This window comes from Saccopteryx bilineata, chromosome 10, assembly GCF_036850765.1.
Source record: "Saccopteryx bilineata isolate mSacBil1 chromosome 10, mSacBil1_pri_phased_curated, whole genome shotgun sequence".
NCBI classification, from domain to species: Eukaryota; Metazoa; Chordata; class Mammalia; order Chiroptera; family Emballonuridae; genus Saccopteryx; species Saccopteryx bilineata.
In genome coordinates this window covers 45,341,505-45,453,197 of record NC_089499.1, presented here as the reverse complement: position 1 = coordinate 45,453,197, position 111,693 = coordinate 45,341,505, and the positions used below count along the sequence as shown (strand labels likewise).

Below are 111,693 nucleotides of genomic sequence, written 5' to 3'. Positions count from 1 at the left end.
CCTGACCAGGCGTTGGAGCAATGGATAGAGCGTCGGATTGGGATGCAGAGGACCCAGGTTTGAAACCCTGAGGTGCCGCAACGAAGAATTGATGCTTCTCATCTCTCTCCCTTCCTGTCTGTCCCTCTCATCTGTCCCTCTCTTTGACTCTGTCAAAAAAACCCCAAAACTGTTCCATCTATGGTCCAAAATGCTTTTTATAAGAGACCAAGGCCCAGCATAATAATCCCATCATCACTTTTAACTTTTTTTTTTTTTGCATATTTTACAAAAAGTTTTTTTGGTTTTTTTTTTTTTTTGACAGAGACAGAGAGAGTCAGAGAGAAGAACAGACAGGAAGGGAGATGAGAAGCATCAACTCTTCATTTCGGCATCTTAGTTGTTCATTGTTCTCTCATATGTGCCTTGACCGAGGGGCTACAGCAGAGCCAGTGACCCCTTGCTCAAGCCAGCGACCTTGGGCTCAAGTCAACGACCATGTTGTCATATCTATGATCCCGCACTCAAGCTGGAAACCTTGGGGTTTCGAACATGGGTCCTCTGCATCACAGTCTGACAATCTATCCACTGTGTTAATGCCTGGTCAGGCAAAAAAGTTTGTGTTCTTAATCAGAAAGATCCACAGACTAATTCAGCATATAAAAAATACCTTTACAAAAAACCCAAGACACCGTTCAAATCCACTTTTATTTTCTTTTCCCTCTTCACATACAGAACTTCTCCACACACCACATTTTCTGTAGCTCTAACGTCACTTCATGTTGGTCAGGTACCATTTTACCCCTAAAACTTTGCTGGCATCAAAGTATGACAGTTAACCAGTGTTAAATCTATAAAATATTTACAAAGCACAGCACATTAAGCTTTAGACACTTGGCAATTAAACCACATAAAAATAGGACAAGACCCCCATGTTTAGAATCAGGTGTTCACAGTCCCCATCTGGTGACTATAATGGTTCCAAAAGGCAGCAGAGGCAACAGGCAGTTACTTCAGGACATTGAACACTATGATCTGGAAGCACATTTTAACGTTACCCCAGTGTCATGTACCACCCCACCTCTCTCTCAGGTGGTCTCATATTCTAGAATGTCAGGTCCAGCTGATACAAAATGAAGACAAGACAACACAACATTTACTCTGTGGACACACTAACCCCTACTTTGCACGCATTGTGATTTTGAACACAACTCGTCCTAAAAACTTGTCACGATCATCATGGTTTTTCAGGTTGGGCGATCCAATAATCTTGCACTCAACTGTTACTTCTTTTGGTGTACTGCTAGCACCAAGGCCGACCTGGACAGCAACTAATGGCTGTAGATAGCTTGCCTAGTAAATAAAGGAAAATGCATTAATTCAAATTCAAAGTACTCTCATCTATTAGGTATTAGAATTGGTTTATTCTGTAAAATTTAAAAACCAAAAAGATACTAATCTACAAATTAGATCTATTACTTTCCATTCTTTACTTTTCCCCCCTTGAAACCAGATGTTCATTTATTTTCATTTAATTTTTATTGATAAAAACATTTATGGGTATGCATTTTCTTCAGAGCACTGCTTTAAATGTATCCCATGGATTAAGATTTATTTGTGTGTGACAGAGAAAGACAGAGAGAGGGACAGAAAAGGACAGGCGGACAGGGAGGGAGAGAGATGAGAAGCATCAATTCTTCGTGTGGCACCTTAGCTGTTCACTGATTGCTTTCTCATATGTCCCTTGACCGGGGGCTACAGCAAACTAAGTGATCCCTTGCTCAAGCCAGCGACCTTGGGCTCAAAGTGGTAAGTGTTGCTCAAACCAGATGAGCCTGTGCTTAAGCTGGTGACCTCAGGTTTCAAACCTGGGTCCTCTGCATCCCAGTCCGACGTTCTATCTACTGTGCCACTGCCTGGTCAGGCAATTATGTTGTTTTATGATATTATCCTAAAGTTTAGGTATTCTACAATCTTGGTTTGAATTTTCCCTTTCACTGAAGGGTTAATAAAAGGTTTTGACTTCTTCTTTTGGGAAGGATCTTTTTATTAATTCCTAATTTTATTGCATTATGATCAGAAAATATCATTTGTACTACATTTCTACTTTATGAAATTTTAGGATATATATATTTTTAAAGAGTTTTTGTTTATTTACAGAGACAGAGGGAGAGTCAGAGAGAGGGATAGATAGGGACAGGAAAGGAGAGAGATGAGAAGCATCAATCATCAGTTTTTCGTTGCGACACCTTAAGTTGTTCGTTGATTGCTTTCTCATATGTGCCTTGACCGCGGGCCTTCAGCAGACTGAGTGTGAGTGACCCCTTGCTTAAGCCAGGGGCCTTGGGTCCAAGTTGGTGAGCTTTGCTCAAACCAGATGAACCTGCGCTCAAGCTGGCGACCTCGGGGTCTCGAACCTGGGTCCTCCGCATCCCAGTCCGATGCTCTATCCACTGCGCCACCGCATGGTCAGGCAGGATATATATATATATATATATTTGTATTTTTCTGAAGCTGGAAACGAGGAGAGACAGACAGACTCCCGCATGCGCCCAACCAAAATCCACCCGGCACGCCCACCAGGGGCGACGCTCTGCCCACCAGGGGGTGATGCTCTGCCCCTCCGGGGCATCGCTCTGCCGCGACCAGAGCCACTCTAGCGCCTGGGGCAGAGGCCAAGGAGCCATCCCCAGCACCCGGACCATCTTTGCTCCAATGGAGCCTTGGCTGCAGGAGGGGAAGAAAGAGACAGAGAGGAAGGGGGGGGGTGGAGAAGCAAATGGGCGCTTCTCCTATGTGAGGCCTCCTATGGGGGCCGGGAATCGAACCCGGGTCCCCCGCACGCCAGGCTGATGCTCTACCGCTGGGCCAACCGGCCAGGGCCAGAATATTTTTTAATGATAAATTTTTGTGACTGTTCCAGGTATGCTTGAGGATATGTACTGTATTATCTATACATTATATTTAATAAGTATGCATACTATTTACCTTACTGATTATGTTGCTTGGGTCTCTATATCCTTACTTACAATTGCTGTGGAACTTTGTGCAAGTATACTCAGTTGCTGTATCATCACTATGGTTCCTTTTTTTTTTTTTTTTTTGTATTTTTTCTGAAGCTGGAAACGGGGAGGCAGTCAGACAGACTGCCAGGGGGCGATGCTCTGCCCATCTGGGGCATCGCTCTGTTGCAATCAGAGCCATTCTAGTGCCTGAGGCAGAGGAAGAGAGAGACAGAGAGGAAGGAGAGGGGGAGGGGTGGAAAAGCAGATGGGTGCTTCTCCTGTGTGACCTGGCTGGGAATCGAACCTGGGACTCCTGCATGCCAGGCCGACGCTCTACCACTGAGCCAACCGGCCAGGGCCATCACTATGGTTTCTAAATACAGTTTTGTACGAAAAGGAACTAGGGGCTGATTCCGGGGCTGGGACAGGGAAAGTACACAATGAACCTGGAACAGCTTACCGTGCCAGAAAATAAGGAAATGCTCAAAGAATTATGGGGCATGTCAAAAGACAGAGAAGCCAGCCTGAATGTCTCCCACTAGCAAAATCTGGGACAATTTTAGCACCAAAATACCATATTTTTCGCTCCGTAAGATGCACCTGACCATAAGACACATCTATGGTTTTAAAGAGGAAAATAAGAAAAAAAATATTCTGAACCAAATGTGTTAAAATATTTAATAAAATACCATTATTTTTTGCTCCATAATATGCACAGGCATTTTGCCCCTCTACTTTTGGGGGAAAAAGTGCGTCTTACAGAGTGAAAAATACGGTAAACAATTACAACCCCTTAATAAAATAAAAATCCATGAAAATATACCGATATACATAATAAATGGTAGAAAATAAAAAGTTCTTCCTTAGAGTAGAATGCCAACTAGTAATTGGAAAAAGGAGAGAGAGAATTAGAAAAACATTTGGGGCCTGACTGGTGGCAGCACAGTGGAGAGGTGTCAGCCTGGACGGAGGCCCCAGGTCTGAAACCCTGAGGTGGCTGACTTGAGCACAGGCACATCTGGCTTGAGCACAGCCTCGCCACCTTGAGCGTAGGGGTCACTGGCTTGAGCATGCGATCATAGACATGAGCCCATGATCACTGGCTTGGCTGGAGCCCCCCCCACTGCCTCCGTCAAGGCACCTACAAGAAGCAATTAATGGACAACTAAGGTGCCGCAACTACAAGTTGATGCTTCTCATCTCTCTCCCTTCCTGTTTGTCTCTCACTCTGTCTCTCTCTTGCTAAAAAAAACCCCAGAAACAACAACAACAAAAAACTCCCACAGAAAAACATCTGGGAATAATCCTATTATTAACTGATTGAAGCAAGAATGAACAAATGCTAAGGCTATGGGAGAAATAGAATTTTACAGACTCTCCTTCTCCCAAGATGATACTTACTGACTACAAAGGAGAAAAAGAATCACCTTACAGTGGAGAAACCTGGATAAGACCATATTAACCAAGTGTTCAGGGAACCACCACTGTTACTGGGACTAATCAACACCATGTCCCTCCTGACACACTATTCAAAAAACCCCAAAAAGAACAAAAAACACTGTAACATTTCTTCTGAGGGATACCTGAAAAAATGTACAGCTTACATTTAATCATGAGAAATATCAGACAACTCATATTGAGGAACATAAACAAAACAAGCCAAGAATGGCCTGCACTCATTTTGAAGAGTACAAGGGCATCAGATAGAGGAAGCATTCCAGGTGAAGATGTTATGATTGAAGATGTGAATCCTGTGATATCCTGGAATCGGAAAATACTTTTTCTTTTCCAAGAAAGGAACAAATGGTAAAATCTCAACAGGGTCTACAGACTGGATAATAGTACTATAATGTTAATTTCATTTGATAACTATATTATGGTTACACAAGATAATGTTATTTTTAGGAAACAATGCTCAAGTATTCAGTGTAACGAGGCACCATGTTGCCTGACCTGTGGTGGTGCAGTGATTAAAGTGCTGACCTGGAATGCTGAGGTTGCCGGTTCAAAACCCCAGGCTTACCTAGCCAGTCAAAGCACACATGAGAAGCAACTCTACAAGTTGAGGCTTCCTGCTCTCTTCTTCTCTCTTGCGCTCTCTCTCTTTCTCCCCCCACTCTCTAAAATCAATAAATAAACTCTTTAAAAAAAGAGGCACCATGTTTATAACTTAGTCCTAAATGGTTGAGGGAAAAAAAAATATACACCAATGGAGACTGGTAATACGAGTTAAAATATTAATACCTGGAAAATCTGGGTAAAGAGTCTATGAGAATTCTTTCTACTATTCTAGTCATTTTAAGTTTGAAATAATTTCAAAATAAAGTTATAAAATTATAATTTTATAAAATTAGAATCATACTGTATATATACCTGTAAAACTATATGTATGTACACACATATATATATATATATATACACTTGAAGAAAAATAGAAATTAGCCAATAAGATAGTGATCTCTGGGTAATGAACTTTATTTCTTAACTATTTCTCTATATAATCTAAATGAGCACATCCTAAATAATGAAATAGAGAATGGTATTTTCTGCTTGGATTTTGTGTTTTGAGTTGTAGACGTGGAATCTCAATGTGCCATCACCCTTTGTACTTGAAACCCAGAACAGAAGACAAACAAGTTGCACAGGAGGTGTCCACCCACCCAGACAAGTGACATTTAATATGCACGTGCCAGTTCCCCAAGAGTCACAACTACGTAAGGACTGATAAATACTTACATGCAGTTTTTTCCCATAATATGGAAAATATTTTAAGGCTATTTCTCCATTGTGAGGATAAGTTGATAGAGTTATGTTTTCATCCTAAAGTTAAAAGCAAAAGAAAACCACTTTAGGCTACAAAAAAGGAAACTGAAAAAATGATTTACATTACAGTGTATCAGTTATGAACAGTATGGGGAAACTAGTGCTGCTCCAGTGCATTAATCACAAGTGTATTTCTGAGAAGAAACTTGCTCATCTTGATTTAAACCTTGAAACAAACTCTCCTGACTCCTCTTACATTTCCAGACACAGTCATGAGGCACCTGCTAACTGACAGCCACATCTTCTCAGGCACTGTCTGTAAAATCCACCCAAGTACCAGTTTTATAGCCACTGGCAGCAGGGACACACCAGGAGGTTTAGCGCCAGTGTATTCCTGTAATGAACAAAATATTGTGCGTCCAGGCTGGGAAGCCACGACTGCCACAACCTTGAATGCAGTGCTCTCCCACAACCTTGAATGCAGTGCTCGGGCCTGGGAGGCAGCAGGTGCAAAAGCTTCAGGTGATTAACACTCGTGAGAACTGTAGCCAGAGGGGAGACTACGGTGACACTGACAAAACTATTAGGAAAATTTAAGGTACTCCAAGGAAAAACCATTCTTAACCAGTTAAAATGCCACTGCTCCCTTAAATACATTTATGAGCACACGTAAATCAATTAAAAGTATTATGAACTACTGGAATTATAGTCCATGCATTAAAATAAAAAACAAATAGCCTGGCCTATGGTGGCACAGTGGATAGAGAGCATCAACCTAGAACGCTGAGGTCACTGCCTGGTCAAGGCACATACAATAAGCAATGAACAACTAAAGTGAGGCAACTATGAGTTGATAGTCTTCTTGCTCCCCATCCCTTTCTCTTCTCTCTTAAAGTCAATAAATAAAATGTTTTAAAAAAACCCCAAAACATAAACATAAATACACAAAAGTAATCATCTATAATCCAACTCATTCATGCTATTAGCTATACTGCTCACAAAAATTAAGAGGATGTTTCAAAATGAATATGAAGCTATAAAATATTCCCTAATTTTGCCTGACCAGGCGGTGGCACAGTGGATAGAGTGTCGGACTGGGATGCAGAGGACCCAGGTTTGAGACCCCGAGGTCGCCAGCTTGAGTGCGGGCTCATCTGGTTTGAGGAAAAGCCCACCAGCTTGAACCCAAGGTCGCTGGCTCCAGCAAGGGGTTACTTGGTCTGCTGAAGGCCCGCGGTCAAGGCACATATGAGAAAGCAATCAATGAACAACTAAGGTGTTGCAATGCGCAATGAAAAACTAATGATTGATGCTTCTCATCTCTCTCCGTTCCTGTCTGTCTGTCCCTGTCTATCCCTCTCTCTGACTCACTCTGTCTCTGTAAAAAATAAATAAAAATAAAAGTTAAAAAAAAATATTCCCTAATTTTTATGAGCAGTATATTTCTAGTATTCTTCATAATAAGCAATTTATGAAAATTCTCATGCAACACATTCCAAATAGGTCTAATAAATTTTTTATTTATTGATCACAGAGAGAGAGGAAGGAGAAGACAGAGAAAGAAACATCAATCTGTTCCTGTATATGCCCTGACCAGGGACTGAATCTGCAGCCTCCGCATAGTGGGGTGATGCTGTAACCAACTGAACTACCCAGCCAGGGCCCAAATATACTGCTCACAAAAATTAGGGAATATTTTATAGCTTCATATTCATTTTGAAATATCCTCTAATTTTTGTGAGCAGTAAGGACCTAATTTTAATGACTAAGTTTTAACACATACTAGATAACAAATAGATAACAATTATTAAAATCAGTAGCAAGTACTAATTAAAATAAAAACAGTACTAAACGCACTTCTATGTGGCTGAAGCCTGGCACTCAAGCTTCAGGAACTTTCTACTGAAAAGACTTGTAAGCAAAGAGGTTCATAACAATATGCTTTCAAATGCAGCTTATAGTCATAATGTTTTATTTTGTCTTGAGAGATGACAGTGCATGCTAACTAGATTTTTAGGACTTATCAAGAAAAGCTCAGGTTTGCCTGACCAGGTAGTGGCACAGTGGACAGAGCATCGACCTGGGATGCTGAGGACCCAGGGTTAGATACCCTGAGACCACTGGCTCGAGTGCAGGCTCACCCACTTGAACGTGGCATTACAGACATGACCCCATGGTCGCTGGCTTGAGCAAGGGGTTGCTGGCTTGGCTAGAGCGTTTCAGTCAAGGCACATAGGAGAAAGCAATCAATGAATAATTAAAGTGTCACAACTATGAGTTGATGCTTCTCAATTCTCTCCCTTTCTGTCTCTCTCTCTCTCTCTCTCTCTCTTAAAAAAAAAAAAAAAAAGCTCAGGTTCAATGTAGCATCTGGTTTTAAGTAAGATTCAGGCTTTTTATCCAAGCTTCCTGCTGAGCTGAATATGGCACAGAGATAAAGAGCTGCCTATGGTAACATATGTACACCTTAACCCTCTGAGTAGTACGAACGTTCATGTACGTCCTCATGCTTCCTGACCATCTGGAGTACAATTGGTTTATTTTAAAAATGTGTAAGGCAACATTAAAAAAAGGCAAATGTATGTTCTTGCTTCCATAAATTGGTTATCAAACAAACATGATTTTAAGTTAATAAAACTATAAATGGAACTAATTTCATTTTCTCAAAAAAACAAACTCACTCCTGGGGGTCAGTGAGCATGAAAAGAACTCACTACTCAAAGGATTAACTCAAAGGAGAAATCAGAAACTTCCTGACTTTTTATTGTATTTGTTAAGTGAATAAATACTCAAAAAGAATGAAGGAGGCTACTCTAAAGCAGGAGTTCTCAGTGTGGGCCCCGGACCAGCAGCATCACTGTCAACTGGAAACTTTAGGTAAGAATGCAAATTTTGGGCCTCACTCCAGACCAGTGTAGTCAGAAACTTCAGGAATGGGAGTCAACAAGCTCCCCAAGTGATTGTGATGCACGATCAAATCTGAGAACCATTGAGCAAGAAGTTTCTGCCCAAACAAGAAATCCATTAACATGTAAAGGAATTACGACCTGCCCAGGCGGCGGCGCAGTGGATAGTGTTGGACTGATATGCGGAGGACCCAGGTTCGAAACCCTGAGGTCACCGACCTGAGCACAAGCTCATCCAGCTTGAGCGCAGGGTTGCTGGCTTGAGCAAGGGGTCCCTCACTCTGCGGTAGCACCCCTGCCCCCTGCTCGTCAAGGCACATATGAGAAAGCAATCAATGAACAACTAAGGAGCCTCAATGAAGAATGAATGCTTCTCATCTCTCTCCCTTCCTGTTTGTCCCCTTCTCTGTCTCTCTTGTCTCTATCACAAAAAAATAAAATAAAAATAAAAGGAATTACAATTTGTTCACAAACAACTTCAGAGTGATTTCAATGCAACATTTCAAGTAAAATACTTTGACACACAATTGTTAGAATGTTAGTATTTTGCACAATGATAAAATTAAATTTAGAACTTAGAAGTTTCTCCTCAGGACTCTTACCCATCATTTATATATTTGTCTTAGTTGCGCTTGCAGCATGGAGAGAAAACAAAAGAAATTATGAGATGAAAACTGCCCAGCATTCTCGAAAAAAATAAAATTGGGATAGGAGGGAAAAACAATGTCTCGATCTTCAGGAAAATTTACCATGTTTCATTAAATCTCAGGTGCCACTGATAAGACACCAACTTATGTACTAGTAAGAAAAAAATCTTATGATAAGACACCATTAATTGTAAGCCCAACCCCAATTTTAGTGTTATTATGCTAGGAAAAAAAGTGAATCCTAAGTTAATGAAATATGGTAGATACGGAGCTGGAGAGGCAACGTGTGTGAAATCGAATGCACATGGAAAACGCACAGGCCTTTTTAAATTATGAGCAAACAGAGAAGGGATTCCCACAGACTTGGGTGAAATTTTATTCTTCTAAGAATGGCACTATAGAGGACTTTCAAAATGTGACAGGGAAGGAAAAAAAATGACTAAAATTCATTAGACTTTTAAAGTATTAAGATACACTAAAGCTTTAACAAAGGTGGGTTATTTTTTTTTTAATACTAACCTTAGGACTGCAGTCTATCCTTGGTCTTCCTATAGGTTTTAATCCAATTATCTAAGGCAAAAAAAAGGAAGGGAAAAAGAAAACGAAACTGCTTAATTGAAACATCACAAATGTACACAACAGAACCTTCGCTGCTGCAGGCCAGGAATGCAAGGGATGCGATAAATAGTACCTCTGTATTAAAACCCTGTCACCTGTGCCTTTTAGAGGATTAGAGTGGACTTGTCAATATAATAATCTTACCCACTAGCTAGCTTATTACTGTACTAGGGCAATTTAGGAAATAAATCAGTTACCAAAGAATTGACCAAATAACAATATTGTATTTGCTACTGTTAAAACAAGCAACAACCAACAGAAACCTTTAAATTTCATTATTTATATGAACAAATAATAATAAGCGCAGAGGCATAATATAATGAACTGTTTAAAAAAATGTTAGGTCACACCTTTGTTCCCATGCTTCCGCAGAGCCTGACCATATCTACACCTATCGTTCCACAAAGCCCGTGCCTCAGGAAGACTCCCGGTTCTGCAGAATGAGGCCGCTCTGGCTACTCTCATGTCTGTAGCTGACAAAACTCACTCTATATGAATGATAACAGATGTTTATCCATCTAGTTTGTGAGATTTTTGGCATGCTGAATTTATATGCATTTTACATGTGAATGCCTGTAAAATGTAAATATTCCTCACAAAAGACAAGTATTATAGGAAGCTAAATAATAGAGAAAGCACTGACTATCCTTGCCCATGTAATGGCTGTCGACCACACTGTCCCAGCACTGACGCCCCGCTGCAGTGAGCATGCGCATCTCATTCCCGCTCCGTGTCTGATGCTGTCTTCCTGTCATGCTCTGCAAAGCCATGCCTCTATCAGCAAGCGTCATCTCAGATCCTCATCATTCAAAGAGGACATGTTGAGAGAGGAAATAAACTAAGAAGGTCCCGTGGGAGAAGAAACTGAAATTTCTCTTGGCTTTGTACTGGGAATAGGCTTTCTAGCAATCTAACTATCCTGAAGACACTCCTAGGAGGTTGGGATCTCTGTTGAAGGGAAAAATAACGTAATTCATTTTACAAGCTAGATCGTCTAATTTCACACTACTTTTAGCTTACTTTTTAAACCTCAATTCTTAATAAAGCCTTGCTGAAACATCCCTCAATCATTTCTTGGCCCCTTCTATGTGCCAGGCAGTGTTTCAGAATGATCTCTAGGGCAGCGGTCCCCAACCCCTGGGCCACGGACTGGTACCGGTCCGTGGGCCATTTGGTAGCAGTCCGCAGAGAAAGAATAAATAACTTACATTATTTCCGTTTTATTTATATTTAAGTCTGAACGATGTTTTATTTTTAAAATATGACCAGATTCCCTCTGTTATATCCGTCTAAGACTCACTCTTGACGCTTGTCTCAGTCACGTGATACAGTTATCCGTCCCACCCTAAAGGCCGGTCCATGGAAATATTTTCTGACATTAAACTGGTCTGTGGCCCAAAAAAGGTTGGGGACCACTGCTCTAGAACACTGTGGGATAAACAGGAAACTATCATGGTCTATTGGGGGAGGGGGAGGAAGGAGAGGCTGCAGGGATCAGTATGGGCATTTCAGGATCTAGCCGGCTCTCCCTACAGGGAAACTCCTTATTTAACAGTGCCATGTTGTACTTTTATTAGGGAGTGGTAGCAGTTTGCTTACTGGATGATGACTTTAGTGATATATGAACTCATGATCTTGAGTGGTCTACACTGTTTTCAGAAACTGCCCTTTCCTTGAGTAACTCCAGGAATGGTCTCGGTTTTCCAGGGGAGACCTTGCAGGTCTCAACAGGATAAGTGTGTCTGATTGGAACTCTGCAGACAAAAGTCAGAGCAGCGATGCACAGGGGTCGGGGTCACTTCATACAGAAGTGCAGCAGCTTCCCTTCACTGTGAGGGCATACAACCATCTCTTACATGGGGAGAGAACGTGAGCTTCTTAATTTGCTAATGACTGTCCAGTTCAGGCACCTCTTCTGCACAACCCAGCAGAACGCTGCCCAGTGGCCACAACTAAGCTCATTATAATGCAACTATATTAATATTTCCATTTAATTGTATATATGTACACTATAAAAAAAGTATATACTTTCACACCAAATAGAAATTGAAACTTCATTTATTCCCCACAGGATTTTCCATTACTTTACAACACAGGATTTAAAGATGAGCACTGCACATTAATAAAACCACACTGTGGGTGTGACACCTAGAACACCTGCCCCTTGAAGCATTAATCTATGCCTAAATGCATCTGTCTCCTAAAGGGAAAAGCAGAAGTTGTTTTACTTCCTAAACCATGATTAATTTGTGAACGAATCTTGTTTGTTTCCTGTATTAATTTTTCAAAGGTTAATCAATATCATTATTAGCCTTTTACAAAAGCCACCCCAAATGAGATAACATTTAAAAAATACTTGTCAGGCCCTGGCCGGTTGGCTCAGTGGTAGTGTCGGCCTGGCATGTGGAAGTCCTGGGTTTGATTTCCGGCCAGAGCACACAGGAGAAGCTCCCATCTGCTTCTCCGCCCTTTCCCCTCTCCTTCCTCTCTGTCTCTCTCTTCCCCTCCCACAGCTAAGGGTCCAATGGAGCAAAGTTGGCCCTGGGTGCTGAGGATGGCTCCATGGCCTCTGCTTCAGGCGCTAAAATGGCTCCGGTTGCAGTGAGCAACGGCCTAGATGGGCAGAGCATCACCCCCTGGTGGGCATGCTAAGTGGATCCTGGTTGGGTGAATGTGGGAGTGTGTCTCTCTGCCTTCCAGCTTCTCACTTCAAAAAAAACAAACAAATAACAAACTTGCCAGCTTCTTAATAAAGGGTATTAGAAAAAGCAGCAACAGCAGCAAAGTATGTACATACTCTGTTCATTTTCACAAGAATACAAGGGCGCCCACTGGAGTAGCCGAAGTCAGGATCATCCACCCCACTGCATGCTTCAAGTAAGGCAATAGGAAACTGGCATGCATAGTAATCCGGACCCTCCTGTACAGAGAGTGCGTCATTGTAACAGGGTCTGAGACTCTTCTGTTCTTCTGAGGCGTATGCTAAAAAGGAAACGTGTGTGCATAGGTCAGTCGCAAAAGATAAACACAACCAGGAATATACCCTCCTCTGGACAACATTCTTCAAAGACAAAAACAGCAATGCTAATTACTAGATAACTTTAGTGAAAAAACGTTAAGTCTGTTCATTTAACTTTGAACAGCTATCAGGTTTTACTGCATTTCAACAATGATACTAGCTGGATTATGGAGCAATCTCTTTTGTCACCACTGGGTGTTCCCAGCCATGGCTACAGCATTATCTGAATGCCTCCCACTCTCCTGGCCCAGCATATAATTGTGAGGACATAGGTGCTGCTGCTGCTGCCCTTATGGAGCTTATAGTGTGGTGGGGAAGGCAGATGTTAAGGATAAAATCACTGAAGAGTCTGAAGACAGAGTGCTATGCAGTCTCTACAAGGGGACTGCAACAGAGCTGAGAGCCAACGTTAGCTTAGAGGAAGGTGTATTTTAGCAGAGATGGAGATAACTAGATTGACTCAAAAGTGGTAGAGGTATAAATGTAAAGGTGGGGAAGAAGGGAGAAATATAAACGGCCTGTCAAATGCCTCCCTGCATTGGCACAGCACTAGGCAGACGTGGCGCAGCATGAGCAAGCCGGATGCGGTCCCTGCTCAGTGAGCTTGGTGTACTGAAAGATACTGGTTAGTTTATATGCGGTGCAATAGTGTCTCTAAGAGAGCTAATGGTGTGTGGGTGGAACTGACGTGGACAACCTTAGTCTTCATTCTGAAAGACCTATGAAGTTCCAGCAAAGTGACAGGAGTCCTTTCCAGCCCACCCTTTAAAACTGCAACCCTTCCCAACTCCCCATCTCCCTTCACTGCCTTACTTTCCTCCACGACACTTACCACCAATACACCACGCAGCATAAATGCCACAAAGAAATGTTTCTTCTGTTTATTTTTTTTCAAAGTCCTTACTTAAGTCAAGGACTTCAGTGGACTGTTCTACTTGTTCAAAAGTAAAACAAGATCCTTTTGGCAAAGCTTGGATTAAATGCTTCATCCAAAACGTGTGTGCTGCACCTCCCCTATAGTAGAGGGGATCAGCTCACACAGACAATTCTGTCTACTGGCAATCACCAAGACCAGCTGGCCACAGCAATCCTTCCAGCTTCAGCTATAAATATTGCCGAAGCCCGTTACCTTTTAGTCTTTTGTGTATTGATGGGACCTAAAGGAGCGCTTCACAGAGAAGGCACTCAAAGAAACTATTTGCTGACTAGACAGGACTGAAGCTAGAAAGGAGGAGGTCAGGGAACTACTGATTTCATTACAGATGATTCTTTTTTTTTATTTACAGAGATAGAGAGAGAGTCAGAGAGAGAGGGATAGATAGGGACAGACAGGAGCAGAGAGAGATGAGAAGCATCAATCATCAGTTTTTCATTGCGATACCTTAGTTGTTCATTGATTGCTTTCTCATATGTGCCTTGACCACGGGCCTTTAGCAGACCGAGTAACCCCTTGCTCGAGCCAGCGAGCTTGGGTCCAAGCTGGTGAGCTTTGCTCAAACCAGATAAGCCCGCGCTCAAGCTGGCGACCTCGGGGTCTCAAACCTGGGTTCTCTGCATCCCAGTTTAATGCTCTATCCACTGCGCCACCGCCTGGTGAGGCCAGACCATTCTTTACTATTTGATTTTTTTTTAATTATTATTTATTTATTCATTTTAGAGAAGAGAGACAGAGTGAGAGAGAGAAAGGGGGAGGAGCAGGAAGCACCAACTCCCACATGTGCCTTGGCTGGGCAAGCCCAGGGTTTTGAACCTGCGACTTCAGTGTTCCAGGTCGAGGCTTGATCCACTACGCCACCACAGGTAAGGCACTATTTGATTTTTAAACCATGGATCATACTCTCACAAAAATTAGTACATGTTTAACTATGAAGGGAAAGAGACTTAGGAAGACAAAAGGTGTGGGAACAAGAGGATTGTAATTTAAAATAGGAGAGAACTGAAGACTTCTGCATGCTGATAGGAAAGATCCAATAAATAGACTGAAAATACGTAAGAAGAAATAGTAAATAGTATGTTTCTCAGATAGTAAGAGGGGACGAGACCCAAAGCCTGACAGGTGGTACAGGTGACCTTAGATGACAGGAAGGGCAGCTCCCTTCATTGGAGCAGGATAAAATGGCTATAACTGTCGGTTTGTTTTACTAGTAATGGGGAGATACCATCTGAGTCTCAATTTTCTCTTAAAGCAGAAATGCAGGTTATAGTCATGTGCCACTTTTTTTTTTTTTTTTTTTTTTTTTTACAGAGACAGAGAGAGAGTCAGAGAGAGGGATAGACAGATAGGAACTGAGAGATGAGAAGCATCAATCATTAGTTTTTCATTGCACGTTGCGACTTCTTAGTTGTTCATTGATTGCTTTCTCATATGTGCCTTGACCGCGGGCCTTCAGCAGACTGAGTAACCCCTTGCTGGAGCCAGCGCCCCTGGGTCCAAGCTGGTGAGCTTTTGCTCAAGCCAGATGAGCCCGTGCTCAAGCTTGCAACCTCGGGGTCTCGAACCTGGGTCCTTCCACATCCCAGTCCAACGCTCTATCCACTGCGCCACCGCCTGGTCGGGCTAGTCATGTGCCACTTAATGATGGAGGTATGTTCTGAGAAATGTGTCCTTAAGTGAGTTTGTTATTGTGCAAACATCACAGAGTACGCTTACACAAACCTGGATGGTACAGCCTACTGCACACCTAGGCCAGATGGTACAGCCTACTGCTCTGCAGGAGAGGAAAAATCATTTTTCCTGTCCTGGGTTCTTGGCTGTGACATCCCTATAATAAAAGACAGATTAACAGGAGAAAAACAAAATTTAATAACATGAATACCTCCTGGGCACATGGGAGAAACCCAGGGAAACGGAGTAATTAGCCAAGATGGCTGAAGCTTCCACCTTAAATAGCAGCTTCAGCTGAAGGCGGAAGCTGATGCTGGGGAGGGGTCAGCTGTGGGAGGTGCCTGGAGAAGCCGTAAACAAGGGTCAGGTGGTTACGCAGGTTTGCATCTCTGTCTTCTGCATTGATAAGAGTTTCCAGAGAGGAGGTCAACCCCCTTACAAATGGATTCGGTCCTTATAAATGTAAAGGTCTTTTATAAAGGGTGACTTCTAGTTGGTTTTCAGAGCTTCTCCCATGTCTGTTATTTCTTAAAATTAACCAGCCTAACATAATCCTTATGCCAGAGATATTTTGGGGTGACAAATTTCCCTACAGCTCCTAGGCTACGATCTTGTACAGCATGTTGCTATGCTGAAACTGCTGGCAACTGTAATAATGGTATTTGTGAATGCATTGCACTACAGCCTTATGATGGCCCCTGTCACTAGGTAATGTAAATTTTCCAGCTTTATTAAAATCTTACGGGACCACCGTGGTAAATGCAGTCATTGACCAAACCATCGTTATGCAGCACATGACTAGCTATGGAGAAAGTGAGTTCTAAGGGAAAAGGTAAGGAAGTAGAGGTTTGAGGGGAGGTAAACAATTATCCAGAGAAATCCCACAGCCTTGCCAGGCAGCAGAGCCGGTCCAGGGACGTGATCAAGTAGTCTAATGCTAACTGGTCCTGTTGAAGGCTCAAAAGAAGAGCTTTGTCCAGAAATTTTATGGCTTCATCCATCTGCAATTTATGACAAATAGACTTGGAGACAAGGAATTTTAGAGTACTGGTAAGAGTAAAAAAGAAATCAAATACTGCAGAATTAAGCTTGCTAAGAAAGGAAACTGGGGACAAGGGGTCGGGATTCCAGGGCCAGGGAGCTGACAGTCCCCCGGAGGCAGGAGAACAGTGAGGGAGGTAAGCAAGCAAACAAGGACAGAAGGGCAGGACAGGAAGCCCCATCAGTGACTTCGGCAGTGGGTCCCGCGCTCTAAGGAATGGCTGCAGGTGTGAGGACCTGAGGAAGGGTGAGACAACCAAGAGCTAAGAAGCCAAGCCATCTGATTATTCATGTGAATGCTAACATCATGCAGTGAGGCCAAGCAAAATGTGAGAAAAAACTGAGCCAGGGTGGCTGTTAGAAAGCTTTACAAATGGTAACTACAAAAACCCCTCAAATTTGATATACAGATTTTTAAATGCTGAACAACATTCTTAGTCCCCATACAAGCACAACACTGGATGCAAAAGATCCAAGTTCTTAGTGGCATTATTTTATATAGTTTTACCCTATTACTCAAATACTTTCTATTTTAATGCAGATATAAATGTTATATCTCAATAAACTTACTCATGTACTTCTTAAAGCCGTGATGGTGAACCTTTTTATAAAAACTGCCCACTTTTGCAGTGCTGGTCAACCTGGTCCCTCCCGCCCACTAGTGGGCTTTCCAGCTTTCATGGTGGGTGGTAGCAGGAGCAACCAAACGGCCAGCCAGTGCAAAAGTGGGTGGTTTTTATAAAAAGGTTCGCCATCACAGTCTTAAAGGATTAAAAATAAATAAATAAGTAGGCCCTGGCCGGTTGGCTCAAGTGGTAGAGCATCGGCCTGGTGTGCAGGAGTCCCGGGTTCAATTCCCGGCCAGGGCACACAGGAGAAGCGCCCATCTGCTTCTCCACCCCTCCCCCTCTCCTTCCTCTCTGTCTCTCTCTTCCCTTCCCGCAGCCAAGGCTCCATCGGAGCAAAGTTGGCCCAGGCACTGAGGATGGCTCCATGGCCTCTGCCTCAGGCGCTAGAATGGCCCTCGTTGCAACAGGGCAACGCCCCCTGGTGGGCATGCCGGGTGGATCCCAGTCGGGCGCATGTGGGAGTCTATCTGACTGCCTGCCCCTTTCCAACTTCAGAAAAATACAAAATAAATAAATAAATAAATAAATAAAATAATCAGCCTGACCAGGTGATGGAGCAGTTGATAGAGCATCGGACTAGGATGCAGAGGAGGACCCAGGTTCGAAACCCTGAGGTTGCTGGCTTGAGCACGGGCTCATTCAGCTTGAGTGCAGACTCACCAGTTTGAGCACTGGGTCACTGGCTTGAGTGTGGGATCATAGACATGGTATATACTTTCACATGGTCTGTGATCCCACATGGTCGCTAGCTTGAGCCTAAAGGTTGCTGGCTTGAAGCCCAACGTCTCAAGGGATCACTTGCTCTGCTGTAACCCCCTAGTCAAGGCACATATGAGAAAGTAATCAGTAAACAACTAAGGAGCCGCAACGAAGAATTGATGCTTCTCATCTCTCTCCCTTCCTTCCTGTCTATCCCTATCCGTCCCTCTGACTCTGTCAAAAAAAAAAAAAAAAAAAAATCAAAGCAATTTCCCGATAGCTTTAGATCCCTACATCTCTCCATAAATTAGAATATTAGAATTATCATAAAATTTATTTGCAAGACCTCTTAGTTGACTGTTTTACAGAAAAAAAGGTAAAATAAATTGATTTAAAAATAAAAGAATGATGTTCCCAGTGTAATCACTGTTTTCCATAATGACTAAAATCCTTTACCTTATACTCTAAAAAACATACTTACGCTTTAGAAACTTCTTAAGTTCGTCAATGTACCATTGATAGGACTCTCGATTAGACATACTGAATGAGTATTCCAATGCCGACACTGGTTTCGGATAAACCATAAGTCCTATAAAGAAATAAAAGAGAAAAGGGGAAATTACTGTAGTATAGTCCTGTCCCTGGCCAGCTGGCTCAGTGGTAGGCGCTGGCCCAGTGTGTGGAAGTCTTGGCTTTGATTCCGGTCAGGGCATACAGGAGAAGTGACCATCTGCTTTTCCACCTTACCCTTCCTCTCTCACAGCCATAGCTCAAATAGTTTCAGCAAGCTGGCCTGGGACACTGAGGATGGTTCCATCGGGGCACTGGATGGCCCCAGATGGGCAGAGCATCGCCCCCTAGTGGCCCTGTCAGGTGGATCATCCCGGTTGGTGAGCATGTGGGAGTCTGTCTCTGCCTCCCTGCCTCTCACTTAATGAAAAAAGTCCTGTTACTTCTAGAATGGAGATCTCAGAATGCAGATCTTAGAAAATTACATGGAATTTGTGTTCAGAGGTAGGTTGAAATTATCAAGAACTTCCCATTTCTGCCTGACCAGGCGGTGGCGCAGTGGGATAGAGCATTGGACTGGGATGCGGAGTACCCAGGTTTGAGACCCCGAGGCTGCCAGCTTGAGCGCAGGCTCATCTGGTTTGAGCAAAGCTCACCAGCTTGGACTCAAGGTCGCTGGCTCGAGCAAGGGGTTACTTGGTCTGCTGAAGGTCTGCGGTCAAGGCACATATGAGAAAGCAATCAATGAACAACTAAAGTGTCACAACGAAAAACTGATGATTGATGATTCTCATTTCTCTCCGTTCCTGTCTGTCTGTCCCTATCTATCCCTCTCTCTGACTCTCTCTCTGTCCCTGTAAAAAAAAAAAAAAAGAACTTCCCACTTCTGACTATGAAGGTCAACATCTATAATGAAAAGACAACCCCAAACCCTCAATATCACCTCAGGTCAATTAGAAAGCTCCCTAAATCTGATTGGCTACAGTTAATTACATATGCTCTATTCCTTAAAAGATGCAAGTTTTACTTTGTATTTTCTATATTCATTTTCCTATCAAATATTTTTAGGTTTTGACAATTTTCCATTAATATATGGAGAAAAATTGTAGCAAATCAAATCTAAGCACTTTCACCATTCAAATTACAGCTGTATGGAAACATTCATAAAGAAAGCTTACTGTATTCAGTGAAAGAGGTCTGTACAATTTTAACTTTATGGTTAATTATAGTCTTCCTTCAATAATAAGCATTGCTTTGTAAAATGAGTTTTTCTCATTCTAAATTTGGAGTATAACCACCAACAATCTCATATTGGGAGTCAACACCCACATACATAGAATATGTTGCATGAGTTTATTAACAGAAAATACAAGCATATTTATTTCTAAGAAACATAATCAGACTTCCAATTTTATTTAATGTAAGCTTTTCTCGTTAAAAAGCATTATATCTTGCCTGACCTGTGGCGGTGCAGTGGATAGAGCATCAACCTGAAATGCTGATGTTGTGGTTCAAAACCCCGGCCTGCCTGGTCAAGGCACAGAGAAGCCACGAGCTGATGTTCCCCACTCCTCCCTCTCAGTGCCTTTCTCTCCACTCTATAAAGTCAATAAATAAAATCTTTTAAAAATCTAGTCTAAGTTTTTGGAAAAAAAAAAGAAACAGCAGCATCAGATCTAGTGCCTAAAAAAAATCCTAAAATTTTCACTAGGCTCTAAACATCCCTTTTAGCAAAGTCATTAGAGATGATATATGTATGCCTTGCATTGAATCTGAAAAAATACAAAAAGAACAAATGTTTTAGTTTTCATTAAAATTGCTGCCGGTAGATATCTATTTCTTTTTAAACCAGATCCAGTTTCTTTTAAACCCTAAATACTCACCTGTGCTGAACTGCATGACTCTGGTTAAACTAGATTTACTGCTACCCAGGTATGATGAAATAAGTTCCTAAATGGCAGAGCAAATCTTACTCTACACGAGGGACAAATGAGCCTGTGTTCACACTTCCTATTCTACTATAACAACACAGATCACTTGAATTTGGATGATCCCATATGCCTATTTTTTCTTACCATTCCATTCACAGAAAAATTCCTATAAAATCAATTAATAACTTTGCCTGACCTGTGGTGGTGCAGTGGATAAAGCCTCAACCTGGAATGCTGAGGTTGCCAGTTTGAAATCCTGGGTTTGCCTGGTCAAGACACATGTGAAAAGCAACTACTACGAGTTGATGCTTCCTGCTCCCCCATTTTCTCTTTCTCTCTAAAATCAATAAATAAAATCTTTTAAAAAATCAATAATAACTTCTGATTTTTTTAAAAATTAATGTAGTGCGGACAGAAAAGCGCACCAATAAATCTAACCAAAAGGAACCTCACAGAGTGATCTGATGATAAACTCCTACCTGGGCAGGTCTCAGGCCCATAACTTCACTAGTAGAGGGTTATCTTTGCCTTAAGCAAGCCCTGCCCATTGCTTCTGTGCATCTAGTTAACACACTTTTCAAATGCCTCTTTTTCAGACCCCTCCAGAGGGGTAACCACCCTCAAGAGAGCAAATGATTTTGTTAGTAATTTTGTTAACTATCCTATAGTCCAATTCCCAGAGCCTTGCTTTGTCTTTCCTTTCCTGTAATCTTTACTCCCTCCTTAAATTGCAAACTGTCATTCCGAGGAGCAAGTGAGATCTTGCTGCCTGGAAATGTCATCAGTTTGGCTCAGATAAACTTATCAAAATTCTCGCCCTGGCTGGTTGGCTCAGTGGTAAAGCATAGCCTGGCATGTGGATGTCCTGGGTTTGATTACTGATCAGGGCACAGAGGATAAGTGACCATCTGCTTCTCTACCCCTTCCTATCTCCCTTCTCTCTCTCTCCCTTCCTCCCACAGCCATGGCTCTATTGATTAGAGTGCATCAGCCCCAGGAACTGAGGATAGCTCCATATAGCCTCCACCTCAGGCACTAAAGATAGCTTAGTTGTTAGCATGGCTCAGATAGGCAGAACATCGTCCTTGGATGGGGTTTGCTGGGTGAATCCCGGTCAGGGTGCATGCAAGTCTGTCTCTGTCTCCTCTAACTTAGAAAAAGAAAAAAAATTCTCTACAGGTCTAGATGTTTCTTAGGTCGACAGTAGAAATAAAACTTCTGACAATCCAATATATGAAGGGATGATCTGTACATCAGATAATTTGCTTTTCTTAAGGCTTTACAGGAGGAAGACATACTGTAAGTCAGAAAGTAACAGGGTCAAGTTGTTTGCATAAAACTAGACACTTAACTTTTAAGAAAAACCTAAAATATGCAGATTTCTAAATTAATTTTAAGGAAAAATATGAAGATATCTATGTTATTTTTAAAATTGCCTTATTTTAAACGACTAGTTGCTTTTTAAAAATGTTACTGATTGGAGAGAGAGAAGGGGGAGGGGGAGAGAGAGGAGTGAGAGAGAGATGTCATATTGGGAGGATGCTCTAACCAACTGAGCTCTCCAGCTAGGGTAGACTAATTTCTAAGATAATTTTTTAAATAATTCAATTTACAAAAACTTACAAAGAATGTCTAAAACTGAATTTCTGACACCAGGTACTTCTGAAACAGCCTCGCAATGAATGCTCTGGAGCCCTGGTTCCTGCTATTTAACAGTGCATTTAAAATTCTTAAGTAAAAAGTCCACAGCAGGGGAGTGCAGCACAGTTGCATTTTGACACAGTAGATTCCAAATAAAGATCTCAGCTTTTCCCAAACCAAGAACACCAACAGAATGTGAAGACTACAATAACTCTTATCTCTTTCCAATTTAAATCACTGGAGTATGACTACGTGTGTGTCTATAGGGGTATAGATAAGCAGTTTGTGTGTGTCTCCGAGACACACACACACATATACATACATACATACACACATATAAATACGTATATCAATTTAAAACTAGTATTTATTTTACTGATACAAATACATTGCAATGATGGTCATTTTTTTAAAAAAATTGAAAATACAAGTAGAATAAAAATAAAAATAGCTCATAATCTCTTTATGAAGAGAAAATCATGTTTAACAAACTAATGTACAAATATATTCAGTAATATTATATGTACTTATTGTATGTGCACATACATTTATTTATTTAAACTAATAAATAATTTTAAGGAACTCAGTATAAAACTATGTCCTTTTTTTTTTTTTTACTGCTTATATTATTTGTGCAGTTATAAACAAAGCTTAATATTTTTGAAAGAGATCAGGCCCTGGCCAGTTGGTTCAGTGTAGAGTATCAGCCCAGCATGTGGATGTCCTGGGTTCAATTCCAGGTCAGGGCGCACAGGAGAAGTGCTCATCATTTCTCCACCCCTCCCTCTATCCCTCCTCTATCTGTCTGTCTCTCTCCTCCCACAGCCATGGCTTGATTGGAGCAAGTCGGCCCCAGGCGCTGAGGATTGCTCCATGACTTCAACTCAGGTGCTAAAATAGCTTGGTTGCTGAGCAACAACCCAAGATGGGTGGAGTATTGCCCCATAGACGGCTTGCCAGATGGATCCTGATCAGGGTGCATGCAGGAGTCTCTGTCTCCCACTTCTCACTTAAGAAAAAAAAAAGAGCTTGACCAGGCAGAGGCGCAGTGGATAGAGTGTTGGACTGGGATGTGGAGGACCAGGTTCAAAACCCCAAGGTCACCAGCTTGAGTGCAGGTTCATTCAATTTGAGCATGGGCTCACCAGCTTGAGCGTGGGACCACAGACATGACCCACGGTCAGTAGCATGAGCCCAAAGGTTGCTGGTTTGAGCAAGGGGTCACTTGCTCTGCTGTAGCCCCCCAGTCAAGGCACATATATGAGAAAGCAATCAATGAAAAATTAAGATGCTGGAACAAAGACTGATGCTTCTCATCTCTCTCCCTTCCTGTTTGTCCCTATCTATCTGTCCCTCTCTCTCACTCTCTTCTCTGGATCAAAAAAAAAAAAAAAAAAGATCAGATTGTGTTCAATGGTAATTAGCTCACATAACTTTAGTAGCAAGAATAATTATTATCTTAGAATTAGTCCAAAAAGAAAGAAATCAGCTGCAATGAGAGATGAGGGAAAATTAGCTTGGAGCTAGTATGATACTTGGTCAAATAAACTGAAAGGGTTAAGAATTATTCATGATGTTTAAACAAATAGTATATGCAAACAAAAGAAAAGCCATTAAATTGTCTTAAGAAAAAATGGTTGGGGAAATTGGTTCAGTTTGGCTTTTTTTTTTTTTTTTCTTTTTCATTTTTCTGAAGCTGGAAACAGGGAGAGACAGTCAGACAGACTCCCGCATGCACCCGACCGGGATCCACCCGGCACGCCCACCAGGGGCGACGCTCTGCCCACCAGGGGGCGATGCTCTGCCCATCCTGGGCGTCGCCATGTTGCGACCAGAGCCACTCTAGCGCCTGGGGCAGAGGCCACAGAGCCATCCCCAGCGTCCGGGTCATCTTTGCTCCAATGGAGCCTTGGCTGCGGGAGGGGAAGAGAGAGACAGAGAGGAAAGTGTGGCGGAGGGGTGGAGAAGCAAATGGGTGCTTCTCCTGTGTGCCCTGGCTGGGAATCGAACCCGGGTCCTCCGCACGCTAGGCCGACGCTCTACCGCTGAGCCAACCGGCCAGGGCCTCAGTTTGGCTTTTGAGCAAAGGCGTAGATCAGGGTTCTGGTCTTGCCACTGTTGACATTTTGAACTGGGTGATCCTCTTTGTTGCAGCGGGTTGTCCTGTGCCCTGTAGGATGTTTATTTAGCAACATGCTGGGCCTCTACTCGCAGTAGCATTGTTCTAGATCAGTGGTCGGCAAACTCATTAGTCAACAGAGCCAAATGTCAACAGTACAACGATAGAAATTTCTTTTGAGAGCCAAATTTTTTACACTTAAACTATATAGGTAGGTACATTCCATATAGAGGTAGTGCCTGCACGTAGCATTTTGTGGAAGAGCCACACTCAAGGGGCCAAAGAGCCACATGTGGCTTGTGAGCCGCAGTTTGCCGACCAGGGTTCTAGTGTGACAACCAAAAATGTCTCCAGACATTGCCCAATCACCGCTGGGTGAGAACCACAGCTACAGAGACAACCCTCCTGCTAGGTCCCCACCTTCCCTTGCTGGCCCTCTACCCACATCCCACTCCTCCATCTCTACTGTTTCTAGAATTTGTTCACATATGGGGAACACACAGTGGGCTCTGGGACGTTACTATCTCACTTCTGTAAAAACTGCCAGCACTTTGAAGACAAGAGCCATGTCCAACTATGAAGGCAGAGCTGGCATTCAAAGACTACTAAAAAATAAATAAATAAAATAAAACAAGGAGGAAGACAATGTGATTTAAATGTTTCAGTTAAGATTTTTTTCTGTACTAAAGTATGTTTTCCAGTATCCTGGAGATTTCCTTTCCCCTTAAAATTATAAATAAAGGCCCTGACTGGTCGGGTCAGTGGTAGAGCATCGGCCCGGTGTGTCAATGTCTGGGTTCAATTACTGGTCAGGGCACACAGAAGCAGTGCCCATCTGCTTCTCCACCCCTCCCCCTCTTGCTTCTCTTTCTCTCTCTCTCTCTCTCTCTCTCTTCCCCTCCTGCAGCAATGGCTCAATTGGAGAGAGCTGCCCTCAGGTGCTGGGGATGGCTCCATGGCCTCAGTCTCAGGCACTAAGAAGAGCTCAGATGCTGAGCAACTGAGCAACATCCCAGATGGGCAGAGCATTGCCCCCTAGTGGGCTTCCCAGGTGGATCCTGATTGGGAAGCATGCAGGAGTCTGTCTCTGCCTCCCCTCCTCTTACTGAATAAAATAAGTAAGTAAATAAAGCAGAATTAACCACATTAAGAGTACATTCATTTTACTTTCTGTTGATGTATTATTTACTATTTCTTTTTTTTTTATTATTCATTTTTAGAAAGGAAGAGAGAGGATAGAGAGGAAGAGAGAGGATAGAGAGACAGAGAGAGAGAGAAGGGGGGAGGAGCTGGAAGCATCAACTCCCATATGTGCCTTGACCAGGCAAGCCCAGGGTTTCGAACCGGCGACCTCAGCATTTCCAGGTTGACGCTTTATCCACTGCACCACCACAGGTCAGGCTCTTTACTATTTCTTATCACTTCCATAGTAAACAGTTAAAACCATGATGCATGTATTTCATAAGACCAAGATTCTAGGCCTGACCTGTGGTAGCGCAGTGGATAAAGCATCGACCTGGAACACTGAGGTCGCCAGTTCAAAACCCTGCACTTGTCTAGTCAAGGCACATATGGGAGTTGATGCTTCTGCTCCTCCCCCCCTTTCTCTCTCTCTCTCTAAGATGAATAAATAAAAATTAAAAAGTTTAAAATAAAAGATGAAGGGTCTAACTGAGCTAGAGTTGAAATATGTATTATCAGGATAAAGTAAAACCGCTACACATATTCATAAAATCCATTCATACCTATATTGGTCAAATTTGGCTTCACTATAGTTCTCTGTTCATTTCTGCTTGCTCCTGGCAAAGGATGCAAGATTTATCAGCCCAGGTCTTTGTATCAGTATATAAATATTAAAGGTCTTTATATATCATTGTATAAATATTAAACAACAAATAAAAATCAAAACTTTTACATTACCTAACCCCAAGATTTAACTATCTTTTATCTACTATGCAAAATATTTACGGTAAAGATATAGAAGCCACGACAATTGCAGGTTAATTACCTGGACTGGAAATCTGGTCACGATACTTTGGAACCTCATCATTCAGCGTCTGAAGCATGGCCCACATTGTGAAGGAGAACAGGGCAGCCAGGAACCCATAAAAGACCAGGTAGAAGAGCAAGATCAAACCTGCAAAAGAAAATAACATTTATAATATTTGGAGATACACACATACTGAGTTTGTGTGTCTCCAGATTAAAAAAACAAAAGAAAACAGACCAATGACTGCAAGGCCAGGATTCCAAGCTCTGCCATGCACACAGCCAAACACCTCCATATTCAGAGTATGAATTTGCCCAAGCAGGGAGTATTTCAGCAGGTAGCAACCCCCATCCTGTGACCCCTTCCTTTCCTCTAAATACCTCCAAGTACAAGTAGCTTTTACAGAACATGCTCTGGTTCAGTCAGAGCTTTAAAATTCCAGCACACAGAAGAGTGTTTCCCAAGTTGGACTTGATGCCCTCTTGAAAGATACAAGATGATTTTTAGGTGGGACAAACCCAATAGTACAGAATTAGTACATCAACCCCATAATTCACACAGTAATTATCTGCATAAATGTAAGTGTTAAAAAGTGAGCTGATTTAAAGAATAGTCAGGAAATGTGCAGAAAAGCAAATCATGAAGATGGTATTCAAAGAATAAAGTTTAGGAAACACCGATCAAGTGGAAGGCTCATGCGAAAGTGAAAAGACACCAGACCAGAAGCAAGCACCCCAACCAATGTGACTCCACAACTCTACTGCTAAGCATAAAGCAAGAGCTGGCAGACACAGGTCTCAACATCAAGGGTTTAATTTTTTTCCTTCACAATCTGATAGCTCTATCCTAAGCCAGTGATTTATTTTGAGAACATCTAAAAATAATTATTTTTCTCAAATGTCTATATTTGAAGTTCTAGCATCAGATGTGATTACCATCAAAATTACATATTAGAATATTAGTCCCTCAGCGGTAGAGCATTGGCCCAGCATGGGGAAGCCCCAGGTTCAGTTCCTGGTCATGGCACATAGGAGAAGGAATCATCTGCTTCTTCACCCCTCTCTCTCTTCTCTCTCTCTCTTTCTCTCTCTACCTATCTCTCCCTCTCTCTCTCTCCCTCCTCCTATAGCCATGGCTCTTTCGAGCAAGCTGGCCCCAGGTGCTGAGGATGGCACCATGGCCTCGCCTTAGGTGCTAAAATGGCTTGGTTGCCAAGCAATGGAGCAGCGGCCCCAGATGGGTAAAGTATCGCCCCATAGGGCAGTGGTCCTCAACCCCCGGGCCGCAGACCGGTACTAGTCCGTGGGCCATTTGGTACCGGTCCGCAAAGAAAGAATAACTTACATTATTTCCGTTTTATTTATATTTAAGTCTGAATGATGTTTTTTTTTTTTCTTCTGTATTTTTTTTCTAAAGCCGAAAATGGGGAGAGACAGTCAGACAGACTCCCGCATGCGCACGACCGGGATCCACCCGGCACGCCCACCAGGGGGCACGCTCGCTCTGTTGCGACCAGAGCCACTCTAGCGCCTGGGGCAGAGGCCGAGGAGCCATCCCCAGCGCCCGGGCCATCTTTGCTCCAGTGGAGCCTCGGCTGCGGCTGCGGGAAGGGGAGAGAGACAGAGAGGAAGGAGAGGGGGAGGGGTGGAGAAGCAGATGGGCGCTTCTCCTGTGTGCCCTGGCCGGGAATCGAACCCGGGACTTCTGCAAGCCAGGTCGACGCTCTACCACTGAGCAAACTCTACCACTGAGCAAACCGGCCAGGGCCGATGTTTTACTTTAAAAAAATGACCAGATTCCCTCTGTTACATCTGTCTAAGACTCACTCTTGACGCTTGTCTCGTAAGTTTGACAACTGTATTTTAAAATACCAGTTTTTACGCCGGTCGCATAATTTTATTTTGTGTATTTATCCGTCCCCACCCTAAAGGCCGGTCCGTGAAAACATGTTCTGACATTAAACCGGTCCGTGGCCCAAAAAAGGCTGGGGACCACTGCCATAGGGGAATTGTTTGGTGAATCCTGGTTGGGGCACATGAGGGAGTCTTTTTTCTGCCTCCTCCCCTCTCACTTAAAAAAAAATTAAAGTCACACATTTATACTTAAATTTTTAAAAACTGACCAAAGAATGTGAAACAAATCCTCAGATATAACCACAGTGATGAACACAATTCCTCAAGGGGGGTTAGGAACAGCTCTACTGCCCAGTCACAGTAACGGACACATCTGTTTCCTTACTCCATTCTTAACAGAGGGGCTGGGCAGAGGTTCCTAACCTGGGATCTATGGACTTCCCCACCCTCACTCCCCAGCAAGGATTAACTTCAGTGCTCCTGAAGTTTTCTGTAATGATATATATATTTCAAATTATATCCTTTTTTTTTTTCCTGGAGAGCAGCTCTACAATTTTCTGCTTCTCAAAAGACCCCATGAATCCAAAACAAATTGTGGCCAAAACTAGGTAACTTTTATTTTCTTAATTGCAGGCCAGGAAACTGTCTCCCTTTTCCCCCTTTTCAAGTAATGGGGAAGTAGTTAAAACAATTTCATTTTAACTTAGACCAGCATTCCCCATGCCCACCCTGCCCCAATTACCAGGAGGCCAAAACAGGGAGCGAGAAGACAGAAGGAAGAAAGGAGAAGATGTCACCTTCAGACAGCATCACTTCCCTATCACACACAGGGTCCTGTGGCAGGGAAAGAAAAGAAAGAAAAAAGGAAGACCAGTCTCAATGCAGCAATCAGTTAACTACAGAAGGAAAAGAAACTCATGGGAAGCCCAGAGGCTAGTTCAATGACATCCAGGAGAGACATGCTTCTTTCAGATCTAGATGTTTGTAGGATATAGGGATAAAACCTGCCACACAGAAGAGCAGAGTGAACAAATATATAAATCTAATGAGTGTGAATTGTGTTCCAATAAAACCTCATACAAAAACATGCAGATCAAGGCCACAGTAGTTTGTCAACCAATGCAGCAGTGATTAAACTGGAGAAGTTCAAAACAAAAGTGCTTAGAGTTTAATGATGTATTTAGCATTGTTATACCATTTTCAAAACTTAATTTAAACCTCAGAAAAATACTGTAAATAAAATTTATAAACATGGTTACAAGCAAATAAACATATAGCAGACATGATTAAGCTGTATCCAAATATGTTTTATAAGGAACCATTATACAATGAAAAATGTGTTCAAATTCCTATAAAGAGGTTCATAAAATAGATCCACAAATTAATAGCTATGTCCTAAATCTGATGCCATATACTAATGCAATAGTTAATTTTGAATGTATGGAGTGTACAAATAAGTAAATAAGTCATTTCCAGACTAAAGTGAGTTTTCTTTACTCAAGTGAAAAAAAAAATCCTGTTGCCAAGAGTCCCAAATCTAGCCTTTAAAAGTTAAAAAAATTTATTAATTTTTTTTTAGTGAGAAGAGGGGAGGCAGAGACAGACTCCCGCATGCACCCCTACTGGGATCCCGCCGGAAAGCCCACTAGGGGGCGATGCTCTGCCTATCTGGGGCCCTTGCTCAGTTGCAACCGGAGCCAGTTTTTTTTTTTAGCCCCTGAGGCGGAGGCCTTGGAGCCATCCTCAGCACCTGGGGCCATCTTGCCAATTGAGCCATGGTTGTAGGTGGGGAGGAGGAGGGAGAGAGAGAGCAAGAAAGAGCGAGAGATAGAGAGAAGCAAGAGGAGGAGTGGTAGAGAAGCAGATGGGCACTTCTCCTGTGTGCCCTGACCAGGAATCGAACCCAGGACATCCACACACCAGGCCAACGCTCTACCATGGAACCAACCAGCCAGGGCAAAAATTAAAATTAACCTAATTTATAAATCTCATACACGAAAGGACAGCAAGACTTCACTTCCTCTCCCCGATAAAGAAAAAAAAAATGTAAACAGAAATTGTGAATTAATCTTCTTTTGGGGTGAACTTGCAGTCAGATATTCAGATGCAGTTTTCTGACGTGCTGAACATAGTGACGGAGGACCGGCTGGGGCATCTCAGGTTAGTGACAGGTAGTGCAGAGGGGACTGTTTGCAGCAGGGGTCCCCAAACTTTTTACACAGGGGGCATGCCGTTCACTGACCCTTAGACCGTTGGAGGGTCGGACTATAAAAAAAACTATGAATTATGAACAAATCCCTATGTACACTGCACATATCTTATTTTAAAGTAAAAAACCAAAATGGGAATACAATATTTAAAATAAAGAACAAGTAAATTTAAATCAACAAACTGGCCAGTATTTCAATGGGAACTATGGGCCTGCTTCTGGCTAATGAGAGGTCACTGTGCTCTTCTCACTGACCACCAATGAAAGAGGTGCCCCTTCCAGAAGTGCGGTGGGAGCCGGATAAATGGCCTCAGGGGGCTGCAGTTTGGGGACCCCGGTTTAAATTGTCATGTCTGCCTCAGTGCTAGTTACTGTAAGCAGGAAACAATGAATGAAGCCTAAATCATGCTTATTATATTACTAATGTTCCCTAGCTTAAAATCCTTCAAAAATCCTGTAGAACATTAACTAACGAAAGAAACATGGACTAAAATTCTCAAGAAACTTTAGTACTTTAAAGTCTGAAGTTAACAGAATCATAACCAAAGATGTTTACTCAAAATAAATACCAGTGTTTCATATTGTAGTTACACTGCTGTTCTAAACGTTTAGAGGTAAAACAAGTCTACCTTAAGGGCATATAATAGAACTGTCAAATGACTAAAAACTTTTACCCCTCCCTACAGGAACTGATTCTCCTCTTCCATCCCTTTTCCTTTCTGTTTCTAGAGAAGCCCCAGTTTTCAAGTCCTTTCCTCTCTGTTCTTATTTGGATGAGGGAGCGAGTGTAAGGAGAGGTGCAGCTGGAGGCCATGTAGCCGGGTGGTTATATGCATGGGCTATGCTAGTCACACTTACAGACTGGAAACATTTTTGGAGGATGCTGCAACTAGGCTTTAAGCCCAAACTTAAGACTTGAAGTTTCATCTAATCAACAGCATTTTAAACTCAAAATGTTTTAACTAATGAGGTTTGATTCATCTGGACTCTTTTTCCTCCTCAAAGAGAAAGAGAGGAAGGGGAAAAACAAAGTATTCATTTGTTGTTCCACTTAGTCATGAATTCATTGATTGCTTCTCACATGTGCCATGACTGGGAATCGAATCCGTAACCTTGTTGTTCTGGGATGCCGCTCTGACTGGGCTCATGCAGAATCTTTTTTTTTTTTAAGGTGAGAGAAGGGGAGATAATGAGGCAGATTCCTGCATGTGCCCCAACTGGTATCCACCTGGCAACCCCATCTGGGGCCAATGCTCAAGTACTGAGGTGTTTTTAGCACCTGAGGCTGATGCACTTGGACCAACTGAGCTATCTTCAGCGCCTGGGGTCACACTCGAACCAATTGAGCCTCTGGCTGCAGGAGAGGAAGGAGAGAAGAGGGAAAGGGAAGGGAAGAGAAACAGATAGTTGCTTCTCCTATGTGCCCTGACCAGGAATTGAGCCCAGGACATCCATATGCCAGGCTGACGCTCTATCCACTGAGCCACAGGCCAGGGCTCATGCAGACTCTTCTTTTTTTTTTTTTTTTTTTTTGGTATTTTTCTGAAGCTAGAAACGGGGAGAGACAGTCAGACAGACTCCCGCATGCGCCCGACCGGGATCCACCCGGCACGCCCACCAGGGGGCGATGCTCTGCCCCTCTGGGGCGTCGCTCTGTTGCGACCAGAGCCACTCTAGCGCCTGGGGCAGAGGCCAAGGAGCCATTCCCAGCGCCCGGGCCATCTTTGCTCCAATGGAGCCTTGGCTGCGGGAGGGGGAGAGACAGAGAGGAAGGAGAGGGGGAGGGGTGGAGAAGCAGATGGGCGCTTCTCCTGTGTGCCCTGGCTGGGAATCGAACCCGGGACTTCTGCACGCCAGGCTGACGCTCTACCACTGAGCCAACCGGCCAGGGCCCCATGCAGACTCTTAAGCAGCAAGAAATCCAGTCAAGATTTACCCTGTTATCCATGGGAAAGAGAAACAGGTTGTGTTCAGCCATTCTGTTTCAACCTCAACTACATGTCTGACAACTCAGTTTTGACACCAACCACCTGGAGTAACATGGACTCCATTAATACAGAGTTCAATCCTCCCCAAGAATGCCCTCACTTCAGCTGCCTCCCAAACTTGTGACCAACTGGCTACCAATGTGGGAGGTTCCCACTACCCCTCAAGTTTGGTTATTCACTAGAGTGACTCAGAACTCAGGAAAGGACTATTCTTAGAATTAGTTTTCGGGTTCGATTCCTGGCCAGGGCACACAGGAGAAGCGCCCATTTGCTTCTCCACCCCTCCGCCGCGCTTTCCTCTCTGTCTCTCTCTTCCCCTCCCGCAGCCAAGGCTCCACTGGAGCAAAGATGGCCCGGGCGCTGGGGATGGCTCTGTGGCCTCTGCCCCAGGCGCTAGAGTGGCTCTGGTCGCAACATGGCGACGCCCAGGATGGGCAGAGCATCGTCCCCTGGTGGGCAGAGCGTCGCCCCTGGTGGGCGTGCCAGGTGGATCCCGGTCGGGTGCATGCGGGAGTCTGTCTGACTGTCTCTCCCTGTTTCCAGCTTCAGAAAAGTGAAAAAAAAAAAAAAAAAAAAAAAAAAAAAAAAGAATTAGTTTTATTATCAAGGATATACAAAGGGTGTGGTCTGGGAGGGAGTACAGTCTCTATGCCCTCTCCACCTGGAATACGAGCACATCACCCTCTCAGCAAAGCTCGATTAAACTTCAGTATCCAGAGTTGTTATTAGGTTTCATTAGGTAGGTATGACTAAACCGTTGGTGACTGGATGCAATGTCCAACTCCTTCCTCTTCCCGTCTCCCCGTCTCAAGGCTAGCTCCAACCACATGGTTGGTTCCCCTGGATAGTAGCCCCCGTGGGACCTATCTAGGGGTTCACTATGAGTCACCATTAGCATAATAAAGATACCACTATCACCCAAGAAATTCCAAGGGATTTTTAAAAATATTTATTGATTTTTTTTTTTAGAGAGAGAGGAGTGAGAGAGAGAGACAGAGAGAGAGGAGGGGGAGGAGCAGGAAGCATCAACTCCCATATGTGCCTTGACCAGGCAAGCCCAAGGTTTCGAACCGGCAACCTCAGTGTTCCAGGTCGACGCTTTATCCCACTGTGCCACCACAGGTCAGGCCGAAATTCCAAGGGATTTTTGAAGCTCTGTGCTAGAAACCTGGGACAAAGACCATACAAATTATTAAACACCACCAGCACACATAATCTGGGGGAGGAGGGGAGAGTCATTAGGCTTCATCACATACACACCTACTCAACACACTCAGATCCTGTGATTAACTCCCTAATCCTGCAAATTTCTTAGTTAGCTAAAGTGCCTAGACACTAGAAAGACTGTCTTTCCTCAGAGAATGCTGATGACTAGAAACTACTTCCCCTTGGTAAGTCAATTAGCATTCTATCTCTAATTTAAAGATTTTTTTTAAAGCAGAGGCCAAGATAACTTTTAAAAAAATCAATTATATGGATAAGTAAAGCTTAAAATCCTTTCTATATTTAAATTTTAAAAAATGACTTTTTATTCAGGTGTACAGTTGTCCCTCACCATATCGTGGTTCACCTTTCGTGGTCTCACTGTATCGCATATTTTTAAAATGTATATGTCTAATTTTGTATCACAAATTTTTCGCCTATTGTGGGGGTTCTGGACCCTAATCCTGGCGACAGACGAGGGACCCCTGTAATTCACATTCTGTTCACTTACGGGTGAAATTGCTAGGTCATACGGTAACTCTATGTTTAGCTTTTTTGAGTGACAGACTGTTTTCCAAAGCAGTTGTGCCATTCTACATTCCCACTAGCAGGGTTCCAATTTCTTCATATCCTCACCAACACTTTCGTCTTTTTTTTTTTTTTTTACAGGGACAGAAAGAGAGTCATAGATAGGGACAGACAGACAGGAACAGAGAGAGATGAGAAACATCAATCATCAGTTTTTTGATGCGACAACATAGTTGTTCATTGATTGCTTTCTCATATGTGCCTTGACCGCGGGCCTTCAGTAGACCGAGTAACCCCTTGCTCAAGCCGGTGACCTCAGGTCCAAACTGGTGAGCTTTTTGCTCAAGCCAGATGAGCCTGTGCTCAAGCTGGCGACCTCGGGGTCTTGAACCTGGGTCCTTTCGCATCCCAGTCCGACACTCTATCCACTGCGCCACTGCCTGGTCAGGCCACTTCCGTCTTTTTATACAGCTATCCTAGTGGGTGTGCTCTGCATTTCCCAGTTGGCAAATGATATCGAGTATCTTTTCATGACCTTATTGGCTATTTGTTTCTTCTCTGAATAACTTCAGATCTTTGGCCCCTTTTAAATTTGGGATTCTTTTTTTTTTTTTAACTGAGTTCTAAGAGTACATATTACAGATACAAGCCTCTTACCAAATAAAAGATGTACAGTTATTATCTCCCTTTCTGTGGGTTGTTTTTACACTTTTATGGGAGTGTCCTTTAAGTTAGAAAAGTTCTTATTCTTTTTTTTTTTTTTTTTTGTATTTTTCTGAAGTGAGAAGTGGGGAGGCAGAGAGACTGACTCCTGTGTGCGCCCAACCAGGATTTACCTGGCAAGCCCACCAGGGGGCAATGCTCTGCCCATCTGGGGCATTGCTCTGTTGCAACCAGAGCCATTCTAGCACATGAGGTGGAGGCCATGGAGCCATCCTCAGTGCCTGGGTGAACTTCCAATGGAGCCTTGACTGCAGAAGGGGAAGAGAGTGAGAGAGAAAGAGGGGGAAGGGTGGAGAAGCAGATGGGTGCTTCTCCTGTGTGCCCTGTCTGGGAATTGAACCCAGGACTTCTATGTGCCAGGCTGATGCTTTAGCACTGAGCCAACTGGCCAGGGCTGAAAACGTCTTATTCTCGATGAAGTCCAATTTACCTATTTATTCTTTTGTTGCTTGTGCTTCTGGTGTCGTATCAAAGACACACCATTGCCTAATCTAGTCATGAAGAACTGTATCTGTTTTCTTCTAAGAATTTTACAGTTCTAGATTTCACTTTCTTAAACTAATGAGCATGTATTATTTTTTAAAAAAATATACGTATATATACACATGCACGCAAATTTTGTATATTTATTAAAATTATGGTGGTATAAAAAGATTAAACAAGATTAAAGAACCTGCCCAAGGTGAACCTATAGTAAGAGAAACGCCCAGACCTGCACCGCCCCATGCGGTTCCTTACCTGGCCTGCCCTCACTGGAAGCCTCAAGTTGTTCCCTTTTGTAATCAAAACTCCCATTCTCTGAAAAACACATCATTCAAGCATTCTGCAGTACTCCAGGTAATACAAATTTACAGAGAATAAAATTTGTTCCTTCTTGGACTGACCCGTGGTGGCACAGTAGATAAAGCGTCGACCTGGAATACTGAAGTCTCCGGTTTGAAACCTGGGCTTGCCCGATCAAGGCACATATGGAAGTTGATGCTTCCTGTTCCTCCCCACTCCCCCCCTCCTTGTTTCTTCTCACTAAGAGTTCAGTTATCATAAGTGACAGACCAGTAAACCAATAATTACAGCTATCAGTGTTAGGGGAGAAAACCCTACAAAGAGGAGAGGAAAGGGATTTCATCAGAGAAGGCCTCCCAGAAAAGAGTGAGCTGGCTCACCAAAGATGGAGAACAGGAGCTGTAGACCCAGTACAGAATAACATTGAAGGTAAACTGTAATTTTAAATTTAAAAAATAAAAGCAATGACCTGATCTTTTTTTTTTTTTAAGAAGAACCGTAGGAAAGCTCTGAATCAAAAACTACACGACCAGATGACTCCAGAGCGGGAGCAGCCAGGTGAGTCAACTGTGCTCCTACCTCCAAAAACACACATGCCCTTTGGGCCAAGTGACTAGGAACCGGACAGCAACAGCCACTCTGAAGGGGGAGCAGGCGGCATGGGGCGCGGGCTGAGGAAGTGGACACTGTCCGGGACGGTTGGTAAAATCCTAAAGGAGTCGACTCTCCACACATATGCTACTGCTGTGACAGCAAAGTCTGAATACAAAGAAAGCCCAGAACCAGTAATTACAAAATATTTGAGGAAAAACTAATCCAACAAAGTATCAAACTCAACAAAGAGGCCCTGGCTGATTGGCTCAGCGGTAGAGTGTCGGCCTGGCGTGCGGGGGACCCGGGTTCGATTCCTGGCCAGGGCACATAGGAGAAGCGTCCATTTGCTTCTCCACCCCCAACCCCTCCTTCCTCTCTGTCTCTCTCTTCCCCTCCCGCAGCCAAGGCTCCACTAGAGCAAAGATGGCCCGGGCGCTGGGGATGGCTCCTTGGCCTCTGCCCCAGGCGCTAGAGTGGCTCTGGTCGCGGCAGAGTGATGCCCCGGAGGGTCAGAGCATTGCCCCTGGTGGGCGTGCCGGGTAGATCCCGGTCGGGCGCATGCGGGAGTCTGTCTGACTGTCTCTCTCCCCGTTTCCAGCTTCAGAAAAATACAAAAAAAAAAAAAAAAAAAAAAAAAAAACCTCAACAAAGAAAGTAACACCTGAAAAAACTGGGTTGAAACAGCAAGAGAGGGGGAGTGTAAGTATATATAATTATAGAGTAAAAGGTGAAAGAATGGCTTTTTAAAAATTAACTTTCATATTCTGATTAAAATAAAAAATTAGGTTGATAAGCTGAATTGGAAAAGAGTCAAATTTTTAAAAGTTCAGATACTTAAGGAAATAAAAAGGAAACCAAAGACCAGAAGAAAATTTTTACAAAACATGTAAACAACAAAGAACTTACTAGCACCTTCATAAAATATATGAAAGCCTGACCAGGCGGTGGCACAGTGGATGGAGAATCAGACTGGGATGTGGAGGACCCAGGTTCAAAACCCCGAGGTCGCTGGCTTGAGCACGGGGCTCATAGACGTGACCCCATGGTTGCTGGCTTGAGCAAGAGGTCACTTGCTCTGCTATAGCCCTCCCCCCCATCAAGGCACATATGAGAAAGCAAGCAGTGAACAACTAAGGTGCTGCAAAGGAGACTTGATGCTTCTCTTTTCTCTCCCTGTCTCTTTTTCTGTCAAAAAAATAAAAATAATAATAAATTAGAATATATGAAGGACTCCTACAACAACACCTTTTTTTTAATGGGCAAGTTTTCTAAATTTTTATTTTTTTAATTTACCATGTCACACTCAATATAACACCCTCTAGCATGACCAGGTGGTGGCGCAGTGGATAGAGTGTTGGACTGGGACATGGAGGACCCAGGTTCGAAACCCTGAGGATGTCGGCTTGAATGCGGGTTCACCAGCTTGAGTCCAAGGTTGCTTGCTGGCTTGAGCAAGGGGTCACTTGCTCTGCTGTACCACCCCCCCATCAAGGCACATATGAGAAAGCAATGAACTATACCCTCTACACACCACATTGTGTCTCCCATGGCCCTCACAAAGTCTCTTCCCACTCCCACTTCACCCCCAACCCCCACTACCCCTTCCCCCTGGCTATTGCTACCCTGTTGCCTGTATCTATGTTATGTATATATAATATGGCTAATCCTTTCACCTTTGATCCCATCCCCTCTTCCTTTTTTTTTTTGCATTTTTCTGAAGCTGGAAACAGGGAGAGACAGTCAGACAGACTCCCGCATGCGCCCGACCGGGATCCACCCGGCACGCCCACCAGGGGGCAACGCTCTGCCCATCCTGGGTGTCGCCATGTTGCGACCAGAGCCACTCTAGCGCCTGGGGCAGAGGCCACAGAGCCATCCCCAGCGCCCGGGCCATCTTTGCTCCAATGGAGCCTTGGCTGCGGGAGGGGAAGAGAGAGACAGAGAGGAAGGCGCGGCGGAGGGGTGGAGAAGCAAATGGGCGCTTCTCCTATGTGCCCTGGCCGGGAATCGAACCCGGGTCCTCCGCACGCTAGGCCAACGCTCTACCGCTGAGCCAACCGGCCAGGGCCCCTCTTCCCTTTGACTGCTGTCCATTTGTTCCCTGTGATCCTGCCTGTTTCTCTTTTGTTCCTCAGTTTATAAATTCCACATATAAGTGAGATCATATGGTATCTGTCTTTCTCTGCCTGGCTTATTTACTTAGCATAATAATCTCCAGGTCCATCCATGCTGTCACAAAAGGTACGATTTTCTTCTTTTTCACAGCAGTGTAGTACTCCATTGTATAAACTTACCACAGCATTTTTATCCATTTGTCCACTGACGGACACTTGGGCTGTTTCCAGATCTTGGCTCTTACAAACAATGTTGCAATGAACATGGGGGAGTATATCTTCTTTTGAATCAGTGTTTTGGGATTCTTAGGATATATTCCTATAAGTGGGATAGCTGGGTCATAAGGCAGTTCCTTTTTTAATTTCTTGAGGAATCTCCATACTGTTTTCCACAGTGGCTGCACCAGTCTGCATTCCCACCAGCAGTGCAGGAGGGTTCCCTTTTCTCCACATCCTCGCCAGCACTGGTTGTTTGTTGATTTATTAATGAAAGCCATTATGGCAGGTGTGATTAAATGGGCAAAAGCTTTAAACAGAAACTTCACCAAGATGTAAGAATGGGAAGAATAAGCTCATGAAAAGGTACTCATATTATTAATCATCAAGGAAGGGCAAAGGAAACCACCATGAGCCACCACGACACATTCACCAGGATGCTGGAAATTTCAGACTGTTCACACCAAGCGATGGTCCCCAAGTGGAGCAACTGGAACTCTCATACACTCCCGGTGGGAATGTACCAAAACAAACAAAACACAAAACCGTTTCGGGAGACAATTTGACAATTTTTCTAACGTGGGCAACAAGAACTAATGATAGGATCCAGTCAATACATTCCTAGATATGACCCAGAAAACAAAAGCACACATTCACAGAAGAAAGGTATATGAATACTCACAGATGCTTTATTTATAATCACTAAAAATTGCAAACAACCCAAATTTACACCAACAGATGAATAAATTCTGCTACATCCATACAATGGAATACTATTCATGATTTATTTTTCAAAATAATTATGCTGACTAAAAGAAGTCAGCCCACCGCCTCCCCAGAGCACACACTACATGATTCCATGTATTTAACATTTGAGAAAGCACAAACTAAAGTTGTCAAAAACCAGATCTATTTTTGCCTGGAGACTGCGGAGGCAGCAGGAGATGGGATTAAAAAGGAACAAAAGGAAACTTTTTTTTTTTGACAGAGAGAGGGATAGATAAGGACAGACAGGAAGGGAGAGAGACAAGAAGCATCAATTTTTTGTTGCGGAACCTTAGTTGTTCATTGATTGCTCTCTCATATGTGCCTTGACCGTGCGGCTACAGCAGACCGAGTGATCCCTTGCTCAAGTCAGCGACATTAGGCCCAAGCTCACCTGGTGAGCTTTGCTCTAAACCAGATGAACCCGCACTCAAGCTAGTGAGCTCAGGGTCTCGAACTTGGGTCCTCCACGTCCCAGTCCAATGCTCTATCCACTGCCCCACCACCTGGCAAGAGGAAAAATTTTTTTTTACAGAGACAGAGAGAGTCAGAGAGAGGGATAGATAGAAACAGACAGACAGGTACAGAGAGAGATGAGAAGCATCAATCATTAGTTTTTCGTTGCGACACCTTAGTTCATTGATTGCTTTTTCATATGTGCCTTGACTGGGGGGCTACAGCAGACCGAGTAACCTCTTGCTTGAGCCAGAGACCTTGGACCTAAGCTGGTGACCTTGGGGTCTTGAACCTGGGTCCTCCGCATCCCAGTCTGACGCTCTATCCACTGCGCCACCACCTGGTCAGGCAAGAGGAAAATTTTTGAGGTAATGAATATGCTCATTATCTTGATTAAAGTAAGAGATTCATGAGTATTAGTGAATGTGTGTGTATATATATGAATATATTTCAAAACTCATGTTGTATACTTTAAAGACTGGGTGCCAATTATATCTCATTAAAGCTGTTGAAAAAACAAAAACTTGGCCCTGGCTGGCTGGCTCAGCAGATCGTTGGCCTGGCGTGTGGAAGTCCCGGGTTCAATTCCCAGCCAGGGCACACAGGAGAAGTGCCCATCTGCTTCTCCACCCCTCCCCCTCTCCTTCCTCTCTCTTCCCCTCCCGCAGCCAAGGCTCCATTGGAGCAAAGCTGGCCCGGGCGCTGAGGATGGCTCCAGCCGCAGTGGAGCAAGAGCCCCAGATGGGCAGAGCATCACTCCCTGTTGGGCACGCCAGGTGGATCCTGGTCAGATGCATGTGGGAATCTGACTGCCTCCCTGCTTCTAACTTCAAAAAAATACAAAAAAAGAAAGAAAATACTTAGAAGAACTAACCTAGAGAACTGACCAAAGGAAAAACAAATCAGTGAGCTGAAAGATCAAGCCAAGGTACTCTACAACACTGGGCAAAATAACAGAGAGGGGATCTATTTATGGAAACTGTTGAGATGTGGGGGACAGAACCAGAACATCAGCAAAGCTACCAGGAATTCCACCAGAAAAGAGGGGAAAAATGCTCAATACCAAAGTCTGTATCTAGACTGGTAAAGATAAAGAAATACTGGAAGACATCCTGTACCTACCTAGACACAAACAGGTGAAATTTCAGAACACCAGAAATAAAAATTTCTTACAGCTTCTAAAAAGATAAAACAGGTTACCTAACGCAGAGAAATACGACAGATATCAGATCTTATTAGGCAGAAATGAAACAATATGTTCCAAACTGAGGAACTATGAACTAAAATATCAATCAACCAAGAAAACAAAAGAACACTTCCAGACATACAAAGATCCCATTACTACCCTCAGATCCTACCTGAAAGAATGGATCATGCAATACAAAACAACTGAAGAGCAATAGCAAAAAGTGCTAACAACCCAAGTATCTTCAAACAAAGCAAGGGAGAAATGAAATAAAGTAAAATACATAATGGAAAACTGTAAGCAGTAGTAAAAAATTAATCAAATATATCTCAAAAACCCTAGTGGAAAAAAGTAACTTCAAAATGATACATAACACTTGCTTAACTTTGAAACGCTCAAAGTCACAGAGTTACTGAATTCTCTAAATATATGTATACAGAGTTTTTTAATGGACCAGAAATATACAAATTTAAAAATAGTGATTACTTCTGAATAAGAAGGAAAGGATTAGAATTTCTTTCCTTTCAGATCTCAGGAATAATTATATACAATAACTTTCATTGATTTCAACAGCATAATTTCAAAGAATGCTGACTGTTGTATAACCTGTGAAACCACCACTACACTAAAAATACAGGACATCTCGGTCCCCTCCAAGACTCCTTGTGCCCCTCTGCAACCTCTACATCCTTCAGGCAGCCAATGATCTCCTTGTCACTACAGTGTGTCCATAAAGTCATGGTGCACTTTTGACCGGTCACAGGAAAGCAACAAAAGACGATAGAAATGTGAAATCTGCACCAAATAAAAGGAAAACTCTCCCAGTTTCATACCTATTCAGTGCAGTTCGATGTGGGCTCACGCAGTTTAGGGCTCCTTAGGTAGCTATCCCGTATAGCCTCTACAGACTCGTCACTGACTGATGGCCTACCAGAACGGGGTTTCTCCACCAAACTGCTTGTTTCCTTCAACTACTTATCCCACCGAGTAATGTTATTCCTATATGGTGGTGCTTCATTATAAACGCGCTGATATTCACTTTGCATTTTGGTCATGGATTCGAATTTAGCGAGCCACAGAACACACTGAACTTTCCTCTGTACCGTCTACATCTCGACTAGCACGCGGCCGTGGGCTGCTCCGCTATATACACGGTGTTACATCATCATCTGCACATGTGCACATGCTGCCACATCATTCTACAGAAACTGGGAGGGTTTTCCTTTTATTTGGTGCAGATTTCACATTTCTATCGTCTTTTGTTGCTTTCCTATGACTGGTCAAAAGTGCACCATGACTTTACGGACACACTGTTTATTAGTTTGTATTTTATATAGCTCAAATTTTATATCTGTTTAAATGTAAAAACAAACCAAATTCCCCTAATAGTGTAACAGGAATAATTCAGTAGTCAATAATAAAAAACATTCTCAAGGTAGTTTAAAAAAATCCAATAAATGCTATTTATTAAAACATATTGGTTGAAAATAAAATGGCTCAAAAATAAATGTAGATATGGTATTTTTACTGTAAAGCAAACTAAAATTCAAGTAAAAATGCATCAACAAGGCAAAGATATTTTGTATCAATAAAATATAAATAAAAAGGAAAGTGGCATAATAGCCATGAATCTTCATGATGCTAAGTGACTTAAAATATATAAAATAACAAAATATATATAAAACAAAAGTAAAATTATATAAAATTCATCAGTCATGAGTAGAGATTTTAACATACCTTTTGCAGAGATCCACAGATTGAGTAAATACAAAAAGGACAGTATTTTTAAAACACAGCTAATGGTGATCTAATAAATGTAGAACATTTCAGTCATCAGAAAATATACTCTTTCTGAGGTCAGGGCATATACAAGAATCAACCAATAAAGCATAAATAAGTGGAACAACAGATGTTTCTCTCCTTCCTTCTCTTCTGAAATCAATACAAGAGAAACATAAATGTATTTTTTTCTCCCAGATTCTGTTTACAAATAAACAAGAGTTAAATGAAATGTAAGTACATATCCATAATGCCACCTAAATTTTCTAGTTAATTTAACACTATATTTATCTTCTATCTATTCGCCATTTATCTATTTTATATGCATTTCAAGTTGTAGATGTCAGTAGACTTCACCCCTAAACACTTGTGTTCATATTAACTAAAACTGAAACCAAAAAAATTACATTCAGTGAAATATACAAATCTCCAATGTACCAACAGATAGCTTCTTTTTTTCCTTCTTTTTCCAAGTGAGAGAAGGGGAGATGAGACAGACCTCCACATATACCCTGACTGGGATCCACCCGGCAATCCCCCATCTGGGGCCGCCAATGCTTGCAATGCTTGCTTTAGAATTTCATATAAGTGAAATCATAGTGTGTATTCTCTTCAGTAGAGCTTTGTTTACACTGAGCCTGAGATTCAGCTAGGTTTTGTGTTATCTGTAGTTAGTTCCTTTCTATGGTTGAGAAGTATTCCACTGTGTGGACGTACCAGTTCGTCCATTCTTCTGCTGATGGAGACTTGGGCTGTTTCCTGTTTGGAGCTACTATCAATATTCCTGTACAAGTATTTTCATGGACTTTTGTTTTCATTTTTCTTGGGTAGATAACGAGGACTAGAAATGCTGGGTCATGGGGTTAGGATATATTTACTTTTGTATGAACTGCCAGACCTTTATCCAAAGTGGATACACCAAGTACTACATTTTAAAAAGTATTACAGTTAATAGTGGTTATTGAGGGAAGAAGCTGAGGATAGCAGTAGACTTATGATTATTTATTCACATCTGTATTGTAAAAATTCAAAGAGTAGTGTACTTTTGTTATATTTTCATATAACAATGCTAAGAACAAAGTCAAGAATTCATATTCCACTTAAGACTAATTCAGGTTTCTTAGGTCAGCCTAAATCACTAACTCTTAAGTTCTAAGCAAAGGTCAGCAAACCATGGCTACTGCCAGTTTTTTTTATTTTTATTTTTATTTTTTAAAAAAATTTATTTATTTATTTCAGAGACAGAGCGAGAGTCAGAGAGAGGAATAGACAGGGACAGACAGGAACGGAAAGAGATGAGAAGCATCAATCATCAGTTTTTCATTGCAACACCTTAGTTGTTCATTGATTGCTTTCTCATATGTGCCTTGACCATGGGCCTTCAGCAGACCGAGTGACCCCTTGCTCAAGTCAGCAAGCTTGGGTCCAAGCTGGTGAGCTTTTTTTTTGCTCACACCAGATGAGCCCACGCTCAAGCTGGCGACCTCAGGGTCTCGAACCTGGGTCTTTCCACATCCTAGTCCGATGCTCTATCCACTGCGCCACCGCCTGGTCTGGCGCCAGTTTTTGCAAATAAAATATTGAGAAACAGCTACGCACATTACTGTACACATTGTCTGTAGCCACTTTCAAGCTACAATAGCAAAGCTAAGTAGCTGCCACAGACACTATATGGTTGGCAAAGCCTAAAATAGTTTCTGGTCCTTTATTTATTTATTTATTTATTTATTTTTCATTTTTCTGAAGCTGGAAACAGGGAGAGACAGTCAGACAGACTCCCGCATGCGCCCGACCGGGATCCACCCGGCACGCCCACCAGGGGTGACGCTCTGCCCACCAGGGGGCGATGCTCTGCCCATCCTGGGCGTCGCCATGTTGCGACCAGAGCCACTCTAGCGCCTGGGGCAGAGGCCACAGAGCCATCCCCAGCGCCCAGGCCATCCCTGCTCCAATGGAGCCCTGGCTGCGGGAGGGGACGAGAGAGACAGAGAGGAAAGCGCGGCGGAGGGGTGGAGAAGCAAATGGGCGCTTCTCCTGTGTGCCCTGGCCGGGAATCGAACCCGGGTCCTCCGCACGCTAGGCCGACGCTCTACCGCTGAGCCAACCGGCCAGGGCAGTTTCTGGTCCTTTAAAGAAAATGTTTGGCACCTTTGTTCTATAGCATTTGTATAGATTTTGTTTTTCATTTCAAAGTGACATTTGAAATTGTCTCATGCAACTTTTCTCATATTGAGGAAACCAAGGGATTTTAAATGAGTTACCTAAGCTGAGATGCAGATGTGGAACTAGAATTTACGTCTATAGTCCAAGCTGGGCTATCTTCTTAGTATATTTGTGTACTTCTAACATTCAAAGTAAAAAATACATACAGTATTATGCCAACAAAATCACTTTTACTATGATACCCTATCTGGAAACTTCAAACTGTATTTAGAAGTTTATTGGGACAGAATCACAGTGAGCTAAGTGGAATTATGCCTTTATGTACAAGTATCTCACTAATAAGACTTACAATGTGGACCTAGACCATTTGACCCACAATAGTCTCAACTTGAGTCCAAGCAATAGGTGAGTCACAAGTTGAAACTAAATGACTTTGTTCATCAGAAAAATAGTAAGTGCTTACTATATGGCTGGTAGCTGTTGTGGGGATATAAAATATAGATGTAAATCCTACTCTAAGAACATCTAGTTAATAGGAATATGTATAAGTAACTTTAATCCAGAAGACAAAATTTTAGGTGTCATAGGAGGTAAATGCAGTATTATATTCATGTGGGCATCATTAGCAAAAGCTCAGGGCAGACCTGACGCTAGAGTTAGGTCTGTGCAGAGGGAAGAACTCATGATGCAGAGAATGAAGGGCTTGGGAGAGGGAATGAGCAGGGCATTCCAGCCCAAAGGGCCTCACATACACCCACTTGGCTATGACATGTGGTGTATGGGAAGTAAGGTGGGAAATAACATGTTATAAGGTTAGAAATTGAGTTTTAAGCCAATAAGCCTGGAATGCCAGGCTGTGTGGAACTTACTTAAACCCTTTGAAAGAAGTGGGGATCCACAATTTTGGGGTACAGGGAATAGCATGATCAAAGCTACAGCCTCAGGCCCTGGCCGGTTGGTTCAGTGGTAGAGCGTCGGCCTGGCATGCAGGAGTCCCCGGTTCGATTCCCGGCCAGGGCACACAGGAGAAGCGCCCATCTGCTTCTCCACCCCTCCCCCTCTCCTTCCTCTCTGTCTCTCTCTTCCCCTCCTGCAGCCAAGGCTCCATTGGAGCAAAGTTGGCCCGGGCGCTGGGGATGGCTCTGTGGCCTCTGCCTCAGGTGCTAGAGTGGCTCTGGTTGCGGCAGAGCGACGCCCCAGGATGGGCAGAGCATCGCCCCCTGGTGGGCATGCTGGGTGGATCCCGGTCGGGCGCATGCGGGAGTCTATCTGACTGCCTCCCGTTTCCAATTTTGGAAAAAAAAAAACAAAACCCCCAAAAAACAACAAAAAAAGCTGCAGCCTCAGAAATAATCAAATAGCAGTGAGCTTACACTGGTTTAGGTCACAGTGATTCCAAATGATTCCTTGTATTTTTCTGGGGATACATTAGGAATTAAGAGCTCACCTTCCTTGAGTCAATAATACTATACCGTTTTTTTTTTCTTTTTTTGTGTTAGAGACAGAGTGAGTCAGAGAGAGAGGGACAGATAGGGACAGACATGAAGGAAGAGATGAGAAACATCAATTCTTCGTTGCGGCTCCTTAGTTGTTCATTGATTGATTTCTCCTATGTGCCTTGACTGGAGGGCCACAGCAGACCGAGTGACCCCTTGCTCGAGCCAGTGACCTTGGGCTCAAGCTGGTGAGTTTTGCTCAAACCAGAGGAGCCTGCGCTCAAGCTGACGACCTTGGGGTCTCGAACCTGGGTCCCCCGCATCCCAGTCCAACACTTTATCCACTGCACCACCGCCTGGTCAGGCAACAATACTATACTTTTGTTTTTAATTTTTCCTTTGATTTGAAAGAGAAACATCAACTTGTTGTTCCACTTAATTGTTCCATTTAGTTTTGCACTCATCTGTTGCTTCTCCAATGTACCTGACTGGGGATCAAACCCATGACCTTGGTGCGTCGGGATGCTGCTCTGTTCACTGAGTCTCCTGGTCAGGGCCAATAGTATACTTTTTTTTGTTTCCCAAAAGTATACTCTTTTAAAAAGCTGTAAAGTCAATGGCTATGTTAACTTGGAACAACTTTGAAAAAGTTACAAAAGCTCTTTATCTAGTGCTTCAAAATTTTTAATCAAAGACTTTGTAACAAAAGGCAAAGCCAGGCCTTGATAAAGAAGGGACATAGTTTAGTGGGAATGTTAGGGGCTAAGAAATTTCAAACAGGTGGTTAACATTACAAAGCTAGAAAAAATGAATACCCCAGACTCCCTGAATGTGTGCTTTCACAAAATATTCACAGGGGGGAGTGGGGGTTTTCAAGGTGAGTAGTTCAGATGTATGGACACAGAACCAGCATAATTCGGTCAGTTTTCGAGCCCAGATGACAAAAAGAAGAGCGGTGCTGTTTTCAAAAATTGCAAATATAAGAGCAGCTCAGAACTTGAGTTGAGCAAGGGGAAAGAGCTCTATTTATCAGGTGATATATAAGGTACTGGAGTTACCTCAGCCTCTCTCTCAGGTTTATGGGATATGCATGAAGCAACTGAAATCTGAGAGAGATGTTAAACCAAGCAGCAAAATCTGTAAGTGGCCCTGGCCGGTTGGCTCAGCGGTAGAGCGTCGGCCTAGCGTGCGGAGGACCTGGGTTCGATTCCCGGCCAGGGCACACAGGAGAGGCGTCCATTTGCTTCTCCACCCCTCCGCCGCGCTTTCCTCTCTGTCTCTCTCTTCTCCTCCCGCAGCCAGGGCTCCATTGGAGCAGGGATGGCCCGGGCGCTGGGGATGGCTCTGTGGCCTCTGCCTCAGGCGCTACAGTGGCTCTGGTCGCAAGATGGCGACGCCCAGGATGGGCAGAGCAACGCCCCCCTGGTGGGCAGAGCGTTGCCCCTGGTGGGCGTGCCGGGATCGGGCGCATGCGGGAGTCTGTCTGACTGTCTCCCTGTTTCCAGCTTCAGAAAAATGGAAAAAAAAAAAAAAAAAAAAAATCTGTAAGTGATCTTTGCAATTGTTTTGTGACAGTGCAAGGGAAGACAACAGAGAGAAGACAAGGCCAAAAACAGCACCTAGGAAATACATTTAGGAAACAGGAGAGGGAAGAGCAGATAGGAAGGAACCAGGAAAGAAATGCTTTAGAAATACGGAGATGAGTAAGGACATATACAGGGCCATTTTAAATGTGCCAGTTACTAGCCAAATAAAAGTATCTCATGCTTTGGATGGTTACTTCCAAAGTTATACCTTACCATACATAGTACCAGCAAAATACCACGAGGAAGCCACAAATAAGAGCCAACTCCATAAATGACTCAGTAAGAAAGCTTAAACAGATAATGTGGGAAGCTAAGTTAGAGAATTCTTTTCAGAAATATCAGTAATACCAGTCTCCCCTGTAAGGGAGGGGATGACGCTATTAAGCTCTCATTAAATTTGAGAGCAAGCAACTAATGAACAGCTAGATGAAGCAACTACTCTTTTCCCCCACATAATATCAATAAATAAAAAAACAAACACAAACAAACAAAACACAGAAACCTCTGGCCTTGGAGGAATTCTGAAGGCCTAAGAATTCTGTCACTGAGTGAATTTTGACAAGCCAAATCTGTGGGTTCAATGTTCTCACCTATGAAATGAGGGCACAGGGGTGGGTTAATGGTTTTCGAGCTTTTCTGACTGTGAGCCACAGTAAGAAATACATTTTACATTAGGGATATCAGTATATACAAAATACAGAAAAGTTTCACAAAACAGCATTTTTTCCATAGACTAAACTTTGATACTTTTACCATTCTATTTTATTATTTTAAAAAATGTTCACTGCAACACATGGCTGGACCACTAACTGCAGTTTAAATAACCCTGAATGATCTATCTTTCACTACTTTCATTCTAATTGTATTTAATGCCTTTAGGTTTAATACTAGCAATTTCAGCCACTAAGTGCAAAGTTTTCTTTGTTCTGTGTTTTCATAAATGGCAACGCTTTATTCCTGATGTATCCTTATTGTTTCGCTTAAGAAACCAGCTCTCCGTGCACTTTTGGTCACCTATACAGTGTGCATTAAAAGCTGTGAAAATCAAATGAAATGATTATATGTATTTAAGCATTTTAAACTGCTATAACCAAGTGTAAGATATCAGTCAAATATTCAAGTGGCTACACAAAATCTTTATATTTAGCTGTTTTAAATAAGGCAATGTGATATAACATGCATTATTTTCATCGTATCCCAAATGTAAATGGCAAAATTGTTTTTAAAACATGTATGCTTTTAATATATGTAATGATTTTGGAGAGAAACTTCAGATTATAAAGCAAATGTACCAAACACTTAAATTTAAAAAATAAAGCCAGGCCCTGGCTGGGTAGCTCAGTTGGTTAAGAGCACTGTCCTGATTTGTCAAGGTTGTGGATTCAATCCCCAGTCAGGGCACATACAAGACACACGAGTCAACCAATGATCAAGAGTCAAGCAATGAATGTATAAATAGGTAGAATGGTAAAGCAGTATTTCTCTCCTCCTTCCCCTTCTCTTTAAAATCAATCAATCAATGAAAACTTTAAAATATAAAAATAAAATCAGGAACATCTTAAATGAATGTCTTTATAAAACCCTCGGAGTAGAGAAGGCCTTTCTCTATATACCGGGAGACCCACAACTTGACCAAGATCAAAAAAAGATGTAATCATCCTTAACACCACTTACATTAAATTCAAAAGCAGCTGGGGAAAAAATTTTTGCACAGATGAGTTTTTTCTTAAAAATTTTAGCATGTTTTCAAAATGTAAGTTACATAAATTATACTTGACCTAGAAATTCTACCAATAGCAACATCTCAAGGATATAAATTTGTAAAAATTACACATAAAGATAAACGGAACAGGAGGAAGAGGGACCAGTACATACAAAGTACTGGTTTAAAAAAGCAAAAAACAAAACACAAAAAAACAGGAGACACTCATTTTTCCCTGGGTATCTCTATCTCCCCTGCATACATGAGGTGTACATGCTAATAATAAATTAGTTTAAAAAAATCAAAATACATACAAAAAAAATCACAGTACATGTAACTATGCAATAGAACACTAGTTGGTTATTAAAAATGGTGACAATAGATCTTTACTAACATGGGGAAATGACCACAATACATTCAAGAGTATAAAACACTATAATCACTTCATGCTAAAAAAAAAGTGGTATTGACATTTCTCAAATCTACCCAGATATATACCAGATATAGTAAAACTGGGCATCTGTGGGTGATGAGATCAGCCAGCTCATACAGTGCCTGTCCAGGCAGACCCCATAGGTTACAAAGCCTGGGTACCAAGACTATGGATTTTGGCCTCCACACACCGCTCCCCCACATGCCCTTGGAAGGATGCCCTTAAATTGAGATAATTGGGTAATAGATCATTTACACCAATTATTGCCATTCTGAACTGGCTTACTATTATTACATTAAACTGAAATTTATTATTTGTTTATAAGTGTAATACTGTGAAAGCTAATCCCAACTCATATTACTTCTACTGCCCTTTATAGAATGCCTTATGCTTTGATAATTTGTGCACGTTATCTATTTAAATGCACATACCAAACAAAATCTCTACTCCAACATCATATTAATACAAAGGTTAAATATAAGGAGCACTCCCTGAAGTAAGAAATGTCTTTTTAACACAAAGTGGAGCTGCTAATCACTGGAAATGGGGAGAAAGGAAGTTAGTATACAAAAAGCAATCCCTCTCCAAGACTCTAAAATTCCTTCAGCAGAAGTTAGTACACTTTAGAAACAATAATAATTGTTCACCATTTCCCCCCACCCCCCATTTAAAATACTCGGGATACAAGACGTATTTCCTCACCACACTAGTGGGTTCCTAAAAAACGTCATTTAAATAAAAATCGTGGGTGATTACCATGCAGTTAGGCAAGACATCTGTAAAATAATACCACCGCTGGACTAGGATTAAAGGAGAACTGGGTACTTTTCTTGGCTCTCTGGAATATGTAATTTTACACAAAGCAAAATCACAGCCTCTCCAGATCTTTTTTCCCCTTCTTCTCTATCGTAGGGGTTGAGCTAAAGAAACCCCAATGCCCCTTTCAGCTAGTGATAGGATTTAGTAAGCCCCTTTCCCATCCACTGGAGGAGCCGATTTCAGTCAGCAGCGACAATTTAAGTCGTGCCTAATTTACTCTCTTCACACTTCTCTTTAAAAAATGTGCCCAAATACTTCTCAATTCTAGTTATTCTCATCAGAAAAAAAGGTCTGTCAAGACCCACTTACTTTTCAAAAGGCCCACACACAAAAAAGTAAAATTAGTTTACTTAATCAATTGTTCGGAAATAAAGACACCCTAAAACAGCACTACACGGTAAATGGTTTAAACATTTCCTTTAAAACAAAGAACTCAACCACAGAAAAACTGCTAACATATACAACTATCACACGTTTCGAAGACACAAACATTGGGCTATTCAGACAGGGTTTACTTTCCCCCAAAGAAGCAATTTTTCTAAGAAAGAAACTTCTGTAATGAGAAAGAAATTAGGGAGGAACCAAGCTTGATTCAGAGTCTTCCCTGTCCAGATTCAAGTGCATTTTCCTGGACGGTGTACTTGTGTGATTAACTCACCGCGGCACTCATGCAACCCACACACATAACACTCACTCGCACTCTTCAGAACCTGTTGGGGTGGCAGCGTGGACGAGTCACAAGATAGCGGCGGGAGTGGAAATTTCCTCTCCCCGGGCGTGGGACAGGGTCTGGCTTCCCCGAAACGCTCGGCGCCGCCGGCGCCTCCGCCAGGCAGGCCCTCTCCCGGCCGACGCGCTCCGTACAAAGGAGGCCCGGGCGTTCGGCCCCCCACACGCTCGGGGCTTGGCTCCGGGCAGCGGTCCCCGGCTTCCGGCGCCGCTTGGGGCGGGAGGCCGGGGTAGCACGTGCGCTCTGGGCCGGGAGAGAAAAACCGGCGCGGCCGGGCCGGGGCTGCCCGCGGGCCCGCTGCCTCCGCCGCCAGCGACGGCCCTCCGGCCCCGCGAGAAATGAATGGGCCGCGCTCCGCCGCCCGGTTTCGAGTCTGGAGGCCCGAGGCGAAAAGCGCTGCGGGCGGCAGAGGCGGCTCCAGGGGTCCCCGCGCGGGGAGCCGCCTCCCGCTTTTTTTTTCCATTCGACCCCGCCCGATGCCCCCCGGACCGCGGCCGCCCCGGGCGCGGAACCGCCTCCCGCTCACCCCAGCTCTTGGCAGTGCGCCCCAGGAACTCTCCAGTGGTCGGGTTGTAGATGAAGAGCTTCCACTCGGCCAGGCTCTGGTTGAAGGACTTCTTGTCTTTCTTCGTCATGGTGTGTGTGCCGCCGGCGAGGTGAGCGGCGGCCGCGGGGGTGGAGGCGGCGAGGAGCGCGGCGGCGCGTCCCGGCTCAGGCGGCGCAGCCCGGCGACAGAGGCAGAAGGTGGACCCGCCGAAGAGACCTCCTCACCGCAGTGCGTACTCGACCCGACTGCGCCGCGCCAAGCCGGGATGCAGCTGAGGCCGCGGAAGCCTGACGTCTCCGCCCGCCACAGCCAATCCGCGCGCAGCCGCCGCCGCCGCCGCCGCTGCCGCCGCCACCACCGCCTGCCGCCCGCGGCTTGGCTCAGCCCCCGGCGGCGAGGACGCCCCGCTCCCCGCCCCGCCCAAGCCCTCCCGGACCCTCCCCTCCCGCCCCGCGATTCCTGGTTTGGCTACGGGAACGCTTCGGGCTCCCTCCACTCTGGTCAGAGGAAGCAGAAACAGCACAGAGCAACCCTAAAAATCTCGAAGGCTTAGTAAGAAGCAAATTTATAATAACAAGCAAAAGGTGGCGTCCCCCACCCGCAGGTTTCTCAAGAGGAGGAGTCTGGGGAGATGCTGCGGCCAGCCATCCTCTCGGCTGCTTGCCTGCGGCGGCGTGGGAGAAGCGAAGCACGGAAACGACTCCACTCTGCCTAAGACGTCCTCCCCCCAGAGGGGACTTAACCTTCCTCTCCCCAGCCTCCTCCCTAACCGTTTCCAGGAGCTCTTCTTTGGGCTCTATGACGTGACTAAAAGATAGTCTGCAGTATAGACTAGTGTATTATACATATACTGCTGCTTGGAGAATGTCTGTCCCTGGCTCTTTAGATGGATTTGACCAAGAATCTGAGGTGAATGGGAATGCCATTCTACAATAAATATACCAGTTTAAATTAAATGGAGTATATTTTTTCTCTAGAATTAATCAAAGAAGTCAATAGACAGTAATATTGTCCTGAGATTCCTGTCAATGAAAAGTCCTCTGCTTTTTCTTACAGACTGAGACTTTTTTTTTTAGCGACAGAGAGAGATAGACAGGGACAAACAGTAAGGGAGAGAGATGAGAAGCATCAACTCTTGGTTGCAGCACCTTAGTTCTTCATTCATTGCTTCCTCATGGGGCACGCTACAGCTGAGCCAGTGACCCTTTGCTCAAGCCAGGGAACTTGGTCTTCAAGCCAGCAACCATGGGGTCACATCTATGATCCCAGGCTCAAGCCTGTGACCTCGGAGTTTGGAACCTGGGTCCTCTACATCCCAGGCCTAAGCTCCATCCACTGTACCACTGCCTGGTCAGGCACAGATACTAAGACTCTTAATCCATAGGAAATCAGTTCATTTAGTCTTGATGCCTAAATAACACTCCCACTTTCTCATCTTTTCCACTGTAGTGAATGCTCCCCTTGGTAGGAGCTGAGGATGCAGTCCATCTTTTCCTACACGTGATGGAGCTGATGAGTACTGTGCTCTGTGACTGTTGTGACACGATTGAAAGATTTCAGTAGGAGTTTGGGCAGAGGGTGAGTGTTTTTTTTGGGGGGAGGAATGGAGCACTGCCTCTATTTTATTAGCAAATAAAAAATTATGAATGAAGAAATGTAGACCATATCTTAGTGTTTGGAATGATGCATTATAATTCACCTGGAAGTTTAAACAACCTGCACGTGCTAAAGGCCTATATGGATAACGAAATTTTAGCATTTCTTATTTCCTCACTTTGCTTATTAAAGCAAGGAAGTAGGAATTACGTCTCCCACAAATGAAAAAGAGATAGATCATCTTCCTGGAGCGCCAAGGTTGCTATGGTCTCTGAGGTCTCTAGCTCCATCCACCCGGAGGTCCTGGGTTGGAGTCCTGGGTCAGGGCACAAATGAGAAGCAATCAGTGAGTGCTCAACTAAGTGGAACAATGAGTTGATGCTTCTCTCTCTTTCTCCCTTCCTTTCCCTCAAAAACAAACAAAAAAATGATCTCCCTAACCCACACATTAGCAAATTTATGCTAATGACCTTGGGAATAGCCCAAATCCAGTTACTTTTCTGAGCCCGTAACATCAAAAGATCTGTAGAAGCATTTTGTAAAGACTGGTGTGAAATTAGTATTAGAAATAGCAAAACATTGTGCAACTAGACTATAATGTATTTCTTTAGTTCCTAAGCAAGGTTGAAATAGAATTTAGGAATACTGTAGAAGAAGATAACTATTTTTTTTCAAATTATTGACTTTATTATAGTTTCTGTGTATTTCAACCCATTAAAAAAAAAAGGTAGCCACAGGAAAAGAAGAAGAAGAAGAAAGCTGGACAAAATGCTGAACAGTGGAAAGTGCAACAAGATTGCATGTGGAGTTCTTATAAAACAATCTTTTAAATATGTATTTTATTGTTTCTACCAACTTGACAAATTTGTCAAGTAGTTAACTATTTTTATCTCATTAAAAATTTAACTACAAGTTAGAAGAAAGCTAATGATGGTACAGTTGATAATGGGCTTTTTAGTTGTGGGAAGAGGGAAGATGTAGAGTCTGTTTGGAATAAAATATGAAATCCATCTGCTTTATTTATTTTGGGTGTGTGTGTGCTCCCGCTAATAACAATGACACTTTGAGAAATAATTTCTTGGCACACACAAAGAAAACATGGTAAGCAAGAACATTATGAAATAATGTTTCAAAGATATCGAATGCTGTCAGAGATTGGTAGTTTGTATATCTTTAGTGGTGATTAATATGACTTCCGTATTTAATGCTTTGTGGTTTTCCAAATAAGGATTTAAATACAAATATAATTTAGTAGTTCCAAAACCCATGCCTAGTTTAATATAGTAGCTAGATCCAATAGATTTCAGTTTGGAAAAAATTTTATATTCTACTCCAAAACATGGGAACAATTTGTTTCTGATCTATGATACTTGAACATTACCTGGAAGAGAAAATACTGAGTATATTGGGGGATAGTAGACTACCAAGTATGAGTACATTTAATATATATATATATATTAGTGAGAGACAGAGATGACAGATAGGGACAGCCAGACAGGAAGAGAAAGAGATGAGAAGCATTAATTCTTCATTGTGGTACCTTAGTTGTTCATTGATTGCTTTCTTATATGGGCCTTGACCAGGAGGATCCAGCCAAACCTGTGATCCTTTGCTCAAGCTAGTGACTTTGGGCTCAAGCCAGCCACCATGGGGTCATATGTATGATCCCAAGCTCAAGCTGGCAACCCCGCCCTCAAGCTGGTGAGCCAGTGCTCAAGCCAGCAACCCCAGCTTGGTCCTCTGGTTGGTGAACTTGGTCCTCTGCGTCCCAGGCTGATGCTCCATCTACTGTGCCACTGCCTGGTCAGGCTAATGTAAAATTTAATTACAACTTTATTCCCTGCAAGGTTGTTTTACTATAACTAAGGCTCTCTTTTAAATGAGAAGTTACTGCTATCTCTGTCACAATTGGTCAGCACGTTAGGCTGCTAACTGATAGGCTGGTGATTAGGTTGGTGACTTGAGTCCCCCAGGGACACATCTGGCATTGTTAAGGAAGCGAATCTTTTGTGGCTCTTCGTCCTCTGCAGTCTCTCTCAGCTATTACCTGTGAGAGGCCTCTTCCACTAAAAGAGAAATTATTTTGCCAGATAGATGATGGAATTTAGCATGATTTTAAAGTATATTCCATACAATATTTGAGACAACATAGACTAAAAGAAATGATTCTTGTCCATCTGAAATTCAAGTTGAACTGAATATCCTGTATGTTTATCTGCTAAATCTGGCTACACTGCATGTAGAGGATGCCTACAAATCCCACTGGAAGTCCTAGGCCCTGCGCCACTTGCTCAGTATCATTTCTTCCTTACTCTTCACAAATACCCTAAAGAAAGAGGTATTATTTTCCTAATTCTGTAAACAAGGAAACTGAGGTTTACTGAAATTAAGTAACTGGTGCATGGTCAAATAACAGCACATAGATTCAAATGCCTATCTCCTCCCTGACCTCAGTAGTGAATGATGGCAGAGCTCTAGGGAAATTTCAGGAAGCTGAAGGAGGCGGAATTTAGAGAAATAGCTGTCGGCCACTGATTGAGTGTACGCTTCAGTCAGCAGGATACATTTTCTGTTCAGTGGGCATAAACATGATATTTGCTAAAAGTTTTAATTTATTTCTGAAGTTTAGAATCATGTATACAGAAAAAAATATTTCAGTTCTTATAGCAGCATCTGATTTGTAACTGGGTGTTTTGTTTTTTTTTTTAGTTTTTTTTAAATTTTTTTATTTATTCATTTTAGAGAGGAGAGAGAGAGAGAGAGAGAGAGAGAGAGAGAGAGGAGAGACAGAAAGAGAGAAGGGAGGGAGGAGCTGGAAGCATCAACTCCCATATGTGCCTTGACCAGGCAAGCCCAGGTTTTGAACCGGCGACCTCAGCATTTCCAGATCGACGCTTTATCCACTGCACCACCACAGGTCAGGTGTAACTGGGTGTTTTAACTGTTGTGATTCTGGTATTGAATCACTGAAAGGCTATTATTTGTCACTCAGAGAATAGATATTAGAATGTCCTCGGAAATAGTCCTTCCCCACAAGCAGCGGCTATAATTGTGTTGGCATTTGATTGTATCTGAGAAACACAGTTGAGAATACAACATATTCCTCCTCACCACAGAAAATGTACTTTTCCACACGTTGGTTTAATATTTTTATCCTTTTTTTTTTTTTTTTTTAATAAATTTTTATTAATGGTAATGGGATGACATTAATAAATCAGGGTACATATATTCAAAGAAAACATGTCTAGGTTATTTTGTCATCAAATTATGTTGCAAACCCCTCGCCCAAAGTCAGATTGTCCTCCGTCACCCTCTATCTAGTTCTCTGTGCCCCTCCGCCTCCCCCTAACTCTCTCCCTCCCTCCCTCCCATGTCCTCCCTCCCCCCCCACCCTTGGTAACCACCACACTCTTGTCCATGTCTCTTAGTCTCATTTTTATGTTCCACCAATGTATGGAATCATGTAGTTCTTGTTTTTTTCTGATTTGCTTATTTCACTCCTTATAATGTTATCAAGATCCCACCATTTTGCTGTAAATGATCTGATGTCATCATTTCTTATGGCTGAGTAGTATTCCATAGTGTATATGTGCCACATCTTCTTTATCCAGTCTTCTATTGAAGGGCTTTTTGGTTGTTTCCATGTCTTGGCCACTGTGAACAGTGCTGCAATGAACATGGGGCTACATGTGTCTTCACGTATCAATGTTTCTGAGGTTTTGGGGTATATACCCAGTAGAGGGATTGCTGGGTCATAAGGTAGTTCTATTTGCAGTTTTTTGAGGAACCACCATACTTTCCTCCATAATGGTTGTACTACTTTACATTCCCACCAACAGTGAATGAGGGTTCCTTTTTCTCCACAGCCTCTCCAACATTTGCTATTACCCGTCTTGTTGATAATAGCTAATCTAACAGGGGTGAGGTGGTATCTCATTGTAGTTTTGATTTGCATTTCTCTAATAACTAATGAAGCTGAGCATCTTTTCATATATCTGTTGGCCATTTGTATCTCTTCCTGGGAGAAGTGTCTGTTCATGTCCTCCTCCCATTTTTTTATTGGATTGCTTGTTTGTTTGTTGTTGAGTTTTATGAGTTCTTTGTAAATTTTGGATATTAGGCCCTTATCTGAGCTGTCGTTTGAAAATATCAGTTCCCATATAGTTGGCTGTCTGTTTATTTTGATATCAGTTTCTCTTGCTGAGCAAAAACTTTTAATTCTGATGTAGTCCCATTCATTTATCTTTGCCTTCACTTCTCTTGCCATTGGAGTCAAGTTCATAAAATGTTCTTTAAAACCCAGGTCCATGATTTTAGTACCTATGTCTTCTTCTATGTACTTTATTGTTTCAGGTCTTATATTTAGGTCTTTGATCCATTTTGAATTAATTTTAGTACACGGGGACAGGCTGTAGTCGAGCTTCATTCTTTTGCATGTGGCTTTCCAGTTTTCCCAACACCATTTGTTGAAGAGGCTTTCTTTTCTCCATTGTGTGTTGTTGGCCCCTTTATCAAAGATTATTTGACTATATATATGTGGTTTTATTTCTGGGCTTTCTATTCTGTTCCATTGGTCTGAGTGTCTATTTTTCTGCCAATACCATGCTGTTTTGATTATCGTGGCCCTATAATATAGTTTAAAGTCAGGTATTGTAATACCCCCAGCTTCATTCTTTTTCCTTAGGATTGTTTTGGCTATTCGGGGTTTTTTATAGTTCCATATAAATCTGATGATTTTTTGTTCCATTTCTTTAAAAAATCTCATAGGGATTTTGATGGGAATTGTATTAAATTTGTATATTGCTTTGGGTAATATGGCCATTTTGATTATATTTATTCTTCCTATCCAAGAACAAGGAATATTTTTCCATCTCATTGTATCTTTTTCGATTTCCCTTAACAATGCTTTGTAATTTTCATTATATAGGTCCTTTACGTTCTTTGTTATGTTTATTCCTAGGTATTTTATTTTTTTTGTTGCAATCGTGAAGGGGATTATTTTTTTGAGTTCGTTTTCTAATATTTCATTGTTGGCATATAGAAAGGCTATGGACTTTTGTATGTTAATTTTGTATCCTGCGACCTTACTGTATTGGTTTATTGTTTCTAATAATCTTTTTGTGGAGTCCTTCGGGTTTTCGATGTATAGGATCATATCATCAGCAAAAAGTGATAGCTTTACTTCTTCTTTTCCGATATGGATGCCTTTTATTTCTTTGTCTTGTCTGATTGCTCTGGCCAGAACTTCTAGCACCACGTTGAATAAGAGTGGAGAGAGTGGACAACCCTGTCTTGTTCCTGATTTAAGGTAGAAAGTCGTCAGTTTTATGCCGTTTAATAGGATGTTGGCTGATGGTTTATCATATATGGCCTTTATCATGTTGAGATATTTTCCTTCTATACCCATTTTGTTGAGAGTCTTAAACATAAAATTGTGTTGTATTTTATCAAAATCCTTTTCTGCATCTATTGATAAGATCATGTGGTTTTTGTTCTTTGTTTTGTTGATATGGTGTATTACGTTAACCGTTTTGCGTATGTTGAACCATCCTTGAGATTCTGGGATGAATCCCACTTGATCATGATGTATTATTTTTTTAATATGTTGTTGTATTCGGTTTGCCAGTATTTTGTATAGTATTTTAGCATCTGTATTCATTAGAGATATTGGTCTGTAGTTTTCTTTCTTTGTGCCATCCTTGCCAGGTTTTGGTATGAGGGTTATGTTGGCCTCATAAAATGTGTTTGGAAGTATTGCTTCTTCTTCAATTTTTTGGAAGACTTTGAGTAGAATAGGAACCAAGTCTTCTTTGAATGTTTGATAGAATTCACTAGTATAACCGTCTGGGCCTGGACTTTTATTTTTGGGGAGATTTTTAATAGTTTTTTCTATTTCCTCCCTGCTGATTGGTCTGTTTAGGCTTTCTGCTTCTTCATGACTCAGTCTAGGAAGGTGGTATTGTTCTAGGAATTTATCCATTTCTTCTAGGTTGTTGTATTTGGTGGCATATAATTTTTCATAGTATTCTACAATAATTCTTTGTATTTCTATGATGTCTGTGGTGATCTCTCCTCTTTCATTTTGGATTTTATTTATTTGAGTCCTGTGTCTTTTTTCCTTGGTGAGTCTTGCCAAGGGTTTGTCAATTTTGTTGATCTTTTCAAAGAACCAGCTCCTTGTTTTATTGATTTTTTCTATAGTTTTTCTGTTCTCTATTTCATTTATTTCTGCTCTGATTTTTATTATCTCCTTTCTTCGGCTGGTTTTGGGTTGTCTTTGTTCTTCTTTTTCTAGTTCCTTAAGGTGTGAAGTTAAGTGGTTTACTTCGGCTCTCTCTTGTTTGTTCATATAGGCCTGAAGTGATATGAACTTTCCTCTTATTACTGCTTTTGCTGCATCCCAGAGATTCTGATATGTCGTATTTTCATTTTCATTTGTCTGTATATATCTTTTGATTTCTGCACTTATTTCTTCTTTGACCCATTCATTTTTTAGAAGTATGTTGTTTAGTTTCCACATTTTTGTGGGTTTTTCCCCCTCTTTTTTGCAGTTGAATTCTAGTTTCAAGGCTTTATGATCAGAAAATATGCTTGGTACAATTTCAATTTTTCTAAATTTGCTGATATTGTCTTTGTGGCCCAACATATGGTCAATTCTTGAGAATGTTCCATGTACACTAGAGAAAAATGTATACTCTGTCGCTTTGGGATGAAGTGTCCTGTAGATGTCTATCATATCCAGGTGTTCTAGTGTTTCGTTTAAGGCCACTATATCTTTATTGATTCTCTGTTTGGATGACCGATCTAGAGCCGTCAGTGGTGTATTGAGGTCTCCAAGTATGATTGTATTTTTGTTAGTTTTTGTTTTAAGGTCAATAAGTAGCTGTCTTATATATTTTGGTGCTCCTTGGTTTGGTGCATATATATTAAGGATTGTTATGTCTTCTTGATTCAACTTCCCCTTAATCATTATGAAATGACCATTTTTGTCTCTGAGTACTTTTTCTGTCTTGTAGTCAGCATTATTAGATATGAGTATTGCTACACCTGCTTTTTTTTGGGTGTTGTTTGCTTGGAGTATTGTTTTCCAGCCTTTCACTTTGAATTTGTTTTTATCCTTGTTGCTTAGATGTGTTTCTTGTAGGCAGCATATAGTTGGATTTTCTTTTTTAATCCATTCTGCTACTCTGTGTCTTTTTATTGGTAAGTTTAATCCATTTACATTTAGTGTAATTATTGACACTTGTGGGTTCCCTACTGCCATTTTATAAATTGCTTTCTGTTAGTTTTGTATCTAGTTTGATTGTTCTCTTTTGTTTTTCTATCATTTGTTTTTGTTTGTTTGTGTTCCATACTTCTTTCCTCTGTTGCTACCTTTTTTAAGTCAAGTGTTTTTGTGGTGGTTTTTTTAAGGGTGGTTACCATTAAGTAATGAAAAGGGTACCTACCATATTCATTGTAGTACCCTATCTTATAAGTATTTCTGCACTTCATCGTCCTTTGCTACTGTTAATCTCCATCCTCTCCCCCCTTTTTTTCCTTTGTTGTCACAGTTTAAGTTTGGTTTTATTGTGTTCTTGGTGGAGCTGTTACTTGTGGTGTTGTTTTCTTTTGTTCTTTGAATCTGGTTGGAAAACCCCCCTTAGTATTTCCTGGAGTGGGGGCTTTCTGTTGATAAATTCTCTCATCTTTTCTGTATTTGTGAATGTTTTTATATCTCCTTCATACTTGAAGGATAGCTTTGATGGGTATAGTATTCTTGGCTGAAAGTTCCTCTCTTTCAGGGCTTTAAATATTGGGGTCCACTCTCTTCTAGCTTGTAGAGTTTCTGCTGAGAAATCTGATGATAATCTAATAGGCCTTCCTTTATATGTTGTACTCTTCTTTTCCCTGGCTGCCTTGAGAATTTTTTCTTTGTCATTGGTTTGTGTCATCTTTATTATGATGTGCCTTGGAGTGGGTTTGTTGGGGTTAAGAAAACTTGGTGTTCTGTTTGCTTCTTGAATTTGAGGCTTTAGTTCCTTCCACAGGCTTGGGAAGTTCTCGTCTATTATTTGTTTGAGTATATTCTCCATTCCATTTTCTTTCTCTTCTCCCTCTGATATACCTATTATTCTTATATTATTCTTTCTGATGGAGTCAGACAATTCCTGTAGGGCTTTCTCATTTTTTATTATTCTTGAGTCTCTTTCTTCTTCTCTCTGTTGTGCCTCAAGTTGTTTGTCTTCTATTTCACTAATCCTATCTTCAATCTGGGCTGTTCTGTTAGCTAAGCTTGTTACCTCGTTTTTCAGCTCATGAATTGAGTTTTTCATTTCTGTTTGATTTGTTTTTATAGTTTCAATTTCCTTGGTAATATATTCTTTGTGTTCATTGAGTTGTTTTCTGATCTCCCTATATTGCCTTTCTGTGTTTTCTTGTATATCTCTGAGTATTTTTAAAATTTCTAGTTTAAATTCTCTGTCATTTAGCTCCAAGGCTTCCAATATGTTAAGTCTTTTCTCCATAGATTTTTCCACATCTATTTGTGTTACCTCTCTTTCTTTTGTATCCATAATATTCGATTTCCTCTTTCTTATCGGCATCTGAGGGTGGTCTTATTGATAGCACTAATTAGAATTAATAAAGAGTAAAAAGAAAAAAAAAAAAAAAAAAGGGTAAAACACCCCACAAAAAAAAACAGTAATAATTTATTATTTCCCCCTTTTTTCTCTCTTCTCTTTCCCTCCTCTCCCCTCCTCAGGGAAATATTGTGCCTATAATGGAGGGCCTGATTTGGGGTGAAGAGTTCAAGGGGCAAAAAAAGGGAGTAGGGACCTACTAAATGCAAAAAAAAAAAAAAAAAAAAAAAAAAAAAGGAAGAAAATCTTTGACAAGCATAAGATGATTTGCTTGTAAGTGATGGTCAACTAAGAGATATAATGAGAGGGATAAGAGGGAATCAGAAAAAAGGACCAAAAAAGAATAATAAAGAAGAAAAAATAAAAATAATAAGTAAAAATCTGTTGTATTAAGTGGAGCGAAGACTAAATACAATGGAGACCTTGGGTTGGGAGGACCCAAAATGCCACAAAAATAAACAAACAAGAGAAAAAAAAAATAAAAACAAAAGCAAAAAAGAGAAATAAAACCAAAAAAAAGCCTTGAGTCCCAAATTAACTAATTTGTTCGTGATTGAGGATTATATGGGAGGAAAGTAAAATGAGAAAAGAAAAAACGAATAGAAAGGAAAAAATAAGAAAAAGAGAAAAACGAAGGAAGAAATAAAATAGGAGGAGAAAAAAACAAAATAAAGCAAGACAAAAAAAAAAACAAAAGAGGAGAGAGTGAGAGTTAAGTGTTTTGGAGTATAACCTTAAAGGAGGGTGAGGATGAAGAAGAAAAATAAAATGCAACACTCATGGGTAGTGTAGTTCAAGAAAGGGGAAGCATAAGATGGGCAGAGAATAGAAGGACCGAGGTGGAGGAAATAAAGGCAAAAAGATAGAAGAAACAAGCAACAACAACAACAACAAAAAAAAATTAGTGGATCAAGTTGTAAAGTCTGTGGGTTTTTCTTGATTTTGAGAGGTTAACTTCTTCCTTTTTCTTTTCTCTCCCTCTTCCTAGTCGGTGACTCTGTACCCCAGGCTCTGCCCCTGTGTCACTCTTAGTTAGGGATTTGCAGTTGATGGGATTCTATGGCAATGTCATATAATTGGCTTTAGTCTTGCTGGAAGTAAAGGCTTGTTGGCGTTTGCAGGGTCCAACGATGAGAGAGTTTGCTTTCCTGGATTCTCTCTCCTAGTCCCCCCTTTCTGAATTAGCAGCCTGGTGATCCAGCTATAAGGCTGCAACTGCTTCTGCCTGGGGAGTAAGAGGCTCAAAGAGCTGGGAAATCCCCACTCTATCCCCACTCAGTGCAAGGCTTTGGGAAAGGCTCTGAGAGTCAGGGCCTCCAGTGTAATCAGGCGGGGGTGGGAGTCAATTGTTGTCAAGGTGACTGTTCAGCGCCTATCATTTAGTTGGACCTCTCAACCCAGGCTTTCCACACTTTGTAGCCTGTTTTTGCAGGGAAGAAGAGGCACTAGTCTCTGCTTACGACTAGTGTAGTATAGACCTTATTATCTGCCAAGTCCTTCTTGTTAGCGTTTATCCCTGAATATGGAGGCTCTATCAATCAGAAGTTGCCCCCGCCCCTTTAGCGAGAGGCACTAAAAAATATCACGCCTTTTGTCTTGGATCGCTGAACTGAGAGAGATCTTATCAATTAGAACCGAGGGTGCGCAGATTTTATGGGTTAAGCTAATTTCAGTGATTGGGTCGCAGCTGTGTTTCCGAAGGTATTTTAGGCTGCCTGCGCGCACCCCTCCCCCAACGCTTGATTGTTAGCTTGAATGGCTGGGTGAGGTGCCCCGCCCACGGAGAGAATCTCCCAAGCCTCTCCCGATCGCCCCGCCGCTGGCGGCTGGACCGCACCAGGCGCAGGATAATGGAGCCCCCTGGGTGTGCGGGCCAGTAGGGCGCCCTGGGCGCGTGGAATGCCCAAGGCACGCGCGCGAATGGGGCGCTCAGGGCACCGGTGGCCGGCGACCCCCACTCGCAGTGTGCGGGCCGCTGGGAACGTCAGCAGTGCTCAACCGGACTGGGCGCGCGCGCGGCGGCTCGTGGCGGCCACTCCACAGTGGTGGTTCGCGGGGGCTCGCGGCAGCTCGCGGTGGCGGTTCGCGGGGGTTCGCGGCGGCTCGCGGGCTCGCGGCGGCTCGCGGTCGGCCGCTCGCGGCGGCTTGCGGTTCCCAAGTATATGGGCTGACTCACCCCGGGCGCACTCCCTGGTGGCTTGAATGAGCGTCGCTGCGGTAGCTTCCTCCACACCCTGGTCTCTCAGATTCAAGTGATAACAGTCCTTTTGCTTTCAGTTTGTGTGGAACTCCGGAATGCTCCGAGGATAAATTTTTCTGTTTCTAGTTGATAAATTTGTTGTGATTTAGGGGAGAGCTGTCGGACGCGCTTCTCACGGCGCCATTTCCGTGACGTCACTGATATTTTTATCCTTTAACCAGCAGCATCTCTATATCCTTTGCAGATTGAAGGGCAGACACCTGCATTATTGATCATCTTAAATCAAATAAATAAGTAAAGCATGAGCACAGTGTCTGGCACAGAAAGTGCTCTGTAAATGGTAAAGTTTTTGTTATCATTTTTAATTCTGTCATCCACAGTGTTAGGTATTTTATGAAAAAGTGTATGTTATCTAACAGGATAACTTACTAAATGAAAAATAAATTTAAATAATCAAATCAATGTAAAAGATTATTAGGCCCTGGCCGGTTGGTTCAGCAGTAGAGCGTTGGCCTGGCGTGCGGGGGACCCGGGTTCAATTCCCGGCCAGGGCACATAGGAGAAGTGCCCATTTGCTTCTCCACCCCCCACTCCTTCCTCTCTGTCTCTCTCTTCCCCTCCCGCAGCCAAAGCTCCATTGGAGCAAAGATGGCCCGGGCGCTGGGGATGGCTCCTTGGCCTCTGCCCCAGGCGCTAGAGTGGCTCTGGTCACGGCAGAACGACGCCCCAGAGGGGCAGAGCATCGCCCCCTGGTGGGCAGAGCTTTGCCCCTGGTGGGCGTGCCGGGTGGATCCCGGTCGGGCGCATGCGGGAGTCTGTCTGACTGTCTCTCTCCGTTTCCAGCTTCAGAAAAATACAAAAAAAAAAAAAAAAAAAAAGATTATTTAATTAATAGTTTGGTTATAACATTTACAGGAGTGGGTGGAGGTTTAGGTGAAGCAAGAACGACAGAATGTTGATATTTATTAAAGCTGGGTGGTAGTTATTTAAGGCTTATTATATTTTGTTTACTTTGTATATCCTTGAAATATTCCATAAAACACATTTTTAAAAATTGGGGCTGCCTGAACAGTGGTGGCGCAGTGGATAGAGTGTCAAACCAGGACACTGAGGTCCCCAGTTCAAAACCCCAAGCTTGCTGGCTTGAGTGTGGGCTCATCAGCTTGAGTGTGGGCCCATTGACATGATCCCAAGGTTGCTGGCTTGAATCCCAGGGTCACGGGCTTGAGCCCAAGGTCGCTGGTTTGAGCAAGGGGTCACTGGCATAGCTTAAGTGCCCCAGTCAAGGCACGTATGGGAAGCAATCAGTAAACAACTAAAGTGCTGCAACTATGAGTCGATGCTTCTCATCTCTCTTCACCCTCTCTCTCTCTTTCTGTCTCTCTCTCTCTCTAAAAATATAACCATGCATTACAGTAGCACAAGTGCCTTGTCTCTTGCTTTGGACCTCTGCCTAAAAATTACTGGAAGTGGACTCAACTGCTCCTGCCCACTGGTGGATCCTGAACCTGTGCTGGGTACTGCAAATGCACTTCCTGCAAGAAGAGTTGCTACTCTTGCTGCCTTGTGGGATGTGTCCAGAGCTGTGTCTGTGAAGGAGGATCCAAGATGTAAATACAGCAATGTGTCAAACCTGCATTTGTTTATTTCGTTCTACCCTGACTTATTTGTCACATTCCCTTTTCCATGAAATATATGAAGGATAAAAAAGCAGTTGACTTATAAAAAGAAATTGGGGGCAAAGTATAGGCAATTTTCCTGATGCACATTTTCATGGTTCACTCTGTTAAAAACAACCAAAAGAAGTTGCAGATTTAATGTTTTTTATAAGAACTATTAAAGGCCTTGGCTGGTTTGCTCAGTGGTAGATCATCGGCTTGGCATGTGGATGTCCTAGGTTTGATTCCTGGTTAAGCACACAGGAGAAGTGGCCATCTGCTTCTTCACCCCTTCCCCTGCCCCCTTATCTCTCTCTCTTCACCTCCTGCAGCCATGGCAATTGGTTTGATCGCATTGGCCCAGGTGCTGAGGATAATAGCTCCGTAGAGCCTCTGCCTTAGGCACTAAAAATAGCTCAGTTGTGAGAATTGCCTAGATGGGCAGAGCATTGGCCCCAGATGGGGGTTGCTGGGTGGATCCCAGTCAGGGTGCATGAGGGAGTCTGTCTATCTCCCCTCCTTTCACTTGGAAAAGAAGAAAAGAAAAATAAAACTATTAAAAAGAAAAAGCTGACCACATAATAAACAAATAGTTCTGGAAACATAAGACAATTTTGTATTCTAATTAGTGATCAAGGTAATTTGAGATGCTATTATATCCAGAAAAAAATATATATGCAATTGGAGACATAAAAGATTTATTGAAAATTTAATATATAATTAGTTCCTAAACTAAACTTTAAAAAATCAATGTAAGAGGCCCTGGCCGGTTGGTTCAGCGGTAGAGCGTCGGCCTGGCGTGTGGGAGACCCGGGTTCGATTCCCGGCCAGGGCACATAGGAGAAACGCCCATTTGCTTCTCCACCCCCACCCCCTCCTTCCTCTCTGTCTCTCTCTTCCCCTCCAGCAGCCAAGGCTCCATTGGAGCAAGGATGGCTCGGGCGCTGGGGATGGCTCCTTGGCCTCTGCCCCAGGTGCTGGAATGGCTCTGGTCGCAGCAGAGCGACGCCCCGGAGGGGCAGAGCATCGCCCCCTGGTGGGCAGAGCTTCGGCCCTGGTGGGCGTGCCGGGTGGATCCCGGTCGGGTGCATGCAGGAGTCTGTCTGACTGTCTCTCCCCGTTTCCAGCTTCAGGAAAAAAAAAAAAAAAATCAATGTAAGAGCTGAAAGAAAAGGTCAATGAAATCTTCCAAGAGTAAATAAAGCAAATTGGCAGAGGGAAAGAAATAGTTTTTAAAATCCAAAGACTGTAGTCTAGGAAAAACAATAGTCAACTAATAGTTTCAGAAGGAGACAAGAAAATGGGAAGGAGAAAATTATGAGAGAAATAATGAGAGAGAAAATGTCTTAGAGTTAAGGAAAAATAGGAACCTTCAGACTGAAAGTACCTACTGAGTGACAAGCAAAATAAAAATAGACCCATACTTAATTATATAACCTTTTAATCTTATAGTACATCAAATACTAAGAGAAGATCCTAAAAGCTTCCCAAGAACAAATAATAGGTCAACTACAATAGAACAGAAATCTGAGCCCTGGGAACACTGGTTGGTGGTACAGTGGGTAGAGCGTCATTCTGGAGTGCTGAGGTCATCACCTCGATCGTGAGGGTGCCGGCTTGACCCTGAGGTCAGTAGTTGGAGCCCTGTTCAGGGCACTAGTGGGAGGCAATCAAAAAAGAACAGGAATCTGATTGGCACCAGTCTTCTCATCAACAACAGTCAATGCCAGAAGACAGTGAAGCACTGTCTTCAGAATTTTGAGGCTCAGCATACCACTGCCAGCCAAGCTGTCATTCAGCTGTAAGGGTAAAATAAAGACAAGTTCAGATACATAAGAACTCAGAAAATCCACCTTCTCACTAATCTTTTTTTTTTTAATCAGTTGTGAATGGACCAGTAAAAAGAAGAAGGAGTTGCTCTGGCTGGATAGTTCAGTTGATTAAAGCATCATCCAGAAATGCAGAGGTTGCGGGTTCGATCCCTCGTCAGGGCACATACAGGAACAGATTGATGTTTCCATCTCTCTCTTTCTCCCTTTCTACCTAAAATCAATTAAAAACAAAGAGAGAAAAAGGAATCCAAGAATGAGGAAAACCTGGAATCCTAGAAACACTAGTCCTAACCGAGGAGTGCAATGAAGGGGAAGCCTTGAATGACAGCTGTACAGCAGGGCAAGGGAGCGACTGGTTTGGAATGGACAAGAATGTCTTCAAGCAGAAAACTGATTCCATGCCACAGACACAGGGATTAAGATTGTGGATAAATCTAGTCATATGGTTAAGGCAGAAGGAAAGGGGAAAGCAATCGAAAACATCAAAAAATTGTTCCAATTATAAAGCAAACTAAAATGTGGTCTTATTTTGAGCAACTAATGAAGTGTTTGAAAATGTAATTATTTGATTTTTACGTTTGGAGCAGCCTTATCTATTGATACAGGCTAGTGGTATAGATTTGCCTTTTCTATGCTAACTGATGCATTTTGTTGAACAGTGAGTACTGGCTACAGAATCAAAATGGTGTAATTGCTTTGTATTGCCCTTTTTTTTTTTTTTTTTTTTTTTTCATTTTTCTGAAGCTGGAAACAGGGAGAGACAGTCAGACAGACTCCCGCATGCGCCCGACCGGGATCCACCCGGCACGCCCACCATGGGGCGACGCTCTGCCCACCAGGGGGCGATGCTCTGCCCATCCTGGGCGTCGCCATGTTGCGACCAGAGCCACTCTAGCGCCTGAGGCAGAGGCCACAGAGCCATCCCCAGCGCCCGGGCCATCTTTGCTCCAATGGAGCCTTGGCTGCAGGAGGGGAAGAGAGAGACAGAGAGGAAAGCGCGGCGGAGGGGTGGAGAAGCAAATGGGCGCTTCTCCTGTGTGCCCTGGCCGGGAATCGAACCCGGGTCCTCCGCACGCTAGGCCAACAGCCTTTTTTTTTTTTTTAATCTGAGTTACTTCTCTCTGCATAGTTATTTTTTTAATTTTAATTTTTATTTATTCATTTTAGAAAGGAGAGAGAGAGGGAGAAAGAGAGACAGAGAGAGACAGGGGGAAGGAGCTGGAAGCATCAACTCCCATACGTGCCTTGACCAGGCAAGCCCAGGGTTTCGAACCAGTGACCTCAGCATTTCCAGGTCGACACTTTATCCACTGCGCCACCACAGGTCAGGCTGTATTGCCTTTCAATACTTAGAATCAACTGAAAGTCCATAGAACAAAATTTAAATGTGATAGACTTACAACATAAAGTAATGATGGAGCTGACAGAGGTCAAGAGGTCTATGGAGGAGAGTTGAAGGAAGAAAATTGAAAGGAAATTTAGATGTGTTCTCTATTTTACATAGTAAATAAGGAGGTAAGAGATTGTTGAGTTAAAGAATTTAAAGATGGTGGAACTGGAAATGTGGGTTTAAGCATGTCATTTAAAGTTATGAACATAAGCCATAGAAAAACAAAGTAAATACTAAATAACACTAGGTATTAGTAATACAAAATAATACTGTGACTAGCAAAATATGAAATGGAGGCTGAAGTGGGACATAGACATAAATAGCTCATTGATAATCTTAACTAGCAAGGAGTTAATAATGTTTAAAGCTGACATAAAAAATATGCATATAAGCAAATTATTTAAAGTAAGAAGAGAGTGACTGTCTTAGTCTGTTTGGGGACAGTATAATGAAATGCCACAGATGGGGTAGTTTATAAACAGTAAAAATTTATAACCTGCAGTACTGGAGGCTTGAAGTCCAAGAGCAGGGTGCCGCCAACATGGTGGAGTGAGAGCACTCTTCTAGGCTGCAGACTTCTTCTGGCTGTATCCTCACATGGCAGCATCTGACTGCTCTTTTATAAGTGCACTGCCTGACCTGCGGTGGTGCAGTGGGTAAAATCGTCAACCTGAAACACTGAGGTCGCTGGTTCGAAACCCTGGGCTTCCCTGGTCAAGGCACATATGGGAGTTGATGCTTCCTGCTCCTCCTTCCCTTCTCTTTCTGTCTGTCTCTCTGTCTCCTCTCTCTAAAATGAATAAATAAAATCTTAAAAAAATAGATAAATATAAGTGCACTAATCCCATTCCTAATCACCTAATCATCTCCCAAATGCCCCAAATTCTAAACCATCACCTTGGAGGGTAGGTTTCAACATATGAATTTTGAGTGACACAATATTTAGGCCATACTTCGTCATTATTTTATAGCAAACCTCGATAGTATCTGAATCTCAAAAGTTTGCTCTAGGCCTTTATTTTATTTTATTTATTGATTGATTTTAGAGAAAGAGGAAGGGAGAGAGACAGACAGAAACACTGATTTGTTCCTGTATATGCCCTGACCAGGGCTTGAACCCACAACCTTTGAGCATTAGGAGAATGCTCTAACCAACTGAGCTATCTGGCCAGGGTACTAGGCCTTTTATAAAAAAAATAAAACTCGTGCTCCCAATAACTTTGAGGTATTTGATTTCCTACTGAAGAATACTTCATGAGGCCCTGGCCAGATGGCTTAGTTGGTTAGAACTTCGTCCTGAAGAGCAGAAGTTGCCGGTTTGATCCCCAGTTAGGTCACATACAGGAACAGATCTATATTCCTGTCCCTTTGTCTCTCTCTCTCTCTCTCTCTCTCTCACTCTTTCTCACTCTCTCCCTTTCTCTTTCTCTCAAATCAGTAAATTAAAAAAAAAAACACTTCGTGCAGAGGACCCGGGTTCGATTCCTGGCCAGGGCACACAGGAGAAGCGCCCATTTGCTTCTCCACCCCTCCGCCGCGCTTTCCTCTCTGTCTCTCTCTTCCCCTCCTGCAGCCAAGGCTCCATTGGAGCAAAGATGGCCCGGGCGCTGGGGATGGCTCTGTGGCCTCTGCCTCAGGTGCTAGAGTGGCTCTGGTCACAACATGGCGACGCCCAGGATGGGCAGAGCGTCGCCCCATGGTGGGCGTGCCGGGTGGATCCCGGTCGGGCGCATGCAGGAGTCTGTCTGACTGTCTCTCCCTGTTTCCAGCTTCAGAAGAAAAAAAAAACACTTAAAAAAAAAAGAATTTGTGGCACAGTGGATAGAGCATCTACCTAGGATACTGAGGACCCAAGTTTGAAACACCAAGGTTGTCAGTTTGAGTGTGGGCTCATCCAGTTTAAGCATAGGGCCCCAGCTCGAATGTGGGATTTTCATGATCCCAAGGTCGCTGGCTTGAGCCCAAGGTTACCATCTTGAGCAAGGGATCACTGGCTCAGCTTTAGCCCCTGGTCAAGGCACATATCAGAAAGCAATCAATGAACTACTAAAGTGAAGCAACTAAGAGTTGCTGCTTCTTGTCTCTCCCTTTCTGTCTCTCAAAAAAAATAATCTTTCATGAGTATTGTCATTCTAAATCTGGCAATTTATTTCTGATTATTATTATGTAGGACTAAAAGCTATAGAGAATGTATAGTTTCAAATTATAGTTCTTTTTTTGTTTTTTTTTTACAGAGAGAGTCAGAGAGAGGGACAGATGCCGGGGTCATACCCCAGGGGGAATCCAGGGGTCCCGCAGGAATGGACGGTGCCAGTGAGATATGAGTGAAAGAGCCAAACTCTTTAGTTCATCTTCCAGGCATCTCTGTCAATTGCTAGTATAGCTTTATGTTTATACACTAAGTTATAATCACATGTTATGCAGAATACATTGATTAATAGTTATTTTTGCTTTAATGTGGATAAATATTCCATGAAGAGGTTAGTACATTTCTTTAAGCTGTAAGTCAGGTGGTAGGCCATTCTAAGTACAATATACAGTTATACAATAACTTGAGCAGCAACAACAATATTGGCGCAGGCTTTTAAAAGGTCAGTATTAATTAATAACTCTACCTTACCTAATGGCCTATTGTCTAGTAAAATTATGTTTGTCTACTATTTTCATGTACTAGTTATGTTCTAACTTTATTTTTCTCAGAGTGTTCCACTACCTGAAGGTCAGGTATGTAAGAGGATTGGAAAGTTTTTCTATTCTTCTATAGTATGAAATCTCACACATCTCATACAAGGTTTCTCTGTGGGGTTTATAGGCTTTTCTGTGGAATTCACACCCTCTGTCTCATGTCCAGAGAAATTACTGCGAATCTGCAAGGAAAGCACAGTGCGACTATTAACTCCAGACGCTAACCTTGTGCTGTAAGTGATAGCACACACATCCAAAAATGGGGTGGGGTGAGAAAAATAAAATAAATCCAAGAAGTTAGGGGGAAAGTATTGCTGTGCCTCTTCTTCATTGCTGTGACTGTGTCAACCAGCAGCTATTGATTGGCTCCTGACAGACAGATAGGGATAGACAGGGAGGGATAGAGATGAGAAGCATCAATTCTTTGTTGCGGCTCCTTAGTTGTTCAATGACTGCTTTCTCATATGTTATGACTGGGGATGGGGTGGGGGGAGGAAGGCTACAGCAGAGCGAGCGATCCCTTGCTCAAGCCAACAATCTTGGGCTTCAAGCAGAGACCTTTGGGCTCAAGCCAGCAACCATAGGGTCATGTCTATGATCCCACGCTCAAGCCAGTGACCCCACGCTTAAGCTGGTGAGTCTGTGCTCAAGCTGGCAACCTCGGTGTTTCGAACCTGGGTCCTCCACATCCCAGTCTGATGCTCTATCCACTGCGCCACTGCCTGGTCAGGCTCAAATGATAGTTCTTGATATTATAATAAGATAAGCAGATTGCTTGCAGACTCCTTTATCTCTAGGAAAGGGAACCTGGACATCAGCTGGTCTAAGCCCCTCTGTTCACAGAAGCCTCAAAAGGCAGAGAGGCTTAGAAAGCCTGAGAAATTGAGTCTAACAGAAAGCTAATGAGATACATAAAGTGACTAAAGATGAGATCTTTCTTTTATAATGGGTAGTTTATCTCAACTCAGAAATTCAACATCAAAAATATGTGTTAAAAGAAAGAAAGAGAAAGAAAGAAAGAGCCTGACCGAGTGGTGACGCAGTGGATAGAACATTGGACTGGGACGCAGAAGTCCCAGGTTTGAAACCCTGAGGTTGCTGGCTTGAGTGCAGGCTCATCCGGCTTGAATGGGAGCTCACTAGCTTGAGTGCCAGGTCTCTGGCTTGAGCGTGGGATTGGGATCATAGATATGACCTCATGGTTGCTGGCTTGAGTCCAAGGTCACTGGCTTGAAGTCCAAGATATCTGGCTTGAGCAAGGGGTCACTTGCTCCGCTGTAGCCCCCCTGGTCAAGGCACATATGAGAAAGCATTCAATGGACAACTAAGGAGACTAAGGAGCCACAACAAAGAATTGATGCTTCTCAGCTTTCTCCCTTCCTGCCTTTCTATCCCTATCTGTCCCTCTCTGTCTCTGTCAAAAAAAAAAAAAAGGAACCCCCCAATAAACTAGTTTAAAATGGGCTTTTGTAAATCTGTACTGATTCTCCAGATATTCTGTAAATAAAAAAATGTGTTGCCCCTCAGAGGTCAGGAATAATGATGGCAAAGAAAATATTTTCCATATTTGTTTGACCCATGGTGGTGCAGTGGATGAAGCGTCAACCCTAAACACATAGGTCTCTGGTTTGAAGCCCTGAGGTTGCTGGCTCTGAGCATGGGTTTGTCAGCATGGGGTCGCTGACTTGAGCGCCAGCCAGATCATCCACAGGATCCCAAAGCTTGAGTCCCAAGATCGCTGGTATGAAAAGCCCAAGGTTGGCTTGAGCAACGAGATACTGACCCAGCCTGGTTAAGACGTGTACAAAAAGCAATCAATGTACAACTAAAGTGAAAGCAACTATGAGTTGATGCTTCTCTCTCTCCCTTTTTGTCTCTTTCTAACTCAAACAAACAAACAAAAAATACTTTCCATATCCTGAAGTCTAGGACATCCTTCCTATGAATAAAGAAACATGCTCTAAAAGAATAGTAGGTCCTATCTTTTCATATTCCATCTTTTTTTTTTTTTTGACAAAGACAGAGAGAGAGTCAGAGAGAGGGACAGAGATAGGGAGAGGGATGAGAAGCATCAATTCTTCGTTGCAACTCTTTAGTTGTTCAATGACTGCTTTCTCACATGTGCCTTTACGGAGGGGGGGCAGTCTATAGCAGAGCAAGAGACCTCTTGCTCAAGCCAGCGACCTTGGGTTCAAGCCAGCAACCCTGGGGTTATGTCTATGATCCCACGCTCAAGCCAGTGACCTCACGCTCAAACTGGTGATCCAGTGCTCAAGCTGGATGAGCCCGCACTCAAGCTGGTGACTCGGGGTTTTGAACCTGGGTCCTCCGCATTCCAGTCTGACCTCTATCCACTGCACTACCACCTGGTTAGGCTCATGTTTCATCTTTATTTGGACAACCATATTGTATCTCACAAGTAGTGATTAGAACTCATTTCCCTCTAGTCAAATAAGGTTGCTGGTGTGTTTGCTAGACAACTCCTAGGGCAAAGTTGGAGCAATTCAAAACTTGAATCCAATTTTATAGTTGCCAGGATTGTATTATCTCATAGTATTAATAAATAACTGACACTATTTATTTAAAAAATCTATTTTCCTTTCATTTCAATGTTTTGTTTTTAGTGGAAACAAACTATATCAGAAAACTGTTCTTTTAAGCAGAACTATCTGTCACAATCTAAGAGGAACTTGAGGGAAAATTTAAATGTCACTTTAGGCAATATCTCAACATTATTTCCTAAGAGACTTGATAGTGTCTCTAAGGGCATGGGAATTGAAGTTCCTGGAACTGATTATTGTGTTGCAAACAACTTACTATGACCACAGCTTAATTACTTTTGTACGAATCCATTATCTCTAATGTATTGTTGTGCACAAGTATCCAACTTTGCTTTACTGGGGATATTATAAAGAAAATGGCCTTTTTGGTTAAATACTGGTTTTGGAATTTGGAAATCTCCATAAATATGTACTGTGTTTCAACTTCCTGAAAAGCACATTAGCTAATAATCTTTCTGTAGCAAGAAACAGAAAACAAACTTAAATTGGCTTAATAATAAGGTGACCAATCGTCCTCCTTTAGGGAGGACAGTCCTTCTTTTGTAAGTTCCATCTTCCCTCAAAAAGTGTCCTCCTTTTTGATTTTGGAAGACTAATTTGTAAATGTCCATATTTGATCGATGCAGAGTTGATCCATTGCATGTGATGTGATGTATTTGTATCTGACATAATGATTCGTCAAAAATCAGTACAGTGCGATGAGACACAATTATGAGACGCATGCGCTCCACACAGGAGACCTTGAGAGAGCGCAAATGGCTTTGTGTACTTCTTACTGAAACACAACATGGCACATACGACATTGTAGACTCACGATTATTTGTTTCTCAGTGAATATTCAATCATAGACAGGTAAGCACAATTCACGTAAAGTTCAATATAAAGGATATTTCTTGTTCAGATATTTCTAATATATTATTACAAGATGATACATTGACAAAAATATTCATTCAATAATATTATCTAAATGAGTACTTTTCAATTACAATTATTATTAAAAATTAATAGGCATGTAAGCATAATTACAATATAAAATATTACAAATGTTTTTATTATGCATTTATCATAGTGTATTATTGTTGCAATGAATAAAATGTTTCTTTTATTTACAATATTGTTTCTTCAGTTTATTTTTGTCCTTCCTTTTATTGTGAAAAAGTTGGTCACCTTACTTAATAAGGAGAATTTACAGGTGAATACAGCTTAAAGTCCAGAGATCAAACCTTTAGTTTACTCAGGACTCATATAAAGTAAATAAATCCTAGACTCTTGCTTTCCAATTATTGGTTCTATTATCATAGGATTTGTTTAGAGAACCTTCTGGGCCTACATGCTTCTGGGTTCGAATCTAGCAGAAAAAAGACTCAGCATCCTGCATAGCTTAAATAAAATTCCCAAGGAGACTTGACTTGGTGTGGTAAACACACAATACAATATACAGATGACATGTTATACAATTGTACACCTGAAACCTATATCATTTTATTAACCAGCATCACCACAATAAATTCAATAAAAAATAATTAAAAAATAAAACTCCCAAATTAGTTTCACTAAGCTCTTTGGCCTCCTACTGGCCTGACTTGTGTACTGTGCTTGTCCTAAACCAACCATGAAGGCCATGGGTATGGGATATACTGATTGGGTCATGCCCAGGCAGGTCTGAAATTTGGAAGAGTGTTGAGAAAAGGGAAGGGGAGATAGTTATATATACTAAAATTGTCTATTTAAATGCCTTAAAAAACTAACATCTCAATTGGTAGTCATTCATGCACTTATTGATTTATGCAACTAATATTTCTTCAGGGCTATTATACGTGACATCTTAACTCCACTCTTTTTCACTCCATTTCCAGGCTCCCCTTTAAGAGCAAGCACTAAGAATTGGACCTTAAATTGGAGGCAGAATTATGAGAGAGATTAGGAAAACTGGTCTCCCAAGAATCTCCATGTTTTTTAGGGCTTGTTCTTTACATTTTATAGTTTCTGGGAAAGAAAGAGAAACAGCCATTTATGTGTCCTATCCAGGCACATCTTCCTGCTGTACCATTCACAATCTGGGGGGTTAAGAGACTCCTCTAAATCAGTGGTCCCCAACCCCCGGGCCGCGGACCAGTACTGGTCCGTGGGCCATTTGGTACTGGTCTGCAGAGAAAGAATAAATAACTTACATTATTTTTGTTTTATTTATATTTAAATCTGAACGATGTTTTATTTTTTTAAAATGACTGGATTCCCTCTATTACATCCGTCTAAGACTCACTCTTGATGCTTGTCTCGGTGTTGTGATACATTTATCCGTCCCACCCTAAAGGCCAGTCCGTGAAAATATTTTCTGACATTAAATCTGTCCATGGCCTAAAAAAGGTTGGGGACCACTGCTCTAAACCCATTCACAGGCACAGGTCAAGAACCCTGGGGCGGCCCTGGCCAGTTGGCTCAGCGGTAGAGCATCGGCCTGGTGTGCAGGAGTCCCTGGTTCGATTCCCAGCCAGGGCACACAGGAGAGGCGCCCATCTGCTTTTCCACCCCTCCCCCCCTTCCTCTCTGTCTCTCTCTTCCTCTCCCGCAGCCAAGGCTCCATTGGAGCAAGGATGGCCCGGGTGCTGAGGATGGCTCTGTGGCCTCTGCCTCAGGCGCTAGAATGGCTCTGGATGCAACAGAGCAATGCCTCAGAGGAGCAGAGCATCACCCCCTGGTGGGCATGCCAGGTGGATCCCGGTCGGGTGCATGGGGGAGTCTGTCTGACTGCCTCCCCGTTTCCAGCTTCAGAAAAATGAAAAAAAAAAAAAAAAAAAGAACCCTGGGGCTATATGATCACTAAGATATACAAGTGATCCACTTCTGGATATAAGATTCACACTGATATTATGATTTGACAATGACCTTTGAAAATATAGTCTTGCTTTTCTGTATGGCTAAGGGAAAGATAAGTACATTTCTTGGGAGAGATCATCCCTTACCTAAATTGAGGGGAGGGTAGTTATAGCATTTAGTGATTGGACTTAGGTTTCTAAATGCCAGCCAAGTTCCGGGTGGGGTTAAGCCAGAAAACTTAATCTCTGTAGCATGTGGGTTATATGAAATAGGAAGGGACAAGACATGTGCATACATTTTGGATGTTCCCACTGACTGAGCAGCAAGCAGCAAGAGTGATAACAGCTGATTAAGCCTCTTCCCAAGCTCCCATTGAGAAAGCCGCCTTTGGGAAAACAAGAGACAAGAACAACTGAATTGTTTTCAACCATGCTTTGACTGTGTGTGCTCTGTTTACAAAGCATTCTGAAGTAACTAAATCAATTGCTCCACATCTAGGATATCAAGAAAAGAAGGAGGCCCTGGTTATTGTACTATGACCTGGTGTCAGGCGAAGTACACACTCTTTCCTTCTCTCTCTGGCTTGCTAAGCCTGTGGATACTGAGGATCTACTGATGTTTCCTTTTTTAGAGGGAAGAATGTTTTGGGGTTCAACAGGTGTTCTGACCCTACTAGTGTAGACTCTGGAATCTGTTTGAGGGTGGGAACACCTAAAGACAACTTGGAAGGTGAGAGAGGAAATGGAAAAGGAAAGACAGATTTGAAAAGTAGAGAAAAGACAACAGGTCTTATGACCCAACTTGGCAAAGTGGTAGAATGTAAGATGTTTTATTCTCACCAAGATTTGACTCACTATGTCAAATGAATGTTTTAGTGAAAGTCCTTTGGGTGTTGCTGAGGGAGAAAAAGGCAGTAAAGTAGAAGGGTAGGATCTTATTTCTAAGATTAAATGCATGTTGGTCATAAGGAAACTCAAATCCATGCTTTCGTCCCCATCCTGACCCCACATTCTTCTGCAGGACATCCCGCAAGAGCATGGCTTTGGAGCTGGCATTTCCACTCCCTGTCTGTGACCTTTGGGATGGATTCTCTCAAATAGGTTAACACCAGCAGAGAGTAACTTCCTTCTGTGTTCTCCAGTACAGACAGAGCTGACCCTCAGTTACTTTGGAAACTGGGGAAAGTGCTTACTTGCAAGTCTTTGTAAAGGGGGCTTAGTTAAGTGATATCTTTCAGGCACTTTGGGATTTTTGGATGAACCAGTCTTCGAAAGTGAACATGTTTTGATTTCTAGAGTTACCTTGGAGGTTGAAACGGTGTTTACACACACTAAACACAATACTTATTGTCCTCATATTTCTTTCCAGAGTCAACTCCTTTTAGACCCAGCAGATAAATGGGTCTTCTTATCATAGCAGTCATCTGTCTTTTCTGACTGCAGTTGAAAATCTGAGGCAGCTGTTCCTGTGTCTGGTGTAATGAACTTGTCCTGGAGCTTTTGCTTGGCTCCTACAGGCTCATTGCTGCCTCCAACCCCAGAGACAATGCTTGTGGGCAGGAGGCCTCCAGAAGCCTGTTCAGAAACTCCCCGACTCAGGAGAGACTTAGTCTTTCTCTTTCCTGCCACTGCCTCCACCTTGGTTTTGGGTTCCCAGAAATCAAGTATCTGCCTACCTTCTTGTCCCTGGCTGACCCTTACTTTGTTCCAGAGTCCCTAGTAATTGTTTCCCTCCCGGTTCTTCAGTTAGAGTATTGCCCTCTCTTCCTTCCATTAACTAGATTTGTCTGACCTTGAGTCCTAACCCCTCCTCGGCATGGAATCACCTACCTGGTATAGGTATAAGAGTGTTAATATTTTCACTAGGGGCATAAATTTCATAGAGCTTTAACATCTTATTTTTAATAGGCAGACAATTTCACACCTGAGCTATTAAATATATTGAATACTTTTTTTGTGTGTATGACAGAGACAGAGAGAGGGACAGATAGGGACAGACAGACAGGAAGAAAGAGAGATGAAAAGCATCAAGTCTTCGTTGTGGCACCTTAGTTTTTCATTGATTGCTTTCTCATATGTGCCTTAACCTGGGAGGCTACAGCAGACCTAGTGACCCCTTGCTCAAGCCAGCGACCTTGGGTTCAAGCTGGTGAGCTGCGTGCAAGCCAGTGACCTTGGGGTTTAGAACCTGGGTCCTCTGCATCCCAGTCCAACGCTCCTATCCATTGTGCCACCGCCTGGTCAGGCTGGAGCATCTTTTCTTAAAGACAGGAGTTTCTGTCTCTGTTTTTGTCATTGAAACAGTTCAATAGCTAATTGCAGTATAAGATTTAAAAGAAAAATTTCCTTTAGAAATAATTTATGAAAGTATCTAGTTTTTTAAAATTAATTTTAATGGGGTGACATTGATAAATCAGGGTACATATGTTCAGAGAAAACATCTCTAGGTTTTTTGACATTTGATTTTGCTGCATTCCCATCACCCAAAGTCCAATTGTCTTCTGTCACCTTCTAAATGGTTTTCTTTGTGTCCCTTCCCTCCTCCAACCCCTTCCCTCTACTCCCCCCCTCCCCATAACCCCCACACTCTTGTCCATGTCTCTGAGTCTCATTTTTATGTCCCACCTATGTATGGAATCATACAGTTCTTAGTTTCTTCTGATTTACTTATTTCACTCAGTATAATGTTATCAATATCAAAGTCCATCCATGTTGTTGTAAATGATCCGATGTCATAATTTCTTATGGCTGAGTAGTATTCCATAGTATATATGTACCAAAGCTTTTTTTTTTAAGATTTTATTTATTTATTTTAGAGAGGAGACAGAGAGAGACAGACAGACAGAGAGAGAAGGGAGGGAGGAGCAGAAAGCATCAACTCCCATATTTGCCTTGACCAGGGAAGCCCGGGATTTCAAACCAGCGACCTCAGTGTTCCAGGTCGATGCTTTTACCCAGTGCGCCCCGCAGGTCAGGCTGTACCAAAGCTTTTTAATCCATTTGTCCACTGACGGACACTTGGGCTGTTTCCAGATCTTTGCTATTGTGAACAATGCTGCCATAAACATGGGGGTGCATTTCTTCTTTTCAAACAGTGCTATGGTGTTCTTGGGGTATATTCTTAAAAGTGGTATAGCTGGGTCAAAAGGTAGTCCGATTTTTAATTTCTTGAGGAATCTCCATACTGTTTTCCACAGTGGCTGCACCAGTCTGCATTCCCACCAGCAGTGCAGGAGGGTTCCCTTTTCTCCACATCCTCGCCAGCACTTATTCTGTGTTGTTTTGTTGATGAGCGCCATTCTGACTGATGTGAGGTGATATCTCATTGTGGTTTTATAATTTGCATTTCTCTAATCATTAGTGACGTTGAGCATTTTTCATATGCCTATTGGCCATCTGTATGTCCTCTTTGGAGAAGTGTCTATTCATTTCTTTTGCCCATTTTTTTATTGGATTGTTTGTCTTCCTGGTATTGAGTTTTACAAGTTCTTTAAAAATTTTGGTTATTAACCCCTTATCAGACGTATAGTCAAATATATTCTTCCATTGTGTAGTTTGTCTTTTTATTCTGTTCTTATTGTCTTTAGCTGTGCAGAAGCTTTTTAGTTTGATATAGCCCCATTTGTTTATCCTGACTTATTTCACTCGCCCGTGGAGATAAATCGGCAAATATATTGCTGCGAGAGATGTCAGAGAGCTTACTGCCTGTGTTTTCTTCTAAGATGCTTATGGTTTTACGGCTTACATTTAAGTCTTTTATCCATTTTGAGTTTATTTTTGTGAATGGTGTAAGTTGGTGGTCTAGTTTTATTTTTTTGCAGGTAGCTGTCCAATTTTCCCAACACCATTTGTTGAAGAGGCTGTCTCTACTCCAATGTATGTTCTTATCTCCTTTGTCAAATATCAGTTGCCCATAAAAGTGTGGATTTATTTCTGGGTTCTCAGTTCTGTTCTATTGATCTATATGTCTGTTCTTATGCCAGTACCAGGCTGTTTTGAGTACAATGGCCTTGTAGTATAACTTGATATCCGGGAAAGTATCTAGTTTTAGTATCAGGATTATGCAAGACCAACACATGCAAAATGAGCTATAAAGCTCTTGAACTTATTCTGGGGTCTGTAACCATTGATATTATCTGGGGTATTTCTGCTGTAAAAGTTTGATAGAGCTCACATTTTTGTTAGAATGTTTTGTTTATTTTCTGTTTTGTTTTTAGATTTTATTTATTGATTTTAGAGAGAGGAGACAGAGAGAGAGACAGAGAGAGAGATAGAGAGAGAGAAAGGGGGAGGAGCAGAAAGCATCAACTCCTATATGTGCCTTGATTGGGCAAGCCCGGGGTTTTGAACTGGTGACCTCAGCATTCCAGGTCGACGCTTTACCCATTGCGCCACCACAGGTCAGGCTTGTTAGGATGTTTTAATCTTTTAGTAACAATGACAACAAAAATGCTTTATACAATAAGAATATATTTTTCTTATGTAGGAGGTCTCAGAGTTTGTTCGGCACTCAACAACAATATAGAGAATTCAAATTCTATCTTATTCTCAGTGGGTCAACTGTGTATTTGTTCTCCCTGGTTACAAGGTGATTGCAGCAGCTCCAAACAGGGGGGAAGGAGCAGGATCTCCTCACACATTCCTTTCTTTTTCTTTTTGGAAAAGAAAATCTTCCCCCAAAGCACGCATCACTCTCCCCTTCTTTCATCTCATTAATCAGAGTGTGGTCATATGGTATCTTCAGCTGAAAATCTACTATTGGTAAGCATTCCACATTGTACTAAACCATGGGACACTTCATATTATTTGGAATTTATTTCCTCCTTGAAGTCTTGGTAGTACTTAACCTTATGGGCCATGTGAACTTGTTTACTTTTTTAAAATTAGATCTTTGACTACTTATTATGTTATTTCCAGTAAGTTAAAGCGTTCTTCTTCTTGAGTCAATTTTGGTAATTTTTATTTTTCTAGAAAGTCATTCCCCATGATCTAGATTTTTAAAATCATTGAAATGAAATTGTATACAGCATTAAAAAAGTTTAACTCTCTACATTCTGCTTTCATTTCTAATATTATTGTGTCTGTTTTCTTTCTTTTTTTGTATCAGACTTACCAAAGGCTTTCTATGTTTTAATTTGGTCTAAACAGAATTAAGTATTGTTTTTGGTTTTCTATTTCCTATTATTTACTTTATCTTTATTAATTCCATCCTTCTGTCTTCTTTCTTTATTCTTTTCTAGTTTCTAGAGTTGAAAGCTAAGTTCATTTATTTTCAACCTTTCTTGCTTTCTAACATCTTGATTTAACATTATAATTTGCTCCTTGAGAAACTATTTTGTTGTGACTCAGAGTTTGAGATGCTTTGTTCTCATTGTCACTGATTTCTAAATAATACTACTGCCCCACCCTGTGGGAGAATTATACTTTCTTACCCCACTGATGTTAGATTTGGCCATGAGCCTTGCTTTAGCCAATATAATATGAGTGGAAAAGATATCCAAATTTTAAGAGTCACAGTTGGTTCTATTGTCTTTATTTTCCTTCTGCAACAATGTCCTAGACAGGACCGCCCCTTCAGCCTGCATACCAGCCTGAAGATGACGAGTACAGTGGGGTGATGATGCAGTTGTTCTAAACTGAGTTAGCCTTAACTACTTCGGCCTACATTTCTGAAGAATAAGAACTTCCTCCTATACAGCCCCAAAAGACATTTTACATCTAACAAACTAATGATCATTTCTTAATATTATCTAATATGTACTACACATTCAGGTTTCTTCATTTGGCCCCCAAATGTCCTTTATAGCTGGTTTGTACAAACCACACACCAATCCAGAACCACACATTCCATTCACTTGTTAAGTTTTTAAACTTTTAACCTAGCATAGTTTCTTTTCCAATTCTAGTTATTTATTGAAAAGCCCGGGCCATTGTCCTAAAGAAATGTGCTGCCTTTTAGATTTGTTTGAGTCTCCTTATTGTTCAGCTTATGCCTGTGTCTCCTATGTGTTTCATGTAAATAAGTTAGAAATAAACATTTGGTTAGATTAAAGTTAAACATTTTTGACTAGACTACACTATACGTGATGACCTGGACTTCATATTGTATCACACCAGAAGCACATAATAGCTAGTTATCTCACCATTATGATGCTAATGGATATATGACCACTAGGTAAAGGTGGAACAGCCTGATCCTTCCATTGTATAGTTTTATTTTTATCTCTTGTGACTAGAAAGTAACCTAAGTGCTGCCACTTTGGTGTCATAACCAGTACTTCATGCATAGAGGTTTTAACACCAATTGATAATCCTTGCCTGAATCAATAGTTTCATTAGGGCAGGGGTCGGGAACCTATGGCTCGCGAGCCAGATGTGGCTCTTTTAATGGCTGCATATGGCTCGCAGACAAATCTTTAATAAAAAAAATAGTAACGTTAAAAATATAAAACATTCTCATGTATTACAATCCATTCATTTCCTACTGCTCATGTTCATGGTTGTGGGTGGCTGGAGCCAATCACAGCTGTCCTCTGGGACAACACCAAATTTTTACTGGATAATGCATAACATACACAGGTCATTGTATGGCTCTCACAGAATTACATTTTAAAATATGTGGCGTTCATGGCTCTCTCAGCCAAAAAGGTTCCCGACCCCCACATTAGGGACTATAAAAGGATTTTTCCATAGAGTAGAGCTTTTCCTTCTTAACTGAATCATTTGGTTTTTGCAACAAAGTTGCTACTAAAAAGGCAGGATAAATGATTTGTTCATTCTCTTTAGTTACCTACACTGAAAGTAAAGAATGGGTTCAAATGGTGACAGATGGGTGTTTTCCTGAATTTCTTTTGTCATTACTATGTCTGGGTTTTCTGAGATTTGATGTTTCAATCAACTATTATATTTCTCTTTTCAATGTTTAAGTTGTTTCAAATACAATCCCTATTGAAAGTATTGATTCTAGAAGAATCTTTCCCATAGGGAACAGAAACAAAGACGCTCAAGTCACCACACTCAGTAAATCAATGGAAAGGTGGCTTCAACTGGGAGTGAATTTGCTCCTCAGGGGACATTTTGGCAATATCTGGAGACCTTTTCTGTTTTCTTTTTTTAAAAAAAGATTTAAAAATGTTTTTATGTATTGATTTCTTTAGAGAGAGAAGAAGGAAGCGGGGAAAGAGAGAGAGAGAAGAGAAACATTGATCTGTTGTTCCACTTATTTATGCATTTATTGTTTGATTCTTGTATGTGACCTGACAGAAGAACAAACCCATGACCTTCGCATATCAGAACGATGCTCTAACCAACTGAGCTACCTGGCCAGGGCACTGGAGACACTTTTAGTTGTCATAATTATTGTAATGCTGTATTTAATATTATAATAATTTAAAAGATTTTAAGTAACACCACATTTAAGATTTAAGACAGTATAGCTGAAATACCCTGCTTGCTGACATTTAAAGGTAAAAATATCATGACTTTAAAATTTTGAATTGTTGAACTAAATATTTTGGAAAAATTATTCTATTGAACATATAAAGCAGATAGATAGAGCCTGACCAGTCAGTGGCACAGTGGATAGAGCATTGACCTGAGACACTGAGAATCTGGTTTAAAACCCCAAGATCACTGGCTAGAGTGCAGGCCTGTTGGCTTAAATGTGGTATATCAGTGTAAGCAAGGGGTTGCTGGCTTGAGTGTGGGATCATTAACATGATCCCAAGGTTGCTGGCTTGAGCCCAAGGTCACTGGCTTGAGCAAGTGGTCACTAGCTTAGCCCCCTAGTCAAGGCACATACAAGAAGCAATTACTGACCAACTAAAGTGAAACAACTACGAGTTGTACTTCTCATTCTCTCTCCCTCCTCTCTCTCTTCCTGCCTCTTTCTCTTTCTAAAAATCTATTTTAGCCCTGGCCAGATAACTTCGTTGGTTAGAGCATCATCCTGAAGTGCAGAGGCTGCCGGTTCGATCCCTGGTCAGGGCACATACAGGATGATGTTCCTATATCTCTCTCTCCCCTCTTCTCTTGCTGAATTCAAATAAAATGCTTTTAAAAATCAATTTTAAAAAACTAGATGGATGAAATATAAAAAATATCTTCCAAAAACATCATTAAATAGCTGGATGATGAAGAATGAAAAGGCCAAGATACAAGAAAGGATGTGAATTAGAGATTTTTAACATGGTAATTAGGAACAATTAAAAATGAATAAATAAATAAATAAAAATAAGGGAAGAAAATAGAAAACATGGAACAGGTATCCAAGACAACAGTCACAGTTCTCCATTTTCCTGAGACAGGTGCACAGTGCATCGCTGTCAGCAAGAAAGATCCAATACAGCACTTTGTATAACAACCCCAAGAATGGAAGGCCACAGGCACTGTTAGCTTTCAGATAGAATCATGTGGATGGCTCCAAGAATCACCACTGTTTATCAGATGTACCAAAAAGCCAAGTGTGCTCACCAGCTCTTGCTCTGAGCAGGGAGTGATAGATTAACCTCTGAAATGCAAATAGCAAACACCAAAGGGAAAATCGGTCATCAGTCAGTCATGTCCCCCTCAAATACATATATTGTATTGATGAAATAAAGAACTCGTTTCATTTTTCCAGTAATTGATCATTCGTTAACAAATATTAATTGATAAGAAGATGGGACAGCCTGACCAGGTGGTGGCGCAGTGGATAGAGCGTCGGACTGGGATGCAGAAGGACCCAGGTTCGAGACCCCGAGGTCGCCAGCTCGAGTGTGGGCTCATCTGGCTTGAGCAAAGAGCTCACCAGCTTAGACCCAAGGTCGCTGGATCCAGCAGGGGGTTACTCGGTCTGCTGAAGGCCCACGGTCAAGGCACATGTGAGAAAGCAATCAATGAACAACTAAGAAGTCGCAACGCGCAACGAGAAACTGATGATTGATGCTTCTCATCTCTCTCCGTTCCTGTCTGTCTGTCCCTGTCTATCTCTGCCTCTGTTAAAAAAAAAAAAAAATTAAAAAAAAAAAAAAAAAAAGAAGATGGGACAATAAGTGTCAGCTATTGAACTATTAGTACTACTGAGATTCCTCAGAGGGAGGAATGCCTGCTAGCTGTAGAGGTCAGGAGATATTCATCTAAAGAGATGAAAGTGGACAGAGGCTTTGAAGTTTGGGAAGTAGTTGTATGAGGTTACAGGTTAAGAGGGCAGGGAGCACCAGTGGAGAGAGCAGACCATTTAATATAGGATTCCAGGAAAATAAACTATGACTGGCACATTAGGACCATGCTATGTAGGCCCTGGAATTCCTGGCTAAAAATTTAGATGGAATTGGCCCTGAGTGGGTGCTTAGTGGATAGCACACCAAGGGCACAGGTTTGACCCTCAGTCAGGGCACATTTGAGAAACAGCCATGAGTGTATGACTGAATGTAAGAACTAAGTGGAACCATGAGTTGATTCTTCTCTCCGTCTCTCTCTCAAATCAATGAAAAAAAATTTTTAAACTTTAGATGGGATTATATAAGTAATAGGTAACTACCATGAGGTTTTCAGCATAAGCAGGGGGAATTGACGGCCAGGTTCTTGAATGTAAATGTTTAGTGGTCAGCCTCAGAAATCTACCCCCACCCTCATTATAAGTTCCTAATAACAAACATAAAAAGATCATTGAGAAAATATTAAGTGAAAAAACCCGGTTCAGAGCAGGGTGTGCAGTTCTTTTCCATTTGTGTGAGACGTGCAAAGCCTAAGACTTCACACATTGGAGAGTGTCCCTGGGAGGACTCAGGAGCCACTGGTGGCTGTGGCCACCATGTATGAGAGAGAGTGGGCGTTATGCACTCTGAATCACTGGTTACTGTGATTGTGACCAAGTCAGCTAGATGAGGAAGTAGTACACCATGGTGTTTAGATTTAGTTTTTAATTGCAAGAGAGGGTACGCATTGTGCCAGAGGACATAACTTGACATCGGAGGGCCAGTGTGACCCAGCCTCTGCTCCCTGCTTATCACCGTATGACCTTAGAAAAGACACAACTGCTCCAAGATTCAGCTCCCTCACCTGTAAAATAAGGACAAGCACACCTTCCTCCCACATGGAGGTGCTGGGAAGCACCATGTAGCACCATGAAACTTTTGAAAAATTAATAAGTGAAAAACGTTTTTTGTTCTGGAAATGCTTGGAACTCTGGCATTCAGTTCAGACTTTTGAAATTGGGACTTGCCTGTGGCTTCCTGGTGTGGAGCAGCGAGGGTGGGTGAAACGGGCTGGGCAGGCTCAGCCACTGCTCAGCAGAGTGCCCGGCAGGCCAGACGGGATGGGCAAAAACAAAACCATCACCGAGGGTCAGATTCCCCCTCTCCTAGACCAAGTCACTGATAAGAGATTAAAAAAAAATTTAATGCACAGGATGAAAGTTTTTAACTGAGAAGCTGGGTCTTGTCATTCATATTGAGTCACGTGGGAACAGAAGAGTCACCTCTTTTCCTAGGCTGAGCTTTAACCAGCAGCTGTCCCCCTAGCACAGTCACAGTCACATTTCAGGAGAAGGTCTAAAGAGCTCTTTTGTTTCTGGTGTGAGATTTGAAAAGTGATAGGTAGGATAGCCCCTCTGGAAAGCAAACCTAGCACTAAGTCAATGCTTATGCCCAGGAGGTTCTGCTGAGCTATCGTATCATGACAACACTAACAGAGCGGGATTCTCTGGGCACTGCTCTGGAAATGGTGTGAAAAAAAATGCAGCATTGGAAGGTCCGCCCAACATCTCTCCTCATTTTGCCATTTGTACTCAAGTCCTTATTAGGCAATAGGAAAAAAGTCTGTGCAATTTCAACTGTGATCTGGAAAGTGACCACACCCTCTTCCCTGGACTTCCCTCTTCACACACGAAGCTCTTTCCTCTTGAAAATAAAATGTTTATTCTATTCATAGAAGACTATTATATCATAAAAGATTATTTATAGAAGGTGTGCTCTTTCCTCATACTATAGTGTAAGATGAAATCAATTTCACATCAAAGCTGACCCTTTCTGCCGAATGGCAATGTAAACTTACAGGGAACTGGTGGTTTTTTGCTAATGAATCATCTCCTAGAAGAGAGCAGAACTAACAGATTGCTTTCATTTATCAAGAGCAAGGCCAGATGAGGGCACAGACAAAGGAAAGTAAATACACGAAGAAGATACAAACAGTGAGAAACAGGGCAGCTTTAGTACAACGCCAGGGGATCATTTTATATAGTCATTTGTCCGTGCTAAATACTTACAGTGTTCAGAGACAAAATTCAACTGGGTAAATTTGAAATCTAATGGACTTTAGTAAGCAATTCATGAACCGGGCAGCACCCCATCCGATGGGCACCTCAAGGGCTTTACGAAATGGAAGGTTTTATAGAAAGAAGGGTGGGGCAAGGGAACTGTGAACAAAAGAAAGGATATTTTTAGACTTGGACAACTTCTTTTGGGAGAAAGAAAATAGTAAGGATTTAGAAAAATATATTTTACTTATTCATTTTAGGGGGGGGGAGAGAGAGACAGAGAGAAGGGGGAGAGGAGCAGGAAGCATCAACTCCCATATGTGCCTTGACCAGGCAAGCCCAGGGTTTTGTACCAGTGACCTCAGCATTCCAGGTTGATACTTTATCTACTGTGTCACCACAGGTCAGGCCCAAGGATTATTTTTAATGCAGCAGATTGCTTTTTCTTTTTATGGGATGGGATGGGGCAGAGATGGAGAAGCCCCATAGATATGACAGATTGATTACTTTACTGGTGCTTGACCAGAAAATTCCAGACGGTTTAATTAAGATTACATTTCTGGGAGAAGTGGAAACTACAATTAGATCAGATACTAAATATAGGTTTGGTATCATAGGCTTTAAGCACGAGTGAGGCCATTTTGGGCCAAGGATTTTCTGTTTAATAACAACAACCTTATAAGATAAGTATTATTATTATCCTTCTTAAAAATTTTTAAAAAGTGGCCTGACCTGTGGTGGTGCAGTGGATAAAGCACAGACCTTGTCACTGGTTTGAAACTCTGGGCTTGCCTGGTCAAGGCACATATGGGAGTTGATGCTTCCTGCTTTTCCCCGTGTCCTTTCTCTCTCTTACTACCCCCACCGTCTCTCTAAAATGAATAAATTAAAAAAAAATTAACAACAAAAAAAATTTTTTTTAAATTAATTGCTTTTAGAAAGACAGAGAGAGGAAGGGGGTGGGAGAAACATTCATTTGTTGTTCCACTTAGTTGTACATTCATTGGTTGCTTCCTATACATGCCTTGACCAGGGATCGAACCTGCAACTTTATTGTTTTGGAGTGATGCTCTACCGAGCTAACTGGCCAGGGCCTTATTATCCCTCTTTGAAGATAAAGAAACCTCAAACAGAAGAGTTAACTAACTTGATTAAGATCACACACTGAACCTTTCAGGAGGGTTTTTTTTCCTGTCCCCTCTACACCTCAGAGCACTGGGCCTGGCTGTGGGTAGCTGTCCCCATTTCTCCTGCTTGCTGCTTCAAGATCATTATTCCTCTTTCCTCCAAATCTCTAGCTTTGAAGCACATGCTATATCAAACTCTATTAACTAAATATTCCTTTTTGTTGAATCAACTATAAACCCTGAAGACCTTGAAGATTTGTGTTCCCTGTCACTCTTTCGATACTCATGGTCATTTCAAACCCGTATGGAGCCCTGGCCGGTTGGCTCAGCGGTAGAGCGTCAGCCTAGCGTGCGGAGGACCCAGGTTCGATTCCTGGCCAGGGCACACAGGAGAAGCGCCCATTTGCTTCTCCGCCCCTCCGCCGCGCTTTCCTCTCTGTCTCTCTCTTCCCCTCCCGCAGCCAAGGCTCCATTGGAGCAAAGATGGCCCGGGCGCTGGGGATGGCTCTGTGGCCTCTGCCTCAGGCGCTAGAGTGGCTCTGGTCGCAACATGGCGACGCCCAGGATGGGCAGAGCATCGCCCCCTGGTGGGCAGAGCGTCGCCCCATGGTGGGCGTGCCGGGTAGATCCCGGTTGGGCGCATGCGGGAGTCTATCTGACTGTCTCTCCCTGTTTCCAGCTTCAGAAAAAAAAAAAAAAAAAAAAAAAAACAACCAAAAAAAAAAAAAGAAAGAAAAAACCCGTATGGACAACCTTGCCAATCCCTTGCCTGCCAGCACCTCAAAAGCCTATCTTTGGTGATCTTGTCCTTCCATGCCACCTGTGCCAACAAGAAGCCAGTTTGTCACCCACCAACTGTTTGCTTGCCTTCCTGGGCAGATTGTGCTTCCCCTCCGCTGAAGCTTGGTGTGACACTGGGACTGAGCTCCACACAAAGGAATATGGAAGCTGCTGGTGCAGCCCTCTGCTTGCTCTCTCACTGTCCGCCAGCTGGATGAAGTGGGTCCCACCAAAGGTTCCCAAGCGCTACAACAGCGCGGTCCATGTCCAGCTGAAATATAATTTGGGCAACAAGTACTTTTAAATTTTCTAGTAGCTACTTTAAAAAACACAAAAAGAAACAGGTGAAATTAATTTTAATAATATATTTTCTTTAACCTAATATATCACAAATATTTCAACATGAATGCCCTGGACAGATAGCTCAGACTTGGTTATTTCCAACCTTTTTTTTTTCATGGCACAAACACACACTAATTACTAAGGTCAGTGCCCCTGACTAAATACAACCATTTTCATTTCATGGCACAAATAAATTAGTTACTAAAGAAGAAGAGGTCAGGGCCCCTTTTTCTTTAGTAATTAGTTTATGAGTGCGTGAGAAACAAAGGTTGAAAATCACTAAGTTAGAACATCAAAGCACAGAGGTTGCCAGTTTAACCTCCAGTTGAGGCACATATGGGAACAGATTCAGACTGATGTTCCTGTCTCTCTCTCGCTCTTCCTCTCTCTCTGAAATCAACAAAATAAACATTAAAAAATTTTTCAACATGTAATCAGCATACAAATGAGGCATTGTAGATTCTTTTTCCATACCAAGTCTCTAAGAGTCGGTATGTCACTTACATTCCTAGTACATACCAACTCAGATGTTAAGTTTTCCTCAAAAATGGTTGTTCTGTATATCATTTCATAAAATAGATGCACATACCGAAATTGTTCCAAACATTCTTTCAAGATTTTAAATTAATTAAGCATAAATAAAATTTCAAATTCAGTTTGTTAGTGGCATAAGTCACATTTCAAGTGCTCAGTTTTGAAAAGTGTGGCCCTAGAGTCTGAGCTGCCATGGGGAGAGCCCAGTATAACCACACAACCAGCTCAGAATGACCTGATGCCATTTCTAGAAAGACCTGGAACCAAGGTTTCAACCCTGCATACACCCCTCATGAGAAACACTTGTGAAATATCACTCAAAAGTAATCCTTGTGTACCCTTATCTGCTGCCCCTTAAAACCCCACCCCAAACCTTGGATTGGGAAGACAGATTTGAGTCTTGCCTACTGTTTCCTTGCCAGTGGACTCACAAATAAAAGCCTTTTCCTCTCTTAAAAGACAGTGCTGGCCTGGCCAGGTAGCTGAGTGGTTAGAACACCAGCTAGCTTGTGGGTTCAATGGCCAGTCAGGGCATGTACAAGAATCAACCAATGAATGCATAAAAAAGTGGAACAACAAATTGATCTCTCCCTTTCCTCTCTTTCTCTCTCAAATCAATAAATTAAAAAAGAAACACTGTATTATAGTATTTATTGGTTTGTCTGTGTGTCTGGCAGGAGACCCTTGTTTGGTAACATCAGGACCCTGACTGACCACTGGGAGCCAACTCGCACTCCCACCCCACGGACAAGCACGGGCTGTGTTGTGAGCAAGAGGTAAACCTGTGTGCCAGCCACTATGATTTAGGGGTTATAGGTCACAGCAGTTAACCTGACCATTCACAGCCTCAGCCACCCCTCTCCATGTTTGGATGATGCTGTTACCAATAGCTCTGTCTCCTTTGTAACCTTCAATTCAAGCTCCCCTCGTTTGCTATACTTTCAGCTCCTTTCCTCTAAGACTGCAACGCTAACAATTTGTCAGCTTTCCTCCTCACCATGGACCCCCATCTTCTGGTTTTTACCCCCCTGAATCCACGCTCTGCTCCGTGTCCCTGCCTCCTTCCACAGTGCTTTCCTAGCAAAGCCCGCTCTGGAGTGATGTCCACCTCCCTGCCCACATTTCAGTGATATGGGTGCCGTGCTCACTTTAAATTAATGACCAAATACTTCAATGGGGTGTTCAGTACTGCACACTGCCCCAAAACCTGCTACATTTCCATTCTGGACTGTTTTTTACTCATTGTTTCCTCTCATCAATTCTCTACTTCTTACTCTCCCCTCTGTCAGCATCTGGCCCGCTACCTGTTTCCAGTGAGAAAACCGAAAGAGCAGTTCCACGCCCTTCTGCCACCCCCCCCCCCATGCACTGGCCCACATTCCCGCCACCTGTCCTTCTGCCCCCCCTATGCACTGGCCCACATTCCCACCACCCGTCCTTCTGCCCCCCCCATGCACTGGTCCGCATCCTGCCAGCCGTCCTTCTGCCCCCCCTATGCACTGGCCCGCATCCTGCCAGCCGTCCTCCTGCCACCCCCCCCATGCACTGGCCCGCATCCTGCCAGTGTCCTTCTGCCCCCCCATGCACTGGCCCGCATCCTGCCAGCCGTCCTTCTGCCAACCCCCCCCCATGCACTGGCCCGCATCCTGCCAGCCGTCCTACTGCCACCCCCCCATGCACTGGCCCGCATCCTGCCAGTGTCCTTCTGCCCCCCCATGCACTGGCCCGCATCCTGCCAGCCGTCCTTCTGCCCCCTCCATGCACTGGCCCGCATCCTGCCAGCCGTCCTTCTGCCACTCCCCCCCATGCACTGGCCCGCATTCCCGCCACCCATTCTTCTGCCCCCCTATGCACTGGCCCGCATCCTGCCAGCCGTCCTTCTGCCACTTCCCCCCATGCACTGGCCCGCATCCTGCCAGCGTCCTTCTGCCCCCCCCATGCACTGGCCCGCATCCTGCCAGCCGTCCTTCTGCCACTCCCCCCCATGCACTGGCCCGCATCCTGCCAGCCGTCCTTCTGCCCCCCCCCCATGCACTGGCCCGCATCCTGCCAGCCGTCCTTCTGCCACCCCCCCCATGCACTGGCCCGCATCCTGCCAGCCGTCCTACTGCCACCCCCCCATGCACTGGCCCGCATCCTGCCAGTGTCCTTCTGCCCCCCCATGCACTGGCCCGCATCCTGCCAGCCGTCCTTCTGCCCCCCCCCATGCACTGGCCCGCATCCTGCCAGCCGTCCTTCTGCCACTCCCCCCCATGCACTGGCCCGCATTCCCGCCACCCATTCTTCTGCCCCCCTATGCACTGGCCCGCATCCTGCCAGCCGTCCTTCTGCCACTTCCCCCCATGCACTGGCCCGCATCCTGCCAGCGTCCTTCTGCCACTCCCCCCCCCATGCATTGGCCCGCATCCTGCCAGCCGTCCTTCTGCCACTCCCCCCCATGCACTGGCCCGCATCCTGCCAGCCGTCCTTCTGCCCCCCCCATGCACTGGCCCGCATCCTGCCAGCCATCCTTCTGCCACTCCCCCCCCATGCACTGGCTCGCATTCCCGCCACCCGTCTTTCTGCCCTCCCTATGCACTGGCCCGCATCCTGCCAGCCATCCTTCTGCCACTTCCCCCCCCCCCATGCACTGGCCCACATCCTGCCAGCCGTCCTTCTGCCCCCCCCATGCACTGGCCTGCATCCTGCCAGCGTCCTTCTGCCCCCCCTATGCACTGGCCTGCATCCTGCCAGCCGTCCTTCTGCCCCCCCTATGCACTGGCCTGCATCCTGCCAGCCGCCCTTCTGCCACCACCTCCCCCACCATGCACTGGCCTGCATCCTACCACCCAACCTCCCAGCAGCTGTCTCCTCTTTCCTCTTCATTTCTGTTTTCTTCTAGATTTTTAAACATATATAAGACAATAACTTAAGTGTGTAGTTTGGTGAATTTTGGCACATGTATATATCTATGTTGTTGCCATCTAGGTCAGCTATCGAACATTCTAGCACTCTTGAAGGCTCCCCCACACCCCATCCAAGTAAGCATGCTCTCAAGGGTATCCACCATTCTGACCTCTGTTACCCTAGGTTGATTATGCAAATAAAAGTCTGTGTAAATGGAATATTACAGAATGTATTGTTTGTATCTGACATTTCACTTAGCATTAGGGTCTGTGGGAATCACTCATTGCAAGTAGCAGTGACTCATCATTTTTATTGCTATGCCATGTCCCATGTACAAGCACATACATAACTGCTTACCTATGTTACTATTTGTGGCAGATTTAACATGGCCACATACTCTATTCCTCCCACTGACAGTGCCCTTGAATTGGGTTGACCTATGACCATTTTGACCAATAGAGTATGGTGGAATGAAGCATGTGCTAATTCCAGGCCTAGTTTTGTTGTTTTTATTGAGCCTAGTTTTTAAGATGCTGGGCAGTTTCTGTTTCCTGGAATCACTACATGATCGTTTTGGTCACTAAAGGGTGGCATATAGGATAGGGTACCATAAGATTACAATGGAGCTAAAAAATTCCTAACACCTAGTGACATCGGAGCCTTCATTTCACAACCAGTTACACAAATACTTGCCATTGTGTTACAATTGCCTGTAGTAGTCAGTGCAACAGTGCTGTACAGGTTTGTTACCTAGGAGCTTCAAGGGAACAGAATTAGTCACCCCAAAATATATGCATTTGGCATAAGGATTATACAGGAGTGGGCAAAAGTAGATATACAGTTGTAATACAAATAAATAATACACTAATTAATAAATAATAATATAAGAACAAACTTTGTTTTGTGTACTCACAACTATAAACCTACTTTTGCATGACCCTGGATTAGGCCGGTTAATTTTAAGAAATAACAGACATGGAAGAAGCTCCAAAAACCAACTAGAAGTCACCCTTTATAAAAGACCTTTACATTTATAAGGACCGAATCCATTTGTAAGGGGGTTGACCTCCTCTCTGGAAACTCTTATCAATGCAGAAGACAGAGATATGCAAACCTGCGTAACCACCTGACCCTTGTTTACGGCTTCTCCAGGCACCTCCCACAGCTGACCCCTCCCCAGCATCAGCTTCCACCTTCAGCTGAAGCTGCTATTTAAGGTGGAAGCTTCAGCCATCTTGGCTAATTACTCCGTTTCCCTGGGTCTCTCCCATGTGTCCAGGAGGTATTCATGTTATTAAACCTTAATTTGTTCCCTACACACAGGCAATTTCTGAACTATCCTCTTCCTAATCCCCTCCCCCACCCCAGAGCCTGGACACTGGCTCTCAAATCTGGCCCTTGGTCCAACCTCTGGCCTAGCAACATTTTCCTTCATCATGATTGCATTGTAAAATGCTGCCTCCAGCCCTGCCGGGTTTGCCAGGACTCACCAATAGAACGTGAACTCAGAAGAAAAACTGGAGCCAGAGAATTCAAGTTGCAGGTGCATAAATTTCAGCTCTCTGAAGTGAAGGAGACTCCTTTGGAAAGCAGGGACCTCATCATGTGTAAGAGGTGGCTGGAGGGGCCACCTCTCTGATGGAATTGGGGAACTTCTATACCTTGAAGGGGTTGTGTAACCCCTTAGAAACTCCAGTTCTTTAATCTGATCTTTTCTTCTTTCTTTCTTTTTGGTTCAGACTGGCTTCATCCAGCACCTTGACTCACCTGCCTCCTTCTCCTTAACATGTCCACTCTCCTAATCATTAAGCCCTCAAGACAATGAGGTTCTGATCGGCATCAAATAATAGGAACAAAGCCTCAGGTCTGTTGATCCCAGAGACAGAGTTTTGGTCAAACTAGAGATAACATCTAGGCCTCAGTTGCGTTTCAGCTCAGACCCAGAAAAACGTCGAAACTAGATGAAGCCCACGCTATGGCCCACATCAGGACCAGATGCACTGATGAGCCACCCCTACCTACCCTAGTGCCAACCAGTCAGTTGAGACCACAGCCCTAACTCCCTTAGTCACCATGACTGTTTTTTCCCCTATATAATTCATGCCCTGGAAGCCATCAGGGAGCCAGGATTTGAGCATTAGCTAATCTGTCTCAAGGCCACTTCTTAAAAATAAATCTTTACTTTGCTGCAAACTCCTGTTTGTGTCTTATGGGGCTTTGATGAACAAAGACAAACAGTCCCCTTTAGTCAGGTAAGAGTTGGAGGCCATCACCTCAAAAATCTCTCCAAATCTAACCTCCCAAGAGCCCAAGAAGTGACAGTAGAAGTGGTCTGAGTCCAACCAGGGACATGACTCTTTATGGTGATGTCCATTTTGTATTCCAGAAAATAGTGATGGTGTGCAAGATTTAACCATTTTGAGCCTGTTTCTTTAGCTGTAAAATGGAGTGAATAAAAATAGTTTGTAAATCGTTAAAGCACTTGAAAATGTAACTAGGTATGAAGGAAAGAGACCAAACTGTTGACAGTGATTACCTCCAAGGTGTGGCCTTGAATAAAGACTTCTGAATTTTTTCAGTGGGCATGTATTACTTTACAATAAAAATAAAGATTTAAAAATATTCCATATATATATTAATTCTATAATTATGTATGAATCCATAGATCTTTTTTTATGAAGATATACATCCTTTCAGTCTTTTTCCCCATTTGGGATAGTACTGTTAACTATTATTTTATAACATGAGTTAACATCATTCTGTGTTATAAACCATTCTTTAATAACATTTCTCTCAGAATGTACAGAGATTTATTGAACAAGTTCCTTATTGTGGCTTGTCTCTAGTTTTTCCATATTATAAATGTGATGAATATTCTTGTGTCCGTTGTCTGATCATACCCTTAGGATGGCTTCCTAGAAGTAGAATTGCTGGGTCAAAGAAAAAGCATATTTTCCAGGTTTCTGATTCTTATTATTAAATAGCCCTCCAGAAAGATGGTACCAATTATGTTTCTGCCAGCAGTATAATGTTGCAAATATTTAAGTGCAACACATGGAAACAATGGAAATTTAAAATAAACCATAGCAGCTGGATGGCTTCTCTGTTAGATGACCCAAGAAAGTGAGTTGAGGAGGGAGGTTCGTGGCTTGGGCCCTGGAGTCTCACTCTACTCAAGCTTTGTCATCTGTAGACTACTTAAAGCCCTCCACGTGTTACCTCCTCAGGGAGAAGCCCATTAGGTCAGATACATCCTCTCCACTGTGGTGAAGTTCACTCAGGCACCTCGTGGCATAAGCAGGAGAGGATACCTTGCTTCCGGTTCACCCAGGTCCACTTTTTCTGAGCCACATTGACGGAGTGAACTGATGGCCCAGCCAGCCCGGCCAGCTTCTTGCATGGTCTGCAGCTGGAATGAGCTCCTTTGCTGCTAGTAGCCTCACTGTCCTTCCTCCCAGTGATCTGAAAATGGCTGTGGATCAGGCCTTGCATGGAGCAGAAGCCCAGATCTTTCCTCTCTTCTTGTGCAGAAGAGGAACTTAGGCAGGATAGTTAGATGTTAGGGTAATTTTTGACAGGTAAGAAAAAAGAAATGAAGACAGATGGTTAGGCAAATAGGGCCAAACAAGTCAAGCAACTTACAGCCAGCTAGTGGATCACAAGATCCTATCTTCTCAACAACACTAGAATCTATGTAAACACAATAAATTAAAATCAATTTAAAAAAAAGATTTCATCTTCTCTAACCAAGGACACTTGAGAGCAAATGGTTTATACCTCTCTTCTCTAACTAGAGGGTAAATAGCTTACTTAAATCACCCATGTCTGGGAGATAGATAACTGGCACTGATTGACCCAGTTAGTACAATCAGTGCCAGCCAAACCCAAGGACAGATGAAGTCATGGGGTAAATGACAAAAAGCCCAGTTGGAACCAAACAAATTCAAGATAGAGACAAAGCTGACCGGAAAATGACCTTGGTCCCTTTATGTGCTCATTTTGGTACATCAACATATAATTTAACAACATTAGCCCTGGCCGGGTAACTCAGTTGGTTAGAGCACACCAAGGTTGTGGGTTTGATCCCAGGCCAGGGCACATAGAAGAATCAAACAATGACTATATAAATAAGTGGAACAACAGATTGATGTAACTTTCTTTCTCTCTCTCTCTAAAAAACAAAGAAACAAACAAAATTACCTGGAACGTTGATGAATATTTTGCTGAATCCCTTCACTGAAACCTCCCCTAAAATTCTCTCAAAAAATAGAGTTAAAAAGCCTCAAGACAAAAGACCCACTGGGCTCTTTCTGGAGAATACCCACGCCTTTTCTTTCTCGGCGTGAGCTTTCTCTTTAACTCTAAGGGTCCCCATGAGACTTGCAACCAGGGAAGCAGCAGGCAGTGGCAGCTCCTCCCAGGCTAACTCTCTGACCATGTCTCCAAGGCCAAGGCAGCCTTTTCTCTGACTTTCTAGTGAGCTAACAGCAGCCCTGCCTTAGCTCATTTCTTTCCTGTAACATTTCTAGATTCTAGAGAGCCAAAGCAGCCCTCTGAGGCTCTCTGCTATTGCTTCTTCTACCCTAAGCCCTTCCTTATTTCACTCTCTCAGGCTTTAATAAATGTGCTCTCAAAATCACCCGGACTTGTGTTGTGAAATCTTTCCTGAATGAAATCAAGAACCCACACCCTACAGGCCAGCCTGAGGCAGACCTGCTCTGGGCCCAGTCCCTTTCCGGTAACAGAGCCCCCACCTTATTTGACGTTTTTAAAAACCTGGGCCCAGGCTCACCAGCAATACCAACATGCTCAGTACTTTTTCCCTTATAGCCTCCAAGACCTGGAGGAAATGAATAAGAATTCTTTTCATGCTTTAAAGTATTTTTTGTTGTTGTAGCTATTGTTATCAGAAGTCGAATCTAAAGCAGAAAGGAAGGGAGGTCTCCAGAAAGTCTTTGACCGCCCATTTCTTTAACAGCTTTTGGTTCCTAGCTTGTACTATAATGTTTCAACATTTCTGAGCTAAACAGTACACTAAGTGGTAGGGGTGGGGAAGTGTGTGCTGGAGAGAAAATATTTTTTCTGGGAAGTAGATAGAGATAAGAGACCTACTGATTAGTCAAAAAGACCACTGGAGTCAATATATAAAGGGTCTTCTGTTTTTCATCATAGTCCTAAATTGGAAGAATCCCTATAGCTATCCACAGAAGAATGAATAAATAAATTGTGGTTTTGTTATAGAGTAGAATACTATACAGTAATGAAAAAGAACACACTGCATTCACACAGAACATGGGTGGCTCTCACAAACATAATGTTGGGTATGACTTCATTTATATAAAGGTCAATAACAGGCAAGATAAAAAGTGTTTAAGGATGCTTATTGGGAGGTACATTATAAAGAAATGTAGAGAAGTGATTTTCATAAAAGTCAGGGTAGCCCTGGCCGGTTGGCTCAGCGGTAGAGCGTCGCCTGGCGTGCGGGGGACCCGGGTTCGATTCCCGGCCAGGGCACATAGGAGAAGCGCCCATTTGCTTCTCCACCCCCCCCCCCCTTCCTCTCTGTCTCTCTCTTCCCATCCCGCAGCCAAGGCTCCATTGGAGCAAAGATGGCCCGGGCGCTGGGGATGGCTCCTTGGCCTTTGCCCCAGGCGCTAGAGTGGCTCTGGTCATGGCAGAGCGACCCCCCGGAGGGGCAGAGCATCGCCCCCTGGTGGGCAGAGCGTCGCCCCATGGTGGGCGTGCCGGGTGGATCCCGGTTGGGCGCATGCGGGAGTCTGTCTGACTGTCTCTCCCAGTTTCCAGCTTCAGAAAAATACAAAAAAAAAAAAAAAAAGTCAGGGTAGTGGTTACCTCTGGTAAAAGAAAGATGGAGGTCATGATTGGGTAGGAGGATGAGGGAGCTTCTGGGTGCTAGTGATGAACTATTTCTCGACCTAGGTACTAGTTACATGGCTTTTTCCATTATAACAATTCTTTATAATTCTTTGTGAAAATATTTTTATTTATTGATTTTACAGGGGGAGGTGGAGTACGAGGCATCAACTCATAGTTGCTTCACTTTAGTTGTTCATTGATTGCTTGTCATATGTGCCTTGACTGGGCAAACCCAGGATTTCGAACCAGGGACTTAAGCATTCCAAGTCAATGATTTATCCACAGTGCCACCACAGGCCAGGCAAGCATGCGTTTTTTAAAAAAATGATTTGAGAGAGAGAGAGGAAGATAGAGAGAGGGAGGAGAGAGATGAGAAGTACCAACTCGTAGTTGCATCACTTTAGTTGTTCATTGACTGCTTCTCATACAGGCTTTCGGTGGGGAGAGGCTCTAGCTGAGCCAGTGACCTTCTTGCTCAAGCCAGCGACCTCGGAATCATGTGGATGATCTTGCAATTAAACCAGCCAGTGACCCTGTACTCAAGCTGGCAAGCCTGCACTCAATCTGGCGACCTCAGGGTTCTGAACCTAGGTCCTTAACATCTCAGGTCGATGTTCTATCCACTGCACCACCACTGGTCAGGCAAGCATGCATTTTTATGCTCTATGCATTTTTTTTTTTTTACAGAGACAGAGAGGGAGTCAGAGAGAGGAATAGATAGGGACAAACAGACAGGAACTGAGAGATATGAGAAACATCAATCGTCAGTTTTTCGTTGTGGCACTTTACTTGTTCATTGATTGCTTTCTCAAACGTGTCTTGACGGGGGGCGGGGGCTATAGCAGACCGAGTAACCCCTTGCACAAGCCAGCGACCTTGGGCTCAAGCTGGTGAGCCTTGTTCAAACCAGATGAGCCCACACTCAAGCTGGCGACCTCGGGGTCTCAAACCTAGGTCCTCTGCATCCCAGTCCAACGCTCTATTCACTGCGCAGCCTGGTCAGGCTGCTCTATGCATTTTTCAGTATCTATGTTGTTTTTCACAGTTTAAAACTTGTGTCTGTATTTTTAGAAAGATTAAGGGTGTAGTCAACACAAATGTTCCATAATTGTGATGTGCATCTGTGATATGTATCAAGGACCAACTGAATTTGCATTTGTTAGGCCAGTCTGGTGGAGGATGATTAAGACCTAGTGAATAGCAAGGCAGAGAGGGAAGGCGAGCAACCCAACTACTGAGTCATAAAGCTGTTTACATACTTACCTATTTAGCCCTTTCAAAGAATTAGGGCAGCAGGAATCACAAAAGAATCATTCCAGTTTAAGGATGGAGGATAATATATCAGAAATAAATTAGGACCAGAGACTCTGGGGTCAAAACTTGTCCAGGCTGGAGATATCTATATCAATAAGCAAAGTAACTCCTTCTTCTAGGACTGTGAGGAGGAATAGATGAGCTAACTTATAAAGTGCTTGACAGCTGTAGATAACAAATGGTAGAAATATTACCCTCGTTTTACCCAAGAAGACACAGAATGTGGATCGGGTTGGAACTTACCTAAGGTCACCCCATTAGCAAGGGAAGGATTAGAGTCAAACTGGGTGTTTCTCAGAGTCCATGGCATTCCACCCCCACCTCCTGCTGAAATGGAAGTTCTGTGGAAGCTCAGGGGAGGGAGCAGGTACGTGAACTGGGTGGAAGAGTAAAGGGAAATTCCCAGGAATGCTAACCTGAAGATCTTAGTATATCCAATTAAAGCTATATACTCTAGGTTTAATGTGTGTGTGTGTGTGTGTGTGTGTGTGTGTGTGTGTGTACTAGTTAGGCTAAACTTTGATAATTAGAGTTTATTATTAAAAAGTATGAAATTTTTTTGTTTGTTTTTTTTGTGAGAGAGAGAGACAGGGACAGAAAGAGATGAAGAGAGATTGATGAGAAGCATCAACTCTTAGTTGTTCATTGATTATTTTCTTATATGTGCCTTGACCTGGGGCACCAGCCGAGCCAGTGACCCCTTGCTCAAGTCAACAACCTTGGGCGTAAGCCAGCAACAATGGGGTCATGTCTATGATCCCACACTTAAGCCAGTGACCCTGAACTCAAGCTGGTAAAGCCACGCTCAAGCCGGTGACCTTGGGGTTTTGAACCTCTGCCTCCCAGGCCGACACTCTATCCCCTTCACCACCATCTGGTGAAGCAATTATGAAATTGTTAATACAAACTCTATGATGTTCAGGATCTTCTGGTACTAATTATAAATTTAAGGGGGAAAACTCCATGAACAGAGGACTTTCATTAGTAAAATCATTCACATATTCCTGGTATCTTGGGATCTTCTGAACATATCAATAGCAAATAGTTTCATAAATTACTATTAAGTTAATAATCATTATAAAAATAGTGTTGATCATCACAACAATCCTGTGAGGTATGCTACTTCACTCACCTCTATTTTATAGGTAGGGAGACTTAAGGTAATCTGGCCAAGGTGACACAGCTAGTAGAGGTGGGATTTGAACCCAGGCAGATCTGATTCTGATTCTAAAGTCTACATGCTTATGCATTTTCCTCTACTGTCTTTCAGCCTGGTTAATTTGTCAATGACAGTGACCATTTACAAGAAGAGACTGTGATTTATTTATTTTTGAAATTCAGCCTAGATTCTCTACATTTCTTTTTCTTTTAATAATTTTTTTTTGTATTTTTCTGAAATAAGAAGCAGGAAAACAGAGAGACAGACTCCCACATGTACCTGACTGGGATCCACTCGGCATACCCACCAGGGGGCAATGCTCTGCTCATCTGGGCCGTTGCTCAGTTGCAACCGGAGCCATTCTAGTGCCTGAGGCTGAGGCCATGGAGACATCCTCATGCCTGGGTCAACTTTGCTCCAACAGAGCCTTGGCTGTGGGAGGGGAAGAGAAAGAGAGAGAGAAAGAGAGAAGGGAGGGGGAAGGGTGGAGAAGCAGACGGGCGCTTCTCCTGTGTGCCCTGGCTGGGAATTGAACACGGGACTTCCACACGCCAGGCCAACGGTCTACCACTGAGCCAACCAGCCAGGGCCTAATAGTTTTTTAAAGTTGATTTTTAGAGAGAAGAAAAGGGGCAAGAGAGAGAGAGAGAACCATTGATTTGTTGTTCAACTTATTTCTGCATTCATTGATTGATACTTCTGTGTGACCTGACTGGGGATCAAACCCACAACCTTATTTACTGGGATGACACTCTAACCAACTAAGTTATTCAGCCAGTGCTCTACATTTTTTCTTCTTTTTTAAAAAAATTTTATTTATTAGAGAGAGAGAGTGAGGTGAGGGAGGGGAAGAAGCATCAACTTGTAGTAGTTGTTTCTCCAATGTGCTTTGACCAGGCAAGCCCAGGGTTTTGAACCAGTGACCTAAATTGCATTCCAGGTTGACACTTTATCCACTGTGCCACCACAGGTCAGGGAGGGTATACTTCTTAAAGTCAAACTTTCATCACACACACACACACACACACACACACACACACACACACACACACGTTTTGTTTTTTATTGAATGAGAGGGTAAAAGGTGGGGAGGCAGAGAGACAGATTCCTGCATGTGCCTTGACTGGGATCCACCCCAGCAATCCCCCTACCCTGTGATGCTCTGCCCATCTGGGCTGCTGCTCTGTTGCTCATCAACTGAGCTATTTTAGTGCCTAGGGTGAGGCCATGGAGCCATCCTCAGCACCCAGTGCCAACTTGCTCAAGCCATTTGAGCCATAACTATAGGAGGGAAAGAGAGAGAGAGAGAGAGAGAGAGAGAGAGAGAACAGGGAAAGGGAGAAGTGGAGAAGCAGATGGTCGCTTCTCCTGGGTGCCCTGACCACAGGACTTCCAAACACCGGGCCAATGCTCTACCACTGAGCCAACCAGCCAGGGACTCATCACCTATTTTAAATTTAATACAATGTATAGAATACAGGCAAGGCTCAAATGATCTCAGAGGGTTTTTTCTGAATATTCACTTGCTCAAAGTTTTGATAATTTCAAAAATTATACTCAGGTTCAAGAACTTTGTAAAATCCTATTGAAATTACAAAGGAGAGAGAAAATGGGCAAGGAATGAAGCAGAGCTCTGTGATGACAGTGAGGATGAATTAAAAAGAGTGAAGAGGAAAGCCTGGGAATGACAGCCTGGGAGCTCACCGGAACTGAGAATCGAGGAGCTGTAACGGACAGGAACAACTCTCTACAACAGGGGTTCCCAAACTTTTTACACAGCGGGTCAGTTCACTGTCCCTCAGACCGTTGGAGGGCCCAACTATAAAAAAACTATGAACAAATCCTTATGCACACTGCACATATCTTATTTTAAAGTAAAAAAATAAAACGGGAACAAATACAATATTTAAAATAAAGAACAAGTAAATTTAAATCAACAAACTGACCAGTATTTCAATGGGAACTATGCTCCTCTCACTGATCACAAATGAAAGAGGTGCCCCTTCCAGAAGTGTGGCAGGGGCCGGATAAATGGCCTCAGGGGGCCGCATGTGGCCCGTGGGCCGTAGTTTGGGGACCCCTGCTCTACAACACGGGTGCTGATGATCAGCATTGTACACATGGACACAAAAACTAATGTTTCATTCAAAACCATTAAGATCTGCCAGAACAGCCCACTGGAGTGCACCGATAGGTAAAGACAATCTGGCTGGTTTGTCACAGATAACTATTCTGCTTTCATAACATCCTTTCTTAAATTGTCTTCTGACCATCAACAGGAAGTGGGTGAATTGGCAGCTAACCTGTGGCAAGTAAGGTGTGTGGCTGGCTCTGCTGATACCCTGGAGAAAGTCAAGGCTGTCCAGGTCCTCTGCCCCCAGGTCCCAGCCCCAGACCTCATAGAACCTGTCCACCACAGCTCTTTTCTACTAAGGACATTAGGGCGCACCCTACCGCACATGGTTGTGCTACAGAATTGGCAATAGAACTAAAACAAGGAGCTGAGAAAAAGCAAACAGTATAGTGGTTGGATGACTCATGCGGTGGGGTGATCCTTTCTGGCAAAAAAATTATATTAGTATAAGATTGTAATGAGCTGGCGGTCTTGTTCTTTAATGACCACGTTCTCTTTCAGCATTTTAAATGTAGGTTAGAGCTGGATGGGGGAAAAGGTCGAAATGAAGGGCTTTTTATCATAAACAGTTCCCTCCCAGTGAGGGCTGCAGATGGGACTGTCGCCGACCCTGCATCTGAGTCAGGGGGGCCCCTGCCTAGGCGACACCATTCCCTACGCTTTGCTACTTTGGAAGTTACAAGGAGAAAAGAGCTTTTAAATTCTGCTTTGGTTTGTTCCAAAGAGACCTGGAGAGGATTGGCAGGTTACCTGGTCTCCAGATCCAGTACCTTTTCCTCATTGCTATTGTGGGTGCTTTCATTGTTTTAAGCAAATAATAGCCCAGGGACAGCCAGGACTTTTCCCTTCTGACAGGAAGACCCCAGGAAGAGCTGTCAGTGAGTAGCCATTCACAGTGTACAATTGGTGGGCTTGTCATTTCCAGTGCTACTGCAGAGGTGAAAGCTTGGACATCCAGCTCTAATTAGATTAAGGAGACATTTAGAATAGTAGTAGGGACAAGATTCCAATCATACATGTGCTAAAAACTGGGTGTGGACCAGCCTGGCCTGAATGGAACTATGGATTGAATTTCCCTTCCTTCATTAAAAATAAGGGATGGCCTGACCTGTGGTGGCACAGTGGATAAAGCGTTGACCTGGAAATGCTGAGGTTGCTGGTTCAAAACCCTGGGCTTGCCTGGTCAAGGCACATATGGGAGTTGATGCTTCCAGCTCCTCCCCCCTTCTCTCTCTATGTTTCTCTCTCCCCCCCTCTCTCTCCTCTCTAAAAATGAATAAATAAAATTTTAAAAAAACTTAAAAAAAAGAAATCATATCACATTAAAAAAAAAAAAATAAGGGATGTGCTGATAATCAATGGTTAAGTTTGGATCTTAGACATGTTTTCCTGGACTTGAACCTGAAAATTTCAAAGTACTTGTGTGTCCTTTGTCTAGTTTCTTTACTGCTTAGCGCCTCCTTACCGTACTATAAAATGGGGATATAATGGAAGCAACACCATGGGCTTGGAGAGGGATCTAATTCATGGAAAGTATGGAGTAAGTGCTCAATAGCATTAGCTATTATTATTAAGACAACATCACAATAGCTCTTTCTAGCACAGATGTTCCAGAAAGTTTTCAATTAGCAGTGTGATCTTGGGGCTGAATTTTTCTTACCTGTAAAATGAGGGGGTTGCATCAGATGAGGTCTAAACTGACTTTCAGAGTCTGGAATCATATTTTCTGTATTTTTCTAATGGAAATACTGAGGTCCACAAGGAATATCTGTCCTTGATAAATAGCCACACAGCAACAATCAGACTGGGAGGGAGCTGACCGCCAATGCCTTGGTGCTGCTGCTTTTCTGTTATCTCAGAAGACTTCAGCCTATGGCTCGTGGGAGTGCAACCTGGCACAGTCTTTCTGGAGGTTCATCTGGCAATATGTATGAAAAGCCTGAAAATTATGTGTACCCCCAAATTCCATGTCTAGTTTATCCTAGGACAGCGATAAATACTAATTAAGGATGCTGCAAGATAGCTACAAGGCTGTTCATTACAGGATTATTTATAATAAAGAAAACGTGGAAAAGTTATAATCAAAACAGAGGATTGAGTAAGTTATGGTGCAGCTATGGAATGAAATGCGTTGTAAAAAATGATCAACAAGGAACTTCTGGACATGGCAAGATGATTACAATATATTGTTAAATCCAAAACAAATTATCACAATAGATATACTATAGCCCCAGAGTGATTAAAAGCAATATATATCTTTCCATCAAAAAAAATCTACTGAATCCACAAAATATATAACCAGTGAACTAAATATACTATCAAAATCCAATATAAACAGTATTTACTTCAAGATAGTGATTGGTATTTTCATTTTTGTATTTAGATTTTTACTAATTTTATCCAATGAACATGCTGTTCATTGTTTTTGAAAAATTAAACTTTTTGTTTTGAAAAATTAAAATAGAAAAGTAGAAAAAAATTGTTAAAGCTTCCCTCCCTACTATGTACCCATCAGCAGTTATCAACTCATGACCAATCTTGCTCCTTCTGCATTACTTTTTTTTTTCTCAACAGGTTTTATTACACACAGTGGCGACAGGCTTTGTTCTTCTTGGCTGCTGGACATTGCTCAGCTTTTCTCTCTTCCTCTTGGCACCAGTGTGTGTCCCCACCCTTTTCTTGATGAACTTCAGTGCCCCCTAGTCTTTGGAGACCTGGTGCAGCTCCACGGTGCACGGCTCACAGGGAGCAAAGCCACACATCTCTTGGACCATGTCCCATATGAACTTGTCGTGCTTGGTGAGGTGCCAAGGCGGTGGCTGCTCCTCCTCTTGCTCACATACTTGGTCACCTTGTGGCCCTTGTTGAGGCCCACAGATATGGCGCAGTGCAGGGCCATGGCTACTGCTCCTCAGTGGCTGCCACAGCGGGCAGGTGGCTTTGCTTTTTAATAAGGGAAAAAACCTCTCAGACAAGTTATGAGAATTGAAGTTATTATCAACAACATAAAAAATAACTTGGCCCTTTCTTGTTTCTGGAAGTGGTCAACAAAATGAAAACTGTTTAAAAAAATAACTACTTAAAATTCAAGAGTCTAAGAGGAAGTATTCTTTCTTTCTTTTTTTTTTATTTTTTATTTATTCATTTTAGAGAGGAGAGAGAAAGGAAGAGAGAGAGACAGAGAGAGAAGGTGGGGAGGAGCTGGAAGCATCAACTCCCATATGTGCCTTGACCAGGCAAGCCCAGGGTTTTGAACTGGTGACCTCAGCATTTCCAGGTCGACGCTTTATCTACTGCGCCACCACAGGTCAGGCCTGTATTGTTTATTTCATTCCAACAAACAGTAAAGAAATTAGTTCAGGATTCAGAGTGGCCCAGAGCGCTGAATTTTTAATCATATCAGGAGCAAATAAGAGCCACTCTGCACAGAGTTAGGCCAGGTCTTCTCCAGGCACACATCCCAGTCAGCTAGATTCTGGTACAAGTGACAGAAACCTGCCTTTCACAAGTGGATGTGGGAAGCTGTTGGCTCGTGTGATCCCATGGAGGGCAGGCAGCGGTCAAGTGGCTGGTGGGTGCAGAGGGCCATGGGCCTTGGGCCTACTCCTTCTCTTTTGCCCCTGACCTGAGTCCCAGGAAGTCAGCTCACAGTCTCTCAGCAAAGAAGTTGGGGGGGGATCCCCACTGCTCCCAGTCATGCAACCTGGAGAGGCCTCTATCTGGTGGGCCTGGGGTCAAGTCACTTCCTTGAGGTCAGAGGCAGAGAGCTAGGACTACACTGAGATACTCAGAAATTCTAACCGTAATAGAAACGGCTTATCAACATATAGCACTTACTCTGTGCTGGGCACTATCTAAACACTATGTATATATACACTTATTTAAGCTTCACAACAATCATAAGAGGTAGGTGCTATTATTAGCATAATTCATTATTTTGTTTTAGAGATGAAGAAACTGAGGCACAAACTAAAAATCAAGTATCTTGCTCGAGGTCATACAACTACTAAGTGCCAGAACCAGGAGTCAAATCTAAGCAGCCTGGCCATAGCATAGGTGCAATGACTTACTCTGTGAGTCCATTGCTTGAGAGTCCGGGCACCAAAAATATTGTGCTTGGATTTATCATATGTAATCTACGTGTATATCACAATAAATTTTGAATTAGACTAAGAGAGTTTTTAAAAAGTTTAAAATTTTTTCTCTGACAAAATTTTCCTCTGCCTGACCAGGCGGTGGCGCAGTGGATGGAGCGTCGGACTGGGGTGTGGAGGACCCAGGTTCAAGACCCTGAGGTCGCCAGCTTGAGCGTGGGCTCATTTGGTTTGAGCAAAAGCTCACCAACTTGGACCCAAGGTCGCTGGCTTAAGCAAGGGGTTACTTGGTCTGCTGAAGGCCCGCGGTCAAGGCACATACAAGAAAGCAATCAATGAACAACTAAGGTGTCACAACAAAAAACTGATGATTGATGCTTCTCGTCTCTCTCCGTTCCTGTCTGTTTGTCCCTGTCTATCCCTCTCTCTGACTCTCTCTCTCTGTCTCTGTGAAAAAAAAATTTTTTTCCTCTGATTTTGCTACTGCATGCTTTTCTCAGGGTGTTGGTGCTGGAGCCCTAAGTAACACTTGGCCCCCTGGAAAACTGGCCTCAGGGTTTGCAGAGAGCTCTGTGGTGAGCGGGCAGTGCACAGGTGGAGTTCTAGCAGCTGCAGGTGTGTCGGGTGCCACCCGCCCAGTAGGGAGGCCTCCTGGCCCGTGGGGGACTCTAGCTTTGAGAGCTCTCCAGCAGCTGTGGCCTGACAGCCCACTTCTATAAAGGGCCTAGCATATATCCCTCTAGCTTTATTTTTCCTTCTTTACTTCCTCCTTTTATTCTTTAAATATGTTTGGCAGCAAATAACCAGAAACTCAATTATTAGTGAAAATTTAAACTCTATATTATCTTAAGTCAGAGGATAGGAGGATCACCCAGAAAGTTTGACAGCTCAGTGATGTCATCAAGAACCCTGCCCTTCCCTCTAGCTATTCTCCTCCTCATGTGTTAGTGCTTGTGTTCAAGCTCATGCCCTGTGGCCTCAAGGACAAGTTACCATTGTCCTCTGATAATGTAACTTAAACATTAAAAACAGAAGGGGGCAAAAACAAAAGACAAAACAAAACCAAAAAAAAATGGAAAGGGTCAAAAAGGATTTATTTAGGACAAAATAATTTATCTAAAAAAGCATTCCAACAGGCATCTGTTTACTTTTCATTGGACAGGGTGAGGTCACATGACCACACCTAGACCAATTATTGCCAAAGGGGATGGTAGGCTTAGACCAGTCATGACTTACCCCTAGGAAAGGGTGTGTGGCTTCCATGAGCCATATTTGACATCTGTGTGCCAGGAAAAAGGAGTGATGGCTGTTGAATAGGCTACCATATAACCCTTTCTCATGTCCTTCCTTCCCAAAGGCCTAAAGAGTAGAAGGCTTGGGGCAGGAGCAAGGTCAGGGTCAAGGCCAGGGTCAAGGAACAGGAGACATAGTTTTCTCTCTTGTATTACAATCCATTCATTTCCTACCGCTCATGTTCATGCTTGCGGGTGGCTAGAGCCAATCACAGCTGTCCTCTGGGACAACACCAAATTTTTATTGGATAATGCATAATGTACAAGGGTCGTTGTATGGCTCTCATGAAATTACATTTTAAAATATGTGGCATTCATGGCTCTCTCAGCCAAAAAGTTTCCCAACCCCTGGGTTAGGTATTAAATCTTGGTGGGGCGCCTGACCTCTGGTGGCACAGTGGGTAAAGCGTCAACCTGGAAACGCTGAGGTTGCCGGTTCAAAGCTCTGGGCTTGCCTGGTCAAGGCACATATGGGAGTTGATGCTTCCAGCTCCTCCCCCTTCTCTCTGTCTCTCTATCCTCTCTAAAAATAAATAAAAAAAAATAAAAATAAAAAAAATAAATCTTGGTGGGGCTTAGCAACAGTGACTCCACTTTGGGACTGTGTTTTTTTTAACATGGCTCTGAGGGCCAGAAATGCAAAATCAGTTTCACTGTGTGTAAAGCCAGTAGCCACGGCCACCACAGCCGCCTGGCCCAAGCAGGTTCGCATTGGATTCAGACAGTTGGTAAAGAAACAACGGAGCCAAAAACTGGTGGGCCATCATCTTTAATCCTAGCTTGCACCTGGCGGGCAAGTAAAAACACACACTGGGCTCCAAAATCCACTCATTCAGTGCTCACAAAGCTACTGACTTTATCCGAGTTTCCTAGAATCAAAGGTTTCTAGCTCACCAGACTTATTTACCTCTGTTCCCCATCTCCTTCCTTCTCCCTGCACAAACTCTGCTCAAACTGGCTTTTCCTTCAGCACTCTGCCATCCTGGCTGCTTCTCCAGGCCTCCTTCAAGTGAAGTGGCCTTTCTCTGCTCTCTGCTGTCTCCTCTAATGCTAATCTCAGGAACTAAGAGAGCAAACTCTCATTCTGCCCCCATTTTATAGTGTAGAAATCCAAACCTTTAATCCAATATACAAAACAGAGAAGTCTCTAATACAAAATCACTATCTGGGGCATGATGGAATTGCACCACCCCACATCAAAAAGGGTGGGAAAGGCTTAGTCCTAAAACCAAGCCCCAGGCTACAAGGATCCTGCTTGCCCAAAGCCCGCCCCCAACACACATTAATATCACCTGGGCGACAGGCTTCCATGTGGGCAGCACCATCTTTAACAAAGTGAGCATAATATATTTTATCTGCCCAACACTGTGCTGTCAACATTTTTGCTTGGGCTGGTTCCTTCTTGAACTGGGGAGAATCCATTTCCTTCATTCAGTTTTTAGTGGCTTCCTCTTTTCCTTGGCTTGTGGGCTCATCCTCTATCTTCAATGGGTAACTCCACCAATGGCATCTGCTTCCCTGTGTCTCACAGCCTTCTCCTCTGACCTCTTTCTGCATTCCTCTTAAGGGTGTGATTATTAGTGCAGGGTAACCTCCTTATTTCAGGATCCTTAAAGTATCATACCTGCAAAGTCTTTTTGCCAT

At 42.9% G+C, this 111,693-nt stretch overlaps 1 protein-coding gene across 1 annotated transcript; it reads right to left on the bottom strand.

Moving 5' to 3' along the window:
* Positions 1 to 668: 668 nt before the first annotated feature.
* Positions 669 to 52,245, bottom strand: ATP1B3 (ATPase Na+/K+ transporting subunit beta 3). Its single transcript, XM_066244933.1, has 7 exons — positions 51,895 to 52,245; positions 26,121 to 26,249; positions 18,393 to 18,500; positions 12,716 to 12,900; positions 9,820 to 9,870; positions 5,721 to 5,804; positions 669 to 1,332 (listed from the first exon to the last, which is right to left on the bottom strand). The coding sequence occupies exons 1-7, from the start codon at positions 52,001 to 52,003 to the stop codon at positions 1,159 to 1,161; spliced, it is 840 nt and encodes a 279-aa protein (XP_066101030.1). The 5' UTR covers positions 52,004 to 52,245; the 3' UTR covers positions 669 to 1,158.
* Positions 52,246 to 111,693: the final 59,448 nt, after the last annotated feature.

Coding starts and splice junctions, on each gene's coding strand:
- ATP1B3 (XM_066244933.1), bottom strand. CDS start 52,003: ATGACGAAGAAAGACAAGAAGTCCTTCAACCAGAGCCTGGCCGAGTGG. Junction 26,250..51,894: donor GCGCACTGCCAAGAGCTGGG/GTGAGCGGGAGG, acceptor TTTCTTTTGCAG/GTTTGATCTTGCTCTTCTAC. Junction 1,333..5,720: donor ATTATGGGAAAAAACTGCAT/GTAAGTATTTAT, acceptor TTTATTTACTAG/GCAAGCTATCTACAGCCATT.